General features: G+C 42.0%; 2 protein-coding genes across 4 annotated transcripts; one reads left to right on the forward strand and one right to left on the reverse strand.

Moving 5' to 3' along the window:
• Nucleotides 1–8,636: 8,636 nt before the first annotated feature.
• nek6 (NIMA-related kinase 6) lies at nucleotides 8,637–95,083 on the forward strand. Of its 3 annotated transcripts, none has more exons than XM_029710258.1 (10): nucleotides 8,637–8,955; nucleotides 47,395–47,511; nucleotides 53,515–53,643; nucleotides 54,146–54,208; nucleotides 61,414–61,524; nucleotides 63,523–63,631; nucleotides 70,747–70,854; nucleotides 84,261–84,355; nucleotides 91,539–91,652; nucleotides 93,345–95,083. In XM_029710258.1, the coding sequence occupies exons 2-10, from the start codon at nucleotides 47,431–47,433 to the stop codon at nucleotides 93,453–93,455; spliced, it is 921 nt and encodes a 306-aa protein (XP_029566118.1). In that variant the 5' UTR covers nucleotides 8,637–8,955; nucleotides 47,395–47,430; the 3' UTR covers nucleotides 93,456–95,083. The 3 variants fall into 3 exon arrangements, with proteins under 3 accessions (XP_029566118.1, XP_029566119.1, XP_029566120.1); XM_029710259.1 differs by lacking the exon at nucleotides 8,637–8,955 and adding an exon at nucleotides 46,006–46,026; XM_029710260.1 differs by lacking the exon at nucleotides 8,637–8,955 and having other exon boundaries at nucleotides 47,418–47,511; nucleotides 53,505–53,643.
• A 515-nt stretch (nucleotides 95,084–95,598) lies between these two features.
• On the reverse strand, nucleotides 95,599–116,879 carry psmb7 (proteasome 20S subunit beta 7). Its single transcript, XM_029710261.1, has 8 exons — nucleotides 116,764–116,879; nucleotides 115,873–115,966; nucleotides 115,452–115,549; nucleotides 111,913–112,053; nucleotides 111,525–111,640; nucleotides 105,728–105,786; nucleotides 96,716–96,867; nucleotides 95,599–95,828 (listed from the first exon to the last, which is right to left on the reverse strand). Exons 1-8 carry the CDS (start codon nucleotides 116,823–116,825, stop codon nucleotides 95,717–95,719), a joined length of 834 nt encoding a protein of 277 aa, XP_029566121.1. The 5' UTR covers nucleotides 116,826–116,879; the 3' UTR covers nucleotides 95,599–95,716.
• Between the last annotated feature and the right edge of the window lie 27,300 nt (nucleotides 116,880–144,179).

Raw genomic sequence — 144,179 nt, forward strand, 5'->3', positions numbered from 1 at the left:
TAATATACCTGGCCATTACAACAGATCAAAGGTTTCTGACCAAATTCGTAGTTGCTGCGTTTTGCCTTTGTAGGGTAGTATGGTTCTTTCAGCATTTTGTATTTTCACAATTTTGAGGCATTAATTACAAATCTGTCCAATATGTTGCTGTTTTGAACAGGCTTCAAGGCAAATGAGCTGAAATCTGCTAGTAATGAACCTGTCATGTACACCATAATTCATGCTGGCTGTTGTTAAAACACATCTGATTTTTTTTATTGTTACATTACCCACAGTACAACCTGAATAGTGTGTCTCAGCTAAAGGAGTCCCCGAAGTGAGTATTAAGGAAACAATGGTTCCCGCTGGATTCAGGCCCTATGTTTATTCTCCATTTACAAGCACTAAATGCACAGAGACACCTTAAATGCCATGTTGTTTTATTACACTCAGCCCTTGGGCTGCGCGCACCCCGAAAATAGCTCCCCCTGGACCTAAACATGCAGGAACCTTTTAGATCTGACAGCAAGGCTCTTTACAAAACCATTGGGCCTTTCCTAGAGGGACAGAGGCTAGGGGACATTACATTCATCAAATAGCTTGTTGTTTTTCTCCCTCTCTCTGAACTGGAAAGAGATGCCAACATCTCTGGATTAATGGAGAGATGGAAAGAGAGGGAGAAAAGAGAGAAAAGAAGGGGCTATCGCTGCTGGAGCCGCTGAAGATGGCCTAACATAACTGAAGGAAATTCTCTGAACATATGCTTGTGTTTTCATACATGTTGTTTTTGTTCCAGACAGTGTATACATGTAATTAAATGATACAATGTGATCCGCTATTCTGAATACAGTATTCATGCCATATGGTGTAAGGTTTTATTTCCCAGCGATTGATCTAGTTGACACTGTGAATGCACTGATGTAAATAGTTCCAGTGTAACCCTGCAATTAAAGATATGCTCCCACATTTTGGTGATTAGCAAGTCTTTTTTAAACCTCCCGATGTGGACTGGATGTGTCAAGGTGTAGTTCATACATGCATAATCTATAAGCAGAATTACTGTCTTACCTCAATTAGCCACAAAATCCCTAGATTGAATGCGGCTGTTTTCTGGAAGCTGTGCAGCACCATTTCCCCTACATTTTCTCACAATGGGCCTGCCTCCTAGCAATTTGAGTTCCAGCCAATGAGCTTCAGCCCCTCACCAACTAAGTGACAGCTAGCAAGATGCACACACAGAAGAGTGAGAGAGCAAAGAAATGGTGAACATATATGCACATATGTGACGTAGTACGCAATGTTCGGGGACCACTTTTGGCTCGTTTCAAGCTACTTCAGAACAACTGGCTAAAAAGTTGACAAAAGTACCTTCTTCAAGATGTTCAAATGTTCATAGATGTCCAGCAGGGTCAAATAATAATCACAGTGGTTATAGAGGGTCCAACAGGTCAGCACCTCAGGAGTAAATGTCAGTTAGCTTTTCAAAGCCGAGCATTCAGAGGTCGAGACAGCAGGTGCGGTGGGGGGAGGGGGGTGGAGCATAACTAAGCTCACACAGGACACCAGATAAGTGGAAACTGCCGCCAACGGACAGGGCTACAGTGCTTCTAGCTCTTAGGAAACTTTGCAGTATTTTGTTTTTTATGTGTTATTTCTTGCATTATTAGCGCATTCATTTTTTTGTGTAATTACATACTGCCGGGAAGAACTTTTGGATATCAGAGCGACGGTAACTCACTAGCATTATCAGCATTACCAGCATTACGGAAAGGAATGCAACTTTACCGAATCGGATCCTATGTTTGAACCCTCCAGGGCAATTGTACTGATTCCAAAGGCTGTTCCAAAGCACCGCAGGCGGAAAAGAGGTACTCGGAGTGGACTTCTAGTCTGACTTAGGAGGCGCGCACACCACCCACCGCTTCCGAGTATATTACTCGCTAATGTTCAGTCTCTGGATAATAAAATTGACAAGCTTAGGGAGAGGATTTCCTTCCAGAGAGACATCAGGGATTGTAACATACTCTATTTCACGGAAACATGGCTCTCTCGGGATATACTGTCTGAGTCCGTTCAGCCAGTTGGGTTCTCAGTTCATCGCGCAGACAGGAATAAATATCTCTCCGGGAAGAAGAAGGGCGGGGGTGTATGTTTCCTGATTAACTACTCATGGTGTGATTGTGATAACATACAGGAACTCAAGTCCTTTTGTTCACCCGACCTAGAATACCTCACAATCAAATGCCGACCGTATTACCTCCAAAGAGAATTCTCTTATAGTTATTGTCACAGCCGTGTATATTCTCCCTCAAGCCAATACCACGGCGGCCCTCAAAGAACTTCACTGGACTTTATGCAAACTGGAAACCACATATCCCGAGGCCGCATTTATTGTATCTTGGGATTTTAACAAAACAAATTTGAGGAATATGTTACCGAAGTTCTATCAACACATTGACTGTAGCACTCGCGCTGCTAAAACACTCGACCACTGCTACTCCAACTTCCGGGATGCCTACAAGACCCTCCCCCGCCCTCCCTTCGGCAAATCAGATCACAACTCCACTTTGCTCCTCCCGTCCTATAGGCAGAAACTCAAACAGGAATTACCCGTGCTAAGGACTATTCAACGCTGGTCTGACCAATTGGAAACTGCGCTTCAAGATTGTTTTGATCACGTGGACTGGCATATGTTCCGGGTAGCCTCTGAGAACAACATAGACAAATACACTGGTGACTGAGTTTATCAGGAGGTATATAGGAGATGTTGTACCCACTGTTACTGTTAAAACCAACCCTAACCAGAAACCGTGGATAGATGGCATCATTCGCGCAAAACTGTGCAAACCATCGCATTTAACCATGACAAGGTGACTGGGAAAATGGACGAATACAAACAGTGTAGTTATTCCCTCCGTAAGGCAATCAAACAGGCAAAACATCAGTATAAAGAAAAAGTGGATCCACAAATTCAACGGCTCAGACACGAGACGTATGTGGCAGGGTCTACAGACAATCACAGACTACAAAGGGAAAACCAGCCACATCGCGGACACCGACATCTTTCTTCCGGACAAGCTAAACACCTTCTTCGCCCGCTTTGAGGATAACACAGTGCAACCGACTGGATCGCTACCAAGGACTGTGGGCTCTCCTTCTTCATGGCCCTGGGAGTGTGATGCCAGGAAAATAACCTCTTACCCAACGTCAACAAAACTAAGGATCTGATCATGGACTTCAGGAAACAGCAGAGGGAGCACCCCCCTATCCACAAGTTGGAAAGCTTCAAGTTCCTCGGCGTACACATCACTGACAAACTGAAATGGTCCACCCACACAGACAGTGTGGTGAAGAAGGCGCAACAGCGCCTCTTCAACCTCAGGAGGCTGAATAAATGTGGCTTGGCACCTAAAACCCTCACAAACCTTTACAGATGCACAATTAAGAGCATCATGTGGGCTGTATCACCGCCTGGTATGGCAACTACACCGCCTGCAACCGCAGGACTCTCCAGAGGGTGGTGTGGTCTGCCCAACGCATCACCGGGGCAAGCTACCTGCCCTCCAGGACACCTACAGCACCTGATGTCACATGAAGGCCAAAAAGATCATCAAGAACAACAACCACCCGAGCCACTGCCTATTCACCTTGCTATCATCCAGAAGGTGAGGTCAGTGCAGATGCATCAAAGCTGGGACCGAGAGACTGAAAAACAGCTTCTATCTGTAGGCCATCAGACTGTTAAATTGCCATCACTAGCACATTAGAGGCTGCTGCCCTATATACATAGACTTGAAATCCCTGGCCACTTTAATAATGGAACACTAGTCACTTTAATAACGTTGACATATTTTGCATTACTCATCTCATATGTATATACACTGCATTCTATACTATTCTACTGTAACTTAGTCTATGCCGCTCTGACATTGCTCGTCCAAATATTTATATATTCTAATTCCATTCCTTTACTTTAGAGTGTGTGCATTGTTCAATATTACTTGTTAGATATTACTGCACTGTTGGAGCTAGAAACACAAGCATTTCACTACACCCGCAATACCATCTGCTAAACACGTGTATGTGACAAATACAATTAGATTTGATTTGAAGACACAGGAATTACACAGACTGATACGACAGACTGACCCTAGCCCCCTGGCAAATACACTATACATACAAAACTATGTGGACCCTCTTCACATTAGTGGATTCAATTTTCAGCCACACCCGTTGCTGACAGGTGTGTAAAATCGAGCACACCGCCATGCAATCTCCATAGACAATCATGGCAGTAGAATGGTCTTACTGAAGATCTTAGTGACTTTCAAACTGGCATCGTCTTAGGATGCCACCTTTCCAACAAGTCAATTCATCAAATTTCTGCCCTGCTAGAGGTGCCCCGGTCAACGCCATTACCAGAGAATATTTTTAAACAATACACATTTATTTATAAAGACCTTTTTACATCAGCAGATGTCACAATGTGCTGTACAGAATCCCAGCCTAAAACCCCAAACAGCAAGCAATGCAGATGTAGAAGCATGCAGTTACTGTAAGTGAGCATCTCAGTTGTGCTGTATGATCCTGAGAATAGTTTGTTTTCAACATTCCTAACAACCATTCTGATTAATCATGTCCACAAAAGGGGAAAACTAAGTTAGAATATGAAATGTTTTAAGAACACTGTTGCATTATAATACCGCTATGCTGAGAGAAAAAGGAGAACCAGGTATCTAGCAATATATTACAATATTTCTTGGTGAGGCAAAGATGGCGATAGTGAGCCACCTGAGACAAGCCTTGATGAAGACAATGTGAGCAAAACACTTGTAAGACTACAGGAAATATGGGTTAGGCTGATCTGTCAGAATACATGTATGTATCATTCACCTCTAAAATAAACCCTTTACTGGAGTCAGTTTGTTCCCAAGGACACTACCAAACATCTATGAAACTTACCATACTTTATGTGATCCAAGACCTGTATGGTGGGGAAAACTATGAAGGGGAAAAGAGATCACTGTTACAGCGTAATAAACACACAAATCACATTATATAAACACTGGACATAAAGGTGACATATGTCAACAGTCAAGTTTTGTTGAAAAAATATATATATACATTTTGCGATTTTATCCACAGATAGGATAGTATTTGAGTTGGATTAGATAGAAGAAGGATATACTGTAGCATGGACTGTAAAGTTGCATAGGCGAGGATTGAACCTCTGCCTTCAGGGCTAAGTGTAGACCAGGGGTGGCATGATCTTAATCAGTTTCTAAAACTGCTGGGATTGGGTGTGTATACTTACTGCAGTCACGTCTTACCTCGTTTTGATGAATCACCCTGCTGTCTTCCCATTTATGCCATTTTGTCCTGTTTGGAACCCAAGGCAGCGTCAAGGCATGGCGGTCCTGTGGCAATGATATGAAGAGGGAGAGGGGGGTGTATGTGGGCCTTTTAATGGTGAAGATATCACTCACATTATTCTAAGACCTTTCTTGTGGAGATGTTAGGAGTTGTTATTAGGCCTTTCGTGGATGCTGTTTTGGTACATCATTATGTTCAAAATCGCCACTTGCCTGGACATCATGCGCATAAGAAAAGATACGCAATTTAAGGAGGCTTCATCGTACCACTGACCCACAAAAACCAAGGCATTTCTAGGTCCGGTGCGGCAGTACTTCAGTCCTCAGGGATGTAGTAGCGACGCTAACTAAGCCATCCACTTCATTTGGCAACAGTCTATCAGAGAGTGATGTGTGTGTGTGTGTGTGTGTGTGTGTGTGTGTGTGTGTGTGTGTGTGTGTGAGCACATGCGCTTAGTCATGTGTTGCCTTAAGCAGCAGCAGCAGATTAGAAGCAGAGTGTGCTTCATTAGTTATTTTGAGAAAGGACAGAGCGAGAGGGGCAAAAGACAGAGAGAGGAGGAGGAATAGAGAGGAGGAAGAGAGAAGAGGAGGGAGAAGTGAGAGGAGGAGGAGGAGGAAGAGAGAGAAGAGGAGGGAGAAGAGAGAAGAGGAGAAAGAGAGAAGAGGAGAAAGAGAGAGGAGGAGGAAGAGAGGAGAGGAGGAGGGGAAAGAGAGAGTGAATTCAGCCAGAAGAGCTCTAGTTGTTGACAAGACACTCAACATGAAGAAAGCAACTGTAGGCCTTACTAGGTTGATAGCATGCCAACCAACTACGTTACGGTAACATATTGGACTTTGATCCATCCAGGGCATCTGTCATGATTGATGTGAAAGCTTTGAATCTGTGACACCTGTGTAATCGGCTAATTTTGCCAAGTGACATAAACCATAGTGCCATTTTTACATTTTAAGAACCAACGTCACCCTTATTGCTACCATTAGCGCAATAGTGTTATGTCATTTGTCATAAACTAACATCAAATCAAATTTTACTGGTCACGTATACAGATTTGCACATGTTATTGCAGGTGAAGTGAAATGCTTGTGCTTCTTGCTCCAACAGTGCAGTGATACCTAGCAATTAAATGTAATAAACTATGCACACATAATAATAAAGAAATATAATAATGAATAATTAAGAAATATACACTGTATATATAATATATATATAATATATAATATAATATATATATTAATTATTCATTATTATATTTTTTAATTATGTGTTATATATATGTTATATATATATATATATATATATATATATATATACAGTACCAGTCAAAAGTTTGGACACACCTACTAATTCAAGGGTTTTTCTATGTTGCGGAATAATAGTGAAGACATCAAAACTATGAAATAACACATATGGAATCATGTAGTTACCAAAAAAGTGTTAAAGAAATATATTTGAGATTCTTCGAAGTGGCCACCCTTTGCCTTGATGGCAGCTCTGCACCCTCTGTTTAACCCTTTTTGTTACTACATGATTCCATATGTGTTTTTTCATAGTTTTTATGTCTTCACTATTATTCGACAACGTATAATAGTGCTGCTTTGGCATTATGGCATATTGTGTGTATATTGGTGAGGATTTTTTGTTTTTTATATACATTTTAGAATAAGGCTGTAATGTAACAACATGTGGAAAAAGTCAAGGGGAGTGTAAAGACAGTATACGAATATAAAAGGTGTACAGCAGTAGTTATATGGGATAAGACATGAATAGAATACAGTATATACCGTACATTTAAAGTGGGTGAAATTGCATGTAAACATTATTAGTGACCAGCTGTTTCAAATAATCATCTCATCATCAAGCTTTGTGCACCCCTGGGAGGCCCCAGGACCGAGTTTGGGAAACCCTGTCCTACAGGATATGCAGGCCATGTTACTCATTCTTGTGTCAGAGACATTATGAGCAAGTGTCTGCTTATCCTACCACTCGCCTCGAAAGCCGTGGGCCTCCGAATAAGTGCAATGCAACTAATTTTCCTGGGGAAAAATATGTTTCACAACATGCACAGCCCCAGGGCATACAAGACATTACACAAATCACCAGAGCACAACTATTGGGAATATCTCTGAACAAGAGTTCCTTTATGAGAATGTATCTTTCCTTTAACTGTTGCTTGGCTAAAAGTCAGAGAGAAGTTAACATGTCAGTCTATCAATGCATAGCCTACTACAGAATGTACTGTACTGCACAGCTTTTTACAGTATGGACTCTATATCTGTTGGTAGTTTCGAAGGACACTGGGGTTATTGTACGGTAATTTTTACCTAATCATTTTTTTTATGTTAATCTAATAGGCCAATAAGACAGGTCAACACACAAGATTACAGTTCAAAGAGATTTCTTGTAGATATTCTTGATGTAGAATGTCAAATTGAGTTGTATAACTACATTTTTTATTGCCTTGATTTCACTTTTAAAATAAACAAATTAATTCAGTCTGGTGAGCTCTGACAAAACATATTTGCCAACTTATCCTCAGTCTGAAGTGTTGACACAAGATACTTTATGATAACCATCCTTCCTTGCATAGTTCTCAACCAATGACCTGCTCCTGAGTGGCGCAGCGGTCTAAGGCACTGCATCTCAGTGCAAGAGGTGACACTACAGTCTCTGGTTTGAATTCAGGCTGAATCACATCCGGCTGTGTTTGGGAGTCCCATAGGGCGGTGCACAATTGGCCCAGCGTCGTCCGGGTTTGGCTGGGGTAGGCCGTCATTGTAAATAACAATTTGTTCTTAACTGACTTGCCTAGTTAAATAAAGGTTAAATATATATTTTTTAAAGATGTCTGAACATAGTCTATACAGTAATCGTTATATGCATAATTCAAAACAGTCACATAGACTAATCTAAACAACCTATACGATCATACAATAATACAACAATACAAGTTGATAAATGAAATATATTTGGTCTATATCATCAAGATAAAAAAGTGTGATTGGAAGTTACATAAATTAACTTTGTAGGTGCTAAATAATATCTGTATCGAAAGTGCATGACCATGCTTCACGTGCCCTGACTATAAATATTAGGCCTACTCTGAAGGAAAAAAAGCAAGGTTTTGTGATAGTGGTTCAAAAATATATACTGTCTGCCATAACTTTATGAAACTGAGTAGGCTATAGATATGCTACATTGGCAAATATTCTCGCAGCCTATTCCTCTATTCATCAGTAATATGCAGTGGGTTGAGTTTCTGTGCTATTTGACGTTTGACCCAATTTTCGAAAAACATGCAGTCCATGTGACGTTGATTCGCGCCCTCGACTATTGAATTGACTGCACGAGCGACCTTCCTCCTACAGTTTCTCCTCCCGGTAAAAGAAGACGTGTGGTCAGATTCGTTTGGCTGGCCTTCGTGGCATGCGACAGTAAAAGAGGCGCGGGACAGAGAGAGCGACGGAGAGAGAGAGAGAGAGAGAGAAAGAGAGAACTTTAGAGCTGTCGAAGGGGGAGTTGCACAACACGGATTAATGTAACTGTTTACACCTTCCTTATTCCAAAACGTCAACGTGAAGAGAAAATACTCTGCAAAATCAGGTAAAATACTCAAACGTGTTGAATTCATTACATTTTTAGAACCATTGTCATTGTTACAAACTTGAAAACAGTCCAGCACTTGACTTGGTGACAAAAGTTACAAAGTAGCGCGGGACTCGGCTGTCATTTCTGTTGCATATTTTGTTTCGTTCAGGGAGTGTTTACCAGTGTCTCCCTGTGTCTCATGCGTTCTGGGGAACTGTCAAAAAAAGTTCTAAATCTAGATTTTGCGCTGAATCATTCGTCAAAGAATACTGTAGTTACAGGGTATGGAAGTTTGGCTGCCGTACTGACTGGCAGCATTGGACAAAAACAGGGTTGGTCAAATTCGACAACCATACTGTAGTTGCATATGTTGCGACAGTTTACCACACCAACACTACTAGAGTAGGTATGGGAAACGTTGTGTTTTACGTTATTGTCCTGCTAAAAGGTGAATTGGTGGCAAGTAGACTGAACCAGGTTTTCCCCTGGGATTTTGCCTGTGCATTGCACCCTTATGTTTATTTTTTATCCTGAAAAACATTCCAGTCCTTAATTAACAATTACATGCATACCCATAACATGAGGCAGCCACCACTATGCTTGAAAATATGGAGAGTGGTACTCAGTAATGTGTTGCATTGGATTTGCCCCAAACATAACATGTTGTATTCAGGAAAAAAAGTTAATTGATTTGCCACATTTTAAGCAGTATTGCTTTAGTGCCTTGTTTTCGTTCTGTCACTTAGGTTTGTATTGTGGAGTAACTAAAATGTTGTTGATCCATCCTCAGTTTTCTCCTATCACAGCCTCTGTAACTGTTTTAAAGTAATCATTGGCCTCATGGTGAACTCCCTGAGTGGTTTCCTTCCTCTCCAGCAACTGAGTTAGAAAAGACGCCTGTATCTTTGTAGTGATTGGGTGTATTGATACACCATCCAAAGTGTAATTAATAACTTCATCATGCTCAAAGGGATATTCAATGTCTGCCATTTTTTTATTTCCCCCCCATCTACCAGTAGTTACCCTTCTTTGTGAGGCATTGGTAAATCTCCCTGGTCTTTGTGGTTTGAATTTTTAAAAAATACAAGTGAAACAACAGCGTTACTAATGTGTAAAGTAACAGGTTGTATTACACGTTCTCCTTTTCGACAACCAGAAAATGATAACCAGATGTTAGCCCAGGTTTCGATTTGAGAGATCCATTTGTTTACAGTGAAATCGGAGTATGATGCACGTCATGGCGCTCCTGTTTATTTGTCATTGATGCGGTGGTATAAACTAATATGACGCGTGTTACCAGAGCAGGGGTGATCACTGAAGGGTTGGTATGAGGGGAACTGAGTGGTGGTTGGAGGTTGTTAGGATGCCTGGGCATACCAGGCCCAATACCTCGCTAGAATTAGTCACGTGCCAGCTGCGTTGCGGGTAGGTGCTAGTGGTGAGTGCTACAACAAGGGTCTAACACCACCAGCATGTGGAAAGCGAACAGCTCCTCTCGCCCTTTGGTTTGGAATAGTATTGGCATGACGTGCCAAGATGCAATGCACATTTCAGAGACCTTCATGCAATTCCCATGGGCTGCTACAATACATAGGCATCATGCTTCTGAAAAGGCTAGGAGGTAATCAAAGTTCACTGGGAAGTGACCTCTCCTTGTTTTGCACTGGTCTGGTGTTGATCCAGAGAACCAAAATGTCTGCTCCAAAAAGTTTTGACAGTTGTTGCTATTTGCAGATGCTCATAGGTGGAACTAAAGTCCAAATATGTGTCTTTCTTTCAACTGCCTGAAACCACTCTGAGCCTGTGTGAGTACAGAATCCTCTTGACTCTTTCATAGAAAGCAGGCCGTGGACTGATGGCTTTTACAATCTGACGCAACGCAGCTGTCACACAGAACACTACATAAATGCAAAAGGAGTGACCAAGAGGCCCGATATAGACGCTTGTATTTTTAGACCATCTCACCCATACTTTAACTCATTGCTCTTTGGTAATTGGATATCGCCCACTTCCACCCGCCCCACTCACCCGTACGCGTGGTCGGCCCACTTGGGCCCTGGATGCAGTAAGGGCATGTGTAGGACAGCGTTCTTAAAATGGAACAGGCCATTTCTGGAAGCCACTGTCATTCAAAACGGCACGAAAATACCCCATCGTCACTCGCAGTTATTTGAATAAACTGTAGACTGGGCACTGACAGTGTGTGTGATTGACGAAACTATGGCCAGGAGTTAGAGGTGAAATACCAACGCAACAATTTTGGCAACTGCAAGAGGATCGGCAAAACAAATGTGGCCTCCGTCAAGCAGATCAACAGGGACCCGCGTGTCTGAAGAATCAGGCCAGTTCAGTCGTGACGACGTACCCAAGCCTATTAAAGTCAATATCTGCTTCATCAGTGTTATGAAAGCAACATGTATTAGATAACATCTGTGGTTTGTGGAATATAACTCACACACACAACCACCAAAAGGGAACCTAAGACTGATCCTGGACTGAACTACACTTAGTGATCAAAAGATGAATGTCCTTATTACCAAGTTTTGAGCAGGTTGAAATTTATTGTCACAAGTCTTGTCCTGGAGGCAGAAGTGAGCAATTTCCCATAAGATAGGCCAGCTGCAAAGTCAAAATTGTCTATACTGTAAAGATTCATGAAAACAAAAATGTGCTTTAGGGTTAGGCATTAGAGTTAGTAGTGTGGTTAAGGTTACGAGTAAGGTTAGGTTTAGGTTTAAAATCTGATTTGATGACTGTGTCTGTGTCAGCTAGTGACAACTCTGTCGAGCTGCCTCCAGAACAAGATTCATGACGAAAAACTCTAACATGCAAGTAATTATGTATTTTTGACTTTGGTGTCGTTTGTCTATAAACAACCGTTTAGTCTAGTATTAGCCAGGTTTAAGTATCGAGCTCCTTACCATAAGAATGACTGAAGACCCATTTTTCACTATGTATCACTATGTTGATTGGTGAACCAAGCTCACTTGATGAGTAAACTTGCCTTAAACCTGAAGATTTGCATAAGCCCGCCTGAACTAATGCATAAGCTTTTGCTCATAGGGCCAACACAGTCACGCATATGAGCTAGGTTCAAACCCCTGTCGGTCAAAACAACACATCATGCTACGCCATGGTAGGAAATATTTCCTATGATTTTCAGTACTTTTATTCAGAGATATCCGATGGCTAGTAGAGAAAGGGCAGTTTTATTTCCCTCTCTTCCAGTGCAGTTGCCAATAATATCATTAACGTTACCAAATGCACAAGGTGATAATAGTAAGAGAAGGTGAATATATGTGGTTCACAGAGTTACAAGGTCGGGAGGTGAGCTTTAAACTGGATGATGTTAACGGCACATCATCCAGTATAATGGACGAGTGTGGGGATGATGGACCAGTGAAGGATTGCTGGAGGGAGAAAGACTAATGTATGGGTATCTTTATGGAGGTATGGACCATAGCTACCTACCTCAGATGGTATTGCTGATTTGGTACACATTATCATTATGTGATAAAAGACCTCGTGCTAAATCAACCCAATCTTGCCGGTTCCTTCCAATCTGAAACCTACTTCCTACCATGCAAATGATCACTTCTTCACTGTCACTTCCCCTCTGATATCTGAGTCTGACTGCTCGGAAAATGAGTCTAAATCAACCAAGCATGCTAATTAAAATGTAAGACAAGACAGAAGTGTTGCAAGAAAAACATGCAAAATAAGCTGTTTTTCTCCTCCTCTGTGGTAGAGGGCTATGCCTCAGCCATTGATATCCGGAGAGTCCCCCGTCTGTTTTCCCCCCTCAGAACTTTCCCAGGCATTCTTGGGAGGCTTGGAGTGTGTGGAGCTATGAGCTGACGGGAGAAGGGGAAACAGCTGCATGGGGCTGGAGCTGACACAATGTCACATATTAGTGTCGTCGCTAGCGCTCTGCGTCTTGCTTAGCTGCTCGCTCCCTTTTCAGCTTTCTTTTCACTGGTGGAGAGATGAAAGGAGAGTAGAAGACGAGCACCGTTTCTGGAAGGCACCTCCTGGAGTCTCCCCTGCTGTCATTGCCATGATTATTTATTTGTTGATGTGTTTCTTTATTTGATCGGTTTAGAAGATTTAAAAGAGAAATTCCAGGGAAAATCTACTGCTGCAGTTGCCTTCTTGGAATATTATTTCTAAGATGTACAGGAAGATGTACTTTGACACATGATTACTGTGTAATAATTGTAATTTCAAAACATGTCCCAGCCAGAGGGTATCAAAGTAGAACCCAAGACAAACCCTGTGTAAAGGTTGCACAATGCCCAACCGCTACATGAGAGCCATAGCCTGCCGAGCTAAAGCCCAAGTCTGAAGCCCAAGTAGCTAATTCCTCAATTGAACACCAAGTAGGGGACCTACAGCCACCACAATGGCCAAGTTAAATGCTTTGTAGCACCCCACTACACATGCATCTCTCTCAACATGTGCCCAACATCATGGCACCAGGCCTGGTTGTCATTTGTAACTAATCAACGGTTATTAATGCAGCTGTATTGGTAGTGCAGAGGAGGTTAAGATCGCTTGCCAGTTGGCACCGGTCTCAGACTCCAGTAAGCGATTATGACTGACTCATCATCAGAGATCGGGAAAGAGAAAGATATAGAGGAAGAGAGAGAATGTAAGTCAAATGCAAAATAATGCTTTTAATGTTCGGAAGGACAGGAAAGACAAGTCTCGGCACGCCCATGCTGTTATTGTTTAAGGAGCCATGTGTGATCCCTTTTTTTCTTAAGAACTGGATTTGTGACTCACGTTTTCTTCCAACAAACAAGGTTGTTTGTCATTTTAATGTCATAAATAGTAATCTAGTCACATTTTCAGTCCTTATTTCCCCGACTGAGTGGGAAAAAAGCAACAGAACAAATACTCCCTCTGCGGAGGATTGCGAGGAACTAGAAAAGTGAGAAATATCTGCCAAACTGTCAAAAGGTCATGGACTGCTTCCCCCAGCTGAGTCTGGCAGGTCGCCCCGTCACCCTGGTGACCACCTCCCATTCGGTGTCAATGACCCAGTCCCAGGGCAAAGCCAAGCCAACTGGAAATCATTAATGTCGCTCAGGTACCACTAGGGATCCATTGTCCTCTCCGTGCAGGATGGAAGATGGAAGCAGGGAATCCAGGGATCTAGGTCAGGCCCAGAACCATTGGCAGCCAGTAGTGGCCCAGTGCTTTTAATTGCTGCAATCCTTACATCTAAGCTAACATATGGAATTGTTTTAAGATGGTCATACCAAGGATCATTTAGCTATTTTATTTTGAATCACAGGCAGGGTTCCCCAACTGGCCGCCCCCTAACTGGTTTTATTTGGCCCCCCAAGTTTTCTGAGTAAAAATAAAAACATTTATATACTTTTGTATTTTTTTCATTGTTGGACATAAAAGACTGTAAAAACACCAGGAAATCAGATCCAATGAATCTAGCTATCAAACTATAGGCTCCTCACCTCGAGACTAAGCCAATTTGCAAATGCTAAAATCAATATCTATATATTTTTTAATTAATTCATTTAAGAAATCTATTCCCATGTATTCCCATGCATAATAGAGACACGTGATCGTATACAAATGTAAACAAGGTTTGAAATTATTGTTTTAGTCAAACATTATATCTGTTTGGGCTTCTTATTCTTAGTTATGTTCCGGCCCAAAGACCATCCTGTCAAGAAAAAATTGGTCCACGGCTGAATCTAGTGGATGATCCCTGCCTTAAGGTATCAAAAAATATATATAAACAAATAATTTTATGAAACATTGAATTTGGCCTTACTGCTATTAGCCCAAAGAAACGCAATGATTAACAGCATCATAGGTGGATAAATAGATAGTAAAACAAATATATCCATAGGAAATTTGTGCTGAAGTGTCTGTCTTATATCTGAGAGATACAAGAAAGATTGGGAACCAAATTGTTTTTAATTTTTATTTTTTTTACTTGTATTTATTTTAGGCACTAAACTATCTACATATATACAGTGCATTTGAAAAGTATCTAGACCCCTTGACTTTTTCCACATTTTGTTACGTTACAGCCTTATTCTAAAATTGATTAAATAGCTTTTTCCCCTCATAAATCTACACATAATACCTCATAATGACAAAGCAAAAACTGTTTTTTAGAAATCTTTCAACAACAAAAAATACATATGGTCGGAAGTTTACATACATAAAGGTTGGAGTCATTGAAACTTGTTTTTCAACCACTCCACAAATTTCTTGTTAACAAACTATAAGTTTGGCAAGTCGGTTAGGACATATAATTTGTGCATGACACAAGTAATTTTTCCAACAATTGTTTACAGACAGATTATTTCATTTATAATTCACTTAATCACAATTCCAGTGGGTCAGAAGTTTACATACACTAAGTTGACTGTGCCTTTTAACGGCTTGGGAAATTCTACAAAATGATGTCATGGCTTTAGAAGGTTCTGATAGGCTAATTTACATAATTTGAGTCAATTGGAGCTGTACCTGTTGATGTATTTCAAGGCCTACCTTCAAACTCAGTGCCTCTTTCCTTGACATCATGGGAAAATCAAAAGGAAAAAAAAATGTGTAGCACTCCACAAGTCTGGTTCACCCTTTGGAAATTGCTCCCAACGCCTGAAGGTACCACGTTCATCTGTACAAACAGTAGTACGCAAGTATAAACACCATGCAGCCGTCATACCGCTCAGGAAGGAGAGGCATTCTGTCTCCTAGAGATGAACGTACTTTGGTGCGAAAAGTGCAAATCAATCCCAGAACAACAGCAAAGGACCTTGTGAAGATGCTGGAGGAAACAGGTACAAAGTATCAATATCCGCTAAAACAAGTCCTATATCAACATAACCTGAAAGGCTGCTCAGCAAGGAAGAAGCCACTGCTCCAAAACCGCCATAAAAAGGCCAGACTACGGTTTGCAACTGCACATGGGGACAAAGGTCGTACTTTTTGTAGAAATGTCCTCTGGTCTGATGAAACAAAAATAGAACTGTTTGGCCATAATAACCATCGTTATGTTTGGAGGAGAAAGGGGGAGGCTTGCAAGACAAGAACACCATCCCAACCGTGAAGCACGGGGTGGCAGCATCATGTTGTGGGGGTGCAGGAGGGACTGGTGCACTTCACAAAATAGATGGCATCATGAGGTAGGACAATTATGTGGATATAATGAAACAACATCTCAAGACATCAGTCAGGAAGTTAAAGCTTGGTCGCAAATGGGTCTTCCAAATGGACAATGACCCCAAGCATACTTCCAAAGTTGTGGCAAAATGGCTTAAGGACAACAAGGTCGAGGTATTTGAGTGGCCATCACAAAGCCCTGACCTCAATCCCATAGAACATTTGTGGGTAGAAATGAAAAAGCGTGTGTGAGCAAGGAGGCCTACAAACCTGATGAAGTTACACCGCTCTGTCAGGAGGAATGGGCCAAAATTCACCCAACTTATTGTGGAAGGCTACACGAAACGTTTGACCCAAGTTAAACAATTTAAAGGCAATGCTACCAAATACTAATTGAGTGTATGTAAACTTCTGACCCACTGGGAATGTGATGAAAGAAATAAAAGCTGAAATTAATAATTCTCTCTACTATTATTCTGACATTTCACATTCTTAAAATAAAGTGGGGATCCTAACTGACCTAAAACAGGGAATTTTTACTAGGATTAAATGTCAGGAATTGTGAAAATCTGAGTTTAAATGTATTTGGCTAAGGTGTATGTAAACTTCTGACTTCAACTGTATATATAAACTCAGCAAAAAAAGAAACGTCCGTTTTTCAGGGCCCTGTCTTTCAAAGATATTTCGTAAAAATCCAAATATCTTCACAGATCTTCATTGTAAAGGGTTTAAACACTGTTTCCCATTCTTGTTCAATGAACCGTAAACAATTAATTAACATGCACCTGTGGAACAGTCGTTAAGACACTAACAGCTTACAGACGGTAGGCAATTAAGGTCACAGTTATGAAAACTTAGGACACTAAAGAGGCCGTTCTACTGACTCTGAAAATACCAAAGAGAGATGACCAGTGTCCCTACTGATCTGCGTGAATGTACCTTAGTCATGCTGCAAGGAGGCATGAGGACTGCAGATGTGGCCAGGGCAATAAATTGTAATGTCCGTACTGTGAGACGCCTAAGATAGCGCTAGAGGGAGAAAGGACGGACAGCTGATCGTGCACTCAGTGGCAGACCACGTGTAACAACATCCGCAGAGGATCGGACTGGACTGAGGGCTTGTAGGCCTGCTGTACGGCAGGTCCTCACCAGACATCACCGGCAACAACGTCGCCTATGGGCACAAACCCATCAGGGGTGATGATTGGATTTGTGTTTATCGTAGAAGGTATGAGCGTTACACCGAGGCCTGTACTCTGGAGCGGGATCGATTTGGAGGTAGAGGGTCCGTCATGGTCTGGGGCGGTGTGTCATAGCATCATCGGACTGAGCTTGTTGTCATTGCAGGCAATCTCAATGCTGTGCCTTACAGGGAGGACATCCTCCTCCTTCATGTGGTACCCTTCCTGCAGGCTCATCCTGACATGACCCTCCAGCATGACAATGCCACCAGCCATACTGCTCGTTCTGTGTGTGATTTCCTGCAAGACAGGAATGTCAGTGTTCTGCCATGGCCAGCGAAGAGCCCGGATCTCAATCCCATTGAGCATGTCTGGGACCTGTTGGATCGGAGGGTGAGGGCTTGGGCCATTCCCCCCAGAAATGTCTGCAGGTGCCTTGGTGGAAGAGTGGGATACCATCTCACAGCAAGAACTGGCAAATCTGGTGCAGTCCCTGAGGAGGAGATGCACTGCAGTACTTAATGCAGCTGATGGCCACACCAGATACTGACTGTTACTTATGATTTTGACCCCCCCTTTGTTCATGGGCACATTATTCAATTTCTGACCAAGGCCCTTCTCTCCCGATTGCTCAGTTTGGCCTGGCGGACAGCTCTAGGAAGAGTCTTGGTAGTTCCAAACTTCTTCCATTTAAGAATGATGGAGGCCACTGTGTTCTTGGGGACTTTAAATGCTGCAGATCTGTGCCTTGACACAATCCTGTCTTGGAGCTCTACGGACAATTCGTTCAACCTCATGGCTTGGTTTTTGCTCTGACATGCACTGTCAACTGTGGGACCTTATATAGACAGGTGTGCCTTTACAAATCATGTCCAATCAATTTAATTTACCACAGGTGGACTCCAATCAAGTTGTAGAAACATCTCAAGGGTGATCAATGGAAACAGGATGCACCTGAGCTGAATTTTGAGTCTCACAGCAAAGGGTCTGAATACTTATGTAAAAAATGTATTTCTTTTAAAAATATATATATACATTTGCAAAAATGTATAAAAAGCTTTTTTCGCTTTGTCATTATGGGGCATTATGTGTAGATTGATGAAGGAAAAAATTATTTGAATACATTTTAGAATATGACTGTAACATATCAAAATGTGGAAAAAGGGAAGGGGTCTGAATACTTCCCGAATGCATTATACTTCCATTCATTTTTTAAACTGGCACCTGGCTACCTTCAGACTGGTATTGTGAGGCTTTTGTGTGTCCTAGAGCAAAACAAACAACGTGTACGTGTTCGTGAGAGGCCCACCTTTCCTGTTCGGACTCTACAGACAAAAGTTGGCAGATCGGCTGTACCGACTTTAGACAAGTCCCGTGGTGCTTGTGGGGGTCGTAGAGCAAAACTGAAAACACCATTGTGTTCGTGAGAGTCTCATCTTTCCATGGAGTTTGTTTTTCTAGGCCAAACCATTCGGACGCTACAGACGTTTTCGTGAGTATACCGATTTTTAGGATGTCTCATGGTCTGACAAACACCTCTCTAGCTCTGCCACCTTTCACCTCAGATGCGGAAGGCTGACATCGGTAGATGCGATTGATTGAGATGCAGCCCATTCAAAAAAACTGATATCTCTAGTTTAAACTGACTGATTCTTTATTATTATGCTAATTAGATTTCAATGGGGGCGCGGACATCGACTCTAGGGGGTTAATCAGAGGTGGGTGGGGGACAGGGGCGAGGGTGGAACATGGTTTACAGGGACCGTCCCCATTAATGCGTAACCCCTATCTATTAGATGTAGGAGTTGCCATTCATTTTGCTCCTCCATCACCCAGCAGTCACTGTGTGGTGAAATGGAGAGGTGGAGGGGGGTGTACTGTATCTACTATGATGGAGTGTCTAATTAGGCTTGGTGGTTTAAATGTGTTTGTCCGTGTGTTTGGGTCATGTATCAATCACTGCATGTGGGTATTGCGGTTTTGTATGACTTGAGTGTATGTCAGAAGTAGCCTTGAATGCAGTACTGTTGTACAGGGTAGTGACTTGTCTGTCTGCCTGTCTTGTCTGCCTGTCTGCCACTGGTCTTGGAAGCTTTTACACGTGTAGCCTTTACTGTGGTGCTGTCGTGGATGTTAGGGTGTGTGTCTGTGGGGGGCTCCATTTGTGGTTGAGGCCCTGTCACGAAAAGGAGAGGAGTGGAGTGAAAGCAGGCCGCATCCTCATTGACATTCAGAGGGAGAAGCAGCTGTGGTCCTTTGATCTGCCTAAAGAGGTTCTGGTCTTTACCATGACACTGTAAACAAGTCTTAAAAAGCAGAAACAGAGCAGCTTTTAGCCAGCCCACTGTTTGAGAATGAAGCAGCTTTTAGCCAACCCACTGTTTGGGAACGGAGCAGTTTTTAGCCAGCCCACTGTTTGGGAACGGAGCAGCTTTTAGCCAGCCCACTGTTTGGGAATGTGGCAGCTTTTAGCCAGCCCACTGTTTGGGAACGGAGCAGCTTTTAGCCAGCCCACTGTTTGGGAATGTGGCAGCTTTTAGCCAGCCCACTGTTTGGGAACGGAGCAGTTTTTAGCCAACCCACTGTTTGGGAACGGAGCAGCTTTTAGCCAGCCCACTGTTTGTGAACAGAGCAGCTTTTAGCCAGCCCACTGTTTGGGAACGGAGCAGCTTTTAGCCAGCCCACTGTTTGGGAACAGAGCAGCTTTTAGCCAGCCCACTGTTTAGGAACAGAGCAGCTTTTAGCCAGCCCACTGTTTGGGAACGGAGCAGCTTTTAGCCAGCCCACTGTTTGGGAACGGAGCAGCTTTTAGCCAGCCCAATGTTTGGGAACGGAGCAGCTTTTAGCCAGCCCACTGTTTAGGAACGTAGCAGCTTTTAGCCAGCCCACTGTTTAGGAACGTAGCAGCTTTTAGCCAGCCCACTGTTTGTGAACAGAGCAGCTTTTAGCCAGCCCACTGTTTAGGAACAGAGCAGCTTTTAGCCAGCCCACTGTTTAGGAACAGAGCAGCTTTTAGCCAGCCCAATGTTTAGGAATGTAGCAGCTTTTAGCCAGCCCACTGTTTGTGAACAGAGCAGCTTTTAGCCAGCCCACTGTTTAGGAACAGAGCAGCTTTTAGCCAGCCCACTGTTTAGGAACAGAGCAGCTTTTAGCCAGCCCAATGTTTGGGAACGGAGGAGCTTTTAGCCAGCCCACTGTTTGTGAACAGAGCAGCTTTTAGCCAGCCCACTGTTTAGGAACAGAGCAGCTTTTAGCCAGCCAGCCCACTGTTTAGGAACAGAGCAGCTTTTAGCCAGCCCACTGTTTGGGAACGGAGGAGCTTTTTGCCAGCCCACTGTTTAGGAACAGAGCAGCTTTTAGCCAGCCCACTGTTTAGGAACAGAGCAGCTTTTAGCCAGCCCACTGTTTGGGAACGGAGGAGCTTTTAGCCAGCCCACTGTTTGTGAACAGAGCAGCTTTTAGCCAGCCCAATGTTTGGGAGCGGAGGAGCTTTTAGCCAGCCCACTGTTTGTGAACAGAGCAGCTTTTAGCCAGCCCACTGTTTAGGAACAGAGCAGCTTTTAGCCAGCCCACTGTTTAGGAACAGAGCAGCTTTTAGCCAGCCCACTGTTTGGGAACAGAGCAGCTTTTAGCCAGCCCACTGTTTAGGAACAGAGCATGCTTCATTATACAGCGGAGATGGGGGAGAGAGAGAGAGAGAGAGAGGAGAGATGAGAGAGAGAGAATTGTGTGGTTGTGGTGTGCATATTTTTTTAGTGAGTGGTGTGTGTCTAATAGGTTTGCAAAGGGTTGGAAACTTTCCAGTAAATTTCATAAAAAAGATAGCTTATAATAACAGTGAACCTTTTTTTGTGGGATACACATAAGGCAATTCTAGGTCTATCCCCAATTCAGTGGAATTGCAGCCCTTTGCATGCACAGTGTACTCTATCATCACATGTACAGCTGATTCTCAAGATCTTGCACACTAATGAGATGCTATTGAGCCCACACTACTGCACTGTCTGAGCCAAGGACTACATGCTTTCTGGTAAGTTTTGATTACAATACTGGGTGGGGTGAATATATTTCATATGACATACATTATTATTTAGTTAACTAGTAAATAGTAGCCTACAGCAAAGTGTGTTTAAATCATTTCTAACTTGTTAACAATTTCTGCTAGTTAATTTTTGCTACCATGTGGGTTTTAGCTTGTTTGAGCCTGCTAACAGAGGAGTGTTAATACACCTGTTTCCATACATGCTTCATTTTAAAACATTTATCTTACAAAGGAGTTGTTAGTAACTGCATAACTATTTATCTGTACATGGAATTGTATTTGGTTTAAAAAAAAAAATCTAATCTTTACAGGAAAATGCCACTGGCACTATCTGATGTGTGGAGACATTTCAATACAGCTAATGTAAAAGGTAAAGCTGTGTCCATTTGCAAATACAGTGCGAAATCATATGTGAAGAATGCAACAAAGATGCAGAATCATCTGACCAAGTGCATAAAGTTCCCTCAGTGCTCACAACAAGCAACCGCTGACAAAAGTCCCTCTACTTCTATTCGACACCTTATCGATTGCAACAGCTCATGGTCCTCCTGGAATCAGAAGTGTTTTTGACTCAATGGAGGAACGTAGTCAGAGAAATTCTGATGAATGTCTTGCTCGAGCTGTGTATGCAACTGGTTCACTTTTGATGCTCACAGGCAATGTGTATTGGAAGAGATTTCTGAATGTTCTTCGCCCAGCATACACCCCTCCAACCAGACGTGCTTTATCTCCTAATTTTCTGGATGTAGAGTTCAACAGATCTCAAGTGAAGGTCAATCAAATCATAGAGAAACCAGACTGCATTGCAATCATCTCTGATGGGTGGTCAAATGTTCGTGGCAAGGAATAATTAACTGCATCATCTCCACCCCTCAACCAGTATTCTACAAGGGACAACAGACACACCGGTCTCTACATTGCAGATGAGCTGAAGGCAGTCATCAATGACCTTGGACCACAGAAGGTATTTGCACTGGTGACAGAAAATGCTGCGAACATGAAGGCTCCTTGGACTAAAGTGGAGGAGTCTTACCCTCACATCACACCCATTGGCTGTGCTGCTCATGCATTGAATCTGCTCCTCAAGGACATCATGGCACTGAAAACAATGGATACACTCTACAAGAGAGCCAAGGAAATGGTTAGGTATGTGAAGGGTCATCAAGTTATAGCAGCCATCTACCTCACCAAGCAAAGTGAGAAGAATAAGAGCATCACATTGAAGCTGCCCAGCAACACCTGTTGGGGTGGTGTTGTCATCATGTTTGACAGTCTCCTGGAGGGGAAGGATTCTCCAAGAAATGGCCATATCACAGTCTGCCGATATGGACAGCCCCATCAAGAGGATCCTCCTGGATGATGTAATTTGAGAGAGAGTGGTAAGCAACCTGAAAACCTATAGCAGTAGCCATTGCATGGATTGAGGGAGACAATGCCATCCTGCCCTCTTCACTGTTGCTCCAAGCAGAGGAAACTGCAGTTCTGAAATACATCAAAAAGAGTGAAGACTTCTGCCTGAAGCCCATACACGCCGCAGCGTACATCTTAGACCCCAAGTATGCTGGCAAGAGCATCCTGTCCGGTGCAGAGATCAACAAGGCCTATGGTGTCATCACTACCGTGTCTCGCCACCTTTGCCTGGATGAGGGCAAGGTTCTTGGCAGTCTGGTGAAGTACACTTCCAAGCAAGAGCTTTGGGATGGAGATGCAATATGGCAGTTGTGGCAAAATATCTCATCAGCCACATGGTGGAAGGGACTTTATGAATCTGAGGCTCTTTCCCCTGTTGCCTCCATCACCCTCCAAATCCCACCAACGCCAGCCGCCTCAGAGCGCAACAGGTACTTGTTTGGGACCACACACAGCAAAGACTTACCAATACAAAGTTTGAAAAGTTGGTGGCCATCCGGGCAAATTTGAGTCTTTTTGAGCCTGACAATGAGCCATCCTCAGCAAGGTTGGAAAGTGACAGTGAAGATGAGGCATCAGAGTGGACATTGAGGAGGTCCAGGAAGAAGACGTGGAAGCCTGAGAAGAAGACAACCAAAGCTTTAGTTTCTAGACTTTCATTTTACAGATGTACAGTTGAAGTCGAAAGTTTACATACACTGAGATTGGAGTCATTAAAACACGTTTTTCAACAATTCCACAAATTTCTTGTTAACCTCTCCACGGGATTCAACAGCCAGTTGTTTGGGACCACACACAGCAAAGACTTACCAATACAAAGTACCCAGCCATAAATAATCAGACACCCATTTTTCAAGCTAGCATATAATGTCACATAAACCCAAACCACAGCTAAATGCAGCACTAACCTTTGATGATCTTCATCAGATGACAATCTTAGGACATTATGTTATACAATACATGCATGTCTGTACAATACATGCACGGGATTCAACAGCAAGTTGAATCCCGTGGCGCGTTATTCAAATACCTTAGAAATGCTTTTACTTCAATTTCTCAAACATATGACTATTTTACACCATTTTAAAGACAAGACTCTCGTTAATCTAACCACACTGTCCGATTTCAAAAAGGCTTTACAACGAAAGCAAAACATTAGATTATGTCAGCAGAGTACCCAGCCATAAATAATCAGACACCCATTTTTCAAGCTAGCATATAATGTCACATAAACCCAAACCACAGCTAAATGCAGCACTAACCTTTGATGATCTTCATCAGATGACAATCTTAGGACATTATGTTATACAATACATGCATGTCTGTTCAATCAAGTTCATATTTATATCAAAAACCAGCTTTTTACATTAGCAGGTGACTAGCATGTGACTAGCATTCCCACCGGTGAATTTACTTCCGGTGAATTTACTAAATTACTCACGATAAACGTTCACAAAAAACCTAACAATTATTTTAAGAATTATAGATACAGAACTCCTCTATGCACTCGATATGTCCGATTTTAAAATAGCTTTTCGGTGAAAGCACATTTTGCAATATTCTAAGTAGATAGCCCGGCATCACAGGGCTAGCTATTTAGACACCCAGCAAGTTTAGCACTCACCAAAGTCAGATTTACTATAAGAAAAATTTTATTACCTTTGCTGTCTTCGTCAGAATGCACTCCCAGGACTTCTACTTCAATAACAAATGTTGGTTTGGTCCCAAATAATCCATTGTTATATCCAAATAGCGGCGTTTTGTTCGTGCGTTCAAGACACTATCTGAAAGGGTAAATAAGGGTTACGAGCACGACGCATTTCGTGACAAAAACATTCTAAATATTCCATTACCGTACTTCGAAGCATGTCAACCGCTGTTTAAAATCAATTTTTATACCATTTTTCTCGTAAAAAAGCGATAATATTCCAACCGGGAAATCGTTTTTTATTACAAAGAGAGTGAAAGTAAAAGCATGCTATCCCCTCATGCACGAGCCTCAGTCTGATGGCCCTCTGATAGAGCACTTGCCAAACGCGCTAGTGTGTTTCAGCCTGGGCCTGGAATTACGTCATTCAGCTTTTTCCCGGGTTCTGAGAGCCTATGGGAGCCGTAGGAAGTGTCACGTCATGCCAGAGATCCCCTGTTTTTGTTAGAGATGATCAAGGAGGGCAAGAAATGGTCAGAAACGCCACTTCCTGTAAGGAATCTTCTCAGGTTTTGGCCTGCCAAATGAGTTCTGTTATACTCACAGACACCATTCAAACAGTTTTAGAAAATGTAGGGTGTTTTCTATCCAAAGCCAATAATTGTATGCATATTCTAGTTACTGGGCAGGAGTAGTAACCAGATTAAATCGTGTACGTTTTTTATCCGGCCGTGCAAATACTGCCCCCTAGCCCCAACAGGTTAACAAACTATAGTTTTGGCAAGTCAGTTAGGACATCTACTTTGTGCATGACACAAGTAATTTTTCCAGCAATTGTTTACAGAGAGATTATTTCACTTATCATTCACTGTATCACAATTCCAGTGGGTCAGAAGTTTACATACACTAAGTTGACTGTGCCTTTTAACAGCTTGGAAAATTCCAGAAAATTATGTCATGGCTTTAGAAGCTTCTGATAGGCTAATTGACATAATTTGAGTCAATTGGAGGTGTACCTGTTGATGTATTTCAAGGCCTCACTTAAAACTCAGTTCCTCTTTGCTTGACATTATGGGAAAATCAAAAGAGATCAGCCAAGACCTCAGAAAGAAAATTGTAGACCTCCACAAGTCTGGTTCATCCTTGGGAGCAATTTCCAAATGCCTGAAGGTGCCATGTTCATCTGTACAAACAATAGTATGCAAGTATAAACACCATGGGACCACGCAGCTGTCATACCACTCAGGAAGGAGACGCGTTCTGTCTCCTAGAGATGAACGTACTTTGGTGCCAAAAGTGCAAATCAATCCCAGAACAACATCAAAGGACCTTGTGAAAATGCTGGAGGAAACAGGTACAAATGTATCTATATCCACAGTAAAACGAGTCCAATATCGACATAACCTGACATATCGACAAAACCATAACTCAGCAAGGAAGAAGCCACTGCTCCAAAACCGCCATAAAAAGGCCAGACTACGGTTTGCAACTGCACATGGGGACAAAGATCTTACTTTTTGTAGAAATGTCCTCTGGTCTGATAAAACAAAAATAGAACTGTTTGGCCATAATGACCATCGTTATGTTTGGAGGAGAAAGGGGGAGGCTTGCAAGCTGAAGAACACCATCCCAAACATGAAGCCCGGGGGTGGTGGCATCTTGTTGTGGGAGTGCTTTGCTGCAGGAGGGACTGGTGCACTTCACAAAATAGATGGCATCATGAGGTAGGACAATTATGTGGATATATTGAAGCAACATCTCAACACATCAGTTAGGAAGTTAAAGTTCGGTCGCAAATGGGTCTTCCAAGTTGCCAATGACCCCAAGCATACTTCCAAAGTTGTGGCAAAATGGCTTAAGGACAACAATGTCAAGGTATTTGAGTGGCCATCACAAAGCTCTGACCTCAATCCCATAGAATATTTGTGGGCAGAACTGAAAAAGAGTACGCGAGCATGGAGGCCTACAAACCTGACTCAGTTACACCAGCTCTGTCAGGAGGAATGGGCCAAAATTTACCCAACTTATTGTGGGAAGCTTGTGAAAGGCTACCCGAAACGTTTGACCCAAGTTAAACAATTTAAAAGGCAATGCTACCAAATACTAATTGAGTGCATGTAAACTTCTGACCCACTGGGAATGTGATGAAAGAAATAAAATCAGAAATAAATAATTCTCTACTATTATTCTGACATTTCACATTCATAAAATAAAGTGGTGATCCTAACTGACCTAAGACGGAATTTTTACTAGGATTAAATGTCAGGAATTGTGAAAATCTGATTTTAAATGTATTTGGCTAAGGTGTATGTAAACTTCCAACTTCAACTGTATGTTGAAAGCGTTTTTGGGAGATGCGATGGATCATTCAATATTCCCTTTCTTTTGTTGTTCAGTGAAATCATCCCATGTGAAGTGTCAACTCATTTAATTAAAGTTCAATTCGTAACTAAATCGTTTTTTTTTATTTCTATTGTAAGGATTTCATAGTTTTCAATTATGTCTACTTATTATAAGGTAAAAGTTGTATGTTTCTGTCTCCATGTGATATTGTGAATATATCCAATGCAAAAAACATTTATATTTAAATGCAATTAATATTTATTTGCATATATTTCCCTTAATTCCCATATATTCCCGTTAATTCCCATATATTCCCGTTAATTCCCACGGAAAGTTTCCACCTCTGACTATTCCCCAAAATATTCAACTTAGTGTCTATTACTCAAGTTTGTATGTGTTTGTGTGTTGGTGTATGTATAGCTCACATGTGGTGTGTGTGTGTTCGCTCACTGTAACTTGTGGTTGCTTCGCGTGATGTATTGTTGTCTCTAACTTTTTGCCCTTCGTGCTGTTGTCTGTGCCTAACATTGTTTGTAACATGTTTGGGCTGCTACCGTGTTGTTGTCATGTTGTGTTGCTACCATGCTGTGTTGTCATATGTTGCTACCATGCTGTGTTTTCATGTGTTGCTACCATGCTATGTTGTCATGTGTTGCTGCCATGATGTGTTGTTGTCTTAGCCCTCTCTTTATTTAGTGTTGTGTTGTCTCTCTTCTCGTGATGTGTGTTTTGTCCTACATTTAAAAAAAAATAATTGCGCATAGCCTACAGTCGGAAGGGCCTGCAATTTGGGCAGAGTGCGTGGCAAATACCAAATACATGATTGTTGAGTTGCGACTGTCAGTGAAAAGCAGAGACCCAGCCAGGCATATCGTAATATTTAAAAATGCAATTGCGGAAAAACAGTTTGTAAAACAAATGTCTATTGCTGGAAAGAGAAGACAATGAAAATACTCTAATCTGCCTTTTAGTTATCAAAATTCTCAACTTCATTGAGCGGAGAACATCAGCCATATGCCTGGTTAGTGTGCACATTCACTGTCTTTATCATTGAGTCAATACCACTTTTGTTTGTTTTAGGACAACAATTTCCTCCTCCAGGTTAGATGGACGTCATATTGTATTTGTGTGTCCCCTTTTCATAGGCCTTATAAATGGATGAGACGTAGTTTTTATTGATCAGTTTGTCAGTGTCAGCAGAGTAGGCTACCCTGACATTTCTGTAGTATTAAAACAGATTCTGCTGATGTCTCCAGTCATATAAAGTGCAGTAGAATTGCATGAAATGTGTTTTTTAAAAGGCTAACATTTTCCTGTGAAAAGAAAGGTCTACTCTAAGTGGTGTGTGACACGCTGAAGCCTGCCTACTTGCCCATGGCAAATGGGAAGCACACTTCAATTACCAGTTGAGAAATAAAAATAGTAGCTCTTTTTAATCGTGGCCATTGTTTATTTTTTATTTTTACGCGATTGCCTTTAGAATTGTTGCACAAGGATTGTGCTTATTAAAGCAATAATGGTCTGGGGCTGTTTTTCATGGTTTGGGCTAGGCCTAATGCTGCAGCATACAATGACATTCTAGACGGTTCTGTGCTTCCAAAATTGTGGCAACAGTTTGGGGAAGGCTCTTTCCTGTTTTAGCATGACAATGATCCTATGCACTAAGCAAGGTCCATACAGAAATGGTTTGTCGAGATCGAGTTCTTACTTGACTGGCCTGCACAGAGCCCTGACCTCAATCCCATCCAACACCTTTGGGATGAATTGGAACACTGACTGCGAGCCAGGCCTAATCGCCCAACATCAGTGCCCAACCTCGCTAATGCTCTTGTGGCTGAATGGAATCAAGTCCCCAAAGCAATGTTCCAATCTAGTGGAAAGCCTTCCCAGAAGAGTGGAGGCTGTTATAGCAGGAAAGGGGGGACCAACTCCATGCCCATGATTTTAGAATGAGATGTTTGACGAGCAGGTGTCCACATACTTTTGATCATGTAATGTACGTTCCTCTGATTCCTTCAGGAATCAGAGGGAGGGAGAGGGAGGGAGAGAGAGAGAGAGAGAGAGAGAGAGAGAGAGAGAGAGAGAGAGAGAGAGAGAGAGAGAGAGAGAGAGATGATCAGAGGGGGAGAGAGAGATGATCAGAGGGGGAGAGAGAGAGAGAGCGAGAGAGTTCCAGAAACGTGGGGAAAATCCTGAGCTTTAGGGTCCACAGTTAACACTGCAAGCTTCTCTTTACGCTCTGCATTAGTATGGCAAGCTCTTAGAGCCTGGCAGAGTATTTTGATCAACAGCTGTTGATCAGATCTTAAGTGGTCGACAGCATTTTGCTTTGAAAAACTGTAGCTACTGTTGTTTTGTTGCAGGGCAATTCCATGGTAACAGAATTATACTGAGGGAAAAATCAGTCTCGGCATAATTCCGTTACCGTGGAATTGCCCTGCAGTATACGGTTTGAGTTTAATTAATTCTGTAGGTATTTTAATTATAGACTGATTTCAAATATTTTCTATCTGCATGAGGAATTTCCATCTGGACCCACTCAGAAGACATCAATGCAACTACACGCTTAGACTTGGATTATACTGAGATGTAAATGCAAACATAGATTCAAATTCCATACTGCAGGATAGCGTTCTTTAATCCTGGCCTCAGAATACCCAAGACCGAATTGCAAGAAAACACAAAAGAAAATACAATGTTGATGTTGCTAAGCAACTCCATGCCCACTGCTGCTGTAGTTTATAACAGTATGCTGCTGACTAAGTTCCAAGCGGCTACAGTGCAGTGAAGGGAAGGATCCAAACCTGGCTCTCTGTCTCATTGTCAAATGTCCGGGGTGCACACCACCACTCCCTCATCTGAGGATCATGTGCTAGTCAGCCCAAAACTTGACTTGAGTTCATTTGGAGGTAGAGAGGGAGAGAGACAGACAGACAGGGAGAGGGAGACCAGGAAGAGCGAGAGAAAGAAAAAAAGAGATCCTGTCTTCCTTCTCCTCTCTTAGCCTTGGCTTGTCTGTCTCTGAGTTTAGATTTGCTATCTGCCAGAGGGATTTTAGGCACTAGTCCGACCAAGGCAGACTTGAACAATATCCATTTTGAAATGTTTCCTTGTAAATGGTGGCTGTGTGAGTCATTGGAGAGCACAAGATTATGTATGTGTGTGTGCGTGTGCGTGGGTGGGTGGGTGAGTGTAGGTGTGTGGGTTGTGTATGTTGGTGCAGGTGTGCATGTGTGTAGTATTTACACTGTGTGTGCGCACGTGTTCATACAGTACCGCTTCGGTTTGTGTGCTTTTGGGTGTATCAATGGTGTTGAGGGACGACGAATTAGGCTTGCTCCACTTGGCAAAGAAACCTTTAAAGGAATTGCAGCAACAAAAAATAGAAGAAAACCATGGTAGAGCTAAAAGTAGTAACCGCATGAGATAGAACCCAAAAATAGAATAAGGCCTCCGATTCACTGCATCACCTTTCCTTTATTGTCTCGAGATCAAACCGAACACTAGCATGTTCGTACAAGTCGAACAGTACTTAGAGTCCCACAAAAAGAGACGGTCTGTAAATCTCAAGAAAAAGGTAGCAGAGTTGCCTTTACCTAGGATGGATAGGTTTTACATCCGTGCATGACAAACTACAGTGTTTCTGGCAGACAGGCAGGTTGTGAGCACATACTCATTTCAACATCTAGCTACTATCTGTCTCTCTACCTACAAATCCCACAGCGCTTTTCATGTCGACGAGCAAGTAGACTTGTGGCAAATGGGGTTGTACTGCCAAAAGGTCAAAACCCCAAAAATGTCTATCTACCCACAAATCTCTTTAATCCAATGAGTACCACATTGCAGCCTTTTCCATGTAGGAGGAACAGGAAGACTTGACCCAGATGCTATGTGGGAAGGGTTAGCCCACATTCTGGGAGTAGCGAAGGTAGTACGGGCCTAGCGGTAAACTGATACAAACAGCTGCATTCCTTAATAAACTACCCCACACCCCCTTTTTCACCCAATCCGAGGGCCCCCTGCATTCAAACTCAGCTTGGATCTATTATCAGACCACCGGGTTTGCTCTTTTCTCTCTTATTAGCAGCCATTTTATTTGAGGGACCTATCTACATCTGCTGGGAGATGACGCAGCACTAATGGACAGCCGTAAGGGTGTGTGGTGATGGAGATGTTGGTGGGGTGCGGTTGTAAAAAAAACACAGAAAACTATCCCTTAGCAGGGTTGAGCCATAACCCTTGATCCCCTAGCAGCACTGTACTATAGGTGTTAGCGAGTTATTGTACAGACCCAGTCAATTCCCATGAATTAATAACCCAGCATAGCTTCTGTCCATTAACTCACCAACCTGATAAGATTATAGTCATAGCCTGCTAATCCAGGTTAGCAAGCACTAATGAACTAGCCTAGCATTGTTGTCAAAAAGTGAATGACTTTCACATAGGGAAATGGGTAAGAATGTTTTTTTCACATTGAGGTGTGGGTGTACTTGTTTTTCTAACTTATCAGGACCCCAATGTCCTGACAGGGTTGGAAAACAATAACTTTTTTTGTTTCCAGAATTTGTTCAAATGCTATTTTAAGCTTAAGGTTTAGGATTAAGGTTAGGTTAATGGGTAGGGTTAGGGAAAATAGGATTTTTAATTGTAAAAAAAGATGTACTCCCCCAAAAGTCCTGAAATGTCATAAAAATAAAGCTGTGTGTGTGAATGTTCTCCCAGCAGTCCTGTACTCAGTACTCTGATGTCGTAAACTGTGCTAAGTTAGTAAGTGCAGGTTGTGTGGTGTTAGAGTATTGGGTTGACACTTGACAGTGAGGAACTTTTGAACTGATATTGACGTCAGTCACTGGTGTGCGTGAGTGAAGAGGGAGAGTTTGGTTAGAGCCACAAGTAAGAGCTTAATCATTTCTCTAATCTGAGGTCGCCTCGTGAGGTTTGGATTTCCGCGTACATCACGTTGACGAATTCCACTAATTTTGAAAGGAAACGCTGAAGAAAAGGTGTGAGCTGAGGCTAAAGAAAAAAGGTCAGGTGAACACGCTATTGGACTCTTTGTGAAGACTTTTTCACGTATACTTTACAAGTCTACTAAAAAAAAGCAGTAGTGAAGAGAAGCATTGATGAAATGCTGATGAGAATTCAATGCGATTGATATGCCCTGGTCTAAACGATACCTTACTTTTGAAGAGTTTTTTACTTGTGAAACTAATTTGTATGCCGTTCTATTCCCCTTGTATATCGCAATAGAAGACACACTGGATAAGAATGTGGGTTGTAAAATGACTCAATATGAATGTTTGTTTTTTAGGCCTAGCTGAGACTTAAGTGAAAAACAAATCTCCTCGCCACACCCACAACATTGTTATAAGGATGGCATAGAGCTTGTCGGGAAATGCCACAACACATGACAATGGATAGATGGATTTGATCATTAAAGGGGAAAAAAACAAATTTAGGCATAGCGGTCAAAATTAATGAAGGTTAGGGTTAAGGTTAAGTTTAAGAACAAGGGTTAGGTTAAAGCTGCAATGTGTAACTTTTTGGGTGACCTGACCAAATTCATATAGAAATGTGTATTATAGATCTGTTTTTCGCATTGAAAGCAAGTCTAAGAAGTGGTAGATCAGTTCTATGTGCACTATTTCTATGCTTCCTGTTCGTACGTTTTTAAGCAGTACAATCCTCCATAGCAATTTCAATGACCAAGATTAAGGCTGGAAGACCTGAAAGTTTCAGACGTTGAGCTACTTTTACTTGGTTCCCCTTTTATCGCTCTGTCTCTCTCCCTCTCATTTCCTCGATCGTTACCATAGAAGTTCTGATATTAACCACCGGCGTGTGTGTGTGTGTGTGTGTGTGTGTGTGTGTGTGTGTGTGTGTGTGTGTGTGTGTGTGTGTGTGTGTGTGTGTGTGTGAAACTTCCGTGCATCATCGCAATGACTGTGTGGTTAGAAATGACGTGTGTGTATAAAAGGCCATGCACCCTTTTAGTCCAGCGGTGAAACCCCACAATGAAACTTCTGTGAGCGGTGGCTTGCAGCGTTGCACCATGCAACTCTCGATTGGCGTCATCCACCTCCCTCCAATCACACCACCGCACGCACACAGTACCATTGTCCTTATGTAGGCACAGTTGGTGCCTGGGCCAAGGGAATTCACCAGATGGTCCGCTCACCAATCCCTTGGGCCAAGAGAATTCACCAGATGGTCACAGATCTGTCTTGCTATTCCTTATTCCTATTATCATTACCATGCAAAACAGTCTGGCCTCATAGCAATCTCAATGATGGTTATGATTATGATGATGATGGTTGATGGCGATGATGTTAATGGTGATGAGGAAGATCATGGTTGATGGCTATGATTATGGTGATGATGATGACAGTTGATGGTTGATGGCTATGATGATTATTATGATGATGGTTGATGGCTATGATGATTATTATGATGATGGTTGATGGTTGATGGCTATGATGGTTGATTTCCATGATGATGGTTAATGGTTGATGGTTGATGGCTATGATGATTATTATGATGATGGTTGATGGCTATGATGATTATTATGATGATGGTTGATGGTTGATGGCTATGATGGTTGATTTCCATGATGATGGTTAATGGTTAATGGTTGATGGCTATGATGATTATTATGATGATGGTTGATGGCTATGATGATGATGGTTGATGGCTATGATGGTTGATTTCCATGATGATGGTTAATGGTTGATGGTTGATGGCTATGATGATTATTATGATGATGGTTGATGGCTATGATGATTATTATGATGATGGTTGATGGTTGATGGCTATGATGGTTGATTTCCATGATGATGGTTAATGGTTAATGGTTGATGGCTATGATGATTATTATGATGATGGTTGATGGCTATGATGGTGATGGTGATGAGGAAGATGATGGTTGATAGCTATGATGATGATGGTTTATGGTTGATGGTTGATGGCTATCATGATTCTTATGATGATGGTTGATGGCTATGATGATGATGGTTGATGGCTATGATGGCTGATTTCCATGATGATGGTTAATGGTTGATGGTTGATGGCTATGATGATTCTTATGATGATGGTTGATGGCTATGATGATGATGGTTGATGGCTATGATGATTCTTATGCTGATGGTTGATGGCTATGATGATTCTTATGATGATGGTTGATGGCTATGATGATGATGGTTGATGGCTATGATGGCTGATTTCCATGATGATGGTTAATGGTTGACGGTTGATGGCTATGATGATGATGGTTAATGGTTGATGGTTATGATGGCTGATTTCCATGATGATGGTTAATGGTTGATGGTTGATGGCTATGATGATTATTATGATGATGGTTGATGGCTATGGTGATGATGATGATGGTTAATGGTTGATGGCTATGATGATTATTATGATGATGGTTGATGGCTATGATGATGATGGTTAATGGTTGATGGCTATGATGATTATTATGATGATGGTTGATGGCTATGGTGATGATGGTTAATGGTTGATGGTTGATGGCTATGATGGTTGATTTCCATGGTGATGGTTGATGGCAATGATGGTGATGAGGAAGATGATGGTTGATGGCCATGATGTTGATGGTGATAATGATGACGGTTGATGATTATTATGATGATGATGGTTGATGGCGTTGATGATGATGAGGAAGATGATGGTTGATGGCAAGGGGATGAAGATGATGAAGGCTGTAAACTCTATACTCCACTGGATTTAACAGCTTCCTAAGCATTATTCTACTGTATTATGAAAACGGTCCTATCACTGACTTCCCAGACTGGATTATGTTATGGCTTTCCAGACCCACTGAGAAGTACAAGTCTGCCAAAGTCAGCACAACATGGTCGTAGGGATAAGAGTTCAGTGCATTCCTGTCTCGATAATATTCCTAGGCCCACAGAGAGAGCAAAGAATACAATGGTAGGCAGGGTAAATTCAGGAGACTGTGTGTGTGTGTACTTGTAATTATAAAATCCTTGTATATCCAATTTTGTATTATTGAGGAGTTGAGAAGTCATGTAATGCATTCAGTATGTATGTCATGTGTCCTACGTGTGTGTGTGTGTGTGTGTGTGTGTGTGTGTGTGTGCGTCAGGTTGTGTGTGTGTGTGTGTGTGTCAGGGTTTACGTTAGCTGGCTTTTGGCCGATTTAAAAAATACATTTATAGAAAGCTGATAAATAAAATTGCCGCTAGCTAATTGTCCGGGAGAAGAAGAAAAAATTCCATTTGAAAATGCTGCTTTTTAGCCTCTTCAATGATGGAAATACCATTTGATGGAAATACATTTAACTTGTCATGCTTATCGGTCTATAGTTTAATTTACATCATTTTGTGGAAGTAAATTGGTGCGTGTACAGTAAATTTGTTATGTATCTTATTTAGCACATGCATACAGATACAGAGCCTTTGAGCAGAAAATCTGTCAGACAGCACAAGAACTACTGCTACAGCATCTCAAACAGAAAATGTAGGCAATGGAAGGCAGGCTTCATCAGTGTGTCACATACCACTTTGCAATGAGCTGGAGGCAGGATGCATTTTGAAAACATATACTTAATTGTTTGAAATCGGAATATTTTACCACGTCTTACCTTGCTTCAAAGTAGCCTTTGAATCGGACCATATACTTTCTTTCATTGTCCAGTAGCCAAAGCCACAATCATAGTCATATTAGGAAAGGAAAGGGGGATACCTAGTCAGTTGTACAACTGAATGCCTTCAACTGAAATGTGCCTTCCGCATTTAACCGAACCCCTATTAGAAACCCATGCTAGTTGTTGCATATTAGATCTCCCCCTTTTCCCCCAAAATGTGTTAGTTTTACCCATTTTTCATGATATCCAATTGGTAGTTACAGTCTTGTCCCATCGGTGCCACTCCCGTACAGACTCAGGAGAGGCGAAAGTCGAGAGCCACGCGTCCTCCAAAACACAACGCTGCCAACCTGCACTGCTCCTTGACACACTGCTCGCTTAACCCGGAAGCCAGCCGCACAAATGTGTTCGAGGACACACTGTACAACTGCCTACCGTGTCAGCGTGCATGCTCCCGGCCCACCACAAGGAGTCACTAGAGCACAATGGGACAAGGACATATCGGCCAGCCAAACCCTCCCCTAACAATGCTCATTTTATTTATTTATTTCACCAGGTAGGCAAGTTGAGAACAAGTTCTCATTTACAATTGCGACCTCATGGGTCTCCTAGTCACAGCCGGCTGCAACACAGCCCGGGATTGAACCCGGGTCTGTAGTGACGCCTCAAACACTGTGGTGCAGTGCCTTAGACCATTGCGCCACTCAGTAGGCTCTTTTTCTACATTTCTAATAGGGTATTTTCATCTCTGTCACATGAAACTGCTTGCATGTGCCGATCTGTTCCATCGGACTAATTGCTTTTTTAAAAAAAACAATTTATGTAGCCTAGGCCTACTGGTTTGAATGGTATGAATTTGGGATCGTCCAAGAACTGTCCCAGAGTCTGTTTGGAATAGGCTATTTATTTATTTATTGACAAGCTGACCAATAGAATAGGTGAACGTTTCTACTATGGGGGATAGTAGATTGACAGGCTAGCCACACGGGTCCCGTGTGGCTCAGTTGGTAGAGCATGGTGTTTGCAACGCCAGGGTTGTGGGTTTGATTCCCACGGGTGACCAGTACGGGGGGGGAAAATGTATGAAATGTATGCATTCACTACTGTAAGTCACTCTGGATAAGAGCGTCTGCTAAATGACTAAAAATGTAAATGTAAAAATGATTTTGCTGTTCGTTACTCATCTTGTTGGCTGAGGAAAAGTAAATGTGGACAGTTAATCTAACATCTTCAAAGTGCACATCAGAATTCGGTAAGAAGGGACCACACATAGTTGCTCCCTCGACTTGCATGTTCTGTTAATATGAATTACCATAATCTAAATGTGATTTCTGTCATTCTGAGCACTATGGGTGGACTCCCTAATCAGGTTACCCATCCAGTGCATATGGGTCCGGTAAACTTCTCAAATGTCCAGTAAATTAAAATACTGCCGGTCAAATGTCCGGCGCCAGATTTTCCGAACGGAAACCCTGGTTTGTGTGTGTGTGCGTGTGTGTGTGTGTGTTTCATGGCCTGCTTAAGAGGATGTGAGGGTGTTCTAGCAGTGCAGCTTTAAAGGAAGCAGGAAGGGGAAATGATGGCTATGGTGATTAGAGTGGAGCAGAGAGGCATAGAAGGATGTCATACTGTATATAATTTAGTAGTCTTAGAGGGCTGAATCCTAACTTAATACTAGACTTAGAAGGCTGAATCCTAACTTAATACTAGGTTTAGAAGGCTGAATCCTAACTTAATACTAGGTTTAGAAGGCTGAATCCTAACTTAATACTAGGTTTAGAAGGCTGAATCCTAACTTAATACTAGTCTAACATGGAACCCAAACCGGCTGTGCGTGTGCGCCATCGTGCATAAATGTATTTTGTCCCCCCACACCAAACGTGATCACGACACGCAGGTTAAAATATCAAAACAAACTCTGAACCAATTACATTAATTTGGGGACAGGTCGAAAAGCATTAAACATGTATGGCAATTTAGCTAGCTAGCTTGCACTTGCTAGCTAACTTGTCCTATTTAGCTAGCTTGCTGTTGCTAGCTAATTTGTCCTGGGATATAAACATTGAGTTGTTATCTTACCTGAAATGCCCAAGGTCCTCTACTCCAACAATTAATCCACACATAAAACGTTCAACCGAATCGTTTCTAGTCATCTCTCCTCCTTCCAGGCTTTTTCTTCTCTTGACTTTATATTGCGATTGGCAACTTTTCATAAATAAGGTGCATTACCGCCACTGACCTCGTTCGTCTTCAGTCACCCACGTGGGTATAACCAATGAGGAGATGGCACGTGGGTACCTGCTTCTACAAACCAATGAGGAGATGGGAGAGGCAGGACTTGCAGCGCGATCTGCGTCAGAAATAGAACTGATTTCTATTTTAGCCCTTGGCAACGCAGACGCTTGTTGGCGCACGCGAGCACTGTCGGTGCAATAATTGAATAACATGGATTTCAAAATGTATTTTGCAACGCGTGTGGTCAGCCTATTAGAAGGCTGAATCCTTACTGAATACTAGTCTTAGAGGGCTGAATCCTAACTTAATACTAGTCTTAGAGGGCTGAATCCTAACTTAATACTAGTCTTAGAGGACTGAATCCTTACTGAATACTAGTCTTAGAGGGCTGAATCCTTACTGAATACTAGTCTTAGAGGGCTGAATCCTAACTTAATACTAGTCTTAGAGGGTTGAATCGTAATTTGCGATCGTCATTTTGGTGTTAAAAATAAAGTATTCAAATTCCCTTTAGGAACCCCTTGGCAAGGTCATTACAAGGTCATTGTCTCACACCAGCAGCGCAGGCACACCTCAATGTATATCATATGGATGGATTTGCTACATGTACTTCAGGCCTTTTCAAATACTACTGTCAGTTGAAGCGGTCACACTTTTTAAACAAAGTATATTCTATGTAGGCTTTATAAAGGGTTTATGAAGGCTTTACTCAGCTTTCATAAGATAAACTTTGTTCAAAGTTTCACCGTTGAACCTTACGACCCTAAGAAGACAGGGAACTCTTTTTGTGGAAATTGTGTACCAAAGCGATTTAGCTACATTCGTTGGTGATTCGTCTTGAAAACGATACTATGTTCTTTCAAAAGTCTCGGGACACAATAATATCTTTGAAAATGCCACAAATTCCAATAACTCCCAAAAGATGTTGATACAACACAAAGTCCAAGGACACATTCTTTTATCTGCCCTGGAAGAATGGATCATATTTTCTTGCTGCTGCAACCGTAACGGCTACAATGTTAGTACAGAAGCAAATCCTGTAACACACACACACAAGACCTGCGTTCAGATACTGTTTATTGTATTTCAATTACTTTCACATATATTTTAAAGTGAGTACATGTATTTGGAAAAAATGTCTTTGAAAATGCAAATAGCTGAATATTGGAATGTATTTGAAAACACATTTGGAAAGGATTGGCATGTATTTGAAAATACTCAAATGCATACAAATATTGAAATACTCCATGCATTTGAACTCATGCCTGTTTGGGTATTTTAAATGTATTTGGAAATAAGTATTTAAAAATAGTATTTTTATAGGAAATTATTTGAAAATACTTCAAATAGACAGAAAATAAGTGTTTAAAATACAATTAGTTAAATATGAAGGTATTTTAATCTAGGTCTGACACACACGCACGCACACACACAAATAAAAGACTGAAAATACAGGCAGGTATTTACAATATTCAAAACCTGTGAATAACTGCATAGACTGGAATAGACACACACACATACCCACACTATCAAACTGCTCAGTGGTGTAAAGTACTTAAGTAATAATACTTTAAAAAAACTACTTTACTATTGATATTTTTGACAACTTTTACTTTTACTCTGCTACATTCCTTCCATACATTTTCCCTGACACTGAAAAGTGCTCGTTCCATTTTGAATGCTCAGACAGGACAGCTATATGGTCCAATTCACACACCTATCAATATTAATGCTCTGTCATCCCTAATGCCTAAACACTAAACACATACTAAACACATAAACGCATACCGCGTTTGTAAATTATGTCTGAGTGTTGGAGTAAAAAAACGATGACAATTTAGTACTTTTTCCACCACTGTACTTTTTTAAAATCCGTTTTTTAGGGGGTGGATCAGGTTTAATATTGCAAATATATTGTGGCTTCTATCAATGTAATTGTCTGCATCATTTCCAATCCCCCATTAATACATATATATATATATATATATATATATATATATATATATATATATATATACCACCCCTCCCCTAATTGGAGTAAACTAATGGACAACAACACTTAGGCTTCTACTTCCAGCTTATACATACTATATACATTTTATGGACACAGTATATTTTACATTAGTTATCTTGTTTTTTGTTATTTGAAATGTTTTTTTTTGTTGCATTGGATAAAAGTAGAGACTCAGAGCTCTGGCACACTCAGACGAGAGTGCTCTAAAATCAGAGTAGATAGCCAGAGCAAATTTACCAGCTACGTCTATCGACAGTTGTCGCAGTGACATCATAAACATTCTATTGAAATAGTTACTTGCATAGTGGAGTCTTTTGTTTAGCCATGTAGCTAGCTAGCTAAACAATTAACCATAATCCCAACTCATAACGTTACTACCCTGCATGAATCTGCAGGTAGCTAACCAACCAGGTTCAATGTTAGCTAGCTAACATTAGGCTATATCTAGCAATGCAAATGGCTCTGAGATACAAATATTACTACACAGATCATACACATAATGTTGGCTAGCTAGCCAGCCAGTTAACGTTAGCTAGCTAGCTAACAGTACACTTTAACTTGAAATGAAAACAACTTTCATGACAAAATTAGAAATGTGTAATATCTGAAAATGTAGCTTGCTAGACTCTCTTACCTGTATACATGGATGGACGCTTCTCCCTCTCTGTCACGGATGCCATGGTTGCCCTTAGTTTGAAGATGTAATCCGGAGACAGGTGTTTTATACAACAGCCTTCTGTGTTCTCTTTTCGACTCCGTCTGCATATTTACAATCATACGCCAGAATTTTATCCATCTCAGCTATCATACTCTAATTCCACTGATTTCAAAACTCGGTCCTCCAGCCCACTCATTATTTCAGCCAATCATGGCTAGCGGGAAGGTTGCTGACTTTTTCCATGGCTAAACCAACTAGGCTCGTAATGTAACAATTTTATTGTATTTACAGATGGCATACAAGTTTGTTAGTAAGGCACATGAAAGGTCACATGTTTCAGAAGGCATTTCTGCCAAAAACCGCATTTTGATTAAAAAAATCATAATTTTACTTTCAAATGGAAGTGAAGTAGTGACGTGCGACGTACGCCTAGTTTCCTGAAACGAGTCACATATATATATAACATTCTATTGGATGCAAGCATTTTGTACAATTCGCATATTCGGATCAAAATGATTGTTAATTAATATCATCACCCCTTGAGTTTTTGGGGCCGTTGGAGAAGTATATTTCACCCACCCAGTCCATTTTCCACACAACTTCATCTAAAATTGTAGAATGAGTTTCCTGTAAACAATAGATATTATATTCCTTCTCTTTTAGCTAGGTAAATACTGATTGTATTTTCTTATTATCTGCTAAGCCATTACAATTATAACTGGCTATACTTATTTCACCATTTACAATAATGAGATACAAGTTGAAATTCTATTTATCATAATACAGTATATGTTTGTAAACTTACCATTCAAAAAGTACCATGGTGATTGAGTGTCCATAATATTTGCACTGCTATTGAGTAAACGTCCAATTTTTGTCCACTATTCCACTTGTTAAAACCTCCCCCCATCCCAAGTTGGGTTGTCGTCCCAGTAACTGGCAGACCACCCTTGTCCACCTGGATCCTAGGGCGTTTGAGAGATGGGGACCCATCCTTTAACCTGTTTGGGATAGGGGGCAGTATTGAGAATTTTGGAAAAAATATGTGCCCATTTTTAACTGCCTCCTACACCAACTCAGAAGCTAGAATATGCATATTATTGTTCAGGTTTGGATAGAAAACACTCTGAATTTTCTAAAACTGTTTGAATGGTGTCTGTGAGTATAACAGAACTCCTATGGCAGGCAAAAACCTGACAAGGTTTCATGCAGGAAGTACCCTGTCTGACAAGGAGTCGTGCGTCTTGCATCTGTTTATTGAAAAGTAAGGATCTTAGCTGTAACGTGACAATTCCCAGGGCTCCGATAGGCTCTCAGAACCCGGGAAATACCTGAAGGTTGACGAGGCAGCCTCAGGCTGAAACACATTATCGCCTTTGGTAAGTGGCGGATTAGAGGACCTTTGAATGAGGCGCGTGCACGATTCGCTCCTGAGGAGAAATTTAATTCGGCTGTTTAGGCTCAATGCATATTCCCGGTCGGAATATTATCGCTTTTCTACGAGATAAATGGCATAAAAATTGGTTTTAAACAGCGGTTGACATGCTTCGAAGTACGGTAATGGAATATTTAGACATTTTTTGTCACGCCAATGCGCCATGCGCGAGACCGTGATGTAGCATTCTAATAGTGTCTAGAACTCACGAACAAAACGTCGCTGTTTGGATATAACGATGGATTATTTGGGACCAAACCAACATTTGTTATTGAAGTAGAAGTCCTGGCAGTGTATTCTGACGAAGAACAAGCAAGATAAGAACATTTTTCTTATAGGAAATGTGATTTTGGTGGAGGCTGACCTGGGTGGGTGTCTAAATAGCTAGCCCTGTGATGCCGGGCTATGTACTTAGATTATTGCAAAATGTGCTTCATCCGAAAAGCTATTTTAAAATGGGACATATCGAGTGCATAGAGGAGTAATGTATCTAGAATTCTTAAAATAATTGTTATGCTTTTTGTGAACGTTTATCGTGAGTAATTTAGCAAACTGTTAGTAAATTCCCCGGAAGTTTGCGGGGGTTATGCTTTTTCTGAACGTCACATGCTAATGTAAAAAGCTGTTTTTTGATATAAATATGAACTTGATTGAACAGACATGCATGTATTGTATAACACAATGTCCTAGGTGTGTCATCTGATGAAGATCATAAAAGGTTAGTGCTGCATTTAGCTGTGGTTTGGGTTTATGTGACATGATATGCTAGCTTGAAAAATGGGTGTCTGATTATTTCTGGCTGGGCACTCTGCTGACATAATCTAATGTTTTGCTTTCGTTGTAAAGCCTTTTTGAAATCGGACAGTGTGGTTAGATTAACGAGATTCTTGTCTTTAAATAGCTGTAAAATAGTCATATGTTTGAGAAATTGAAGTAATAGTATTTCTAACTATTCAAAAATCGCGCCACTGGATTTCAGTGGCTGTTACGTAGGTGGGACGAGTTCGTCCCACATGCGCCAGAGAGGTTAAAACGAGCACACAGTGCCACCTACCGAACAGAAGCAGATTAACTTCCAAATACATTTCCAATGCCTTCACCTCGATGTTATTGTATACTGTTTTTTAAAATTAAAATAAATAAATAAATAAATGTTTTTTATATATATATATATATATATATATATATATATATAAATCTTGCATATCTTAATTTATTTCCATATCTTAATTTATTAACAAATAATATGTGTAATAACTTACGCACTTCATATGAAGGATTGTTACCTATAACCAGACATAACTGGCATAACAAAAATTACAGTTTTTGGCAAGCAATTATTATTTTGGGAGATAAAAAAATCTGCTTCATCCTATAATGTCTCAACCATCATTACCCCTTAGCAACATATGTGGGATACAAACACACACCCTCCCCACAAACAACCACAAGCTCAGATGTTCAACAGTTGTTCCATCCCCGAGCCCAAAAAATAAGACTTGATGTGCGAATGCATATACAGTTGTAGCTGTTTAGAAGACATGCAACATTGAGCAAGAATGGGGAGATTTGCTTAACCAATGTCAAGTCCTATCTGATGGAGGTCAGATACGCCCCTTTTCCCCTGAAACACACACATGCTGGTCCCCCGTTGTGACCATTTTCCCAAGCATCTCTGAGCAGTCAGACCTTTTGATTATCGCCAGGGCCACAATAATTTGCTCCCTCTCTGATTGTCCGAGTGTGACCCCCTCCCCATGGGTTACTGCAGCTAGTGTCACCAGCACTGCCACTACCTGGGTGGAATATCCTAATCAAAATTTGATTTGATTAGGTGCATTTGACTTTTACTTGAGTCATTTTCTATTATCTTTACTTTTTCTGAAGTATGACAATTTAGAACATTTTCCACCCCTGAAAGCGCTAGCCCGGAACTTTTTCCTCAGAAATCCTTTTCTAAGAACTGAATGTGATGCAGTGTTCAGTTTCTCTAAACTAAGATGAAATTGTTTCCATTCTGTGAAGTCAGAGGTGCAGAATAAAATGTGAGTGTTGTTGTGGTATCCCACAGGCCAGATTTCAATTATAAGATGAGCGACGAACCCTGTGTGAGCCACACGTTACAGTTCTCTGTGAAAGCACACACACACATACACACATCTGCACATACACTCACACACATCCGCTCAAACACACACACACCCACTCAAATATACACACACCCACTCAAACACACACATACCCGCTCAAACCCGTGCAGTGATTTTGAGTTGCAACCACTGCCCATCCTCTGCTATAGTGTATAGTCACACTCTTTTTCTCTATTTTTCTCTCTTTTATCAATCTCTCATTTGTACCTCACACGGAACAAATCTGTTTCTCTGTACTGTATATCTCCAATCTCTTCCGATAAGTCAGACAAAGATGAGCTTAGAAAAACTGATAAAACATCGACCCCTCACCCCTCTACCTCCATTGATTACGAATTGAAAACGTATCCTTCTAGAGAGCTCAATGAGAGTCTCAAAAAAAGACCTTGGGCTTAAGCCCTTAACCCTCAGACACACACAGAGTATAATCATATATTAAACAAAAAAGCTGAATCACCCCTACAAGTATCCGTTCCAGGCTGGTCGTATGGCTTCTCACAGCCGTGCATGTTCAGGTCTATAACAGTTTATCTAGAGCCCTCACAGATATGGCAGATATGGATATTGTGTGTGTGTGTTTTCATTCATAAGTGTCCATATACACTACCATTCAAAAGTTTGAGGTCACTTAGAAATGTCCTTGTTTTTGCCCATTAAAATAACATCAAATTGATCAGAAATACAGTGTAGACATTGTTAATGTTGTAAATGGCCCCGGTACACAACTGAGCAAGAGGACAAGTACATTAGAGTGTCTAGTTTGAGAAACAGACGCCTCACAAGTCCTCAACTGGCAGCTTCATTAAATAGTACCCGCAAAACACCAGTCTCAACGTCAACAGTGAAGAGGCGACTCCGGGATGCTGCCCTTCTAGGCAGAATTGCAAAGAAAAAGCCATATCTCATACTGGCCAATAAAAATAAAAGATTAAGATGGGCTAAAGAACACAGACACTGGACAGAGGAACTCTGCCTAGAAGGCCAGCATCCCAGAGTCGCCTCTTCACTGTTGACGTTGAGACTGGTGTTTTGCGGGTACTATTTAATGAAGCTTCACTCAACTAGTCTAAAGAAGGCCAGATTTATTGCTTCTTTAATCAGACAACAGTTTTCAGCTGTGCGAACATAATTACAAAAGGGTTTTCTAATGATCAATTAGCCTTTTAAAATGATAAACTTGGATTAGCTAACACAACATGCCATTGGATCGCAGGAGTGATTGTTGCTGATAATGGGCCTCTGTACGCCTATGAAGATTTTCCATAAAAAATCCGCCATTTCCAGCTACAATAGTCATTTACAACATTAACAATGTCTACATTGTATTTCTGATCAATTTGATGTTATTTTAATGGACAAAAAATGTGCTTCTCTTTCAAAAACAAGGACATTTCTAAGTGACCCCAAACTTTTGAATGGTAGTGTATATCCATGACCTGTGAAATGTTTGAATCCTTCTTGACTGTGACTTGATTTGTGGATTCAAATAAATAATGTGTGTTAAAAGCCAGCGGTGGAACAGTCATTCTTTACAAGGTTGTCCAGTAATCTGTTATGACTCTAGCTAGTACAATAGTGTCTACTATTTTAGATGTGGCTCTTTCTGCCAGTTGAGTTCAGATTTGTATTGCTCCACATTACATCACAGGGTCAGGGTTAGACTGTTAGGTTGCAGTTTACTCAGTTCAGCGCTTTGGAATAAGGTCTATATAACTGTGGCATGATGATGATAATGTAAGTCGTAAGATTATGTAATGTCGTTCAGTGTCTTGCCAGCTGATGGCAGAAGTAGGGCTGGGCTCTATACCATATTTTACGATATACCCTTATTGATGCACAGATCAGTTCATTTTTTTAACTTTACCTCCTATAACGGTATTTGCATGTTTGGTTTGTTAAATGTGATACGCCATGTTTAACGTACATTTTTAGTAGTTTAGTCGTTTTTTATAGTTTACTTCGTTACTTGAGTCATCTCTCTCCGCTCACTCTCTCTCCATCAATGTGTGGGTGTGGGTGTGGGGGGGTGAGTGTGTGCATGGCCTTGGTTTTGTATAATCTGCATTTTCTGCTTACGCCTTCACAATGTGGCTTCCTCAGCTCTGTAAATAGGGTGTAAAAGTGTGTACTCGGCAGAAAAATAGATGTGTGTGTGTGTACACAGATACATAGGGATCTCATCATTCATTGGACTATTATCGTATATGGATGTATGTTTTACATTCACTTTGGGTTACTTAGGTAGATAATACATATCTGTGTGTTTTGGTATGTGTGTAGCTGTTTGGCTTATTGACCTGTCTATCCTCATGTGGGTATAGGATGCTGTGTGTCTCTGGCAGTCTAATCTGTCAGAGGCAGTGGGTATAGGATGCTGTGTGTCTCTGGCAGTCTAATCTGTCAGAGGCAGTGGGTATAGGATGCTGTGTGTCTCTGGCAGTCTAATCTGTCAGAGGCAGTGGGTATAGGATGCTGTGTGTCTCTGGCAGTCTAATCTGTCAGAGGCAGTGGGTATAGGATGCTGTGTGTCTCTGGCAGTCTAATCTGTCAGAGGCAGTGGGTATAGGATGCTGTGTGTCTCTGGCAGTCTAATCTGTCAGAGGCAGTGGGTATAGGATGCTGTTTGTCTCTGGCAGTCTAATCTGTCAGAGGCAGTGGGTACAGGATGCTGTGTGTCTCTGGCAGTCTAATCTGTCAGAGGCAGTGGGTACAGGATGCTGTGTGTCTCTGGCAGTCTAATCTGTCAGAGGCAGTGGGTATAGGATGCTGTGTGTCTCTGGCAGTCTAATCTGTCAGAGGCAGTGGGTATAGGATGCTGTGTGTCTCTGGCAGTCTAATCTGTCAGAGGCAGTGGGTATAGGATGCTGTGTGTCTCTGGCAGTCTAATCTGTCAGAGGCAGTGGGTATAGGATGCTGTGTGTCTCTGGCAGTCTAATCTGTCAGAGGCAGTGGGTATAGGATGCTGTTTGTCTCTGGCAGTCTAATCTGTCAGAGGCAGTGGGTACAGGATGCTGTGTGTCTCTGGCAGTCTAATCTGTCAGAGGCAGTGGGTATAGGATGCTGTGTGTCTCTGGCAGTCTAATCTGTCAGAGGCAGTGGGTATAGGATGCTGTGTGTCTCTGGCAGTCTAATCTGTCAGAGGCAGTGGGTATAGGATGCTGTGTGTCTCTGGCAGTCTAATCTGTCAGAGGCAGTGGGTATAGGATGCTGTGTGTCTCTGGCAGTCTAATCTGTCAGAGGCAGTGGGTATAGGATGCTGTGTGTCTCTGGCAGTCTAATCTGTCTGAGGCAGTGGTATAGGGGTAAAGCCCTGTACTGGCTTTTCTTTGTTTTACAGCCACTTTTCCGGTCTGTAAATTGATTTTGATTTTGAAGAAATCACTCAGAAAAAAACTGTGTGCCGCCGTTGAATTTCAAAAATCTCGATGTGGCCCTCGAGACAAAATTATTGCCCACCCCTGGACTGACTCTATGCAAGGAGTCCCCATGGCTCAGAATAAGACTAGCTACACTTCTCACACACACACATACACACTCTCAACCACGGCTAAGTTAGTTCTGTCTCTTGTCTCTACCAGGGGTGAAGGGGCCTGGTACTGTATGCCAAGTCCACCATGGAGGCACAGAACAGCCATCACCAGCACAACCTAGACAACCAGAACAAGAACCTCTACAAGATGCCTGGACAAGATCAGGTGAGACGTCATATTCTAGTCTACACTGGTGTGCGTGCGTGCGTGCGCATTCATGTCTGCTTTTGAATAAACTAATTCCAGTTAATTTTTACATTTTACAACATCAAATAATTTGTCTGTTGTTTGTCGCGTTGTTTTCGGACCTACGTGTAATGCTAATAGATAAACGCAAAATGCAGTTTCACAATGCTTCAAAGAGCATAGAAGGACTTAAGATGATTGACTGGGATGGAAAAAACAGCTCAGGTTTTTAACAGTAGTCAAAGCCTGCTCTTGACTCTGCACATAATGAGTGGTAATTGTTGAAGAAATTAGCCTTAATCGCCTCTTCATTGGCTTTCAACTGCGTGAGGGCGATTATGTGACAAATTGTTGTGCCGGGTAGATAGTGAGGTAATGGATGTTGTTGTGTTACTTAGTGGCGCGGTGCGGAGTCTGTCATTACATAGTGTTTAAGTGCAATTAGCCAATGATATTGAACATCTGCTATGGTGATAGGAAGAAATGAAAACCTGTTCTGTTTAGCGTAATGCCATCATGATTTTCCATGATGGTACCTCTCTGACCACCTCTACCCCTTCTTCCTTCCTCCCTATAGTTGGGGCTTTTCAATGTGATGTGAAAACCTCAGCGTTTTGCCACAGATTATAGCCACTGAAGCACAGAAGCCACTGAAGTTAAGAATTTGGTGACTGAAAATGTTCAACCTCAATTACTTCAGTATTGATGGTATCGATGGTCTTTTCATTTGTTTGTTGAGGGTTTTACACATTTTATCAAATAAGTTCCCTAACGGCATTAATCTGTGTCAAGTCATATACCAGTCACCCTCCACCTAAATACAGGAATCGACCACTTACAACAATTGCGCATTTCTGCGGCCAACCCTTGAAACATCATCAGGGAGTCTCCCACAATCACTGCAGCACGGCGGCTGCCAGATCTGACACAGCACGTCACCGCCACTGCAGCAGCTAGCGAAGAATACTTGAGTTAACACCACAGCCCAACGAGCCAAAGACCAATCAGCCAACGTCACTCTGGATTAGCTAATAGCGTCTCAAGACTCGGGGAGATCCGTTATGGCAAAGCCATTTGTTTCTCTTGATGCTGATTTTATGACGCTCCAAAGGCCAGAGAACGTAAAAAGAAAAGAAAGAGGGAAAGAAAAATGATGTTGATAGCGTTAGGAGCTATTGAGATTCTGGAAGAGCTTTTCCAGTTCACCCCGGGCTCTCGCCGTCAGTCGCAGTACAAAGTGATGAAGCACATGTGGATTGGAGCGGAGAGCTGAAAGCTGGGAGCTGGAGGGAAGTCAAGGGCTTTGACTCTATAATTCTCTGCCTCTGTTTCTCTGTGTCTCTCTCTCTCTCTCTCTCTCTGTCTCTCTCTCTCTGTCTCTCTCTGTCTCTGTGTCTCTCAGTTTTGAGCAGTGTAGTAAGTCCCCCCCAGTAATCCACAGGGCATGCTCTACTGTTTCAATAGCCCAATGAATGGCGAAACCCTCTTGAATGTCAGGAGTAATATGCAGCCCCTGAGATTTTTCTTGGCCAGTGAGAGGAATTGAGAAAAAGAAAGAAAAATACAATTTTGCTTTATGGTATGTAAAGATTTAATGTTAACTTCAGGCCTTTTTTGTGATGCACATTCAAGGAACAAAGACCCCATTGAGTCAAGGATACGTTTTGTTGACGTATCGATGCTGACAAGTGAATGCCAGATCAAGTATGGTAGATAAAACCAACATTTTTATTCGCTGTTGTTGTTTCGTAGTAGATGATAAGGCTGTTTTCTGCAGAGGTGATACGTTCAAATGAAAGCCATTGTTTAAGTCAACACTGGACCACAATGTAAATGAACAGGACATGCAGGCCAATTGTGCACCGCCCTATAAGTCTCCCAGTCATGACACAGCCTGGGATCAAACCCCAGGCTGTAGAGATGCCACAACACTGTGATGCAGTGCCTTAGACCACTGCGCCACTCAGCAAAGGCAAACCAGATAGTATACAGTGAGTCGACGAGTAATGAAGGTTCCCACAGAGCACAGGTGTGTCAACATTCATCCAGTCCAGTCTGGCTAGTCCAGTCCAGTCTGTCCAGTCCAGTCTGGCTAGTCCAGTCCAGTCTGGCCAGTCCAGTCCAGTCTGGCTAGTCCAGTCCAGTCTGGCCAGTCCAGTCCAGTCTGGCCAGTCCAGTCTGGCTAGTCCAGTCCAGTCTGGCCAGTCCAGTCCAGTCTGGCCAGTCCAGTCCAGTCTGGCTAGTCCAGTCTGGCTAGTCCAGTCCAGTCTGGCCAGTCCAGTCCAGTCTGGCCAGTCCAGTTCAGTCTGGCTAGTCCAGTCCAGTCTGGCTAGTCCAGTCCAGTCTGGCTAGTCCAGTCTGGCCAGCCCAGTCCAGTCTGGCCAGTCCAGTCCAGTCTGGCCAGTCCAGTCCAGTCTGGCCAGTCCAGTCTGGCTAGTCCAGTCTGGCCAGTCCAGTCTGGCCAGTCCAGTCCAGTCTGGCTAGTCCAATCCAGTCTGGCCAGTCCAGTCTGGCCAGTCCAGTCCAGTCTGGCTAGTCCAGTCCAGTCTGGCTAGTCCAGTCCAGTATTAAGCTGTTGCTGTCTTTGGTCAGCCCACCGAGCACTGAGAGGAAAACTTCAACACTCTCAGCTGTCCATACTAGGCCCTAGAAACAAACAGGGGGACAAAGTACCATGTGCATTCCAGTTCAAGTTATTGTTAACCCGTAGTGTTGCCCTAGTTGTATTACAAACATGTAAAGATAAATTCTAAAGGACATGACTCTCCAACTCAAGCATAGTAGAAGTGTATGTATTTAGTGAGCAGAGCAAACCTCCTTGCTGTCCTGCCATGTTTGTCTGAACCCATCCTGGATGAATGGAGCAGCACAGAATTCCCTCTTGCTCCGGGTCATGCTCTGTAAGGGCAGGCTCTGAACTCTGCCCCGTCAGCTCAGGTGTGTTGAATGGACCCCAGGTTTGAGGAGATGTAATCAATGTTTGGGGGATGTAAGTCTGCATATCCTAGTACTTTTTAAAGCATCCCACTAATAGTGAGGTTTACTTCACAAACAACTTGTCACTCTTCAATGACACAGATTTCTCCTCTATTGCTTTGTAATTAATTGATGGAAAAAAAGAAAAATAACAGTTGTAGGTAGTGTTATACCAAACATGACAGAGCCACAGTTTTGGAGTATGGGGTTATATAATGACTAATCTAGGTAAAGATAGCAGCCCGGCTAGCATATTAGCATATCAGGCTAGCTCTAATTAGCAGTGGCACTCTGTAATAGAGCATGCTAATCTGGGTCAGGGCATATGTAAATGAGCAGCTGGGAATATTCCATGGTGCCAAGCATCAGAGTGTGTGTCACCCAGGGTTTGTGTCCTTCAGTATTAGCATCGACACACACAGACACACCCCAGCCCTCCCCTCGAAACAATTACAGCAATTACAAATGGCGTCAATAACGGCTGTCTGTCTGTCAAAGAGGGGAGCCGTTGGGAAGCTTGTGCCACCGAGACAGACCGGTGGTACAGAAAGGACCACAGATGCTTTGCTTTACCAACTGAACCACCCAGCTATGCTGGTCCTATGTCGCTCAGTTGGTAAGAGAGTGACACCAGCAATATCAAGGTTGTGGGTTCAATTCCCGCTTGGATCACACACTCAAAATGTATGCACTCACTTTCCTGGATAAAAGTGTCTTCTAAGTGGCATAAAGGGAGATACTTTCCTCTCAGCATTTTATCTTGCCCTAGAAACCCTTCTTGCCCTAGAATCCATCTTGCCCTAGAATCCATCTTGCCCTAGAAACCTTCTTGCCCTAGAATCCATCTTGCCCTAGAAACCATCTTGCCCGAGAAACCTGGGTGTGACAGTGGCCACTATGGAACTGTATACAGAATGCACATTGTTGTGTGAACTGATTTGAATTGGAATCTGAAATGTGACATGGTCAGGAACACTTGGTTGGCTGGGTACATGTACTGTGTGAACGACTGATGCTCTGTGTAAATGGAAGACAAACTGAACTATATTTTCAGCCTTGTCTATTGTCAGCATGTTACCCAGTGTCAACACTGTGATACAGTATGAGTGAGAATATTTTACGGAGTGACTGAGTGGCTTGCGGACCCTTAGCTGTGCCATATAAACTCATCAAAAAAATAAACGTCCCTTTTTCAGGACCCTGTCTTTCAAAGATAATTCTTAAAAATCCAAATATCTTCACAGATCTTCATTGTAAAGGGTTTAACACTGTTTCCCATGCTTGTTCAATGAACCATAAACAATTAATGAACATGCACACGTGGAACGGTCGTTAAGACACTTGCAGACGGTAGGCAATTAAGGTCACAGTTATGAAAACTTAGGACACTGAAAAGGTCTTTCTACTGACTCTGAAAAACACCAAAAGAGAGATGCCCAGAGTCCCTGTTCATCTGCGTGAACATGCCTTAGGCATGCTGCAAGGAGGCATGAGGACTGCAGATGTGGCCAGAGTAATAAATTGCAATGTCTGTACCGTGAGACGCCTAAGACAGCACTACAGGGAGACAGGACGGACAGCTGATCGTCCTCTCAGTGGCAGACCACGTGTAACAACACCTGCACAGGATCGGTACATCCGAACATCACACCTGTGGGACAGGTACAGGATGGCAACAACAACTGCCCGAGTTACACCCGAACGCACAATCCCTCCATCAGTGCTCAGACTGTCCGTAATAGGCTGAGAGAGGCTGGACTGAGGGCTTGTAGGCCTGTTGTAAGGCAGGTCCTGCCCATAGGCAACCATGCCTATAGGCACAAACCCACCATCGCTGGACCAGACAGGACTGGCAAAAAGTGCTCTTCACTGACGAGTTTTGTCTCACCAGGGGTGATGGTCGGATTCGTGTTTATCGTTGAAGGAATGAACGTTATACCGAGGCCTGTACTCTGGAGCGGTATCGATTTGGAGGTGGAGGGTCCGTTATGGTCTGGGGCGGTGTGTCACAGCATCATCGGACTGAGCTTGTTGTCATTGCAGGCAATCTCAACGCTGTGCTTTACAGGGAAGACATCCTCCTCCCTCATGTGGTACCCTTCCTGCAGGGTCATCCTGACATGACACTCCAGCATGACAATGCCACTAGCCATACTGCTCGTTCTGTGTGTGATTTCCTGCAAGACAGGAATGTCAGTGTTCTGCCATGGCCAGCGAAGAGCCCGGATCTCAATCCCATTGAGCACGTCTGGGACCTGTTGGATCGGAGTGTGAGGGCTAGGGCCATTCCCCCCAGAAATGTCTGGGAACTTGCAGGTGTCTTGGTGGAAGAGTGGGGTAACATCTCACAGCAAGAACTGGCAAATCTGGTGCAGTCCATGAGGAGGAGACGCACTGCAGTACTTAATGGAGCTGTTGGCCACACCAGATACTGACTGTTACTTTTGATTTTGACCCCCCTTTTGTTCAGGGACACATTTCAATTTGTGTTAGTCACATGTCTGTGGAACTTGTTCAGTTTATGTCTCAGTTGTTGAATCTTGTTATGTTCATACAAATATTTACACATGTTAAGTTTGCTGAAAATAAACGCAGTTGACAGTGAGAGGACGTTTCTTTTTTTGCTGAGTTTAATTCCTAGAACTAACAGACATGTTTAGTACACAAAAACGTTTGCTACTCTTCTACATTTTTCAGATGGGTTTTAGTTACTGTTGTGTCGCTCAAGGATGCTACAGACATACCAGTGCATGTATGTCCAACCTTGGAGAAAACTGTAGCCATTGTCGAATGTTAATGCCACTGTTTATATGAATAACTCACCTGAGTAATATTAAGGCACATTTATTCAAATCCCTGACAACTGTCACTCACGCACATCAATAGATGTGCCAGTCCTATTCAAGCCAACATGGGCATATGAACCTTCTCTCTCAACAGGTTACTGCAGTATTTCTCCCTAACTAAAACTGTCCATTCTTCTTTCCCTCACTGAGAAACATGCAGAGCCACCAGTACTGCTGCACGCTGGCCAACTTCCGCATTGAGAAGAAGATTGGCAGGGGCCAGTTCAGCGAGGTCTACAAAGCCACCTACCTTCTGGAGGGCCAGCATGTGGCTCTGAAGAAAGTCCAGGTACTATATTGAGTCCTATCCTTTTTGGCATTTACTTTATATGTACATCTCAGTAGTCTAAAGTGTCTTTCTCTCCTTGTCTACCCTCCTTCATGTGCACTGCTCTGTGAAACATAGAAAAGGGGAAGACGATATGGTGAATACCTGGCTATACCAAACCAGCTATTTGTTTCACTGACATCGTCCTTTCACATTAGTGCTAATCAAGGACTATTGAGATACAGCCAAGGGTTGGCAAAGGCGGTGTAGTTCACGTCTGGACCAGGAAGGCCACAGTGTGTGCAGTTTTCTCCCCAGCCTAATGCTAGAAACCACTGAACCATGTTGGTTAGTGTTTGGATGAGAGGCCTAGACACACTTCTGCTCTACAGGACTAGACGTGAAAATCACTGGCGTTACGCTGGGAACTGGGGTTTTGTGTTAGAGCTGGCTGAGGATTCTATGGAATACCTCTGACAATGTAGTCGGATAACGTTACAAACTTTGTTGTTCTTTTCTTTAGATATTTGAAATGATGGACGCCAAGGCTCGCCAGGACTGCATCAAGGAGATTGACCTGCTGAAGGTAAGGCTGGTGGAATTATTTCTCAGGGGGTGAATCTCAATTGCATTTCCTTGATTCCTTGAGGCCTCTTTCCTCGCCTCCTTCTCAAAACCCATTGGATGAGAAGGTCAGAGGTTCCTCATCCAATCGGTTTTGAGAAGGAGGCAAGGAGAGAGAACGTGAGGAATCAAAGAAATTAAATTGAGATTCTCTCTGGCTAGGACTCTTCAGGGGTTTCTTATAATCTGGTTTAACTGTAGGATGCACTTGAATCCAGCAGGTGTAGGTAAGGAAGCATTTTAGAGATGAGGGTGATGGTGTCATGGTGCTTGAGTCTTATGCCAGTGAAATGGTAAGGTTTTAGATTGCTATGGCCCTTTGTCACAGGATCTGGGCCGAACGTGTGTGTTGGGGCAGCCTTTGTGTGGTTGTGACTGTGAGTGGGGCTGTGTCAATGTATGTGTTTGTAGTTAATAATACACACAGTCATATAAACACATTCATTGACACACACATACAGGCTTGTGCAGTGGCAGATATATATACAGTACCAGTCAAAAGTTTGGACACACCTACTCATTCAGGGGGTTTTCTTCATTTTTACTATTTTCGACATTGTAGAATAATAGTGAAGACGTCAAAACTATGAAATAACACATATGGTATCAGGTAGTTACCAAAAAAAGTGTTAAACAAATCAAAATATATTTTATATTTGAGATTCTTCAAACGCGCCACCCTTTGCCTTGATTACAGCTTTGCACCACTCTTGGCATTCTCTCAACCAGCTTCATGAGTTAGTCACCTGGAATGCATTCCAATTAACAGTTGTGCCTTGTTAAAAGTTCATTTCCTTCTTAATGCGTTTGAGCCAATCAGTTGTGTTGTGACAATGTAGGGTTGGTATACAGAAGATAGCCCTATTTGGTAAAAGATAATGTCCATATTATAGCAAGAACAGCTCAAATAAGCAAAGAGAAACAACAGTCCATCATGACTTTAAGACATGAAGGTCAGTCAATCCGGAAGACCCATACTTACCTCTGCTGCAGAGCATAAATTCATTAGAGTTGCCAGCCTCAGAAATTGCAGCCCAAATAAATGCTTCACAGAGTTCAAGTAACAGACACATCTCAACATCAACTGTTCAGAGGAGACTGAGTGAATCAGGCCTTCATGGTCAAATTGCTGCAAAGAAACCACTATTAAAGGACACCAATAAGAAGGAGAGGCTTGCTTGGACCAAGAAACACGAGCAATGGACATTAGACCGGTGGAAATCTGTCCTTTGGTCTGATGAGTCCAAATGCGAGATTTTTGGTTCCAACCGATGTGTCTTTGTGAGACGCAAAGTAGGTGAAAGGATGATCTCTGCATGTGTGGTTCCCACCGTAAAGCATGGAGGAGGAGCTGTGATGGTGTGGGGGTGCTTTGCTGGTGACACTGTCAGTTATTTATTTAGAATTCAAGGCACACTTAACCATAATGGTCACCGCAGCATTCTGTAGCGAAACTCCATCCCATCTGGTTTGTGCTTAGTGGGACTATAATTTGTTTTTCGACAGGACAATGACCCAAAACACACCTCCAGGCTGTGTAAGGGCTATTTGACCAAGAAGGAGAGTGATGGAGTGCTGCATCAGATGACCTGGCCTCCACAATCACCCGACCTCAACCCAATTGAGATGGTTTGGGATGATTTGGACCGCAGCGTGAAGGAAAAGCAGCCAACAAGTGCTCAGCATATGAGGGAACTCCTTCAAGACTGTTGGAAAAGCATTCCAGGTGAAGCTGGTTGAGAGAATGCCAAGCTGTCATCAAGGCAAAGGGTGGCTACTTTGAAGAATCTCAAATACAGTTATTTGGTAACTACATGATTCCATATGTGTTGTTTCAAAGTTTTGATGTCTTCATTATTATGCTACAATGTCTAAAATAGTAAAAATAAAGAAAAACCCTTGAATGAGTAAGTGTGTCCAAACTTTTGACTGGTACTGTATATATCTATCTATATATAACACACACACACACACACACACACACACACACACACACACACACACACACACACACACACACACACACACACACACACACACACACACACACACACACACACACACACACACACTTATGCACACCTGTGTTTGGAGTATTGTTAAGTGTGTATAGTCCTCCGTCTGTTCACGTGTGTGTGTTACTCTTTGTCATTGTACGGGATCAAAGAGAGCCTCTGTTCTGACACTCCAAGTGTGTTTGCTGTCATCTCACGCTGACTGTGAAGCTCTGTTTAGAGTCGGCAGTGTGTGTGTGCGTTTATGTCATCGCAAGGTGTGGGGGGAGGGACAGCCACAGAAAAAGCCATGAGAGGACGAGAAAGAAAGAGAGGGAGAAGAAAAAGGAGGGAGGTAGCCCTGTCAGGTCCTTGATCCCGCCCGCCTGTCAATGCCGCCTGTCACTTTAACAACCAGTCAAATCATACGCCCCATCTGCTGCTTGTTACGCCTCCCGGAGTGATTGGCGGCTGCGCTGGCAGTTGGGGTTTTACGGTGGCATAAATTAAAGTGGTTTGTTGTCATCATCATCAGGGGTGACATTTGTTTTGGGGCGGTGTGCGAGGCGGCCGGGCGCTAAAGTGGAGTTTATGACAGGGACTTGAAGTGTGCATCTGTGGGCAGAGACCCCTGTCAGGAAGAGTGGGTCAGATTAGCATACAAAAAGACTGACAGTGTGTGTGTGTGTGTGTGTGTGTGTGTGTGTGTGTGTGTGTGGCTGCCGTGATAAAGGAGCACATCACCACCATTGCTTAATTTTAGCCGGATCCTACTGGATCCGGCACCTCTCAGTTTTGGACTGTTTCGTTCCGGAACCCATTTGACTCCTCTGTAATTCTCCTGCCCCCTAAAGAACATAATGTGAAAATGTACCTGATATTCTAACAATTGCGCAACATTGTAGCTTATATAGACCAACTCGTGGCCATTGTTGGGGTGATTGTTGTGATTTCTTGAACTGCATTGATGGTTAAGGGCTTGTAAGTAAGCATTTCACGGTAAGGTCTACACCTGTTGTATTCGGCGCATGTGACAAATAACATTTTATTTGAGATAAGCTTGTGCCAAAAGCCTATCTGCCATCGACTGTGAGTGAGCTGCGCATCATTCGGTGAGTCAGTAAAACTGGAAAGCTTTTTTTAGGACTAGAACTTCCTCCTCATACAGTATAATATGTGTCTCCACACTCCTATGTCTAGCCTATTGATGGTTTCAAGACCAGGTCGTTTTTATTGATCCCAGATTCACTCAGTTTGTTAGTGTCAAAGTAGCCTGTCATTGCCATCATTTGTGCTGTATTAAAAAAGATTCTGCTAAAGTCTCCAGTCATCTAAATGCGTTTATAAAAGGCCACATTTTTCCCGGATCCTAGGCTACCATTTTTCCCCCCCATGTTTGCAATTTCTGCAAGCTCCTCTACTCTACTGCTCTATTTCAGCAAGAAAACGTGATAATGAATGCGATGCTTTATCATAACGTTTTTTTTATGCATTCCGGTACCCCTGAGCCCCCCAGGTCACCCCCCTCTCGGGCTCACTTTTTATTCCGGCACCTTCCAATTTACAAATTAAACACTGATCACAACACACACTCTCTCTCACACACACACACACACACACACACACACACACACACACACACACACACACAGTATGATACAGTATGATATATGACTATCTGTCTTCCTAGACACCTATTGATCCATATGGGGGGGGTGTTTTAAGAGGCTAGCCAGCAGGGTCTAATGTGTTTAAGAGGCCGTACTGTACTGTACATGTGTAAAACAGGACGAGAGATCCTTCCTATCTAGCCAGCAGGCTGTAATCAGTGGTTAGGTTGCATTGCTGAGGAATGAGAATAGTGTTGCTTTACCGCGAAAAGCTTGCTTACGACCTCTTCCCAACTAAGCAGAGTTTAAAAATAATAATAAACAGTTTTAATGAAATAAATACACAAGAGTTCAATAAAATACAGGAGAATGGAGCTACATACAGGGATTACCAGTACCAGATCAATGTGAGCTACATACAGGGAATACCAGTTCCAGATCAATGTGGAGCTCCACACAGGGAATACCAGTACCAGATCAATGTGGAGCTATATACAGGGAATACCAGTACCAGATCAATGTGGAGCTATATACAGGGAGTACCAGTACCAGATCAATGTGGAGCTATATACAGGGAATACCAGTACCAGATCAATGTGGAGCTACATACAGGGAGTACCAGTACCAGATCAATGTGGAGCTATATACAGGGAATACCAGTACCAGATCAATGTGGAGCTACATACAGGGAATACATACAGGGAATACCAGTACCAGAGCAATGTGGAGCTACATACAGGGAATACATACAGGGAATACCAGTACCAGATCAATGTGGAGCTACATACAGGGAATACCAGTACCAGATCAATGTGAAGCTCCATACAGGGAATACCAGTACCAGATCAATGTGGAGCTACATACAGGGAATACCAGTACCAGATCAATGTGAAGCTCCATACAGGGAATACCAGTACCAGATCAATGTGGAGCTATATACAGGGAATACCAGTACCAGATCAATGTGGAGCTATATACAGGGAGTACCAGTACCACCAAAAGTGACAAGTCATTAGGATAGAATAATAATAATAATAATAATAATAATAATGAGAGTAAAATAACCAACAGAGTAGCAGCAGCAAATGTAAAAGTGTGTGAGTGTATGTAGTGTATGTGTGTATGTAGTGTATGTAGTGTATGTATGTGTGTATGTAGTGTATGTATGTAGTGTATGTAGTGTATGTAGTGTATGTGATTGTGTGTGTGTGTGTGTGTGTGTGTGTGTGTGTGTGTGTGTGTGTGTGTGTGTGTGTGTGTGTGTGAGAGAGAGAGTTTGGCTAACCATGTAATTAACTTATTTAGCAGTCTGGCTATTCTTATGGCTCGGGGGTAGAAGCTGTCCTGTCTCAGAGTCTGTTGGTCATTTGACTCTATACGAACGAAGAGAGGGCACACACACACACACACACACACACACACACACACGTAAATCATGTGCACAGGCTCACGGACCAACACTATATCTTCACACGATCCCACTTACCCGGACGCTCACACACACACACACACACCCGTAGGTGAGATTGCTATAGTGTGATCCTGTTTTCCTATCCCACCCATACGCTTCAGGGATTTCTGAGTGATGTACGGGCTGATTCTGACAGCCCAAACAGGGTGATAATATGGTCTACACCTCCTACAGCACCTTTGATGCCACACAGGCTACTGAATGCAGTAATCGCTTCACTGCATTAGGGAGTAAGTAAGCCTTGTCTGAGTCAGAACGGCCCATAGGGCCGGATCCATCTCCTGTTTCTGTAGCGTGAGGCAGTTTGATGTACAAGTACTACCCCTGGATAGCACACTAGTCTGTCGTAAGGCCTTACCCCCAATTCTTCTACTTAGTGCCAAGCAGAAAGGCATCAGGTCCAGTATTCATAAAGCATCTCAGAGTAGGAGTTCTGATCTAGGATCGGGTTCTTCCCGCCCATACAATCATATTCATTATAATCTAAAAGGCTAAACTGATCCTAGATCATCACTCCTACTTTCAAATCAAATCAAGCTTTATTTATACAGCACATTTCAGACATGGAATGCGACGCAATGTCCGTCACAGGAAAAAACGAATAAAAACAATTAAAATAAAAACTTGAATATTTACTACACAACAAACATAAGAGGATAAAAACAAAATAATAACAATAAAAAATGAATGACTACCAAGCACAGTAAGGAAAAGCAAAGCTAAAAATGTGTGTTTTAAGATCTCTTTTAAATATGTCCACAGTTTCAGCCCCCCTCAGGTTCTCTGGCAGGCTGTTCCAGAGGCTGGGGGCATCGTAACTAAAGGCTGCCTCCATGTCTCTTGGTCCCCCTCAGGTTCTCTGACAGGCTATTCCAGAGGCTGGGGGCATAATAACTAAAGGCTGTCTCTCCATGTCTCTTGGTCCCCCTCAGGTTCTCTGGCAGGCTATTCCAGAGGCTGGGGGCATAATAACTAAAGGCTGTCTCTCCATGTCTCTTGGTCCCCCTCAGGTTCTCTGACAGGCTATTCCAGAGGCTGGGGGCATAGTAACTAAAGGCTGTCTCTCCATGTCTCTTGGTCCCCCTCAGGTTCTCTGGCAGGCTGTTCCAGAGGCAGGGGGCATAATAACTAAAGGCTGTCTCTCCATGCCTCTTGGTCCCCCTCAGGTTCTCTGGCAGGTTATTCCAGAGGCTGGGGGCATAGTAACTAAAGGCTGTCTCTCCATGTCTCTTGGTCCCCCTCAGGTTCTCTGGCAGGCTGTTCCAGAGGCTGAGGGCATCGTAACTAAAGACTGTCTCTGCATGCCTCTTGGTCCCCCTCAGGTTCTCTGACAGGCTGTTCCAGAGGCTGGGGGCATAGTAACTAAAGGCTGTCTCTCCATGTCTCTTGGTCCTAGGCTTTGGGATTGTTAAAAGGCCAGTGGCAGAGGACCTGAGGGACCTACTGGGTACATAACTTAAAAGCATGTCTGACATGTATTGGGGTGCACAATCATGGATTGATTTAAAAACCAATAGAAGAATCTTGAAATTAATTCTAAAACTTTGAGATGCTTGATACATATGGGCCCTGGTCTTATTTTAAGAGTCTTTGGTATGACTCAACCAGTGATCCAACCCTCAACCTGAGCTTCACTGGATTGGCTTACTGTTTATTTTGTTAGCTGTGTATTACCCCACCTAGCCTATAGTGTCATATTCCTATCAGTCACTGTTTGGCATCACTAGGCTCTCTCATTGAGGAGGACCTCATTGAAACCTCCATGATTTTTTTATGGGAAGTCAACCATCACTCAGACTTTCAACAAAGCTCAGGACAGTCATGTTATTATGAGCCATAATACTCTCTTCAATGGAGATTAGTCATTGAACGTGTACAACGACTGGCTATCATGCTGCACTTGTTGTGGTGTACTGTGGCTATATTTGTCCAGGGGGGACATGTTAATACATTTGAGTGAGGACAACAAGACATGTTAACCTTGTCTAACTGGAACAGTTTGGTTCGTCTGATTTGAGATAGAAAACCCCACCTTCACAAACAGACATGACTGTAGAACCTAAACTGGCATGCTGTTTTCTTCTCCTCACAGCATTTGAACCACCCCAACGTGATCAAGTACCTGGACTCCTTCATCGAGGATAACGAGCTCAACATCTTGCTGGAGCTGGCGGATGCCGGCGACCTCTCTCAGATGATCAAGGTGAGAGGTCAGACACCGGCTGGTCACTGGTGGCTGGTCTCAGGTGGTGCATGGCAGAGTGAGGCTAAACCTTCAGGGCTTTGAATAGCATCCCCCTGGCTCGTCTGCTGGGATGGACAGGGCCAGGAGAGAGGGAGTGGGAGTGGGGAGAGGGGGATGTGTGTGTGAGAGAGACAGAGATCAGGGGAGAGGAGAAAGAGAGAGAGAGATGAAGAGAGAGCGATAGACCAGGGGAGAGAGATGAGAAGAGTCCCCCAGGCTCTGACAGCCTGCTCTGACAGACACAACCTCTACTTAGCCTCTCTGTACCTCCACCGGCCTGACGCTGTCACGCCCCATCACACACACACACACACACACACACACACACACACACACACACACACACACACACACACACACACACACACACACACACACACACAAAGATGCACATAAAAAAAACATATATCCTCCACACGCTTTCCCTCTCCGCATCTGTTAGTCTCTACCTCGTATCTCTTTTTCCTCTCCTCATCTCTCTTTCCTCTACTCGTCTCTCTTTTTCCTCTCCTCGTCATTCTTTCCTCTTTCCTTTCCTCGTCTCTCTTTTTCCTTTCCTCGTCTCTCTTTTTCCTCTCCTCGTCTCTCTTTTTTCCTCTCCTCGTCTCTTTTCCTCTTGTCTCTCTTTCCTCTCGTCTCTCTTTCCTCTCCTCGTCATTCTTTCCTCTTTCCTTTCCTCGTCTCTCTTTCCTTTCCTCGTCTCTCTTTTTCCTCTCCTCGCCTCTCTTTTTTCCTCTCCTCGTCTCTCTTTCCTCTTCTCGTCATTCTTTCCTCTTTCCTTTCCTCATCTCTCTTTCCTCTCCTCGTCTCTCTTTTTCCTCTTGTCTCTCTTTCCTCTCGTCTCTCTTTCCTCTCCTCGTCATTCTTTCCTCTTTCCTTTCCTCGTCTCTCTTTTTCCTCTCCTCGCCTCTCTTTTTCCTCTCCTCGTCTCTCTCTTTCCTCTCGTCTCTCTTTTCTCTCATCATCATTCTTTCCTCTTTCCTTTCCTCGTCTCTCTTTCCTCTCCTCGTCTCTCTTTCCTCTTCTCGTCATTCTTTCCTCTTTCCTTTCCTCGTCTCTCTTTCCTCTCCTCGTCTCTCTTTTTTCCTCTCCTCGTCTCTCTTTCCTCTTCTCGTCATTCTTTCCTCTTTCCTTTCCTCGTCTCTTTTTCCTCTCCTTGTCTCTCTTTCCTCTCCTTGTCTCTCTTTCCTCTCTTTCTTCTCCTCGTCTCTTGCTTGTTCCTCATCTTGTCCTCTCCTTGTCCGTCTGTCTTCTTCTATCCTCTCATTCCCAAAAAGTTTAAATCCCAAACTAATCCCTTTCCCATCTTCAGTTTGACTTTATTGTTGTCTTATCTTTTTAAGGCATCATTATAATGATGTAGAAAGAGATTCCTTATTCCAAGCTCAATTCAACCGATATGCAGATCACAGTCAAAAACATCTTGCTGGCGGCAAATGTCCTTGTAATTAAAAAAGGTGTTTTATTCCAAAAAACCTGAAGAAGTTTGGGGAATGGGGAAAAAAAGTTGAAAGAAAATACTAACATTTGTTGTTTTGGGGCATTAAACAAAGTTTTGGCAGTTTAATTAGCCAGATTATTGTTAATTAGGTGCTTGGCTCTGTGCGCTGGCAGTGTCAACTCTCGTTAGGCTACCTCTCCCAAATGGCTTCTCATTACACACTCAAATACAGGGTAAATGGTAATGCACAGATTCATTCTTTAGATGTTCCGCACTGTTTTGGGGGCTGTCTGACATTGAATCAGGGGGTTTTGAGGCGAGTGTGTGTGTGCACTTGTTGGGGAGAGAGGGAAGGCAGTGTGTGTGTTTGTGGGTGCGCGTGTGGGATGTGTGTGTTTGCGCGTGTGGGATGTGTGTGTGTGTGCGTGTGTGTTGGAGAGAGAGAGAGAGAATCCAGGCTTTACTCACAGCTCTGTTTCTGTCTATTTTCCTAACTTCTCCTCACTCTCTCGCAGCACTTTAAGAAGAAGAGGCGGCTCATCCCGGAGAGAACAATATGGAAATATTTTGTCCAGCTGTGCAGTGCCCTGGAGCACATGCACTCCCGTAGAGTCATGCACCGCGGTAAACAACCACTTTCATTAACTCCTATTCCTTTCTCACTTATTACCTTCATTCTTATCTATTAACCTTTTTTCTCTAATCCCCCTTTTCGTTTCCCCCTCTTTTTAATCAGTCCCACCTTTCCTCTCCCCCCTTTCCCCTTCTCTCATTCTACACCTACACTGGCAGCTTCATTAAATAGTACCTGCAAAACACCAGTCTCAACGTCAACAGTGAAGAGGCGACTCCGGGATGCTGGCCTTCTAGGCAGAAAAATCCATATCTCAGACTGGCCAATGAAAATAACATATTAAGATGGGCAAAAGAACACAGACACTGGACAGAGGAACTCTGCCTCGAAGGCCAGCATCCCGTAGTCGCCTCTTCACTGTTGACGTTGAGACTGGTGTTTTGCAGGTACTATTTAATGAAGCTGCCAGTTGAGGACTTGTGAGGCATCTGTTTCTCAAACTAGACACTCTAATGTACTTGTCCTCTTGCTCAGTTGTGCACCAGGGCCTCCCACTCCTCTTTCTATTCTGGTTAGCGCCAGTTTGTGCTGTTCTGTGAAGGGAGTAGGACACAGCGTTGTACGAGATCTTCAGTTTCTTGGCCATTTCTCACATGGAATAGCCTTCATTTCTCAGAACAAGAATAGACTGACGAGTTTCAAAAGAAAGTTCTTTGTTTCTGGCCATTTTGAGCCTGTAATCGAACCCACAAATGCTGTTGTTGATCATTAGAAAAAGGGTTTTCTAATGATCAATTAGCCTTTTAAAATGATAAACTTGGATTAGCTAACGCAACGTGCCATTGGAACACAGGAGTGATGGTTGCTGATAATGGGCCTCTTAACGCCTATGTAGATATTCCATTAAAAATCAGCCATTTCCAGCTACAATAGTCATTTACAACATTAACAATGTCTACACTGTATTTCTGATCAATTTGTATTTCTGATCAAAAATGTGATTTTCTTTAAAAAACAAGGACATTTCTAAGTACCCCAAACTTTTGAATGGTAGTGTATAAATCTGATCATTTCAATACGTATGCAAACATTCCTTTACATATCTAGACGTGGCAACAACTCAACATTCTACAACAATGTATCTTAAAATGCGCATCTATAAACATGAAAAACAAAGTAAAATGTAAACAATATTTTGGGTTACTCATGTTGGATATTGTGACCAATGATGCGAATAAATCCTGGATGACCGACAGGGGGCGCTGTATTGAAGCCGCCGCGCAGCCATCTAGGTACTCCTCAATCGTGAAAAAATATATTTTGGAAGCTATAGAAATGCATGTATTAATGTCTACATTCATTTTTGACATATTTATTCTATTACAAATACCTCAATGCATACTTTTAAATGATATTATGTGAGATAAACAACAATAATTTCCTGAAAGTATAGAGTAATAATGTTACTTTCCCCACTACTACAAAAAAATACTTAAATAAATGTAATTGAATTGAAGTACTGTGGAATTCCATTCATTCCTATGGAGGACTGCAACTACAGTCGTGGCCAAAAGTTTTGAGAATGACACAAATATTAATTTTCACAAAGTCTGCTGTCTCAGTTTGTATGATGGCAGTTTGCATATACTCCAGAATGTAATGAAGAGTGATCAGATGAATTGCAATTAATTGCAAAGTCCCTCTTTGCCATTCAAATGAACTGAATCCCAAAAAACATTTCCACTGCATTCCAGCCCTGCCACAAAAGGACCAGCTGACATCATGTCAGTGATTCTCTCGTTAACACAGGTGTGAGTGTTGATGAGGACAAGGCTGGAGATCCCAGTCATGCTGATTGACTTCGAATAACAGACTGGAAGCTTCAAAAGGAGGGTGGTGCTTGGAATCATTGTTCTTCCTCTGTCAGCCATGGTTACCTGTAAGGAAACACATGCCATCATCATTGCTTTGCACAAAAAGGGCTTCACAGGCAAAGATATTGTTGCCAGTAAGACTGCACCTAAATCAACCATTTATCGGATCATCAAGAACTTCAAGGAGAGCGGTTCAATTGTTGTGCAGAAGGCTTCAGGGCGCCCAAAAAAGTCCAGCAAGCTCCAGGACAGTCTCCTAAAGTTGATACAGCTGCGGGATCGGGGCACCACCAGTACAAAGCTTGCTCAGGAATGGCAGCAGGCAGGTGTGAGTGCATCTGCACGCACAGTGAGGCGAAGACTTTTGGAGGATGACCTGATGTCAAGAAGGGCAGCAAAGAAGCCACTTCTCTCCAGGAAAAACATCAGGGACAGACTGATATTCTGCAAAAGGTATAGGGATTGGACTGCTGAGGACTGGGGTAAAGTCATTTTCTCTGATGAATTCCCTTTCCGATTGTTTGGGGCATCCGGAAAAAAGCTTGTCCGGAGAAGACAAGGTGAGCGCTACCATCAGTCCTGTGTCATGCCAACAGTAAAGCATCCTGAGACCATTCATGTGTGGGATTGCTTCTCAGCCAAGGGAGTGCGCTCACTCACAATTTTGCCTAAGAACACAGCCATGAATAAAGGATGGTACCAACACATCCTCTGAGAGCAACTTCTCCCAACCATCCAGGAACAGTTTGGTGACAAACAATGCCTTTTCCAGCATGATGGAGCATCTTGCCATAAGGCAAAAGTGATAACTAAGTGGCTCGGGGAACAAAACATCGATATTTTGGGTCCATGGCCAGGAAACTCCCCAGACCTTAATCCCATTGAGAACTTGTGGTCAATCCTCAGGAGGCAGGTGGACAGACAAAAACCCACAAATTCTGACAAACTCCAGGCATTGATTATGCAAGAATGGGCTGCCATCAGTCAGGATGTGGCCCAGAAGTTAATTGACAGCATGCCAGGGCGGACTGCAGAGGTCTTGAAAAAGAAGGGTCAACACTGCAAATATTGACTCTTTGCATCAACTTTATGTAATTGTCAATAAAAGACTTTGACACTTATGAAATGCTTGTAATTATACTTCAGTATTCCGTAGTAACATCTGACAAAAATATCTAAAGACACTGAAGCAGCAAACTTTGTGCAAATTAATATTTGTGTCATTCTCAAAACTTTTGGCCACGGCTATACTGGGGAGTGCCAATATGGCCGACCGGTGGCTTCAAAGCCTTTCATTGGCCAATACATAGCATCAGCAATCCAGGGTTTATATACATCATTGGTTGTGAGTTTTAATATTTATTTCACCTTTATTTAACCAGGTAGGCCAGTTGAGAACAAGTTCTCATTTACAACTGTGACCTGGCCAAGATAAAGAAAAGCAGTGTGACAAAAACAACAACACAGAGTTACACATAAACAAACGTACAGTCAACAACACAATATAAAAAAATCGATGTACAGTGTGTGCAAATGTAAAAGAGTAGGGAGGTAAGGCAATAAATAGGCCATAGAGGCGAAATAATTACAATTTAGCATTAACACTGGAGTGATAGATGTGCAGATGATGATATGCAAGTACAGATACTGGGGTGCAAAATAGCAAGAAGATAAATAACAATATGGGGATGAGGTAGTTGGGTGTGCTATTTACAGATTGGCTGTGTACAGGAACAGTGATCGGTAAGCTGCTCAGACAGCTGATGCTTAAAGTTAGAGAAGGAGATATAAGTCTCCAGCTTCAGTTATTTTTGCAATTCATTCCAGTCATTGGCAGCAGAGAACTGGAAGGAAAGGCGGCCAAAGGAAGTGTTGGCTTTGGGGAGTCACAGATAAAAGGATAAATGCGGGCGAGTTCTTTTTTTATTTTTTATTTATTTCACTTTTATTTAACCAGGTAGGCTAGTTGAGAACAAGTTCTCATTTACAACTGCGACCTGGCCAAGATAAAGCAAAGCAGTGCGACACAAACAACAACACAGAGTTACACATGGAATAAACAAACATACAGTCAATAATACAATAGAAAAAGTCTATATACAATGTGTGCAAATGAGGTAGGATAAGGGAGGTAGAGGCAATAAATAGGCCATAGTGGCAAAATAATTACAATATAGTAATTAAACACTGGAGTGATAGATGTGCAGAAGATGAGTGTGCAAGTAGAGATACTGGGGTGCAAAGGAGCAAAATAAATAAAATAAATAACAGTATGGGGATGAGGTAGTTGGATGGGCTATTTACAGATGAGCTATGTACAGGTGCAGTGATCTGTGAGCTGCTCTGACAGCTGGTGCTTAAAGCTAGTGAGGGAGATATGAGTCTCCAGCTTCAGTGATTTTTGCTGTTGGTTCCAGTCATTGGCAGCAGAAAACTGGAAGGAAAGGCGGCCAAATGAGGAATTGGCTTTGGGGGTGACCAGTGAAATATACCTGCTGGAGCGCGTGCTACGGGTGGGTGCTGCTATGGTGACCAGTGAGCTGAGATAAGGCGGGCTTTACCTAGCAAAGACTTATAGATGACCTGGAGCCAGTGGGTTTGGCGACGAATATGAAGCGAGGGCCAGCCAACGAGATCATACAGGTCGCAGTGGTGAGTAGTATATGGGGCTTTGGTGACAAAACGGATGGCACTGTGATAGACTGCATCCAATTTGCTGAGTAGAGTGTTGGAGGCTATTTTGTAAATAACATCAAAGTCAAGGATCGGTAGGATAGTCAGTTTTATGAGGGTATGTTTGGCAGCATGAGTAAAGGATGCTTTGTTGCGAAATAGGAAGCCGATTCTAGCTTTAATTTTGGATTGGAGATGCTTAATGTGAGTCTGGAAGGAGAGTTTCCAGTCTAACCAGACACCTAGGTATTTGTAGTTGTCCACATATACTAAGTCAGGACCGTCCAAGTAGTGATGCTGGGCGGGCAGGCAGGTGTGGGCAGCGATCGGTTGAAGAGCATGCATTTAGTTTTACTTGCATTTAAGAGCAGTTGGAGGCCACGGAAGGAGAGTTGTATGGCATTGAAGCTCGTCTGGAGGTTAGTTAACACAGTGTCCAAAGAAGGGCCAGAAGTATATAGAATGGTGTCGTCTGCGTAGAGGTGGGTCAGGGAATCACCAGCAGAAAGAGCGACATCATTGATGTATACAGAGAAAAGAGTCTGCCCGAGGATTGAACCCTGTGGCACCCCCATAGAGACTGCCAGAGGTCCGGACAACAGGCCCTCCGATTTGACACACTGAACTCTGTCGGAGAAGTAGTTGGTGAACCAGGCGAGGCAGTCATTTGAGAAACCAAGGCTGTTGAGTCGGCCGATAAGAATGTGGTGATTGACAGAGTCGAAAGCCTTGGCCAGGTCGATGAATACAGCTGCACAGTATTGTCTCTTATCGATGGCGGTTATGATATCGTTTAGGACCTTGAGCGTGGCTGAGGTGCACCCATGACCAGCTCGGAAACCAGATTGCATCGTGGAGAAGGTACGGTGGGATTCGAAATTGTCGGTGATCTGTTTGTTAACTTGGCTTTCGAAGACCTTAGAAAGGCAGGGTAGGATAGATATAGGTCTGTAGCAGTTTGGGTCTAGAGTGTCTCCCCACTTTGAAGAGGGGGATGACCACTGCAGCTTTCCAATCTTTGGGGATCCCAGACGATACGAAAGAGAGATTGAACAGGCTAGTAATAGGGGACGCAACAATTTCGGCAGGATAATTTTAGAAAGAGAGGTTTCAGATTGTCTAGCCCGGCTGATTTGTAGGGGTCCAGATTTTATTTCTCACAACTGCATGGGTTGTTTGACACTGAACTAAAAGACATAGCTCAGGTATTTAACAGGGGAAATTGGTTGCAGGTGTGCTCATAGCGTAGAGATGCAAAGAGGACTCTAGTGCCCAAAAGCCTGTATTAGTATGGGCAGCGCCATTGAGGACTGATAAGTTGCGATATCTATACATCTCTATGGCTCAGAGGTGCCTGCAGTTAAAGGGACAGTTAACCAAAATAAATGAAATTAAAGGAAAAGTTAACTAAAAACCATTTTCTACATACACCAGTGTCCTACACACCACAGTGCCCTACACACACCACAGTGCCCTACACACACCACGGTGCCCTACACACACCACGGTGCCCTACACACACCACGGTGCCCTACACACACCACAGTGCCCTACACACACCACAGTGCCCTACACACACCGCAGTGCCCCACACACCACAGTGCCCCACAGTGCCACACACACCACAGTACCCCACACACCACAATGCCCTACACACACCACAGTGCCCTACACACACCGCAGTGCCCCACACACCACAATGTCCTACACACCACAGTGCCCCACACACCACAGTGCCCCACAGTGCCACACACACCACAGTACCCCACACACCACAGTGCCCCACACACCACAGTGCCCCACAATGCCACACACACCACAGTGACCCACACACCACAGTCCCCCACACACCACAGTGCCCTACACACACCACAGTGCCCCACACACACCACAGTGCTCCACAAAGCACAGTACCCCACACACACCACAGTGCCCCACACACCACAGTGCCCTACACACACCACCGTGCCCCACACACCACAGTGCCCTACACACACCACAGTGCCCCACACACCACAGTACCCCACACACACCATAGTGCCCCACACACCACAGTACCCCACACACACCACAGTGCCCCACACACCACAGTGCCCCACACACCACAGCGCCCCACAATGCCACACACACCACAGTGACCCACACACCACAGTGCCACACACACCACAGTGCCCTACACACCACAGTGCCCCACACCACAGTGCTCCACACACCACAGTGCCCCACACACCACAGCGCCCCACAATGCCACACACACCACAGTGACCCACACACCACAGTGCCCCACACACCACAGTGCCCCACAGTGCCACACACACCACAGTGCTCCACACACCACAGTGCCACACACACCACAGTGCTCCACACACCACAGTGCCCTACACACCATCAAGGGAAAAGTGTTGCCATAGCCAACTATACCAAAGTCAACTGCCAGTGCACAGACCTGAGGTTGAGAAACACTGACCTAGGACATTGATTGAATTTATTTGATAATTTGAAATGCTCCTAAAACTACCATGCCAATGCAGAGAACATAGATGACCTACATATATAAACCCAGTATTGTTAACAGCCTTGATAAATAACATGAACTGTTTTCTCTTTCTTTGAGACAGACATCAAGCCAGCCAACGTGTTCATCACTGCTACAGGAGAGGTGAAGCTGGGAGACCTGGGACTGGGACGCTTCTTCAGCTCCAAGACTACCGCCGCACACTCCCTAGGTAACACACACACACACAGAAACAGAAACAGTCATACACAGGAACACACACAGGAAAGTACACACAAACGCAAACAACAACAAAAAAACGTGAAATCTCATTGAAAAACACATCTACACACTGTACGGAAAGCACACACACACGACTCCTCTAACAGTCGTAGGCCTATGGCAAGTGACTGCGCTATAGGCAACTGATTTGGCACACAAAAACACACACACACACACACACACATATTTACTCTACGTTGTTCATGTGTTTCACATAACCTCATGACCAAAAAAGTCTTCAGTGGTGTTATGTGGACTGTGTCAATCAGTGGAGGCTGCTGAGGGGAGAACGGCTCATAATAATGGTCAGAACAGAGCAAATGGAATGGCATCAAACACCTGGAAACCATGTATTTGATACCATTTCACTGATTCCTATCCAGTCATTACCACAAGTCAGTTCTCCCCAATTAAGATGTCCTGTGGTCTATGTGTGCATTCCATAGGAAGTGCCCCCCTATTGATAAAACTAACACAAATGTATGTTTGTATTGGACATGTGAGGCTTGCACTTCTATGTTTCTGTTCCATTCTCTGGATGATTCCGACTGTGTATCTCTCTTAGTTGGTCAGGATATCAACCCTGAAAACATATCAACCCTGATAACATACCCTGATAACATATCAACCCTGATAGCATACCCTGATTACATATCAACCCTGATAACATACCCTGATAACATATCAACCCTGATAACATACCCTGATAACATATCAACCCTGATAGCATACCCTGATTACATATCAACCCTGATAACATACCCTGATAACATATCAACCCTGATAACATACCCTGATTACATATCAACCCTGATAACATACCCTGATAACATATCAACCCTGATAACATACCCTGATAACATATCAACCCTGATAACATACCCTGATAACATATCAACCCTGATAACATACCCTGATAACATATCAACCCTGATAACATAACAACCCTGATAACATACCCTGATAACATATCAACCCTGATAACATATCAACCCTGATAACATACCCTGATAACATATCAACCCTGATAACATATCAACCCTGATAACATATCAACCCTGATAACATAACAACCCTGATAACATACCCTGATAACATATCAACCCTGATAACATACCCTGATGACATATCAACCCTGATAACATACCCTGATAACATATCAACCCTGATAACATACCCTGATAACATACCAACCCTGATAACATATCAACCCTGATAACATATCAACCCTGATAACATACCATGATAACATATCAACCCTGATAACATACCCTGATAACATATCAACCCTGATACCATACCCTGATAACATATCAACCCTGATTACATACCCTGATAACATATCAACCCTGATAACATACCCTGATAACATATCAACCCTGATAACATACCCTGATTACATATCAACCCTGATAACATACCCTGATAACATATCAACCCTGATTACATACCCTGATAACATATCAACCCTGATAACATACCCTGATAACATATCAACCCTGATAACATACCCTGATTACATATCAACCCTGATAACATACCCTGATTACATATCAACCCTGATAACATACCCTGATAACATATCAACCCTGATAACATACCCTGATAACATATCAACCCTGATAACATAACAACCCTGATAACATACCCTGATAACATATCAACCCTGATAACATACCCTGATAACATATCAACCCTGATAACATACCCTGATAACATATCAACCCTGATAACATACCCTGATAACATATCAACCCTGATAACATACCCTGATAACATATCAACCCTGATACATACCCTGATAACATATCAACCCTGATACCATACCCTGATCACATATCAACCCTGATAACATACCCTGATCACATATCAACCCTGATAACATACCCTGATAACATATCAACCCTGATTACATATCAACCCTGATAACATATCAACCCTGATTACATATCAACCCTGATAACATATCAACCCTGAAAACATACCCTGATAACATATCAATCCTGATAACATACCCTGATTACATATCAACCCTGATAACATATCAACCCTGATAACATACCCTGATGACATATCAACCCTGATAACATACCCTGATAACATATCAACCCTGATAACATAACAACCCTGATAACATACCCTGATAACATATCAACCCTGATGACATATCAACCCTGATAACATACCCTGATAACATATTAACCCTGATGACATATCAACCCTGATAACATACCCTGATAACATATCAACCCTGATAACATACCCTGATAACATATCAACCCTGATAACATACCCTGATAACATACCAACCCTGATAACATACCCTGATAACATACCAACCCTGATAACATACCCTGATAACATACCAACCCTGATAACATACCCTGATAACATATCAACCCTGATAACATAACAACCCTGATAACATACCCTGATAACATACCAACCCTGATAACATACCCTGATAACATATCAACCCTGATAACATACCCTGATAAAATATCAACCCTGATAACATACCCTGAAAACATATCAACCCTGATAACATACCCTGATAACATATCAACCCTGATAACATACCCTGAAAACATATCAACCCTGATAACATACCCTGATAACATATCAACCCTGATAACATACCCTGATAACATATCAACCCTGATAACATACCCTGATAACATATCAACCCTGATACCATACCCTGATAACATATCAACCCTGATAACATACCCTGATAACATATCAACCCTGATAACATATCAACCCTGATAACATACCCTGATAACATATCAACCCTGATAACATACCCTGATTACATATCAACCCTGATAACATACCCTGATTACATATCAACCCTGATAACATACCCTGATAACATATCAACCCTGATAACATACCCTGATAACATATCAACCCTGATAACATAACAACCCTGATAACATACCCTGATAACATATCAACCCTGATAACATACCCTGATAACATATCAACCCTGATAACATACCCTGATAACATATCAACCCTGATAACATACCCTGATAACATATCAACCCTGATAACATACCCTGATAACATATCAACCCTGATACCATACCCTGATCACATATCAACCCTGATAACATACCCTGATCACATATCAACCCTGATAACATACCCTGATAACATATCAACCCTGATTACATATCAACCCTGATAACATATCAACCCTGATTACATATCAACCCTGATAACATATCAACCCTGAAAACATACCCTGATAACATATCAATCCTGATAACATACCCTGATTACATATCAACCCTGATAACATATCAACCCTGATAACATACCCTGATGACATATCAACCCTGATAACATACCCTGATAACATATCAACCCTGATAACATAACAACCCTGATAACATACCCTGATAACATATCAACCCTGATGACATATGAACCCTGATAACATACCCTGATAACATATTAACCCTGATGACATATCAACCCTGATAACATACCCTGATAACATATCAACCCTGATAACATACCCTGATAACATATCAACCCTGATAACATACCCTGATAACATACCAACCCTGATAACATACCCTGATAACATACCAACCCTGATAACATACCCTGATAACATACCAACCCTGATAACATACCCTGATAACATATCAACCCTGATAACATAACAACCCTGATAACATACCCTGATAACATACCAACCCTGATAACATACCCTGATAACATATCAACCCTGATAACATACCCTGATAAAATATCAACCCTGATAACATACCCTGAAAACATATCAACCCTGATAACATACCCTGAAAACATATCAACCCTGATAACATACCCTGAAAACATATCAACCCTGATAACATACCCTGATAACATATCAACCCTGATAACATACCCTGATAACATATCAACCCTGATAACATACCCTGATAACATATCAACCCTGATACCATACCCTGATAACATATCAACCCTGATAACATACCCTGATAACATATCAACCCTGATTACATATCAACCCTGATAACATATCAACCCTGATTACATATCAACCCTGATAACATATCAACCCTGATAACATACCCTGATGACATATCAAACCTGATAACATACCCTGATGACATATCAACCCTGATAACATACCCTGATAACATACCGACCCTGATAACATATCGACCCTGATAACATACCCTGATAACATACCGACCCTGATAACATACCGACCCTGATAACATATCAACCCTGATAACATACCCTGATAACATATCAACCCTGATAACATACCCTGATTACATATCAACCCTGATAACATACCCTGATTACATATCAACCCTGATAACATACCCTGATAACATATCAACCCTGATAACATACCCTGATAACATATCAACCCTGATAACATACCCTGATAACATATCAACCCTGATAACATACCCTGATTACATATCAACCCTGATAACATATCAACCCTGATAACATACCGACCCTGATAACATACCCTGATAACATATCGACCCTGATAACATATCAACCCTGATAACATACTGACCCTGATAACATACTGACCCTGATAACATATCAACCCTGATAACATATCGACCCTGATAACATATCGACCCTGATAACATATCGACCCTGATAACATATCAACCCTGATAACATACCCTGATAACATATCAACCCTGATAACATACCCTGATAACATACCGACCCTGATAACATACCGACCCTGATAACATATCAACCCTGATAACATACCCTGATAACATATCAACCCTGATAACATAACAACCCTGATAACATACCCTGATTACATATCAACCCTGATAACATACCCTGATAACATATCAACCCTGATAACATACCCTGATAACATATCAACCCTGATAACATACCCTGATACAATACCGACCCTGATAACATACCCTGATAACATATCAACCCTGATAACATATCAACCCTGATAACATACTGACCCTGATAACATACTGACCCTGATAACATATCAACCCTGATAACATATCGACCCTGATAACATATCAACCCTGATAACATACCCTGATAACATACCCTGATAACATATCAACCCTGATAACATACCCTGATAACATATCAACCCTGATAACATACCCTGATAACATATCAACCCTGATAACATACCCTGATAACATATCAACCCTGATAACATACCCTGATAACATATCAACCCTGATAACATTACATACCTTGATACATTACATACCCTGATAACATAACATACCCTGATAACATATCAACCCTGATAACATTACATACCCTGATAACATTACATACCCTGATAACATATCAACCCTGATAACATGGTCTTTAACCCATTAGATATTAATAAAGAGTAAATATAAACAATAAATATAATCATTGTGTTGATCCAGATTCAAATTTCCTGAGATTTACCAGAGATGAGTCTATCACTTGTGATTACTATAATGTTAAGCAATTTAACAACCTGTATAGCAGTTGATCTAATTCCAAGACAAGCTTATTTTCTACCTTTCATTTGAACATTCGCAGTCTTCCTAAAAATCATGACCACCTTGTTCATTATCCGTCTTCTCTCAATCATTCCATTGTTGCCCTTTCAAAAATATGGTTGACTGAAGAGACAACCATGCTTTATGACTTGTCTCCTAATAATGCTTTTCATCACTGTACAACCTCAAGAGTGGGAGGAGGGGCCATTTTTGTTCATAAACTTTTTAAATTCTTTGTAGGAGAGGACCTCGCACTCACATCTGATAACATTGATGTTGAATCTCTTTTCATAGAAATTCCCTCCTGTTCATTTTTTGGGAGTAAAAAAGTGGTAATTAGATGCATCTATCGGCCACCCGATTCTAAGATTAGTAGAGTCATGTATATCCTTGCATCAACCTTGGATTTCATTAATAATTCAAATAAAATGTGTTTTCTATTGGGTGATTACAACAAACTTATTTAAAAGTGAGAACCACTCACTGACATCTGACTTTTTGAATATTTTATCTGTATCTCCTCATCTACAGTTGAAGTTGGAAGTTTACATACACTTAGGTTTCAACCCAAAACATCTCTTGCCTTAGGTTCCAATATACAATACATGATAATCTATTACATTACATGAAGATCATATTGTAATTTTTCCTATAGAGTGCTGTAATGCATTTTAATTGTCAGCCATAGGGTACAGTTGAAGTCGGAAGTTTACATACACTTAGGTTGGCGTCATTAAAACTCGTTTTTCAACCACTCCACATATTTCTTGTTAACAAACTATAGTTTTGGCAAGTCGGTTAGGACATCTACTTTGTGCATGACACAAGTAATTTTTCCAACAATTGTTTACAGACAGATTATTTCACTTATAATTCACTGTATCACAATTCCAGTGGGTCAGAAGTTTACATACACTAAGTTGACTGTGCCTTTAAACAGCTTGGAAAATTCCAGAAAATGATGTCATGGCTTTAGAAGCTTCTGATAGGCTTATTGACATCATGTGAGTCAATTGGGGGTGTACCTGTGGATGTATTTCAAGGCCTACCTTCAAACTCAGTGCCTCTTTGCTTAACATCATGGGAAAATCAAAAGAAATCAGCCAAGACCTCAGAAAAGAAATTGCAGACCTCCACAAGTCTGGTTCAACCTTCAATTTCCAAACGCCTGAAGGTACCACGTTCATCTGTACAAACAATAGTACGCAAGTATAAACACCATGGGACCACGCAGCCATCATACCACTCAGGAAGGAGACGCGTTCTGTCTCCTAGAGATGAACGTACTTTGGTGCGAAAAGTGAAAATCAATCCCAGAACAACAGCAAAGGACCTTGTGAAGATGCTGGAGGAAACAGGCACAAAATGATCTATATCCACAGTAAAACAAGTCCTATATCGACATATCCTGAAAGGCCACTCAGCAAGGAAGAAGTCACTGCTCCAAAACAACCATAAAAAAGCCAGACTACGGTTTGCAACTGCACACGGGGGACAAAGATCGTACATTTTAGAGAAATGTCCTCTGGTCTGATGAAACAAAAATAGAACTGTTTGGCCATAATGACGATCGTTATGTTTAGAGGAAAAAGGGGGAGACTTGCAAGCCGAAGGACACCATCCCAACCATGAAGCATGGGGGTGGCAGCATCATGTTGTGGGGGTGCTTTGCTGCAGGAGGGACTGGTGCACTTCACAAAATAGATGGCATCATGAGGTAGGACAATTATGTGGATATATTGAAACAACATCTCAAGACATCAGTCAGGAAGTTAAAGCTTGGCCGCAAATTGGTCTTCCAAATGGACAATGACCCCAAGCATACTTCCAAAGTTGTGGCAAAATGGCTTAAGGACAACAATGTCAAGGTATTTGAGTGGCCATCACAAAGCGCTGACCTCAATCCTATAGAACATTTGTGGGCAGAACTGAAAAAGCGTGTGTGAGCAAGGAGGCCTACAAACCTGACTCAGTTACACCAGCTCTGTCAGGAGGAATGGGCCAAAATTTACCCAACTTATTGTGGGAAGCTTGTGAAAGGCTACCCGAAACGTTTGACCCAAGTTAAACAATTTAAAAGGCAATGCTACCAAATACTAATTGAGTGCATGTAAACTTCTGACCCACTGGGAATGTGATGAAAGAAATAAAAGTTTAAATAAATCATTATCGCTACTATTATTCTGACATTTCACGTTCTTAAAATAAAGTGGTGATCTTAACTGACCTAAGACAGGGAATTTTTTGTAGGATTAAATATCAGGAATTGTGAAAAACTGAGGTTAAATGTATTTGGCTAAGGTGTATGTAAACATCCGACTTCAACTGTTGATAGTTTACAGACACCTTAGCCAAATACATCTAACCTCAATTTTTTATATATATATGTATAAAACCCTTTTTGAGGACTCAAACCTCTTCTAGAACACAAATTGTCTCTGTAGGGCCTGGCTACCCATAAAAACGTATGTTCACTTCAAAAAGTTTGTTGAAGGTTTACATTAACCATACGTGTAAAAATTGCTACTCAACTAACAACTCACTTCTATGCAACAAGAAGGTTTCACCCCCCAAAAATTGCCTCTCAACTAGCAACCTACTTCTATACAACAAGAAGATTTCACAAAATCAGAGGCCTCAAACCTTTTAATAGAGTACCAAAGGACTAAACTCTGTAATAAAACAAAGTACTTGAACACTTATACATCACAGATACATATCACTCATTGCATGCACTATTTTAACCTGATTTGGTTCTTTTAAAATGATATTGGTCTCGACTCACCCAGCAATTCTGCCATCAATCAGGAGATTAAGAGTTGACTCCCCAAAGTGAGTTGTGCACAGCCTTCTCTCTTTCCTCTGGATCAACACACAGTTGATAAGTTTTCTTATTGTTGTTGTTGTTCAGAACAATTCATCTGGGTCACGGCACCAAGTGTTAGCAATTTAAGTTATTCTTCAATAACACCAACTCCAAAGCAAATCACTGGGAGAAAAATAGGTTTATTTGAGAAGGACAAATCAAGATGTGGGAGGTAGATGTTTAGTCTCCCCTCTCCTCAGCTTTTCTCCACTGAACAAACGAACAGGATGCCATTTATAACCCCCCCACCCTAGCCTGGGGTTGACCAATCAGAAGTCCTTGCAGTACAACTTGTCCAATGGCCAAATAACAAGTATCCTGCTCTCGACTCAATGTACAGACAAATGAAAACGTGGCACACGTAGCTGAGTTCAGGAGTGACATTCCACAGATTCTAAACAGATGTTGAACCGAAACCCAACTCCTATTTACATTGACAATTCCCTATTGACCATTAATTCTAGTACTCTCATCCTCTCATCCTCTGCATTGTGTATTTATCTTCAAAATATTCTAATACTTGGACATGATTTGGAAAGGCACACACCTGTCTATATAAGGTCCCACAGTTGACAGTGCATGTCAGAGCAAAAACTAAATCATGAGGTCGAAGGAATTGTCCGTAGAGCTCAGTGGCAGGATTGTGTCGAGGCACAGATATGGGGAAGGGTACCAAAACATGTCTGCAGCATTGAAGGTCCCCAAGAACACAGTGGCCTCCATCAGTCTTAAATGGAAGAAGTTTGGAACCACCAAGTCTTCCTAGAGCTGGCCGCCCGGCCAAACTGAGCAATCGGGGGAGAAGAGCCTTGGTTAGGAAGTTGACCAAAAACCCAATGGTCAGCTCCAGAGTTCCTTTGTGGAGATGGGAGAACCTTCCAGAAGGACAACCATCTCTGCAGCACTCCACCAATCAGACCTTTATGGTAGAGTGGCCAGACGGAAGCCACTCCTCAGTAAAAGGCACATGACAGCCCGCTTAGATTTTGATAAAAGGCACCTAAAGGACTCTCAGTCCATAATAAACCAGATTCTCTGGTCTGATGAAACCAAGATTGAACTCTTTGGCCTGAATGCCAAGCGTCACGTCTGGAGGAAACCTAGCACCATCCCCACATCGCCGTAGCATCATGCTGTGGGGAGGTTTTTCAGCGGAAGGGACTGGGAGACTTGTCAGGATTGAGGGAAAGATGAAAGGAGCAAAGTACAGAGAGATCCTTGATGAAAACCTGCTCCAGAGCGCTCAGGACCTCAGACTGGGGTGAAGGTTCAACTTCCAATGGGACAACGACCTTAAGCACACAGCAAGAACACGTAGGAGTGGCTTCGGGACAAGTCTCTGAATGTCCTTGAGTGGCCCAGCCAGAGCCCGGACTTGAACCAGATCGAACATCTCTGGAGAGACCTGAACATAGCTGTGCAGCGACGCTCCCCATCCAACCTGACAGAGCTTGAGAGGATCTGTAGAGAAGAATGTGAGAAACTCCCCAAATACAGGTGTACCAAGCTTGTAGCGTCATACTCACGAAGACTCAAGTCTGTAATCGCTGCCAAATATGCTTCAACAAAGTACTGAGTAAAGAGTCTGAATACTTATGGCAATGTGATATTTCAGTTTTTTTTATATAGATTTGCAGAAAATTTGCTTTGTCATTATGGAGTATTGTGTGTAGATTGATGGGGGGAAAATTACAATTTAATCAATTTTAGAATAAGGCTGTAAGGTAACAAAATGTGGAACAAGTCAAGGGGTCTGAATACTCTCCGAATGCACTGTAATTGACTATATGTTAGAGAATTATGTGTTGATGCAAATGGCTGTGCATCTACCAGGGCCACGATATCTTGTGGTGTGCCTTTGTCATTCCTAATCTATATCAATGACCTTGCTGCTGGGTCTTCTACCGTACTTCCTATTCGCTTTGCTGATGATACCAATTTTATTTTATCACACAAGAATTTTGATTCAGTAATTAATGAAGCCAACGGATCACCACCTCAAGCTGAACCTCGGCAAGACGGAGCTGCTCTTCCTCCCGGGGAAGGACTGCCCGTTCCATGATCTCGCCATCTCTGTTGACAACTCAATTGTGTCCTCCTCCCAGAGTGCTAAGAGCCTTGGCGTGACCCTGGACAACACCCTGTCGTTCTCCGCTAACATCAAGGCGGTGACCCGATCCTGTAGGTTCATGCTCTACAACATTCGCAGAGTACGACCCTGCCTTACACAGGAAGCGGCGCAGGTCCTAATCTAGGCACTTGTCATCTCCCGTCTGGATTACTGCAACTCGCTGCTGGCGGGGCTCCCTGCCTGTGCCATTAAACCCCTACAACTCATCCAGAACGCCGCGGCCCGTCTGGTGTTCAACCTTCCCAAGTTCTCTCACGTCACCCCGCTCCTCCGCACACTCCACTGGCTTCCATTTGAAGCTCGCATCTGCTACAAGACCATGGTGCTTGCCTACGGAACTGTGAGGGGAACGGCACCTCCGTACCTTCAGGCTCTGATCAGTCCCTACACCCAAAGAAGGGCACTGCGTTCATCCACCTCTGGCCTGCTGGCCCCCCTACCTCTGCGGAAGCACAGTTCCCGCTCAGCCAGGTCAAAACTGTTCGCTGCTCTGGCACCCCAATGGTGGAACAAGCTCCCTCACGACGCCAGGACAGCGGAGTCAATCACCACCTTCCGGAGACACCTGAAACCCCACCTCTTTAAGGAATACCTGGGATAGGATAAATTAATCCTTCTAACCCCCCCCCCCCCAAAAAGATATAGATGTACTATTGTAAAGTGGTTGTTCCACTGGATATCATAAGGTGAATGCACCAATTTGTAAGTCGCTCTGGATAAGAGCGTCTGCTAAATGACGTAAAAGTAAACTCAGGGATGGCCAAACTTTCTGAATGGTTCCAGATAAACAAATTATCTTTAAATGTAAAAAAATCAAAAAAAATTGTATTCACTAGTAAGAATAAGAAAGTGATAAAATCTGTTAGTATTTTACCTTCATTTAACTAGGCAAGTCAGTTTAGAACAAATTCTTATTTACAATGACAGCCAAAGAACAGTGGGTTAACTGTCTTGTTCAGGGGCAGAACAACACATTTTTACCTTGTCAGCTCAGGGATTTGACTAAGCAACCTTTCAGTTACTGGCCCAAAGCTCTAACCACTAGGATACCTGCCTAGTATCATCAGAAAGATTAGTGTTTTAGTTCATAAGTCTTGCTTCTTAACTCTATTCTATAGCTTAATTTACCCATATCTCATTTACTGTAATATTTTCTGGGCCAGTACATATGCCTTCTACCTACACAATTTACTCATCCTGCAAAATACATTTGCAAGACAAGCCACCTCCTCTAATTACCTGTCTCCATCTGCACTGGGAGTCAGTCAGCCTGATGAACCAAACTACTCAGTAATCTTCTCAATATAGCCTAACTCTCACACACTCACACATTTAAACAAAACAAATATATATATATATTTTGGGGAGATTACTGATCAATTCATTCATACATTTATAATTAGTATGTTTTGTTATCTGTTTTAGCAAACCTTTTTTATTCTTGTACTTAGGTATTGTATATATTTTTTTGTGGGGTGGTTTTCATATCAGCCCTTGGGCTTCCAACCACACCTGCACATTGTTTTTTATTTATCTGTATTGTTGTCTATCACTTGCTTTCTTTGGTGCAAATAAATAAAACTAAAAACTAAAACTAGCCTCAGAGAGCAGCACCTTTTTAACAAACCCTCTTCGGTCTCCTTGGCAACTGCTCACAGTGTCATGCTCCATTAAGGTTGCTGACCTACGCATGCGTTTGCATATGCAAATATATTCAGTGTCTGCTTTCCCCCCTTTAGGTAGAGATGGAAAGATGGGCTGGGTTTTAGGGGGTTTGGGCTAGAGATGGAATGATTGTCAAACCAATAGATGGGCTGGGTTTTAGGGGGTTTTGGGATGGAAATGGAATGATTGTCAAACCAATAGATGGGCTGGGTTTTAGGGGGTTTTGGGATGGAAATGGAATGATTGTCAAACCAATAGATGGGCTGGGTTTTAGGGGGTTTGGGCTAGAGATGGAATGATTGTCAAACCAATAGATGGGCTGGGATTTGTGGGGCTGAAGATGGAATGATTGTCGAACCAATTAGCGTATGATGCCTGTTGGTTTTGTGGATTGACTTGTCACCCAAACAAAAGTATCAGTGTATTGTCGCTAGTGAGGTGTTTTATATATTGGTATTTGATTCTCTTTCCATTATTAGCTGCTGGTCTTGGGGCCCTATTCAATCAAAAGTTGGCTAAATGATTTTGGGTATAAAAATATGCAGTAAGTCATGTCAGAAGCTAGCAGATTCATAACTTACCAACAACAGCTGCAAAATTCCACGTTTTGAAGTTAATTTTCCTTGTTTTGGCTAACAACACTCATGAATCTAGCAAATACGTTTTGTGGGTCAGAGTGCAGAATTTATTTAGTTTCATAGCACAAAGGTTTGTTAGCACATTTCTCACACTGGCTTTAGCCACGGAGGGAACAGGCCTGCCCCGGAAAGTTCAGGGGGTGCCTAGCAACACGTTCCTCGAAGTCAACATATGCATTGAGCGACAAAGTCCCACGACAGCTAAAATGGCTTTGAAAAAACAAGATTTCAGCTAATAAAGAAACATATCTAACTAAATAACTACATTATGGCATTCACTAATCATAAACGATTGACAAATAAATGTCGGTACATTTGTGGACAGAATTCATGTTTACTCAACCTTTTAAGTGTATTTTGTATTGTCACTATCCACTCCCCATTGGCAAATCAATTGGAATTGCAAAGTGTTGCTGTAGTCATCAGTAAAGCTATGTATTAATGATTGTTCAAGCCCCATGTACTTGTCTCAATTTCAAATGTACGATTTATTGTTAAAAAGCAGTTGTCTAAAACCAGACCTTTTTGTCTCAGTGGGGACACCATACTATATGTCTCCAGAGAGGATCCACGAGGGTGGCTACAACTTCAAGTCAGACATCTGGTCCCTGGGATGCCTTCTCTATGAGGTAGGTTTACTGCTTTTTCATTTTAGTGATTTAGCAAACCCTCTTATCCAGAGCGACTTACAGGAGCAATTAGCGTTAAGTGACTTGCTCAAGGGCACATCAACAGATGTTTCACCTATTCGGCTCGGGGGTCTGAACCAGCGATGTTTCAATTAATGGTCCAACGCTCTTAACCGCTAGGCTACCTGCTGCTTAACAGGTGAGAGTTAGTGCTCGGCTAGATCACACTCCTGCATACCCACTAGCTCTCCAGGAAACATTTACGCATCTGAAACACAGTAGGACTGCGGACACTCAAACTATCAATTAAACCAAATCCTGCTTGGCTGGGAGAAACATATCTAGATGGAGAGGCCTATGTAATTGTAGTTGAAACACTGATTACTATTCCCAATACAATTCATTGGAAATTATACACCCAGTTTGGCTGGGGTAGGCCGTCATTGTAAATAAGAATTTGTTTTTAACTGACTTGCCTAGTTAAATAAATAAAGGTTACATTTAAAAATTAAAAACATCCTTAATATTAGCGATTGCGCACCAGCTGTTAACAGAGACACACCTGACGTCGCCGTTCTGTCCTGCTGATGTACAGAAAACCCAGCTAGATTTGTATTTTCCATGTCCTTGTTCATCCGCGACTCTTAAAACATAGGATATTATAGTTCTTCAGATCACTTTGATAGGATAGTCTCGAATGGAGCTCGTCCAGGTCATTCTCTAGGGATTGCACGTTCGCCAATACAACGGATGGTGGAGGCAGTTTATCCACTCGCTGACGTAGTCCCGTCAGGTATCCCGCACGCCGGCCTCTATAACGCTGTCTTTTCCTCCTCCGAGTGTCAGGGATTTGGAACTGGTCCGAGATCAGCAGTATGTCTTTCACTTCCGATTCATTGTAGTAGAAATTCTCATCCAAATTGAGGTTAGTGATCACTGCTTTGATGTCCAGAAGCTCTTTTAGGTCATAGGAAACGATGGCGGAAACATTACAGTGCCTTCAGAAAGTATTGTTTTTGTTGTGTTACAAATTGGGATTAAAATGGATTTGTCATTTTTTGTGAATGACCTACACAAAATTCTCTAAGTATTTGTATTTTGTATTTATTATGTATCCCCATTAGCTTCTACCAAAGTAATGTCAAAGCGGAAGAAAATTCGAACATTTGAAAAAATGTATGAAAAATAAAAACGTAATATACACTATATATACAAAAGTATGTAGACACCCCTTCAAATGTGTGGATGCGGCTATTTCAGCCACACCCGTTGCTGACAGCTGTATAAAATTGAGCACACAGCCATGCAATCTCCATAGACAAACATTGGCAGTATAATGGCCTTACTGAAGTGCTCAGTGACTTTCAACATGGCACCATCATAGGATGCCACCTTTCCAACAAGTCAGTTTGTCAAATGTCTGCCCTGCTAGAGCTGCCCCAGTCAACTGTAAGTGCTGTTATTGTGAAGTGTAAACGTCTAGGAGCAACAATGGCTCAGCCACGAGGTGGTAGGCCACACAAGCTCACAGAACAGGACCGCCAAGTGCTGAATTGCTCAGCATGTAAAAATTCTCTGTCCTCGGTTGCAACACTCACTTCCGAGTTCCAAACTGTGTCTGGAAGCAACGTCAGCACAAGAACTGTTAGTCGGGAGCTTCATAAAATGGGTTTCCATGGCCGAGCAGCCGCACACAAGTATAAGATCACCATGCGCAATGCCAAGCGTCTACTGGAGTGGTGTAAAGCTCACCACCATTGGACTCTGAAGCAGTGGAAACGCTTTCTCTGGAGTGATAAATCACGCTTCATCATCTGGCAGTCCAACGGACGAATCTGGGATTGGCGAATGCAAGGAGAACGCTACCTGCCCAAATGCATAGTGCCAACTGTAAAGTTTGGTGGAGGAGGAATATTGGTCTGGGGCTGTTCGTCGGCATTTATGGGGCACCTGACAAGACACTTTATATCTCACCTCAGTGTTGTATAGTGACTGAGTTTTCAAACCAAATATAGTATGGAGAAAAGTGAGATTTTTTTTTACTTATCCCCACTTCAATTGTTGAAGTTTTTATAGTTTCCCTCCACACTAATTATTTGCTGTACGGATGTGTGCGTAACTGTGTACGCATCCATGTTTCCTGCATGTGTGTCTACACGTGTGTGTGTGTGTGTGTGTGTGTGTGTGTGTGTGTGTGTGTGTGTGTGTGTGTGTGTGTGTGTGTGTGTGTGTGTGTGTGTGACAACACACAAAAATAACAGAAACAGCTCATTCATACAGCTCACAATTCCATTATTCTGGATGCTGACGCTGCGTCAGCGTTATTAAACTGTCAATAACAATGCTTCTTCAGTCAGTCATGGACTTGGCATTCTCTGTTGATAAATACTAGGGCTGCATCACAAATGGCACCCTATTCCTTATTTAGTGCACTACTTTTGACCAGAACCCTATGGGAGCCCTATGGGCCCCGGTCATAAATAATGCACTACATAGGGAATAGGGTGCCATTTGGGATGAAGGCTAGAGCTCGCTGGGCCTAAGGGGCTGTGTGCTGTGTTGTGAGGGAGGCTGAATGGCCAGCAGTATGTGTTGTGAGGGAGGCTGAATGGCCAGCAGTATGTGTTGTGAGGGAGACTGAATGGCCAGCAGTATGTGTTGTGAGGCAGGCAGTATGTGTTGTGAGGGAGGCTGAATGGCCAGCAGTGTGTGTTGTGAGGGAGGCTGAATGGCCAGCAGTATGTGTTGTGAGGGAGACTGAATGGCCAGCAGTATGTGTTGTGAGGGAGGCTGAATGGCCAGCAGTGTGTGTTGTGAGGGAGGCTGAATGGCCAGCAGTATGTGTTGTGAGGAGGGCTGAATGGCCAGCAGTATGTGTTGTGAGGAGGGCTGAATGGCCAGCAGTATGTGTTGTGAGGAGGGCTGAATGGCCAGCAGTATGTGTTGTGAGGGAGGCTGAATGGCCAGCAGTATGTGTTGTGAGGGAGGCTGAATGGCCAGCAGTATGTGTTGTGAGGGAGGCTGAATGGCCAGCAGTATGTGTTGTGAGGGAGGCTGAATGGCCAGCAGTATGTGTTGTGAGGGAGGCTGAATGGCCAGCAGTATGTGTTGTGAGGGAGGCTGAATGGCCAGCAGTATGTGTTGTGAGGGAGGCTGAATGGCCAGCAGTATGTGTTGTGAGGGAGACTGAATGGCCAGCAGTATGTGTTGTGAGGAGGGCTGAATGGCCAGCAGTATGTGTTGTGAGGGAGGCTGAATGGCCAGCAGTATGTGTTGTGAGGGAGGCAGAATGGCCAGCAGTATGTGTTGTGAGGAGGGCTGAATGGCCAGCAGTATGTGTTGTGAGGGAGGCTGAATGGCCAGCAGTATGTGTTGTGAGGGAGGCAGAATGGCCAGCAGTGTGTGTTGTGAGGGAGGCAGAATGGCCAGCAGTATGCCTCTCACATCTTCCATGCAGCATCACCAGGTAACTGCATGGAATGTAATTCTCAACTACTCTCTCTCTGTTGGTCTCTGCTTATATTTACATATAAAATGTCCCTCTGTCTCCCCCTTCCTTGTCTCTCTCTTTCACTTGCTCTCCTCTGCCATGGGACAAACAATATCGAAATCAATAATATTGATAGGGAGCTTCACAGAGTTTTAAATGGGAATCAGAGAAAGAACGTCAATGTTATAGTGATTTGATTTTCATTCCAAGAGTCTCACTTGACAGACTGTTAACATAAATGTTCAAATTGAGTAGCTGGCTAGCGCACGTAAGATTTTGGTTCTGGATTCTGAAATTACAATTCCACTGGACTAGAGCTATTTAGACTCAGATGTTTTTCCAAAGAAAGTACTGGAGAGAGAGAGATGTGTGTATATATATATAATCATACTCATGCAGACACCATGATAATCTTCAAAGAACTTGGCTGATTGATATACAGATACACGGAAGGTGGGAGCCAATATAACCACAATTACAAATCTCTTTCACCATTTTCTTCCACTCGCTCGTACACACGCACGCAAATACACGCACCCATTGCTAAGAGACTATTAGTTAAACAGAAGTGTTCCTTCCTTTGTGATTTAATATTTTGGGGTCTGTTTTGTTGTAAAGGAGTGTGTGGGTTTAGTTTCAGTCCATTAACATGTAGTACAGAAAACTATTTACTGTATATGTTCATATATTTATTCATATTTAGAAACTTTGTATATATATATATGAATAAATATGTGAATGCTTTCTGAAAGACAAGGAGGGTAGCGATATCCTTTCTGAAAGCATTGTATCTTAACAGTGCTGTATAGTTCCCCCTCCTTCCCTGTGTGTGTGTGTGTGTGTGTGTGTGTGTGTGTGTGTGTGTGTGTGTGTGTGTGTGTGTGTGTGTGTGTGTGTGTGTGTGTGTGTGTGTGTGTGTGTGTGTGTGTGTGTGTGTGTGTGTGTGTCCCCTATCCTCTCCCTTCGCCTACCCTCTGTCTGGCCCAATCTCAAATCAATCCTTAAGGCCTATGCCCCATGCATTTGTGGAGATCTGAGAGCATTTCCCCTTGCCCTCTGATAGGCTAGCTAGGTGTAAGTTTCACCATGTTGCTTATACCGATCATATCGTCTCAGATCTTCACAAGTGCATAGGGTTTAGAGGTCTATTTGGGATTGGGCCACTGATCATGCTAATGAGCATGGGTCACAGCTCGGCGTCAAAGGTTACAATAATTATCGGATTCCTCCCTATTAAAAATATAACCATCTCTATCAGGCAAGTCCACTCAGCCCATCTCACCATGACCAGGCATGAGAATGAAAGAAACGAGAGATTGAGAGATAATAAGTAATGATGAAATACATTTGTTATTATACACTGGGTGGTTCGAGCCCTGAATGCTAATTGGCTGACAGTGACAATATATCTTCCAAACACCGGCTTTATTATTATCACGGGTTACCAACATATTCAAATAATGATTGACATATTTTCATTAACTTTATTTTAATTCATTTATTCATACTATTTCATCCTTCCACAAGACATAGTCCCAACACAAATCTAGGGTTGCTAGAGAGTAGCTGGCTAGCGCACGTAAGCAGTCATTCAGTCTTTTTTGTTTTGTATCTATAGCCTCGAACCAGTCGTTCAGTCTTTTTGTTCTGTATCTATGGACGCGACCCAGTTGTTAGTTCTAAAATGTTCTATTGTCATACTGGCTGGCAACGTTCTTATCCCTTGCTTGCTAGCTAGCCAACTACGGCTAATTTAGTCACGTCAAAAAGTGCAGCCAGAATAACAGAAAAGTAGTTACATTTGCACTTGTTTAAGCTGTTTTCTAGTGACACTTATTTAAATACATCATAACAATGAGCTAATGAGGCACGATTTCGCCTGGCATAGAAAATGTGCTCACTCGTCAGGACACTGTTGTTCAGAGGAGCTAGCCAACAACACAGCTACAGGAACACACTCACTTTAAAATGAAGCTGGAAAGACTGCAAATTAGCTGCGTTTCGTTTGACCTTTTTTCAATAGAATTTTTGTTGTATATATCCATAAAAATGATGCCAGCTGATTCATGATTTCGACTGGCTAAGAAACGCTGCCTGTCTGTCTGTTTCGTCCCGACTCCCGACACAGCTGGAGATCGAATTTGAATAATCAAACTATGTTGCAAATGTCAGAGACAGACAGCAAGGTTTATACAAATCTCTGCTGTTGAAAACCTAATGTTAGTCTAAAAGAAATGTGAGATAATGTCTAGATGCTTTTTATAGTGGAGATCAAGTTTATAAATTGCCTGGCTGGGCTGATGATCCAGTGGATTGCGCAGTCAGATGGAACAGAGTAAATAGGAATTTTAACGTTGTATATTTAGCCAGTGGTAACTTGTGGAATAGACACTGGCTGGAATGCGGTACTAACCAATCAGCAATCAGGATTAGACCCACCCGTTGTATAACAGACCGTATACCACGGGTATGACAAAACATTTATTTTTACTGCTCTAATTACTTTGGTAACCAGTTTATAATAGCAATAAGGCTCCTCGGGGGTTTGTGGTATATGGCCAAAATACCACGGCTAAGGGCTGTGTTAGCATTGCGTCGTGCCTAAGATCATCCCTTAGCCGTGGTATATTGGCAGTATACCACACCCCTTTGGGACTTATTGCTTAATCATAAAGAGGGTGTAAAATGCTTTTTATTTCTACTTTCATGATTTATGAACTGAGAAGCTCATATGGTCAGATGTCTGAGTTGGCTTCTTTAAATCTGCCTAATTTGTGATAATGATGGCTTGAGTTTAGCTTGAGTAAACACCTAGCTACTGTAAAAGCTGTGCACCAGTCTAGTGTCCTGTCATTTTTCTATGGAATTATTATCCTAACTAATGAGTCATCACAAAAGTATGAACTCTAAAGCACACAGCATGAATGGCATATTATCACCCAGGTTACATAATCCATACAACCACTCCTTCCAAACATATAGTAGTATGTCCTGTATATATTAGCCCGTGTTTCTGAGTTGGAAACACTTATCTCCCTCACTAGCTTTAAGCACCAGCTGTCAGAGCAGCTCACAGATGACTTACCTGTACATAGCCCATCTATAATTTAGCCTAAACAACTACCTCTTCCCCTACTGTATTTATTTATTTTGCTCCTTTGCACTCCATTATTTCTATTTCTACGTTGCACTTTCTTCCACTACAAATCTACCATTTCAGTGTTTTACTTGCTATATTGTATTTACTTTGCCACCATGGCCTTTTTTCTCACCTCATTTGCTCACATTGTATATAGACTTATTTTTCCTTCTGTATTATTGACTGTATGTTTGTTTTACTTCATGTGTAACTCTGTGTTGTATGTGTCGAACTGCTTTGCTTTATCTTGGCCAGGTCGCAATTGTAAATGAGAACTTGTTCTCAACTTGCCTACCTGGTTAAATAAAGATTAAATAAATAAAATAAAAAGTGTTTCTGGGCAATGACAAACCCAACATTCATACAATATAAATACTTTCAGGAAGGTGCACTTCCTTGCAGGCAGGAAGTGCAATACAGGATGTTGCTTCATCCTATATTTATATCATTTTTTTGTACTTGTCCATTATGTCTCTCATCCACCCAATAACCACTGGTGTGATTTTGTTATTATAATGGCATTGTTATAATCTAGAATCTTTTTTCTGTAACAGATGGCTGCGTTGCAGAGTCCATTCTATGGGGATAAGATGAACCTCCTCTCTCTGTGCCAAAAGATTGAGCAGTGTGACTACCCTCCACTCCCACCTGACCACTACTCTGAGAAGGTAAGAACAGGTCAGAGTAGAACCTCCAAGAACTCATTTGGAAGTTGCATTAAGTTGATTTCCACACTGTCATTCTCATTGAAAGAAAGTCTAAGAAGTGGTAGATCTGTTCTATGTGTGCTAATTTTATGCTTCTCGGTATTAAGTTACGTTTTTGCATCTTTTACTTTGGGTTTTGTACACCAGCTTCAAACAGCTGAAAATACAATGAAAAAATACAGTGGAACTGGCTTTGAGGTCCAGAGTTGAGTTGAAAGGCTGTACACTATACTTGCTTGTTTTGTCACAAACTGAAATGAGGCAAACCAGTAGAATTTTAGCAACCAGGAAATGGCGGAGCGATTTCTGCAGTGCATCTTTAGGTGATTTTCACACAATTCAGACAATGCCACTACATTAGGTGATTTGCATTCCATTAGGGGTCATCGATGAAGATGTTAGCCTATGGCTTCATTATGCTGCTTCAATGTGCTACTCAGCATTATCCAACTGGGAAAGTGGGGGGGTAGAGAGAAAAAGGCCTCAGTCTGAGCCACTCTTTTCAGTCATTGGCAGTTTAAGAGAGCACAGTGTCAGAGACTGAATAGCTACAGCACTACACCACTGGCACAGTATGACAGAAGAGGAGCAAGACTGACAGCACTTTAAATGAGGCCAGACAAAGCCTTGTACACCATCACTCTACCAGATTAGCCTTCCACACATAGCACTTTCTGCCCTTCACCACCATGCCTCTCCATCTCGCCCTTTCTCATTCTCTCTCTCATTCTCTCTGGTGTAGCCCCAATCTGTCTGCCTGCATGTCTGTCTCTCTGCTGCTCCATCTCTTGCTCTTTTGTCCCATTCTCTCTCCTCATCTTGTTCTCTGAGTGCAGCCCTTGTCTATTTTCCTCCCTATCTTTTTGTTCCTTCTCTTTTTTCCCTCTCTTCTGGTGCTGCACCTGTCTCCCCTTTTCCGTGTCTCTCCATCTCTCTCTCGTCTTGCTCCCTCTCCCCGGTCTTGTTTTTTGCTGAGCGAAGTGACAGCTCGGTGTTAGCTGCTTTGGCCATTTAAAGGTCAGGACTCCAACAGCTCATGTCGCCACTCAAATCAGAGCTCTGGAAATGGGGTTTAATGATAGGCGCAGGACACGCTGTGTCACTGAGGTGTTTCTCCCCCCCAATCGCCTTTGATTGGCATTAGAGGCCCTCTGTCTGTCGAAACTGACAAAACAACAAGGCACAGACCAACTACAACTTTCTGTAGGCATTACTCATGCTTTAGGCTCTTCCTGCAGCTGACAAAAGAAGTCGTTGTTCGCCAATTCGCCGCAGCTTCTGCACATGGTTTTAAAATGCCAAAATGTCTTGTGATGAAATGTTAGAAGTCAAAGAGATCTGATCCATCCTTGTGTGGTTCAGTTACAGTTTAACTTTCTCTGTGCTCTGGAGTCCCTTGGTTAGGAAGTTCTGATCTTATAAATGACAGCTGCTTCACCCTTAGCTAGGGGCAGACTCTCCCAATGTATTGTATGTTCATGGACGTGGAAATGCATTGAACTTAGCTTTAACAATTACACTTCTTATGTAGTAGTTTTGAAAGTTCTCTTCGGTCTGTGATGTTTCTCATATGTTCGTGTTAGAATATTCTTAATGGGCAGTTATGTTTCGTACAATAAATAATAAACTGAATGCTTCTTGTGTCATCCACAGTTGCGAGACCTGGTCAGCATGTGCATCAAGCCCGACCCGGGCCAACGCCCGGACATCGTGTTTGTTCTGCAGATCGCCAAACAGATGCAGCTGTGGACATCCAGCACCTGATCCCCCCTCAGTCCTCCACCTCCTCAGTCCTCCGTGTGGACCCCCATCCTGACTGAACCACAGACCACCAGACCCACTGCCAACCTGCCTGGCTTGGTCTCACTTGGACCAGGTTGTTTAGCTCGCGTCTCAGAAATCGAGGAACTGATGAAACGATCGAGAGACTTTGGCATAACTGGACTGACTTTCTTTATCTTCAAATGAGGACTTAGACTTAATGCCGCGTTCACGTTGCGTCGGAAACTCGGGACCTCCGAGTTAATTGTGTAGAACTTCCTCTAGGGTTGATTCTGATACCTCCCAAGTGGGGAAATTCGGGATCCGACTCTTCCGCCTAGGTTAGCGAGTCGCAAATTTCCGACATTATGTGAACGCGGTTTAAGTCCAGTTGTTTTTGTCCTCAATGACCTGGGGAGTCGCTTCGACGGTGGTCGTGGGGATTTCTGTTTTTAGACGGTGTTGCGGTGATTCCAGCGGAAGGTGACAGCATCTTGTCTGGCCTCTTCGCTAACAGGAGAGAGCTCTGTTTCACAATGTCACAGAGGGTTCTCTCATCAGCTAGGCAGGCCTTTTTTTGACTAGGCAGGGGTTGCATTCCAAATAGATCCTGTCTTTTTCAGGTAAACCGTATGAATTGAAGGCCTAAATAGAAATCTTTCAGTGCTGTTTATTTTTCTGCCTTATACACATTTAACATTGTTTAGAAATATTTTTTTAATGTTAATGTTTTTTAATGTTGCTTTAAATACCTCTGATCTGTATTTTGCATTCATTGTGTAGTGTCGTTTGTGATCCTAAGGCATTCAGTTAAGTGGACTTTGTTTCATAATTAAACCATAAGATGCAAAACATTTGAGTTAGTGTTAGGTCTTCCCAGGTCACACCTCGTGAGTTCTCTGCAACATGAGACGTTTGCTACAACCACCAAGCAACACTGGTTTGAAATGGACTTCAGGACTTGATGTCTCCCTTTTCAAGGACCTCAAATGGCATAATATAGAACATTGTCAAGGCTTATGGCCTGAGCTTTGTAAAACTTTAGACTAGGTTTTTCAACAACAAAGTTATTTGCAGGAAACTGCCTGGGTGATGGGCGTTATGCTATTGCTTGACACCCGTGCCATATTGTAATTGTGTGTATAGATCATAAATGCAGTTGACTGTCCACTGATGACTTCGTTCAGAGAAGGGTTTTAATTTGAGATGTACTGTGAAATGATTTACATCATGTAGAAACAGCGAGAAGAACCTTTACAATTGTGCTATAGAAACATTTAGAAAATGTTTTTGCCTTGACAGCACTAAACGGCAGATAGACGCTAGATAAAGAGGGTAAGTGATTGAGTCAAAGTTTACTAGTTTAGAAGACTGCAAAAACCTCAGTACTAATATTTTAGCAATTCTACTATATGTTCTTGTAAAATATCTAGAGCTTTCAACTACTATTCTTTGTAATGATTTTTCACCCAAAAGTATTGTGTAGGCTATTATGGTTTTATTTAGTAATTGTACTTTCCTGTGGGGATTTGACATGAATTTGTGATTTTGTGGAATCACGTTCAAGTGTTTCCCTTTTTGCATTTTGTAGTAGATAAAAGGTTTATAAAATATTAATTCTTATACTCTTACATTTGATCCAATTTCAATTCCTTTCTTACCCGAAGTGTGTTTGCGTTATAAGACAGTAAGTTGTATTTAACAACCATCAATGAATAACACCCTACAATATAAGTTGTTAAAATAAGGAATTTGATAGGCGATTTAATTTACAAGGATTAAGGAATATTGTGCTATATATTGACTGGACAGCTGGCAAACAGAGACATCTGTCAATCCTGGAACAGCACTGACATTGGTTGACCTGTGATCTTTAGATACTGACCAAAGAGACATCCACATCGTTGTCTGTGACAAGGTGGTAGTTCACGCAGTGGGATCAATGAATTCACCAGCACACTAGTAAACATTCTGATCATTTATATTTCCTGGTTTAAAAAATATATATTATTCCCTAAAACAGACCGACTTGTTCTCCATTGTTCCCTCTTCAAACTTCAACAATTCACATGTTTGTCAAACTGCCAGCTAGCTAAGCAATTACATACCATTTGAGAGTGCATCTTCAGAAAACACTTAGGAGACATTTAAGACTCAACGCAAACTTTATTTTAAACCATGGAAAAACATGCCATCTCCACTGAAGGAAGTAAAGGCGAATTTGGGAAGTAACAGGGAAAACATCAGAATGTTCCGTTGAGGCTTCAAGAGGTATCCATAGTCTGAACCGTCTCCTCCACCACCTCCAGATCCAATTTGATCACGGACTTCGTCAGGACTCCGGTTGTTCCTTGCTTGTACTTGTAATTACCGGTTCTGATTGGAAAAATAAAGGAATTAGCTTCTAATTTAATTTATATACATATTATTCAATACAGCATAAACTGGTCTGATGAGCCTCTGGGAGCTAGTTCGTGGATGTAAAATACAAAAATGGCTTCCATGAGTCACGTGACTCTGGAGAATGCATTTTTTCTAGCACTTGCGCCACGGTGCTTTTTGGGGTTTACGACAAAAAACAAACGTGCAACTTAGTTCTATGAAATTAAACAAGCAGCCGAGGGCAAGAGAAGCACAAACTTGCTGGGTTAAGTGGGTTAGTAGTCAAACAAAGAGTATTCAGGTGGGTGAGGCAAAATGCTATGGTTAAAGTCTAGTGCACTCCACACAGAACCAGGTATGTATTACTCACAGGTGGGGCAAGGCTTCATACTCATACACACATCTTCAAACAGAACAGGCCAAAGGGATGGGTCATTTGCCGTGCCATTACAGATGATTCATTACCAACAATGCAACTCAACAATACATTCTTAACAAATGAAAAAGGACACAAATGACTAGAACTCATTCAGAAATTGGATGATTAACAACGATGCACTGCTGTGGGGGGAAAAACATTCTCTGTCATGGGTGAATAAGGGTTTGGGAAGGAATAATACTCAAACCATGCAAAAGGTTCTTGCACTCAAAACATGCACAAATTTATGCCATTTGTTATTGTGCTTGTATTGACGAGGCAATCCAGATTGAGTGAGACTGCTGGGACCAATAACACTGATGGGACATGGGAACCACATTAAGGTGACAAGTGAAGGGACATGAGGACAAATGAAGGGACATTATGAAGACAAGTAATTGATCAAAATATGGGGACTATTGAGGGGAGATTGTGGGGACTGTTGGTGGGTAGGTGGCCTTACCTGACACCTTTCTTGTTGGCCATGTCGTGAGGCCTCAAGTAGTCCACCCTGCCCTTGGTGATGACACACAGGTCAATATTGCTGCCGGAGCCAAGGTCGTTGAAGATGCCAGCCGCGATGGCATCCCGAACAAGCCGCTTGGCATCTTCCTCCTGAGGACAGGAAAAACGACAATCATTATTGTAAACATGATCAATATCATCTCTTCATCTACTGAGTGAATTAATCCAATGCTTATTCCACTACTGCTCAAGATGGCGGGATAGAGCAGCCCTACATACAAACCTTCTGCATAAGTCTGTCACATGGTTGTGTCTGGATCAGGCTATAGCTGTGGCTTCTTATGAAAGAAGACAACTCAACCTGAGCAAGAAGTAGTGAGTGGGGATTCCCACCTATCTACAAACACCATGGGAAAAGCAAGGGCTCCCTCTATTGACCATCATCGCTAAGAGCAGTAGCGCCTTCCTGAAGTACTGTAGAGCTAAATGCTCATTTTCAAGCGTCCCCCCCATCCTCTCCAGGCCATGTGATAAATGCATCTGTCACATCACGCAAGATAAATGGTCCTCCTCAGCCAGAGCGTTTTAACACAATGGCTAACGGAGGAGACATGCTCCCAGGTGAGCTCTACCAGACTCCACAGTGGAGGCCATCGCCACCTCAGAGCTCTTCACCTGATATCTGGGACGAAGAGCGCTTCATAATTCACCTTGGCGTTTAATGGGGGTGTGAGGAGTTTAGAGATGCATTCTGACAAAAAAATGAAAAATAAATCAAAATGAAAGAGTAAATGCAGCGTGTCAGACTCATGGCCTTTCCTCTGTAGTCTGAGTGGTAAAGTTCAGCCCTGCTACAGGAGCATTTAAGACCAGCACAGTCCCTCTGTTTTGACAAGTTAAAGGTTTGACTATGTTAAGGTACCTGATGTTGGAAGACGGAGTACCCGTCACGGGACACATACTGTGCACGTACTAAGTTTAAAGACATCTGCTAAATAAGCATATTTAGCTTACTTGGTGACGGCGTATCAAACTCCACTAGTGTATTGTGCTATCCACAAGAACACCATGGTTACGATCCCACTCACAGAATTACAATTTCCACAGTTGTTCAATATCTCTTACTTTCATCGTTGTTTTTACCCCCACTGGATTTAATAAGGTTAACTTGGTTTTAAGTATAACCCTGCAGAGAGAAATGACTACAGTAATTAAACAAGATGCCAAAATGTCTTCCTACCATTCCGACATCCTAAACAGGCAAAACGTTCCCGGTAGGGATGCATCTAATATCCACTAGCTTCAACTGCCACCGGCAACACTTTGCCCACAGCTTGTGTCTCATCTAACATGGAAGAGATTGGTTTAGGTTTGCAGACAGCCGAGGGGCCTAAAGTAGTTTGTTCTATCATGGAACAGACCTTTTTATTCAGGTAATATCAACAGAGACAAAGCAGAACACATCTGACTGGATGAGAAGAGATGAGCGGCACACACACACCCCTAGCTGTGTGGAAACCTGAGCAGTCTAATTCTCTTTCGCAAACACACACACACAAGATGTTAAGAAATATCCTCCAAGTTTGTCCTAATCCCCAGTGTGTGACACCACCAGCACAGTGCTGAGGTTAGCAGGGGCTGGGTCATGGTTCTCTGACCAGCAGTGGGCTGGGTGGCCTACTGGGACGTCATTACACGGACACCAGCAGACACCTGGTGTTTTTAAACAGCACCACTCAGAGTAACACAAAACCCTCACAGTCCATGGTCGCTGGAGGAACCACACTAAAGCGGGGGTGTGAGGTAGTGGTGTGGGTGAAAAAGAAACTGCTATGTTTCTACAAAGTGTCCGTGTGTCCACGGTTTCATCAATTATTCAGCCGAGTCTGGCAGCTGCTGTGGGGCTGAGACACCCTAGTTCCTAAAATATGATTTATGATACAGGAGAGACAAAGACCAGGGGACGCAGTAGCTTTCACAAATCTGCATTTTCAAAATGCAGTCCATCAAAAAAGCTGTGTCTTAAATCATTTCACCTTCATTTTATATTGAAAGGTCGTTTATTGTTGTTGCTTCAAGTGGAGTGATCAGGGCCGTGCAACTCTAGTTTTCCATCACAAAATACATTTATGCAAAAACATTTAGCAGGGGAAAAAAATAGCATTGTTTTCATTAGATGACAACAGAAGTGCAACGCTATTTGGCTAGCAGCCACACAGTAAATCAGCTTACTATGAAAGTGCAAGTTATTTTTTGCAAAGATGATGCACGGCCATCAGATATTACGTTTACCATAGAAAGAAAGTAGCCAGCTACATTTCCTAATGTTTTGCATGAAGTTAATATTGCTTTACCTTGCTAAAACTACCTGAGAACAGTAACCATCACGTCCTTCCCCTCTGCCATTGGTCAAAGCACTGTCTGCTTTTGATTGGTCTGAAGACGAGCAAAGATTTCTCAGTGTGAAAAACACAGTAGCGTTGCAGTTCTTGACACAAACCGGTGCGCCTGGCACCTACTACCATACCCCGTTCAAAGGCACTTAAATATTTTGTCTTGCATGTTTCACTTATCTCAAGAGTTAAAAATCCTTATTTAACTGGTCTCCTCCCCTTCATCTACAATGATTGAAATGGATTTAACAGGTGACCAATAAGGGATAGCTTTCACCTGAGTCTCATGGAAAGAGCAGGTGTTCCTAATGTCTTGTACACTCCCTGTATATTATCATTTCAGAGATGAATGTGTGATATGGGGTTAGATACATACTTATTTTGACATTCTAAAGAAAACATTTTATAAACAATGGCAACAGTGCCATGTTGATCTGAGCCTTAGTGTCTGACTTTTGGCTGTCACAGATGCACCTCCAACTTCACGACTTTGTCCAGTCATTTGCTTTAGCTTCACCACTCAAACCCGCAGAATATCTGTAGTCTTGCTCGTGGCAACATCATCACGCTGAGTTCACCTTTAAATGATAAACTAAATCTCAATAGGACCAGAAAACTACAACATAACCATGTTTTTTTTGTTCGATTTGGAGTCAAAGAGTTTCAGTTTTTCAAACTGGTTTATTTTATTTCAGTTCACTAAATAGTTTTTTCATGATTAGTTTTAGTTCACTATAATAACATTGATATCGACATTGTCATATACCCATGACATCATTCAACATGGCTGCCAGCTCTGGGTTGGACTTAAAATATCATGGACCCTGACAAGAATATGAAATGGTCCATCTAGCTAAGTCAAATCAAGCATGTTTATTATGTACCATATAGGAGACAATCCAAAAGATCCTACATGTAAACTGAAAAGCTCAGTTTGAGAGACCCATCTCAAGTAAGACTCGAGTGAAATAAAAATGCACACTAAAGTGTGTAAACGCACACTTGAGACACATGTATTCCCCTGCAATCAGTGTGTGAACAACACAACTGCTGCCTCCTGCCCCACATTATAATACAGCCTCCCCACGGCACCAACACACACCATTTCAATATTTCATAACCATATTAAATATGCCACAGAAGACAGTGTTCAACATCTGTCGTCTTCAGGGTATTGGCGACTCCCGGGAGCGGGGGGCAGGCTTGATCTCTAATTGGGCCACGTGCCAAATAAAAGCAGCAGTTTACTACACCGCTTTCCCATGGAGACCCCTTTACCAGAGACCCCTTTACATATTGGTACGCAGCCGGTACCCCCCCCCCCCTGTCATATTCCATTTGTAATAACTAGAAGTCGTGTTGGGTGTGGAGATGCAGGAAGTGGAGGTTGAGTGACAAGGGGAGGAAAATGACAAGGCGTGTTCCAGCTGTCTGTTCTGGTTTAGAGCCATTTCAACTTGCTGCTAATGAGGATATAAAAGGAGGTCTTGGGGTGGGGGGGGGTCAAGAAAACAGCAGAATTAAAAAATATCTGCAATTCAGTCAGATGCTCTATACTGTTCATCATCAAAAATCTGGTTTAGCGACAAGTCAATAATACACTGCCATTGTCACCTAGCGTTTCTCCAAACACACAACGGAGCCCCTTCTGGCACAGTTAGGAGAGTTAACGGAGAAGCATGATGTTGGAGCAGGTCCCCAGCTTAGCCCGTAACATCACACACCATCACTTTTAAGATCAGTAAGAGATTTACAACAAAACACAGTTCATGACATCTCATGTCGAGGATAAATAAGCAGGGTTAGTGTTTATTCTCCAGCAGAGAAAGAGTAGAGAAATATATATAAAAACACTGGAGAAGTATATAGGCCTAGAAGAGACTGACACTTTCACGCTGTCTCATAAACCCTCCTCAGTCCCACAGAGCAGCAGAGGGGCACTTCATAAATCAGACAGACTGGTGGAGTGTCACTCTGGCTATGGGTCATCCATCTTACTGGGCCCAGGGCCTGTACTCTACTGCTCTCTGGGGGGACAGAGGAGGTGGCTTGAACAGAACCAGGCCGTGACAGGAAGGAACAGCACCTCAACCCCAGCCTGCTACGCAGGAAATGTTAAGACAAGGTTTGAAGATGAAGAGCGCGATTGCTACAAGGGTTGAAGATGCGAAGGAGTACACTAGGGCATCACATGCACAGAGCTTTGAAAAAGTATTCACCCCCTTGGCGTTTTTCCTATTTTGTTGCATTACAACCTGTAATTTAAAATGATTTTTATTTGGATTTCATGTAAATGGACATACACAAAATAGTCCAAATTGGTGAAGCAATTTTTTTAAATTAAAAATAAAAACTTGTTTCAAAAATTAGAAAATGGAAAAGTGGTGCGTGCATATGTATTCACCCCCTTGCTATGAAACCCCTAAATAAGATCTGGTGCAACCAACTACCTTCAGGAGTCACATTATTAATGATATAAAGTCCACCTGTGTGCAATCTAAGTCTCACATGATCTCAGTATACACACACACACACACACACACACACACACAGTGGGGGAATAAAGTATTTGATCCCCTGCTGATTTTGTACATTTGCCCACTTACAAAGAAATGATCAGTCTATAATTTTAATAGTAGGTTTATTTGAACAGTGAGAGACAGAATAACAAAAAAATCCAGAAAAACGCATGTCAAAAATGTTATAAAATGATTTGCATTTTAATGAGGGAAATAAGTATTTGACCCCTCAGCAAAACATGACTTAGTACTTGGTGGCAAAACCCTTGCTGGCAATCACAGAGGTCAGACGTTTCTTGTAGTTGGCCACCAGGTTTGCACACATCTCAGGAGGGATTTTGTCCCACTCCTCTTTGCAGATCTTCTCCAAGTCATTCAGCTCCCTCCACAGATTTTCTATGGGATTAAGGTCTGGAGACTGGCTAGGCCACTCCAGGACCTTAATGTGCTTCTTCTTGAGCCACTCCTTTGTTGCCTTGGCAGTGTGTTTTGGGTCATTGTCATGCTGGAATATCCATCCACGACCCATTTTCAATGCCCTGGCTGAGGGATGGAGGTTCTCACCCAAGATTTGACGGTACATGGCCCCGTCCATCGTCCCTTTGATGCGGTGAAGTTGTCCTGTCCCCTTAGCAGAAAAACACCCCCAAAGCATAATGTCTCCACCTCCATGTTTGACGGTGGGGATGGTGTTCTTGGGGTCATAGGCAGCATTCCTCCTCCTCCAAACACGGCGAGTTGAGTTGATGCCAAAGAGCTCCATTTTGGTCTCATCTGACCACAACACTTTCACCCAGTTGTCCTCTGAATCATTCAATGTTCATTGGCAAACTTCAGACGGGCATGGATATGTATTCTTGAGCAGGGGGACCTTGCGGGCGCTGCAGGATTTCAGTCCTTCATGGCGTAGTGTGTTACCAATTGTTTTCTTGGTGACTATGGTCCCAGCTGCCTTGAGATCATTGACAAGATAGACAGTTCTTTTGTTTCTTCCATTTGAGAATAGTCGCACCAAATGTTGTCACCTTCTCACCAAGCTCCTTGGCGATGGTCTTGTAGCCCATTCCAGCCTTGTGTAGGTCTACAATCTTGTCCCTGACATCCTTGGAGAGCTCTTTGGTCTTGGCCATGGTGGAGAGTTTGGAATCTGATTGATTGATTGCTTCTGTGGACAGGTGTCTTTTTTACAGGTAACAAGCTGCGGTTAGGAGCACTCCGTTTAAGAGTGTGCTCTAATCGCAGCTCGTTACATGTATAAAAGACACCTGGGAGCCAGAAATCTTTCTGATTGAGAGGGGGTCAAATACTTATTTCCCTCATTAAAATGCAAATCAATTTATAACATTTCTGACATGCATTTTTCTGGATATTTTTGTTGTTATTCTGTCTCTCACTGTTCAAATAAACCTACCATTAAAATTATAGACTGATCCTTTCTTTGTCAGTTGGCGAACTTACAAAATCAGCAGGGGATCAAAAACTTTCCCCCCCCACTGTATACACACACACACGTTTTGAAAGGCCCCAGAGTCCACAACACCACTAAGCAAGGGGCACCACCAAGCAAGTGGCACCATGAAGACCAAGGAGCTCTCCAAACAGGTCAGGGACAAAGTTGTGGAGAAGTACAGATCAGGGTTCGGTTACAAAAAAATATCCGAAACTTTGAACATCCCACGGAGCACCATTTAAATCCATTATTAAAAAATGAAAAGAATATGACACCACAACAAACCTGCCAAGAGAGGGCCGCCCACCAAAACCCACAGACCAGGCAAAGAGGGCATTAATCAGAGGCAACAAAGAGACCAAAGATAACCCTGAAGGAGCTGCAAAGCTCCCCAGCGGAGATTGGAGTATCTGTCCATAGGACCACTTTAAGTCGTACACTCCACAGAGGTGGGCTTTATGGAAGAGTGGCCAAAAAAAGCCATTGCTTAAAGAAAAAAAATAAGCAAACACATTTGGTGTTCACCAAAAGGCATGTGAGAGACTCCCCAAACATATGGAAGGTGGTACTCCGGTCAGATGAGACTAAAATTGAGCTTTTTGGCCAACAAGGAAAACGCTAAGTCTGGCACAAACCCAACACCTCTCATCAACCCGAGGACACCATCCCCACAGTGAAGCATGGTGGTGGCAGCATCATGCTGTTTTTCCCCATAGGCAGGGACTGGGAAACTGGTCAGATTTGAAGGAATGATGGATGGCGCTAAATACCGGAAAATTCTTGAGGGAAACCTGTTTCAGTCTTCCAGAGAGAATCTGTGGTATGACTTAGATTGCTGTACACCAGCAGGAACCCATTCAACTGAAGGCGCTGGAGCAGTTTTGCCTTGAAGAATGTGCAAAAATCCCAGTGGCTAGATGTGCCAAGTTTATAGAGACATACCCCAAAAGACTTGCAGCTGTAATTGCTGTATTGACTTGGGGGGGTGAAAAGTTATGCACACTCAAGTTCTGTTTTTTTGTCACATTTCATGTTTGTTACACCCCAAATAATATTTAGCATCTTCAAAGTTGTGTAAATCAAATGATACAAACCCCCGAAAAATCTATTTTAATTCCAGGTTGTAAGCCAACAAAATAGGAAAAATGCCAAGGGAGGTGAATACTTTCACAAGGCACTGCAGATGGCCACTGCCCCAATGATAGGCAGTCCATGACCCCAATCTCCACCCTCAATGAGAAACACCTGAACCCTTCAATAAGAACACTACCACAAAAGCCTCCATATAAACACTAGCACAAAACCCCGTTAATGCCTTTAATTCAGTAGAAGTCGCTCTGTGACAGGCGTCTCCGGGGAATTTGCTACAGTATGTGCCAAGAGCAACAACCACAGCAGCCTTCCGCCGTCTTCAAATGGATGTTGATTACCAGCATGTTCACTCCATTGAAACGTTGTAGGTTGATGCGCCTGAAAGCCCTGCTTCAATGAAACGACAGAGACAAAAGGTTACAAAAAACAAAAAGGGGGGGACAACTCCACTTCTCCCTATCCTTGTCCTCTCACCCCCAATTACTGTTTTTCTATTATTTTTCTGGTTCCCTCCATTATCCTGGCGCCAATTGTGCTGCTCATTTGCAAGTGGATTGGTGCTGTGGGGTGGCCCTGGGATAGGTAGCTAGCTAACAGCCGTTGAGGGAGTAGAGACCCCCGAGATGTCTGCTGCTCTGCTCTCTCCGGCCACACACACACACACGAAGCCAGGTTCTGAGTGTATGAGAGTCTCCATTTCTCAGGTTGCCATAAAATACAGCAGCATTCCGATAAGTTGTACAACTGTGCAGACACGAACGCCACCCTCCCCCTACTACCCAACTGAAGATGTGCAAATAGCAAAAACGACTGTGGCATATTTCTGCTTCCTTGTTCAGCAAAGCCTTTGATGGCACTTAAAAAGAGGATAAAATGCATCAGTTCCTCTTTGGGTGAATCGGTGATGGAGAGGCAAAAATAGAGCCAGGATTTATATAGACACCAGTGTGGGAGGGAGGATAAAATATATTGTGTGTAGGGATGTGTTGGCATGACACCATGTAGGGCTGGCACGGTAATTGTATAGTCATGAAAATAACCCTCATAACTAGGGTGAACACATGTATCACAAACAACTGTCATACAAAAGTCTATGGCCATCACAGCACTGTGTATGTAGCATGATTATTTGTGTGTGCGTCTTGATCAGTTTAATGAAGTCCACTGAGAGGAGAACTGTGGCCCCATCTCCAACCATTAACACCCAGGGCCTGGTAATGACCGAGCCATACAGCCAAACTGTACCATCTTGGGAGGGAAAGTTAAATGCTGGAGTCCAACAGGACAAAGTGGCTTAGATGTATATGCTCATAACATGACTATCCATACCGTTGACCCAGGGCTTCGCCAAATCCAGAGAAGCTTCACAATGAGGTAAAGCAGGTGTATATTTTCTGCTGTCATAAGCATAGTCGACTTGTTTCAAATTGCGGGTTTGTTTAGACTATTGTGGTTTAAAATAGGTGGTGTATGGCCATGTATTCCTCCATTTCGATACATGAAGATGATGCGTGTGGTGGATGTACAAAATGGCAGATGGGCCAGGTCCAACTCACCTCCATGTCTTGCTTATAGCGGTCCTCAAATACAGCCATAGCAGCCAGAGAGCCAGAACCTGGGAAAGAACAGAGAAACAAAAACTGCATGGTTAATGACTGTTGGAGTGACCAGAATTAAACAATCCAAACAAAAAAATGACCAGTGACCTTGACAAGACTAAGGGTCAACTTACTAAGACATGGGCCGAATGGTTTACGACAGTCGCAGTGGAAAGTAAAATGTTGAGGACAATACAAAGTTTGAAAAACACCACTTTCAAAAATGCTTACAAAGGTCCCTCCTGGTAACCATGACTGAATGTCTGGTTCAGGTTTCAGCCGACTGTTCATTTCCAACGCCCACTTCTTAAAGAAACACTATGTAACGACGCGCCTGGAGTCCATTTTCTAAAGCGCCTCAGGCGGGGCGGGCAATTAGCCCGATGAAGAAAGTGCTTATCTGTGACAAAAGCAAAAAGCAGGAAGTTGAAGAATCCCTTTGTTTTGGTGGAGACTGGCCATTAGGACTTCTCTACAGCTGTGTCTCTCTTACAACAGAAGAGTCATTTTTCCCATACCTTCTCCCCTCTCTCTCCTTAACCCCACAGCATCCATCATGCCATCTTCCTCTCCGTGTGCGGCCGCTGTCTGGTGTTTTATAGCCAGGTTGCCAGGGGAGTCATTAAGGAGTTGCACTGGCTGAGTTTCATTGTGATTTGCCAGTACAGTAGAAGGTGAAGAGGAGAGTAAAAGGCCTGGAGACCATCTAAATGGTTCGATAGAGGTAAATAGGTTGACTTAAAAGCGGAACAAAAATGCGTGAAAGCATGACTGTTGGGCCAGAGCCTCACCCAAGGTTTATCTAAAGTCTACACTCAAACATTAAAGTTTTTTTTATGTGAGCCATAGGCATTCTGGTCTCTAGCTATCCTGTCGAGTTTGCTATGGCACACCAGTTTGTAACAGAAAACACTAATTACAGTTTCTTATTGGACAAGTACCGAAGGCACCTCCCTGTAACACTCCGGTTCAGAGTTTCCTTCCACGTCGTGCCTACTGAACATAGCTCTGGTTACCCGGGCTCATCAGTCACCTGGCTCTCTGCTGGTTACCCTGGCTCATCAGTCACCTGGCTCTCTACTGGTTACCCGGGCTCATCAGTCACTGGGCTCTACTGGTTACCCGGGCTCATCAGTCACCTGGCTTTCTACTGGTTACCCGGGCTCATCAGTCACCTGGCTCTCTACTGGTTACCCGGGCTCATCAGTCACCTGGCTCTCTACTGGTTACCCGGGCTCATCAGTCACCTGGCTCTCTACTGGTTACCCGGGCTCATCAGTCACCTGGCTCTCTACTGGTTACCCGGGCTCATCAGTCACTGGGCTCTCTACTGGTTACCCGGGCTCATCAGTCACTGGGCTCTACTGGTTACCCGGGCTCATCAGTCACTGGGCTCTACTGGTTACCCTGGCTCATCAGTCACTGGGCTCTACTGGTTACCCTGGCTCATCAGTCACTGGGCTCTACTGGTTACCCTGGCTCATCAGTCACTGGGCTCTACTGGTTACCCTGGCTCATCAGTCACTGGGCTCTACTGGTTACCCTGGCTCATCAGTCACTGGGCTCTACTGGTTACCCTGGCTCATCAGTCACTGGGCTCTGTTCTGGTATGGTGAGACTTCCACAACATGCACAATATTCAATTGACATTGGTGTCGGGGAGGGAATGTGAGGAGGCCATTGATCATTTCTCATGCATGTTTCACTCTCTAGAAGGGGCAGACATGAGCTCCTGGTGGGACTCCCTAATATGAGGCCTCGGCTCGCTGACATGCCACATACTGATACATGAATATGAATGAGCCGGGCCGGAGAGAGGGAACGACACAAAAATATAGTAGAGGGAGAGAAGGTGGAGAAGGGGAGGGGTTGGTATAAATGAGGGAGAAAAACAGAGGGGTTAAGAGGTTGATATTTATTGTATATAGAGTAGGAAGGGACAAAAGAACAAAAACAATTTTTAAAAAGCTATTGATTAAATGAAAAAACAAAAAGTAAAATAATAAGGAGTGGGAGAAAAAAATACTTTCGTATGTAGCTAGTCCCCCCGTTTTCTTACATTTTCATGGAAAGTCTGAGAAAGCAGACAATCTTGCAGCGTTGGCTAGAAAGGTGTAGTGGAAGAACCCCCATAGGTTCTTTGTCAGCACAACAGCCTTTCAAGTGACGGCCTCGCTCCTCCTGAGTAAATGCCGGGGAAAGCGTTTCTCGGAGAGAGGCAGGAAGTGTGTGTGTAACCTCTTCCTTTCCCCCAATCCTCACATGCCTCCTTTTATTAGTGACTGGATTTAAAACAGGCTTCTATTATTCATGTGGCTGAATATTCAGCCAAATTGCCCTCCGCTTTCACGTAGCTCAGTAGAGAAGTACCAGAGTCGAATATGAAGGAGATAAACTTGTTTAAAAATGACCACAAACGAAGAAACCAGTTTGTACATGAAGCAACATTCTCCCAAACGAGTAAAGAAAAAGCTATTTGTAGTAGGCTTGGGCGGTATATACGGTATATAAATAGACATGAGATGATTTTTCAATACTGTCAAACCTATTTCTTTGACGTTTTTCTATACATTTTAACATTTGTAGCTACTTTTAAGTAGATATCTGCAGTCAACTTGTGCAATATGTTAGAAGATAAAGCAGATTGCAATCTTCATTTCACCGGTCACATTATTTTACATTATGAAGCTTACCGTAGTTCCCCAGAACAGTCATGTGTTTGTAAATAGCATAATGGGAGAAAGCGGGAGCAGGTGAGTCCAGCTGTGTATTGACAGGGGTCGCATTTTATATTGAAAGTCTGTTGTTTTTTTTGTTTCAGTAGAGTGATCAGGGACGTGCAACTAGTTTTCCTTCACGGAAAATACATTAGTACAACACATTAGGCAGAAAACAGCTTCATTTATCAGATGACAACAGAAGTGCAATGCTATTTGGCTGGCAGCCACATAAGTAAGCTAAATGAGCTTAATGAAAAAGCAAAGTATTTTCCGCGAAAACTATGCATGGCCATCATATTTCAGTTTATAATAGAAAGTAGCCAGTATTTCTTAAAGTTAATCTTGCATTTTAGAGGAAAAAAAATACAAATAGGCTGGCTACACCGAAAAATTTGCCAGAGAAAAGTTGGTACACATCAGTCAGAGCACTGTCTGCTGATAGAATGCCCGTTCGTGAATTCTCATCCGAGTGAAGAAGTGCAAAAGAAACAAAATTAGTCTGACAACGAGCACAAATTACAATAAGAAGCATTTTAGATCTGCCTTTACAAAACGCAGGAAGATAACCAACATGACCTAAAGTATGTGGACACCTGGTCATCGAACATCTCATTCCAAAATCATGGGCATTAATATGGAATTGGTCCTCCCTTTTCTGCTGCAACTGCTTCCAGTGTTCTGGGAAGGCTTTCCACTAGATGTTGGAACATCGCTGCGGGGACTTGCTTCCACAAGAGCATTAGTAAGGTTGGGCACTGACATTGGGCGATTAGGCCTGGCTCGCAGTCGCCGTTCCAATTCATCCCAAAGGTGTCTGATGGGGTTGAGGTCAGGGCTCTGCGAAGGCCAGGCAAGTTCTTCCACACCGATCGACAAACCATGTCTGTATGGACCTTGCTTTGTGCACGGGGGCATTATCATGCTGAAACAGGAAAGGGCCTTCCCCAAACTGTTGCCACAAAGTTGGAAGCACAGAATCGTCTAGAATGTCATTGTATGCTGTAGCGTTAAGATTTCCTTCACAGGAACTAAGGGGCCTAGCCAGAAATATGATAAACAACCTCAGACCGTTATACCTCCCACACAAAACTTTGGTACTACGCATTCAGGCAGATAGTGTTCTCCTGGCATACGCCAAACACAGATTTGTCTGTCGGACTCTAAGATGGTGACGTGTGATTCATCACTCCAGAGAACGTGTTTCCACTCCTCCACAGTCCAATGGCGACGAGCTTTACACCACTCCAGCCGATGCTTGGTATTGAGCATGGTGATCTTAGGCTTGTGTGCGGCTGCTCGGCCATGGAAACCCATTTCATGAAGCTCCAGAACTAACAGTTCTTGTGCCGACGTTGCTTCCAGAGGCAGTTTGGAACTCAGTAGTGAGTGTTGCAACAGAGTACAGACGATTTTTACGTACTACACACTTCAGTACTCGGCGGTCCCCATCTATGAGCTTGGGTGGCTTACCACTTCAAGGCTGAGCAGTTGTTGCTCCTAGACTTTTCCACTTCACAATAACAGCACTTAAAAAGTTGACCGGGGCAGCTTTAGCAGGGCAGAAATTTTACAAACTGACTTGTGTTTCTCTTATGCGTTTTATCTTTTTTCCCCTGCATGTACATTTAAGAATTCTGCATTAACTAGCAAGTTAAACTTAGGGGTCGCGTTAACTAAGTAAGTGGCTGAATTAATAAGGTGACGGGGCATCATATTGTGTTGGCTTTCTGCCGTGTTTGAGAAGTCAAAGCCTTTTGGATGAGTTCTGTACAGCTGCCACCTTTTGATTTCCTTGCGTTTTTTCTCCTCTCCAATCTCAGCCAGTCTGCTCCTCCCACATCTTCTCCGAACAGAGCAGACAGGCCCATTGCCCTGGCGACTCCAGACAAACAGTGTGAGCACATGCTGCTCCAGAGCCAGTACTCTTTATTTGCACAAAGTGTCTCGTTCACCTTCACTTGTAAAATGTCCAAACTCACCAAAAATTACATTTGGTAGCACCTACCTATACATCTATAACGTTATGAGCTGGACTGCCTGTCTTTGCAATAATTCTCTCTCATTTGCGCTCGTTAGCTAGAAGCCGCCATGGAAATTCACTATACATTTTTTTTTTTTAAATGCATTCTGGTAATAGATGCCCAATGGGCTTTTTCACAGTTTTTTTGGCGCCACTTTGTGTACTAAGCTGCTAATACAGTAAATCCCAGGATGAGATATGAAAATATGGATACTTCCCATCCCTAATTTGTAGACTAAGATAGACTTCTTTTGCTTATAGGCCACATTCCATAACATATTCAGGGAGGGAACCTTTGAAAGCAACAATTAACACTTGAAGTAGCCTAAACAATTAAAATTCTTGGGGCGGTTGTCTTACCCAGCATACATAATGAATACGAGGTTTAGCTGAGCTTTGGAGAAAAGATGCCGCCCACAGCAGAATTGAATAAGCATCAACCGGACGTGGGGATAGGGTTGGTGCGCCAGGTGTTTGGTGAAAGGGGGAGGGCTGTCCTCATATACCTGCAATGGAATGAGTACAGAGGAGGGTCCCGTGGGAACTGACCAGGGCCCTTCATTTCAACCCACACAGCTGTTCTTAAAATTGAGCTCTGTCTGTATTTTGCAGAATGCCTCCTCGTCGACTTTTCCCATTTTCATTCAACTGAAAGAGGTAAAGCTGAATGGAGCCAGAAAAGCTGGACCAGGGTAGACTGACGTGAGTAGGAAGTTTGTAGATGTGCGTGGATGGGATCCCTGCTTAGTCTTGCAATAGAAATTAGATCTGTGCTAGTGGCGGTTTCGACAAATCTTCCTGGCCTACCAAACTCACATTTTCTCTCTAAAGTGACTTGACAATACACCCATCTGACAGGATTGAGCACATCTGTAGACTTGTAATGTGGTTTAACTGAGAATAACAGCATCAGGAAAAGGAGTTGAGTGCAAACAGCAGCAGCCTCTAGTGGCGCATGGCAGTATTAAAGACAGACAAAGAACAAAAAAGGGAAGTAGTGAGCTGGCAAACTCACCCATGGTGACGTAAGGAAGCTTGTCAGTGGAGCCGTGGGGGTAGATGCTGTAGAGATGGGGCCCGTTGCAGTCCACTCCACCCAGCACCAGGGCAGCGCCAATGTGACCCTGGTATCTGAGAACGCAACAAACTATTCCTTCTATTCTATTGACTACTTTTCACAACATAGACACCCAGCATTACTCTACATCAGGGCTGTCAAACTAATTCCATGGAGGGCCAAATGTCTGCTGGTTTTTGTTTTTTCCTTTCAATTAAGATCTAGACAACCAGGTGAGGGGAGTCCCTTACTAATCAGTGACCTTAATTCATCAATCAAGTACTAGGGAGGAGCAAAAATCCACAGACACTTGGGGGGGGGGTCAGGGGCTGGATAGGTGGCATACCTAAAGAGCATCTGCTTGAGCATGCGGTTGGCAGTGGCCACGCGGGGCAGCCGGCTCGTAGAGAGGGAGTGCAGCTCCAGGTTAGAGGAGATGATCTGGGTGGTCATCTCAGTGTCTGCTGCCGTGCCCGCTCCACAGCAACTGGATGGACAGGGAACAGAGTGGAGGTCAGGATTATGGAGTTGGCATACATTTATGAAACCACACTTGAAACAAACATTGATTTTAAATCACGTGATGCCTCTGATGTATACTAAAGTCTGAAATGGCAGGACATGTTCCAACCAGTGTTCACTGAAGCGCTGCGATACACAATAGACATGTCATTCCCGTTAACTCCTGTAACACAGTAGTACACCACAACACTGTTAGGTCATTCACCCTAGGGCTGGCGGTATACCTTATTTAAGCAACAAGGCACGAGGGGGTATAGTATATGGCCAATATACCACAGCTAAGTGCTGCTCTTTTGCACGACTCATCACGGAGTGCTCGAACCACCCAGCTTATAATTGACTATATACACCGGTATTGATGCACGGACTGGTTTGGGTTTTTACTTTACCTTCTATAACAGTATTTTATTGTTTGGCTTGTTAAATGTGATACACATCTCCAACGCGTGTAATGTCCATTTTTACAGTTTACTACCATTTGTTAATGGAGTCATCTTTCTCCCTCTCCTCCTGCTGCATGTCGCTAACCACACCAAGCCCTGCCCGTCACTCAAGGAGAGAGCAGTTGCTCGACCAGAGTCAAGAGCACTTTCTTGTCGTTCACTCTGCATGATCAGAAGGTCGCAACAAGATGTTGGTGACATGCTGCTTTCCACTGTCTGCTAGTTTGTCTTTTCATAGTAAATTGTGTTAGCCGCTAATGCTTATCGCTAGTTAGCTGGCTAGCTAGCTAGCTTGCTAAATGTACTAAGAGTCAGAGCAAACCTTGCAGGCTAATACAGCCTGGTACCAGTGCTGGGGTAGGCCTAGATAAGCATATTTGTGCAACAGTATCTTATCAGAGGAATAGGCGAAGTATGAGTATGTTAGCTAGCTAGCTACATGAGGTAAGAAAACATGTAATGTAACATCTAATTAGGGCCACCTGGAAACACTGACCAACTCTGTCAATAATTCCTCCCTGGCTTACTGTATTCAAGGTGCTGCCCACAATATTACAACTATAGAATTTGAATTATTTTATTTCCATGATTCCAACAGTTAACTAGGCCTAGATGTTTGTACATATAATGCAGCCCTGCGTAGCAGTGTGTAAATTATAATAAAAGTGCAGAAAGTGATGAAAATGCAGACAATTCATTTTGTTTGGAGATGGATTGAAACAGTATAAAACTATCAGAATGGAGAAAACCCCATTGAAATAACTTGTAATTTATCTGTTGCCACCCTGGGGTCTAAATGTGCTTTATGAACTACTCAAACCACATTTAGAACTATTATTATTATTATTCAAAAACATAAGAGGTCGACCGATTATGATTTTTCAACGCCGCTGCCGATTATTGGTGGCCCCAAAAAAAAGCCGCTGCCGATCAAATCGGCCGATTTATTTATAATAATGACAATTACAACAATACTGAATGAACACTTATTTTAACTTAATATAATACATCAATAAAATCAATTTAGCCTCAAATAAATAATGAAACATGTTCAATTTGGTTTAAATAATGCAAAAACAAAGTGTTGGAGAAGAAAGTAAAAGTGCAATATGTGCCATGTAAAAAAGCTAACGTTTAAGTTCCTTGCTCAGAACATGAGAACATATGAAAGCTGGTGGTTCCTTTTAACATGAGTCTTCAATATTCCCAGGTAAGATGTTTTAGGTTGTAGTTATTATAGGAATTATAGGACTATTTCTCTCTATACTATTTGTATTTCATATACCTTTGACTATTGGATGTTCTTATAGGCACTTTAGTATTGCCAGTGTAACAGTATAGCTTCCGTCCCTCTCCTCGGCTCGAACCAGGAACACATCGACAACAGCCACCCTCGAAGCAGCATTAACCATGTAGAGGAAGGGAAAAAACTACTCCAAGTCTCAGAGCGAGTGACATTTGAAACGCTATTAGCGCACACCCGGCTAACTAGCTAGCCATTTCACATCGGTTACACCAGCCTCATCTTGGGAGTTGATAGGCTTGAAGTCATAAACAGCGCAATGCATTGCGAAGGGCTTCTGGTAAAACGCACGAAAGTGCTATTTTGAATGAATGCTTACGAGCCTGCTGCTGCCTACCATCGCTCAGTCAGACTGCTCTATCACATCATAGACTTAACATAATAACACACAGAAATACGAGCCTTAGGTCATTAATATGGTCGAATCGGGAAACTATCATCTCGAAAACAAATGTTATTCCTGTTACATTGCACAACCTTCAGTGTTATGTCATAATTACGTAAAATTCTGGCAAATTAGTTCGCAACGAGCCAGGCGGCCCAAACTGTTGCATATACCCTGACTGCATGAAATGAATGCAAAATGACAATTTCACCTGGTTAATATTGCCTGCTAACCTGGATTTATTTTAGCTAAATATGCAGGTTTAAAAATATATACTTCTGTGTATTGATTTTAAGAAAGGCATTGATGTTTATGGTTAGGTACAGTCGTGCAACGATTGTGCTTTCTTCACAAATGCGCTTTTGTTAAATCATCCCCCGTTTGGCAAAGTCGGCTGTCTTTGTTAGGAAGAAATAGTCTTCACAGTTCGCAACGAGCCAGGCGGCCCAAACTGCTGCATATACCCTGACTCTGTTTGTAAGAGAAGTGACACATTTTCCCTAGTTAAAAGAAATTCATGTTAGCAGGCAATATTAACAAAATATGCAGGTTTAAAAATATATACTTGTGTATTGATTTTAAGAAAGGCATTGATGTTTATGGTTGGAGCAATGTGTACCTAAGCGATTATATGCAACGCAGGACAGGCTAGATAAACTAGTAATATCATCAACCATGTGTAGTTAACTAGTGATTATGATTGATTGTTTTTTTACAAGATAAGTTTAATGCTATCTAGCAACTTACCTTGACTTCTTACTGCATTCGCGTAACCTCGTGGAGTGCAATGTAAAGCAGGTGGTTAGAGCGTTGGACTAGTTAACCGTAAGGTTGCAAGATTGAATCCCTGAGCTGACAAGGTAAAAATCTGTCGTTCTGCCCCTGAACAAGGCAGTTAACCCACCGTTCCTAGGCCGTCATTGAAAATAAGAATGTGTTCTTAACTGACTTGCCTAGTTAAATAAAGGTCTAAAAAAAAGAAATACTTTTTTTTTTTTTAATTGGCCAAATCCGCGTCCAAAAATACCGATTTCCGATTGTTATGAAAACTTGAAATCGGCCCCAATTAATCGGCCATTCCGATTAATCGGTCGACCTCTACATAAAATATTATAAAATACCATCAATGATGTGAAAAATACCATATATTATATTTTAGCCATATCACCCAGCCCTAAATCACACAACTAATATTAAAACAGAAAAATAACATTGGACAAGGGGTCACTTACTAGATGTTTGGGGAGATGTAATGGATCTTGGAGCAATTCTTATCTGCCACAATCATGCCCTCTGTGGCCCTGGTGTCAGCACCAAGAACTAGCCCATCCTACAGGGGAAAATAAATAAAAAAATAGTTACATCAAGTAGTATAAATATCTATTTTTTAAAGAGTGATTGTAGCCATATTGCATGCATTTCTTGCTCAATGTTTGATAGCTCTCGAGTCAAAATGTGGAGTTTTATACATTAAATCAAACTTAACCACATACAGGATAAAGGAAGAAATGGTGGAATTATAGAGTGCTCAGTCTGAATTTAGGTTACTTCAGGAAAACACAGCAGCATGTATTATCATCAGTACATTTGTAGAGTGTCATCTTCATCACTATGGTTGAGGTGAAATAAATATGTAAACAAAGTTATCCTTACCTTAAAAACAACCCCACAGATTGTGGTGCCTGTTTTCCGGGCAGCGGGTATGTTGCATCCTAATTTGGTAACTTCAGCTTCCAAGACTGCATTCCTAAAACAACAGAAACATGGTCAGAAATTGTGCATGCTAGACAGTCATCGACACATGGGCCCTTGATGACTATGCATCTTGTCAAATTTAATACGAATGTGTTCAAATGGTAGGCCAATTCAATATCAAATGTAGCTAATCCATAATATTCAACACCCATTGCACACAACAATCTTTGATAACGATCTGGCCAGGTAAATTGATAGGTATCAAACTAAAATCTGCTGTATCATCGGCGGGCAGCGATGCGGGTTGAGTGCAAGCCAAGCCAATGGGAAATGAGATGGATGTCAAACTTGACACCAAAAATGTGACAAGTCAATATGTATTTGAATTTAGAAATTCAACACGGTTGTGATTAAACAACTTGTAGTTAGCCAGCAAGTCGGTTAACATAGCCAACTAACTACGGTATGCATCGTTTTCCGCTAGCCGGCTAATACTGGCTGGCTACTATTGGCTCTATAGCTAGGCTAGCTAATACTCAAACTGTAGCTAACTTTTACTCAGTTTTACTTCTGGGAGTTTGAAAACGGAGTATTCATCACCACGTGTAAATTGTCGCAACCTACGAAATAATTTTGTAAAATCCCCCCCATTCTTTCATTCATCACATAACTCAAGAAAAACAGCGTTGAGAAATGTCTGAGTCATTCGAGGAGGCCGTGAAAAGAACGGAGCGGCCCGACATCAAATAACTCAACACAGAGAATACATTTCTAAATAATTTCTAAATCTAAAAGTCACTAAACACGTGGACATGCGCCGCTCTTTTTGAAATCTCACTGAATCCTTACCTCTTGCAATTTTCGAAACTGAAACCTCCGAGCTGCGGCTGGCACACTGACAGAGTCGCCATTTTTCCTGTACTGAATTCCAGCTTCCGGGAAGCGTGGCTCACTAAAAGCGGTAACTTCTCCTTGGGTTACACCGATTGTCCTCCGGAATAACAGAAGGAAATTAATTTACGAAAAATTATATGTCCTTGTGACAAGTGGTTAAAATGTCTTCCTTACATATCTCCTCTTATTTTTAATATGGGTGCTGTAAAATATAAATTTCTTTAAAAACATGTGAAGAGTTAGGCTGAGGGACAACGAAAAGCTATCAGAAACAGGTAGACCTATCAAATAGGCTGAATAATGTCAAGTTGTCTGCCCATTCAGCAGTACATAGCCCTAAATGAGCTTCTTTACCCATAAATAAGGAGCAGTGTGCATCTACATGTTACCACTGGAGGTCAGTAGGTCCAAAGAATTGAACATAGCCCCATTCCAACAGAAAACAACAACCTAGTAGTGGATTGCTTGAGTGACTCCCACCCACACAGCCCACTGTCTCCCACCAGAGGGTCTATGCTGCCCCTTTTTCTCATCAAATCTAGGGTCAATGTTGTGTGTCACGAAAGCACACAATTGGGTCTGCTCTTTGAACCAATCACTGCTGTCTTTATTGGTTATAAACAGGACCAGTTACAAGAGTTCCAAGCTATGGCATAAAATGCACCAATCATGGGTCGAGAGAACACAGAGCCTTGGTTATAAACCAAGACCATTTTAAAGACTAGATCCACAAAAGTTAAACACACTCACATTGAGACACACACATTGAGATGTGCATGCACGCACGCATACAAACACACACACACAGCTATTCAAACACTAGGACTCAGAATGCTTTAAGACATAAGGGCAAGATCTATGACTGCACTATATATTCAGCAAAAAAAACAATTTGAACTCAGCCACTTCACAATGACCCTCCACAGAGCTCCTTTGCTGTCCTTTGCTCCAAAAGCTGTGGCCTTTATACGTGACCCCAAATATGGATAGAGCACATTAAAGAGTGAAGAGAGAATGTTGATGAGGAGGTGAGAAACAGAAATATATAGCAGCTTTGAGGATGAAAAAAGCACTTTTATGAAAACATTTATTATAAGAAGCTGTGACATAAACACCTCTCATCCCTGGTACAGAGGCCTCTATCACAATGTGCCTAGAATAGATCTGTATTAAATCTGCCATTACCACAGATAATGTATGGAGCCCTGAATGGATGCGCTCAAGGCCACTGGGGTTTCAAAGCATGTAACGTTTGAAGCAAACAATGGTTCACACTGCCCAAACCTTTCATCTATTGATCCTAGTCTGAAACACTTTCTTGAAGTGAGGAAGTGCTCTTTCCTCATCATTAGGACAGCTCATTTTGCCCACTCAGTACTGTAATAGCGAGATTGGAATTATGATCAAACTTTAGCCTGCAGGTATAATGCATTAGCTCATGATTATTCCGACTAAATAACATACAGTTTCTGTTGAAATATCCTACATAGAGACACATAACATGTTATAAACCTTATAATAGTGCTAATTATCTTGTAAATCCAGGAGGGGGCAATATGCGATAGCAGTCCAAAGTAGGTAGCATAATATTTTAATGTGTGAAGATACATGGCTTACCCTACACTGATTTTTTTATGTATCATAATCAAGGACACTTTGATTTCAAATAATGTGGGTATGGGAACTCTGTGTGAGAGAAAGATACCTATTTTGAATATCAATCAATCAGATATATTTTATAAAGACCCTTTTACATCAGCAGTTGTCACAAAGGGCTTTACAGATACCCAGCCTAAAGCCCCAAAGAGCAAGCAATGCAGAGGCAGAAGCACAAATCATCTAAGCCCATATTCAGAAACACTGTGCAGAAGTGATTGGCAACTCAAACTACATTTTATATACTTGACTTACTTAAACACTTTTGCTGTTTGGGGAGCATAGGTCATCCACAATTAAACATACCCTAAATAAATTAAATGGGACAGGGACAGTTACTAGGCAAACAATGGGCTGTCTGTCATGGTCTTGAGAATGTCTTCTCTATGAATGTGAGCACAGATTCCAGCCCATAGAAATATAATCTATAGAAAGGGCTTGGAACCTCTAAGATTCTATTTCTATGTTCCAGCCTACCAGAGGTTATGGTTACAGTAGATGTAGTGTTGTACTATAAGATACTATACAGTGCAATGTTGTGCTGTTAGATACTATACAGCACAATGTTGTACTGTTAGATAATATACAGTACAATGTTGTACTATAAGATACTAAACAGTACAATGTTGTACTATAAGATACTATACAGTACAATACAGTACAATGTTGTACTATATGATACTATACAGTACAATACAACACAATGTTGTACTACTTTAAGATACAAACTTGACCAAGAAACTGAAGTTGAAATTAGGATTATATTTTAGGAACAAATCTTGCTTTTCAATGTTAGTCAGAAAGGATCTTGTTCAAAGCACTTTTTTTTATCAGTGCTGGATTATGGTGATATTGTCTATATGCATACCTCAGCAAGGACCTTAAAAACTCTGGACACAGTGTATCATGGTGCTTTATTACAAATGCTAGACCACTCACCCATCACTGTGATCTGTATACTATTGTGCAATGGGCCTGTCTCTCCACCAGGAGGCTAAAGCACTGGTACATTTTTGTGTACGAAGCATTTATAGGACAACTCCCTTTGTATCTCTATTCTTTGCTGACCAGATTAGTCATTCAATATAGTCTTCGTTCACAGTCGCTACTGTCCTTGTCTGTTCCTAAGGCTAGAACTGAGATGGGGAAACAATATTTTTCCCATAATGCCCTTTCATCCTGGAACATGCTTCAAAAGATATTAAAGTTAGTGGAGTTAGTGTCCTTGCCTGTTATTAAGACTCTGATCACAACACTGTTTGTGATAGCTGCAGTTGTTTCTAATCTTCAATTGTGTCTGTAACTTGTGACACTTTGTCTTTTGTGTGTATTTAGTATTTTTCTGCAATATTTTATGTACATGCTGCTATTTCCCTGTTTTGCCTTCTTGCCAGGTCGCCCTCGCAAAAGAGGTTTTTTACAAAAAACGCTAACTGTAATCCGTTACGTTACCAGCAAAAATAGTGTAATCAGATTACAGATACTTTTGAAAAACTAGATGATTACTTCGAGGATGACTTTTAAATTCAGAAAGAAGGTTATGAAAAAAATCATCTTTGACTATTTGACACTTTCCTCAACGACATTCAAAACAGCATTGAAAAAAGGTGCAAATATACGTTTGTTCCACCTGAGCGGGTCTGACCACAAGTCAGAGACCACTACGATGACACACCAAATGGGTTTGATGGATTGCGGGAAAAGAGCAGGAATAGGCTTTTGTAGACTACAGTCCAAGCTATGTCTTCCAATAGGGCGACTGCTGTCGGTATCCAAAGAACATCCAACTTGAATAAACGCTTGGAGGTAAGGATGACAACAGTGGTGTAGTCTACGGTGATACGGATATCACTTATTATTGTTATCTACATAGCGCATTGATGTGAAACACACTGTTGCTCTCTCATTTAGCTATTTGCGCCTTACGGATTGTGGTTGTTGTGGATGGCTGTTCACAAATCTATAGTGCCTTGCAAAAGTATTCACCCTATTTGCCGTTTTTCCTATTTTGTTGCATTACAACCTGTAATTTAAATAGATTTTTATTTGGATTTCATGTAATGGACATACACAAAATAGTCCAAATTGGTGAAGTGAAATGAAAAAAATTAGAAGAAATTCAAAACAGAAAAGTGGTGCGTGCATATGTATTCACCCCCTTTGATATTAAGCCCCTTTATAAGGTCTGGTGCAACCAATTACCTTCAGAAGTCACATAATTAGTCAAATAAAGTCCACCTGTGTGTCACATGATCTGTCACATGATCTTAGTATATATATATACACCGGTTCTAAAAGGCCCCAGAGTCTGCAACACCACTAAGCAAGGGGCACCACCAAGCAAGCAGCACTATGAAGACCAAGGAGCTCTCCAAACAGTTCAGGGACAAAGTTATGGAGAAGTACAGATCAGGGATGGGTTATAAAAAAATATCTTGGGTTTGAGCCCAGGCTCTGTCGCAGCAGGCCAAGACCGCGACATGGGGTGGCGCACAATTGGCCCAGCGTCGTCCGGGTTAGGGAGGGTTTGGCCGGCAGGGATATCCTTGTCTCATCGCGCACTAGCGACTCCTGTGGCGGGCCGGGCACAGTGCACGCTGACCAGGTCGCTAGGTGTACGGTGTTTCCTCCGACACATTGGTGCGGCTGGCTTCCGGGTTGGATGTGCATTGTGTCAAGAAGCAGTGCGGCTTGGTTGGGTTGTGTTTCGGAGGACGCATGGCTCTTGACCTTCGCCTCTCCCGAGTCCGTATGGGAGTTGCAGCGATGAGACAAGACAGTAACTACTACCAATTGGATACAACGAAATTGGGGAGAAAAAAGGGGGTAAAAAATAAAAATAAAATATCCAAAACTTTGAACATTCCACAGAGCACCATTAAATCCATAATTAAAAAATTGAAAGAATATGGCACCATAACAAACCTGCCAACAAACCACCGAAACTCACGGACCAGGCAAGGAGGGCATTAATCAGTGAGGCAACAAAGAGATGAAAGGTAACACTGAAGGAGCTGCAAAGCACCACAGCGGAGATTTGAGTATCTGTACATAGGACCACTTTAAGCCGTACACTCCACAGAGCTGGGCTTTACGGAAGAGTGTCCAGAAAAAAATTTGCAAACATGTTTGGTGTTCGCCAAAAGGCATGCTGGAGACTCCCCAAAAATATGGAAGAAGGTACTCTGGTCAGATGAGACTAAAATTGAGCTTTTTGGCCATCAAGGAAAACGCTATGTCTGGCGCAAACCGAACACCTCTCATCACCCCGAGAACCCCATCCCCACAGTGAATCATCGTAGTGGCAGCATCATGCTGTGGGAATGTTTTTCATCGGCAAGGACTGGGAAACTGGTTGGAATTTAAGGAATGATGGATGATGCTAAATACAGGGAAATTCTTGAGGGAAACTTGTTTCAGTCTTCCAGAGATTTGAGACTGGGACGGAGGTTCACCTTCCAGCAGGACAATGACCCTAAGCATACTGCTAAAGTAACACTTGAGTGGTTTAAGGGGAAATATTTAAATGTCTTGGAATGGCCTAGTCAAAGCCCAGACCTCAATCCAATTGAGAATATATGGTATGACTTAAAGATTGCTGTACACCAGCGGAACCCATCCAACTTGAAGGAGCTGGAGCAGTTTTGCCTTGAAGAATGGGCAAAAGTCCTAGTGGCTAGATGTGCCAAGCTTATAGAGACATACCCCAAGAGACTTGGAGCTGTAATTGCTGCAAAAGGTGGCTCTACAAAGTATTGACTTTTGGGACGGTGAATAGTTAAGCACGCTCAAGTTCAGTTTTTTGTCTTATTTCTTGTTTGTTTCACAATAAAACATATTTTGCATCTTCAAAGTGGTAGGCATGTTGTGTAAATCAAATGATACAAACACCCCAAAAAGCCATTTTAATTCCAGGTTGTAAGGCAACAAAATAGGAAAAATGGCAAGGGGGTGAATAGTTTCGCAAGCCACTGTAAATGTGTATTTGAACCCAATAATGATTGAATTCAAGAAGTTTAAGCTACAATCATTGTTTTTGAAATCAGTGAACAGCCAGTGAAAAATGTTCTCTTGCAACAGCTGCACAGTGCAGATCCCAGCCAATGGAATAAATGTGGAGCTTTTATTGCTCAATCTAATTCATGCTGATATTTTTTTATCCATAGGCCTAATGGACACGTTTGATAGACTTAAAGGGGCAATCTGTAGTTGCTCCATCCATTTTTGGACTTATAAATTCTCTCTCTCTCTATATATATATATATATATATATATAGAATGCCAAGAATGTGCAAAGCTGTCATCAAGGCAAAGGGTGGCTACTTTGAAGAATCTCAAATATAAAACATATTTTGAAATGTTTAACACTTTTTTGGTTACTACATGAATCCATATGTGTTATTTCATAGTTTTGATGTGTTCACTATTATTCTACAATGTAGAAAATAGTAAAAATAAAGTAAAACCCTTGAATGAGTAGGTGTGTCCAAACTTTTGACTGGTACTGTATATCTATTGATTCTTGAAGAATATAACTTATAAATGCCTTAGTTCAGCTGCCTTGATGACAGCTTTGCACATTCTTGGCATTATATATATATAGAGAATTTATAAGCCCAAAAATGGATGGAGCAACTACAGATTGCCCCTTTTAGTCTATCAAACGTGTCTATTAGGCCTATGGATAAAAAAATATGAGAACCCAAAATATAAGCTTGTTTTTCTCCAATATTTTTAAACATTGTAAGCGCAAACACTGTATAGCCTCATAACATGGTTAAAAGAATACGTTTGATATCATGGATGGTCAGTCCGGTTTGTTATTGTTTCATCTGTGGATTGTCAAGATATCAAAGTGTCATCAACAAAAAGGTAAACAATAGACCTATAGCAAATGCAGCATATGGCATTCATTTTTAACATGTAAATAGCACTTTTCAGTAGTGCTCAATGCATACTATTCCATGAGCGCAGCATTTATTTTTCAACTGGAATCAATGAGCCCAATCAGTCCTCCATGACAACAAAATCATAAACAACAGAGTAGGGCTGGCTAATAAGTCCTTTGTTTTGGGGTTATGCTCAGGTAAAACAATTTGACTAATCTATACATCCATATTTCCAAGTCCGATTCTTGAAGATCAAGGGTTATAACATTTATTAGAATGACGGGAATTCTGATTGACTTTGGTTTTTAATGTAAACATATAATTTAATCGTATTATTATATGTAGTAGAACGCGATGGGTTAGAAGAAGCCTACATAACCAACCCATAAACATTGTGTCATAATTGTTGCCGTGTTGAATTTACCAAAACGCAGCAGGAATGTGGATACTCATCTTTTTAATATTTTTAGAGCAAAGTATACACAGAAAACAATAAACACAAACAACTCCAGACAGGCTAACAGGCTACTTACAAAATCATAGCAGTGTTAACACAACCACCCACAAACCCAAGTGACAAACATACTCCTAAATATATGACTCCCAATCAGGGACAACGATAACCATCTGTCCCTGATCGGGAGCCACACAGACCAACATAGAAACACAACACCCAGAACAAACATACACAGACATCTTCTGCCACGTCCTGACCAAAATACTACACAACTACACCCTCTGCTGGTCAGGACGTGACACATTGATTTATCCTGCAATAGATGTGGTTCAATTGGTAACATACATTATTGTCTTCTTCTAATGCCTCTTAAGGGGAAAGTAATCTAAAAGTAACTGAATGTAATCAGATTACGTTACTGAGTTTGGGTAATTCAAAAGTTACGTTACTGATTACAATTTTGGACAGGTACCTGTAACGGATTACATTTAGAATGTAAGCTACCCAACCCTGACTATAAGATACTATACAGTACAATTCTGTACTATAAGAAACTATACAGTACAATGTTGTACTATAAGATACTATACAGTACAATGTTTTACTGTTAGATACTATACAGTAAAATGTTGTACTGTTAGATAATAAGAGCACCTCCTCCCAGCTGCCCACTGCACTGAGGCTAGGAAACCCTGTCACCACCAATAAATCCACGATAGTTGAGAATTTCAATAAGCATTTTTCTACGGCTGGCCATGCTTTCCACCTGGCTACCCCTACCCCGGTCAACAGCCATGCACCCCCCACAGCAACTTGCCCAAACCTCCCCCATTTCTCCTTTACCAAAATCCAGATAGCTGATGTTCTGAAAGAGTTGCAACATCTGAACCCCTACAAATCAGCTGGGCTAAACAATCTGGACCCTCTCTTTCTAAAATTATCCGCCAAAATTGTTGCAACCCCTATTACTAGCCTGTTCAACCTCTCTATCGTATCGTCAGAGATCCCCAAAGATTGGAAAGCTGCCGCGGTCATCCCCCTCTTCAAAGGGGGAGACACTCTAGACCCAAACTGTTACAGACCTATATCTATCCTACCCTGCCTTTCTAAGGTCTTCGAAAGCCAAGTTAACAAACAGATCACCAACCATTTCGAATCCCACCGTACCTTCTCCGCTATGCAATCTGGTTTCCAAGCTGGTCATGGGTGCACCTCAGCCACGCTCAAGGTCCTAAACGGTATCATAACCGCCATCGATAAAAGACAATACTGTGCAGCCGTATTCATCGACCTGGCCAAGGCTTTCGACTCTGTCAATCACCACATTCTAATCGGCAGACTCAACAGCCTTGGTTTCTCAAATGATTGCCTCAACTGGTTCACCAACTACTTGTGTCAAATCGGAGGGCCTGTTGTCCGGACCTCTGGCAGTCTCTATGGGGGTGCCACAGGGTTCTGTGGCCGACTCTTCTCTGGCCGACACTTTTCTCTGTATACATCAATGATGTCGCTCTTGCTGCTGGTGATTCTCTGATCCACCTCTACACAGACGACACCATTCTGTATACTTCTGGCCCTTCTTTGGACACTGTGATAACTAACCTCCAGACAAGCTTCAATGCCATACAACTCTCCTTCCGTGGCCTCCAACTGCTCTTAAATGCAAGTAAAACTAAATGCATGCTCTTCAACTGATCGCTGCCCTCACCTGCCCACCCGTCCAGCATCACTACTCTGGACGGTTCTTACTTAGAATATGTGGACAATTACAAATACCTAGGTGTCTGGCTAGACTGTAAACTCTCCTTACTCACATTAAGCATCTCAAATCCAAAATTAAATCTAGAATCGGCTTCCTATTTCGCAACAAAGCATCCTTCACTCATGCTGCCAAACATACCCTCGTAATACTGACTATCCTACCAATCCTCGACTTCGGCGATGTCATTTACAAAATAGCCTCCAACACTCTACTCAGCAAATTGGATGCAGTCTATCACAGTGCCATCCGTTTTGTCACCAAAGCCCCATATACTACCCACCACTGCGACCTGTATGCTCTCGTTGGCTGGCCCTCGTTTCATATTCGTCTCCAAATTCACTGGCTCCAGGTCATCTATAAGTCTTTGCTAGGTAAAGCCCTGCCTTATCTCAGCTCACTGGTCACCATAGCAGAACCCACCTGTAGCACGCACTCCAGCAGGTATATTTCACTGGTCACCCCCAAAGCCAATTCCTCATTTGGCCCCCTTTCCTTCCAGTTCTCTGCTGCCAATGACTGGAACAATTTGCAAAAATCGCTGAAGCTGGAGACGCATATCTCCCTCACTAACTTTAAACATCAGCTGCCAGAGCAGCTCACAGATCACTGCACTTGTACATAGCCCATCTGTAAATAGCCCATCCAACTACCCCATCCCCATATTGTTATTTATTTATTTATTTTGCACCCCAGTATCTCTAGTTGCACATTCATCTTCTGCACATCTATCACTCCAGTGTTTAATTGCTAAATTGTAATTACTTCGCCACCACGGCCTATTTATTGCCTTACCTCCCTAATCTTACCTCATTTGCACACACTGTATATATATTTTTTCCCTATTGTATTATTGACTGTACGTTTGTTTATTCCATGTGTAATTGTGTTGTTGTTTTTGGTTGCACTGCTTTGCTTTATCTTGGCCAGGTTGCAGTTGTAAATGAGAACTTGTTCTCAACTGGCCTACCTGATAAAATTAAGGTGAAATAAAAAAAATTAAACGATAATATACTGTACAATGTTGTACTGTTAGATACTATACAATGTTGTACTGTTAGATACTATACAGTACAATGTTGTACTGTTAGATACTATACTGTTGGATACTATACAATTTTCTACTGTTAGATACTATACAGTACAATGTTGTACTGTTAGATACTATACAGTACAATGTTGTACTGTTAGATACTATACTGTTGGATACTATACAATTTTCTACTGTTAGATACTATACAGTACAATGTTGTACTGTTAGATACTATACAGTACAATGTTGTACTGTTAGATACTATACAGTACAATGTTGTACTATAAGATAATACGTTAAACCTCTCAGCCCCCAATATCAGTATGAATCACAATCAGGGGGCAAGAGAAGACACAGATGAAGGTCGACATTCACGTGAGTGGGTGCGTGTGTATTTGTGTGCTTGTGCGTGTGCGCAATGTATTTGTGCATGTTTTGATGTATGTATATAAGTGTGTGTTTGGTTTTGAATGAATAAGTGAGTATGTCGACACTGTTTATTGACTATGCTCCATATACAGTATAGAGGAAATGTTTGTGTCTCTTTTCATGTTGATTGGCAACTCTTCCCCAGATCACAGAGGACATGGAGGGTTGTCATGGTGATAGAATACAAAGATTTTCATTCATCTACTGCATACAGTGAAGTACCACAAGCCTTTGTCGGTAGACCCATCACTCTATCTCCCTCTCAAACACCTGCATATACACATGTACACACACACACACACACACACACACACACACACACACACACACACACACACACACACACACACGCACACACACACGCACACACACACGCACACACACACACACACACACGCACACACACGCACACACGCACGCACACACACACACACACACACACACACACACACACACACACACACACACACACACTTCCAGGTAAGATGACCATTAACAAAGTATCCGTATTGCTGATTGTTATAATGTACTCTTGTTGGTGTTTTGGCCCAGTTTGGGAAGTACCAGGCAGTCTGGCCAGTGTTGTTAGGTACAGCGCAGACTGCCTCTCTCCCCTGCCCTTTCCTGTCTTCACAGCCCAGGTGCTGGACAGATAAGGCCTTTCCAGAAGCCCTAAAACACACACACATATCCCCTCACTCCCTCCCACACACACACACACACACACACACACACACACACACACACACACACACACACACACACACACACACACACACACATGCACGGACACACATGCACGCACATACATACACGCACACACACATACATACACACACACACACCAGCAAAGCCAACATAGCAGCACAAACATACAGTATACATCCTTCAGTTATTAGAGAAACGGTAATAACAGAAACTAACTGTGCTGATAGAAGCTGTAGAACAATCTCTCCTATCAAAAACATAGAAATTGATTACACACATGTGAGGGAGGACATGTGCGAGAATGTGTGTCTGTGTGCGTGTGCATGCATGCGTGTGAGCGTCTGTCTATGCGAGCGTCTGCCTGCGCAAGCGTCTGTCTGTGCGAGCGTCTTTAGCTGCGAGAAGTAGGTGTGCTGAGGGTGTTGCAGCACCCTCTGATAAATCTGAATCTTTTTTTAATTAATAAACGATATAGCCCCTCCCGCCGACAAAAAAACATGTCAGAGACTGGAAAGATCAACTGTCAATTCGATCATGAGAACACTTCACAAAGAAAACCTGTAAGTCTGCAGGATATGCACTATGCTTTACCATTACATTTACAGTAAATTACATAATTTATTGTAATGCACGTAAATTCACAAAACATGTTCCAGTATTATTACAGTATGATGTGTTGACAGTATACTCTGTTCTACCCTCAGAATTGACAGAAGACCCCATGGTGGTGACTGTGTGCTGACTGACCAGCAGTAGTGGGCCGTGGTGGAAATGGTGAGGGCCAGGAATGACATACAGCTGTCCAAAATAAAGCATGCCATTGAGGAGAACGATGACACCTTTGCCAATGTGGCATCCATCAGCCTACCAACATTCGCACGCCTTTTGAAGAGGCACCAGGTATCTATGAAACACATTGACCTGGTGCCTTTTGAGTTAAACAACGACTGGGTGAAATAACTGCGGGCTGAGTATGTTCAGGTACAGCACTATATACTGTATTATGGTTACAATTTGAGGCACATGCTACTTCACAATATCATATTGGAACTATACTGTAAAAATAACTAACCCAAATATATGTTTGGAGGGTGATGATGTGAACCATCACAAGTATTTCTTTGTTAATGAAACAGGCTTCAACCTGGCCAAAACTTGACGCCGTGGGCGGAACCTCATCGGCCATCCAAGTGCCTGGACAAACGTGCTCAGCTATCTCTGAAGATGGTGTGGTAGGACGTAGGTCCTTATTTGTATCCTACAACGCTGCACACCTCAATGTGTTTCTCAATGAAATTGAGCAGGCCTGTCAAGGTGAAGGGGTCACCCATGTCATCATTGTGTGGGACAATGTCAGGTTCCACCATGCAGAGGTGGTTCAGGCATGGTTTCGGGCCCATCCCAGGTTCATGACCCTATACCTGCCCCCATACTCTCCATTCCTCAACCTTATTGAGGAATCTTTTCAGCACGGAGGTAGAAGGTGTACGATCGCCATCCCCATGAGCGTGCCACCCTCCTTCTGACCCTCGATGAGGCATGCGACGACATCAATACAGACCAATGTCAAGCTTGGATTCACTGTGCCGAAAGCTGTTTCCTGTGGCACATGAACAATGAGGACATTCACTGTAATGTGGATGAGAATTTATGGCCAAATGCACAAGACAGGCTTGATGCTAATTAATGCGTGCTAAATGTAATGTTTAATTTTAATTCATTTAATTTGCTTCATTTAATTTCTTACATTTGATTGCAGACAGGACACCTATATTGCAATTATATCTGAAAAATAAAATCATTGATCACACCTTTGATTACACAATGGATAGATATCATGGACATTTTGTTGGGTAATGTAAGCGTATTGCCTCATGTGAAAACTGTAATCTACTGTAATTTACTGTAATCTGCTGTAATATACTGTTTCAGCACTGTAGCATATTACTTCCAACACTTCTCAGGGCCATTTGAAACACGTACTGTATCTAGCATTATTTGCTTTTGGATTACCTGCTTGTTAAGACTACTAAATTGAAAATGTGTCTTGTTTTAGTGATTCAACCTATGTCCTATATGTTATATTTTGAACCAATGGTTGTGTTATGAGAGATGTTTACAATCCAAATGAATACACAATGATAGGTTTTGAATGAAAGACTGGCTGTGTTGCAAGTGTGACCAGTTTGGAGTTTCGCACTTAAAGTTGAGAAAATGTACCACATACTTGTGAAAATAGTACCAAACGTAATAATAATTTGCCAGATGTAACAGGACAGAAAATAGTTAGTAAAAAAACACAGTTAAGAACTTATTTCACCCACAACCATTTTAATGGAAAATTTGATTTGCTCTTTGTGGCCTTGTACGTGGAAAAACTCCAGGTGCATATAGTGTTCAACAATTTACAAACTAACAAAGACAACCATTCCCCTTGCACTTCACCTTAAGGCTGCACGGCACAGCATAGCATTTATATAGATACTTGATGGATAATTACAGACAAAATGCACAAGGTTAGGAAAGAAAGACAGCAAGGCCAAGAGTTCTTTCAACTGGGTGGTAGGGGTCTGTGTGTACAAGAGAAAAGGTGTGTGTGTGTGTGTGTGTGTGTGTGTGTGTGTGTGTGTGTGTGTGTGTGTGTGTGTGTGTGTGTGTGTGTGTGTGTGTGTGTGTGTGTGTGTGTGCTAGGGGAGTCTATATATTAAAATGTTTTACTTCTAAATTTCTCTTTTACATCAATGTGTGTGCGTGAGTGCGTGCCCACGGTAATGAATGTGGGTGATAAATGCATTGTGAAGTCACTGCCATTGTTTGCCCCATTGTTACCAATAGAATGTCAATTGAATATAAAAATGACACCACGTCTAAACAGGGACCACACAGCAGAGTCAGTGTTTTGACGTTTACTGTGATCCCAGTGACACATCCTGTTGCTCAGCCTGGTCTCATAGACTAGACGTAACATAGTAAACGTAAACCTTACACTGAAATTAGTATTACATTTGGTATGATTACATAAGACAGATGGTTACTTAAGGCAAAAATGAAAGTAGGGTTGTTGGTCGGGGAGGATAGGTGGTCATATAAAGCGAACATCTAGCAACCCAAAGCTTGCGAGTTCGAATGTCATCACGGACAACTTTAGCATTTCAGCTAATTAACAACTTACTACTTTTGAGCTACTTTGCAACTACTTCGCATGTTAGCTAATCCTTCCCCTAACCCTAACTTTAACCATTTAGCTAACCCTTCCCCTAAACCTAACCTAACCTTAACCCTTTAACCTAACTCCTAAACTTAACCCTAACCTTAACCCCTAGCCTAGCTAACGTTAGCCAGCTAGAGCTAGAATTCGTAACATATCATACGTTTGCAAATTCATAACATGTATTGTAATTTGTAACATATCATACGAAATGGGTGATGGACATCAACAAACGTAACATATCATACTGAATAATGTTTCTCGAATTTACATTCAGAATAATGCTCTGAGACCAGGATGTGTTGCTCTGAGACCAGGATGTGTTGCTCTGTTCTCTCCATACTGAGGGAGGAAAGGTAACATCTCCCTTTTCCAAGGGGAAAGGGAGTTTTCCCCTCTCTCTGCTGTGAGAGTCTGGACAGATGGACAGGGTGTGTTTGTGTTTGTGTGTGTGTGTGTGTGTGTGCGTGTGTGTGTGTGTGTGTGTGTGTGTGTGTGTGTGTGTGTGTGTGTGTGTGTGTGTGTGTGTGTGTGTTTAGTGTATACAGTCACCTCCAATATTATTGGTACCTTATATAAAGATGAGCAAAAAATACTATAAAATAAATAATACAAATACCTCGACATATTGTATCCTCCAAAAATGTGAAAATAATATTATTTTATACTAATACAATTGCTCAGAGAAAGTGATTTTGTTTAACAAGTAAAACAAAAAATTCTCAAAAAGATAGTTGTCAAAATTATTGGCACCCATTTTCAATACTTTGTGCACCATCCCTTACAATGATAATGGCACTGAGATGTGTTCTATAATGTTTTATCAGACTGGAGAACACATTGGGATGGATCTATAATGTTTTATGAGACTGGAGAACACATTGGATGGATCTATAATGTTTTATCAGACTGGAGAACACATTGGGATGGATCTATAATGTTTTATGAGACTGGAGAACACATTGGATGGATCTATAATGTTTTATGAGACTGGAGAACACGTTGGGATGGATCTATAATGTTTTATGAGACTGGAGAACACATTGGGATGGATCTATAATGTTTTATGAGACTGGAGAACACGTTGGATGGATCTATAATGTTTTATTAGACTGAAGAACACGTTGGATGGATCTATAATGTTTTATGAGACTGGAGAACACGTTGGGATGGATCTATAATGTTTTATGAGACTGGAGAACACATTGGGATGGATCTATAATGTTTTATGAGACTGGAGAACACGTTGGATGGATCTATAATGTTTATGAGACTGGAGAACACATTGGGATGGATCTATAATGTTTTATTAGACTGGAGAACACGTTGGATGGATCTATAATGTTTATGAGACTGGAGAACACATTGGGATGGATCTATAATGTTTTATTAGACTGGAGAACACGTTGGGATGGATCTATAATGTTTTATCAGACTGGAGAACACGTTGGGATGGATCTATAATGTTTATGAGACTGGAGAACACATTGGGATGGATCTATAATGTTTATGAGACTGGAAAACACACTGGGATGGATCTATAATGTTTTATGAGACTGGAGAACACACTGGGATGGATCTATAATGTTTTATTAGACTGGAGAACACGTTGGATGGATCTATAATGTTTATGAGACTGGAGAACACGTTGGATGGATCTATAATGTTTATGAGACTGGAGAACACATTGGGATGGATCTATAATGTTTATGAGACTGGAGAACACATTGGGATGGATCTATAATGTTTTATGAAACTGGAGAACACGTTGGGATGGATCTATAATGTTTTATTAGACTGGAGAACACGTTGGATGGATCTATAATGTTTTATTAGACTGGAGAACACGTTGGGATGGATCTATAATGTTTTATGAGACTGGAGAACACGTTGGGATGGATCTATAATGTTTATGAGACTGGAGAACACGTTGGGATGGATCTATAATGTTATATGAGACTGGAGAACACGTTGGGATGGATCTATAATGTTTTATTAGACTGGAGAACACATTGGGATGGATCTATAATGTTTTATTAGACTGGAGAACACATTGGGATGGATCTATAATGTTTTATGAGACTGGAGAACACATTGGGATGGATCTATAATGTTTTATTAGACTGGAGAACACACTGGGATGGATCTATAATGTTTTATGAGACTGGAGAACACGTTGGGATGGATCTATAATGTTTTATGAGACTGGAGAACACGTTGGATGGATCTATAATGTTTTATGAGACTGGAGAACACATTGGATGGATCTATAATGTTTATGAGACTGGAGAACACATTGGGATGGATCTATAATGTTTTATTAGACTGGAGAACACGTTGGGATGGATCTATAATGTTTTATCAGACTGGAGAACACGTTGGATGGATCTATAATGTTTTATGAGACTGGAGAACACATTGGGATGGATCTATAATGTTTTATGAGACTGGAGAACACGTTGGGATGGATCTATAATGTTTTATGAGACTGGAGAACACATTGGGATGGATCTATAATGTTTTATGAGACTGGAGAACACGTTGGGATGGATCTATAATGTTTTATGAGACTGGAGAACACATTGGGATGGATCTATAATGTTTAATGAAACTGGAGAACACATTGGGATGGATCTATAATGTTTTATGAGATTGGAGAACACGTTGGATGGATCTATAATGTTTATGAGACTGGAGAACACATTGGGATGGATCTATAATGTTTTATGAGACTGGAGAACACATTGGGATGGATCTATAATGTTTTATGAGACTGGAGAACACGTTGGGATGGATCTATAATGTTTTATTAGACTGGAGAACACATTGGGATGGATCTATAATGTTTTATGAGACTGGAGAACACGTTGGGATGGATCTATAATGTTTTATGAGACTGGAGAACACACTGGGATGGATCTATAATGTTTTATGAGATTGGAGAACACGTTGGGATGGATCTATAATGTTTTATGAGACTGGAGAACACGTTGCATGGATCTATAATGTTTTATGAGACTGGAGAACACATTGGGATGGATCTATAATGTTTTATGAGACTGGAGAACACGTTGGGATGGATCTATAATGTTTTATGAGACTGGAGAACACGTTGGGATGGATCTATAATGTTTTATGAGACTGGAGAACACGTTGGGATGAATCTATAATGTTTTATGAGACTGGAGAACACTTTGGGATGGATCTATAATGTTTTATGAGACTGGAGAACACGTTGGGATGGATCTATAATGTTTTATGAGACTGGAGAACACGTTGGGATGGATCTATAATGTTTTATGAGACTGGAGAACACATTGGGATGGATCTATAATGTTTTATGAGACTGGAGAACACATTGGATGGATCTATAATGTTTATGAGACTGGAGAACACGTTGGGATGGATCTATAATGTTTTATGAGACTGGAGAACACGTTGGGATGGATCTATAATGTTTTATGAGACTGGAGAACACGTTGGGATGGATCTATAATGTTTTATGAGACTGGAGAACACGTTGGGATGAATCTATAATGTTTTATGAGACTGGAGAACACTTTGGGATGGATCTATAATGTTTTATGAGACTGGAGAACACGTTGGGATGGATCTATAATGTTTTATGAGACTGGAGAACACGTTGGGATGGATCTATAATGTTTTATGAGACTGGAGAACACATTGGGATGGATCTATAATGTTTTATGAGACTGGAGAACACATTGGGATGGATCTATAATGTTTTATGAGACTGGAGAACACGTTGGGATGGATCTATAATGTTTTATTAGACTGGAGAACACATTGGGATGGATCTATAATGTTTTATGAGACTGGAGAACACATTGGGATGGATCTATAATGTTTTATGAGACTGGAGAACACGTTGGGATGGATCTATAATGTTTTATGAGACTGGAGAACACATTGGATGGATCTATAATGTTTATGAGACTGGAGAACACGTTGGGATGGATCTATAATGTTTTATGAGACTGGAGAACACGTTGGGATGGATCTATAATGTTTTATGAGACTGGAGAACACGTTGGGATGGATCTATAATGTTTTATTAGACTGGAGAACACATTGGGATGGATCTATAATGTTTTATTAGACTGGAGAACACATTGGGATGGATCTATAATGTTTTATGAGACTGGAGAACACATTGGGATGGATCTATAATGTTTTATGAGACTGGAGAACACATTGGGATGGATCTATAATGTTTTATGAGACTGGAGAACACGTTGGGATGGATCTATAATGTTTTATGAGACTGGAGAACACGTTGGGATGGATCTATAATGTTTTATTAGACTGAAGAACACGTTGGATGGATCTATAATGTTTTATGAGACTGGAGAACACGTTGGATGGATCTATAATGTTTTATTAGACTGAAGAACATGTTGGATGGATCTATAATGTTTTATGAGACTGGAGAACACGTTGGGATGGATCTATAATGTTTTATTAGACTGGAGAACACGTTGGATGGATCTCTAATGTTTTATGAGACTGGAGAACACATTGGGATGGATCTATAATGTTTTATTAGACTGGAGAACACACTGGGATGGATCTATAATGTTTTATGAGACTGGAGAACACGTTGGGATGGATCTATAATGTTTTATGAGACTGGAGAACACGTTGGATGGATCTATAATGTTTTATGAGACTGGAGAACACATTGGATGGATCTATAATGTTTTATGAGACTGGAGAACACGTTGGGATGGATCTATAATGTTTTATGAGACTGGAGAACACATTGGGATGGATCTATAATGTTTTATGAAACTGGAGAACACATTGGGATGGATCTATAATGTTTTATTAGACTGGAGAACACATTGGGATGGATCTATAATGTTTTATTAGACTGGAGAACACGTTGGGATGGATCTATAATGTTTTATGAGACTGGAGAACACGTTGGGATGGATCTATAATGTTTTATGAGATTGGAGAACACGTTGGATGGATCTATAATGTTTTATGAGATTGGAGAACACGTTGGGATGGATCTATAATGTTTTATGAGACTGGAGAACACGTTGGGATGGATCTATAATGTTTTATGAGACTGGAGAACACGTTGGGATGGATCTATAATGTTTTATGAGATTGGAGAACACGTTGGATGGATCTATAATGTTTTATGAGATTGGAGAACACGTTGGATGGATCTATAATGTTTTATGAGATTGGAGAACACGTTGGGATGGATCTATAATGTTTTATGAGACTGGAGAACACGTTGGGATGGATCTATAATGTTTTATGAGACTGGAGAACACGTTGGATGGATCTATAATGTTTTATTAGACTGAAGAACACGTTGGATGGATCTATAATGTTTTATGAGACTGGAGAACACGTTGGATGGATCTATAATGTTTTATTAGACTGAAGAACATGTTGGATGGATCTATAATGTTTTATGAGACTGGAGAACACGTTGGGATGGATCTATAATGTTTTATTAGACTGGAGAACACGTTGGATGGATCTCTAATGTTTTATGAGACTGGAGAACACATTGGGATGGATCTATAATGTTTTATTAGACTGGAGAACACACTGGGATGGATCTATAATGTTTTATGAGACTGGAGAACACGTTGGGATGGATCTATAATGTTTTATGAAACTGGAGAACACGTTGGATGGATCTATAATGTTTTATGAGACTGGAGAACACATTGGATGGATCTATAATGTTTTATGAGACTGGAGAACACGTTGGGATGGATCTATAATGTTTTATGAGACTGGAGAACACGTTGGGATGGATCTATAATGTTTTATGAGACTGGAGAACACGTTGGATGGATCTATAATGTTTTATGAGACTGGAGAACACATTGGGATGGATCTATAATGTTTTATGAGACTGGAGAACACGTTGGGATGGATCTATAATGTTTTATGAGACTGGAGAACACATTGGGATGGATCTATAATGTTTTATGAAACTGGAGAACACATTGGGATGGATCTATAATGTTTTATGAGATTGGAGAACACGTTGGATGGATCTATAATGTTTATGAGACTGGAGAACACATTGGGATGGATCTATAATGTTTTATGAGACTGGAGAACACATTGGGATGGATCTATAATGTTTTATGAGACTGGAGAACACGTTGGATGGATCTATAATGTTTTATGAGACTGGAGAACACGTTGGGATGGATCTATAATGTTTTATTAGACTGGAGAACACGTTGGATGGATCTCTAATGTTTTATGAGACTGGAGAACACATTGGGATGGATCTATAATGTTTTATTAGACTGGAGAACACACTGGGATGGATCTATAATGTTTTATGAGACTGGAGAACACGTTGGGATGGATCTATAATGTTTTATGAAACTGGAGAACACGTTGGATGGATCTATAATGTTTTATGAGACTGGAGAACACATTGGATGGATCTATAATGTTTTATGAGACTGGAGAACACGTTGGGATGGATCTATAATGTTTTATGAGACTGGAGAACACGTTGGGATGGATCTATAATGTTTTATGAGACTGGAGAACACGTTGGATGGATCTATAATGTTTTATGAGACTGGAGAACACATTGGGATGGATCTATAATGTTTTATGAGACTGGAGAACACGTTGGGATGGATCTATAATGTTTTATGAGACTGGAGAACACATTGGGATGGATCTATAATGTTTTATGAAACTGGAGAACACATTGGGATGGATCTATAATGTTTTATGAGATTGGAGAACACGTTGGATGGATCTATAATGTTTATGAGACTGGAGAACACATTGGGATGGATCTATAATGTTTTATGAGACTGGAGAACACATTGGGATGGATCTATAATGTTTTATGAGACTGGAGAACACGTTGGATGGATCTATAATGTTTTATGAGACTGGAGAACACATTGGATGGATCTATAATGTTTTATGAGAATGGAGAACACGTTGGGATGGATCTATAATGTTTTATGAAACTAGAGAACACGTTGGGATGGATCTATAATGTTTTATGAGACTGGAGAACACGTTGGATGGATCTATAATGTTTTATGAGACTGGAGAACACATTGGGATGGATCTATAATGTTTTATGAGACTGGAGAACACGTTGGGATGGATCTATAATGTTTTATGAGACTGGAGAACACATTGGGATGGATCTATAATGTTTTATGAAACTGGAGAACACATTGGGATGGATCTATAATGTTTTATGAGATTGGAGAACACGTTGGATGGATCTATAATGTTTATGAGACTGGAGAACACATTGGGATGGATCTATAATGTTTTATGAGACTGGAGAACACATTGGGATGGATCTATAATGTTTTATGAGACTGGAGAACACGTTGGGATGGATCTATAATGTTTTATTAGACTGGAGAACACATTGGGATGGATCTATAATGTTTTATGAGACTGGAGAACACGTTGGGATGGATCTATAATGTTTTATGAGACTGGAGAACACACTGGGATGGATCTATAATGTTTTATGAGATTGGAGAACACGTTGGGATGGATCTATAATGTTTTATGAGACTGGAGAACACGTTGCATGGATCTATAATGTTTTATGAGACTGGAGAACACATTGGGATGGATCTATAATGTTTTATGAGACTGGAGAACACGTTGGGATGGATCTATAATGTTTTATGAGACTGGAGAACACGTTGGGATGGATCTATAATGTTTTATGAGACTGGAGAACACGTTGGGATGGATCTATAATGTTTTATGAGACTGGAGAACACGTTGGGATGAATCTATAATGTTTTATGAGACTGGAGAACACGTTGGGATGGATCTATAATATTTTATGAGACTGGAGAACACGTTGGGATGGATCTATAATGTTTTATGAGACTGGAGAACACGTTGGGATGGATCTATAATGTTTTATGAGACTGGAGAACACATTGGGATGGATCTATAATGTTTTATGAGACTGGAGAACACATTGGGATGGATCTATAATGTTTTATGAGACTGGAGAACACGTTGGGATGGATCTATAATGTTTTATTAGACTGGAGAACACATTGGGATGGATCTATAATGTTTTATGAGACTGGAGAACACATTGGGATGGATCTATAATGTTTTATGAGACTGGAGAACACGTTGGGATGGATCTATAATGTTTTATGAGACTGGAGAACACATTGGATGGATCTATAATGTTTATGAGACTGGAGAACACGTTGGGATGGATCTATAATGTTTTATGAGACTGGAGAACACGTTGGGATGGATCTATAATGTTTTATGAGACTGGAGAACACGTTGGGATGGATCTATAATGTTTTATTAGACTGGAGAACACGTTGGGATGGATCTATAATGTTTTATTAGACTGGAGAACACATTGGGATGGATCTATAATGTTTTATGAGACTGGAGAACACATTGGGATGGATCTATAATGTTTTATGAGACTGGAGAACACATTGGGATGGATCTATAATGTTTTATGAGACTGGAGAACACGTTGGGATGGATCTATAATGTTTTATGAGACTGGAGAACACGTTGGGATGGATCTATAATGTTTTATGAGACTGGAGAACACATTGGGATGGATCTATAATGTTTTATGAAACTGGAGAACACATTGGGATGGATCTATAATGTTTTATTAGACTGGAGAACACATTGGGATGGATCTATAATGTTTTATTAGACTGGAGAACACGTTGGGATGGATCTATAATGTTTTATGAGACTGGAGAACACGTTGGGATGGATCTATAATGTTTTATGAGATTGGAGAACACGTTGGATGGATCTATAAGGTTTTATGAGATTGGAGAACACGTTGGGATGGATCTATAATGTTTTATGAGACTGGAGAACACGCTGGGATGGATCTATAATGTTTTATGAGACTGGAGAACACGTTGGGATGGATCTATAATGTTTTATGAGATTGGAGAACACGTTGGATGGATCTATAATGTTTTATGAGATTGGAGAACACGTTGGATGGATCTATAATGTTTTATGAGATTGGAGAACACGTTGGGATGGATCTATAATGTTTTATGAGACTGGAGAACACGTTGGGATGGATCTATAATGTTTTATGAGACTGGAGAACACGTTGGATGGATCTATAATGTTTTATTAGACTGAAGAACACGTTGGATGGATCTATAATGTTTTATGAGACTGGAGAACACGTTGGATGGATCTATAATGTTTTATTAGACTGAAGAACATGTTGGATGGATCTATAATGTTTTATGAGACTGGAGAACACGTTGGGATGGATCTATAATGTTTTATTAGACTGGAGAACACGTTGGATGGATCTCTAATGTTTTATGAGACTGGAGAACACGTTGGATGGATCTATAATGTTTTATGAGACTGAAGAACACATTGGGATGGATCTATAATGTTTTATGAGACTGGAGAACACATTGGATGGATCTATAATGTTTTATGAAACTGGAGAACACGTTGGGATGGATCTATAATGTTTTATGAGACTGGAGAACACGTTGGGATGGATCTATAATGTTTTATGAGACTGGAGAACACGTTGGGATGGATCTATAATGTTTTATGAGACTGGAGAACACGTTGGGATGGTTCTATAGTGTTTTATGAGACTGGAGAACACATTGGGATGGATCTATAATGTTTTATTAGACTGGAGAACACGTTGGGATGGATCTTAGGTCATTTCTCCTTACAGAATATTTCCAGATCCTTGATTTCCTTTGGTCTGCGCTTATGGACGGGTCCCATTTCTTTGTGGATTTTTATGTGTGCTTGGGGTGGTCTTGCTGGAAGATCCACTTGTGGCAAAGTTTCAGCCTCCTGGCAAAGGCAACCAGGTTTTTGGCTAAAATGTCCTGGTACTGGGTAAAATTCATGATGCCGTTGACTTTAACGGGGCCCAGGACCAGGGGAAGTGAAACAGCCGAATAACATCAAATGTCCACCATCATATTTTACAGTATGTATGAGGTTATTTTCTGCAATGCCTCCATCTTTTTATGTCAAAACAATCGCTGCTGTGCATGGCCAAAGACCTCTATTTTAGTCTCATATCCCCATAGCACCTGGTTCCAATCCAAGTGCCGATGCCATTTAGCAAGCTCCATGCGTTTACATGTGTTGGTTGCTTTCAATAAAGTATATTTTCTGGCAACCCCGCCAATGGTCCTATTAGCATAGAGGTGGCATCTAATTATAGATTATGAGACTTGGTGAACCCAAGATGCAACCAAGTTTTTGAATTTTCCAACCGTGTCCCTTTGACTTTTCCATTGCCTCCCATCTGCGTGGGGACAACATACACATGCGTCCTCTACCAGGCAAGTTTACCACTGTTCCACTGGTTTTAAACTTCTTCCTTATTGTCTCAATATCGGTAAGTGGTATATTTAGGTTTTTAGCTATTGTTTGTACCTATTGCTTGATTTATGAAGGTCAATAACCATATGGCTCTTTTTGTTTGTGAGTACTTTGCCTTTCCCCATGGGAATGGATGACAATGGATTTTACATGTGTGTCACCTAATTGTTATACCCCAGTGGCACAGGAAACCATGGAAGGCCACAATACAGTTTCATAAAATTAGATGAACTTATATAAGTCAAATGTTAATACAGATAACATTTTGTTTGATTTTATTTCTAAGAATCTTTAGGTAATTATTGGCACCCCTAAAAAGATTACTTGTTAAACAAAATATCTTTCTCTGAGCAACTGTACTGGTATAAAATGATATGACAATAAATAAATAAAAATATCATATAATAAAGCTCAGTATTTGTATTATTTATCTTTATCAAGGGTGCAAATAATTTTGTAGGTGACTGTATGTGTCTGTCCGTCTTTTTTGTCTGTATGGCCTGTACTTGTCTGGGCCCAAAATAACAAAATAAGCAATCGTTTTTCCTGAATAGCATTCGTGAAATGTGTCTCCAGTGATGACATAATGTCAACACACAGTATATATATTTTTTTTGTAGCATTGTACCAAGAAAACTTGTTGATTGAAGAACATTCTCTATCCATTCTACGAATAGAAAAGAGAGGGTTGTTGTGTACAGAATGGGAATACGGGGGAGTCTTGTCTACCTCCCTCCCTCCCTCCCACCTCCTCTACCAACCCTCCCCAATTGGATCTGGGAGGACAGGTCACAGCTGGGCTGCTCTCAGTCTACCGGTGGCCCCCTGGCCTCCTATCCCCGCGATTATGCATAAATCAGGTGCTATACACAGACTTCCTGTGCACTCCCCCCCTGTCTATGCACCCACCCATCCTCTCTCCTTTCTCCTTTCTCGTCGTTTAATTAGCCAACATGACCTGCCCCAGAGATGACCCCAGACAGGTTGCTTGTTAATTCAGATTTACTGCAGATTCAGAGGAGGAATAAAAAAAAGGGGGGGGTGAAAAGTGTCTTGGATGAAGGTATCTCGGGGAGGACTTGAGGATGGTACTGTAGAATCACCTCAGGGATGGGGTCAGTGGTTCTGGGGTCTTTGTGGTAAATGGAGACAGAGCTTGGAAGTGGTCCAGACAAGCCAGTCTGTCCACACACAAAAGCAGAGAGGCAGGTAGCATAGCAGTTAGAACTTTCATCCCTCCAACCGAAAGGTCACTGCTTCGAATAGCCAAAGTGAGAAATCTGTCGATGTGTCCTTGACAAGGCACCTAATTTGCTCCAGGAGTGCCATACTACTATGGCCGGCCCTGTAAAACAACACATTTCACTGCACCTGATGCTTTTATTTACGTGACAATAAAACATTGTCATCATCAACGGCTGTTGGTGTCTTTCAAAAAGGCTTGATTGGGATACCCTTTGTATTGAGTGTTGGAGAGAGACACTCATAGAGGAGTTCCACAGATAAAACAGATTGGATCATAAGGCCACATTAACTAAAAGAGAAAATATGGAGGGAAACTGTTAAGACACCTATTCAATGCGTCAAACAACATCAATTATCAACTTGCCCAGGCTTAAACTCCACCAAGCGTGGCTCAAATCTATCAGTAATAAACATACTGTCCCTCTTCACTTCCTGTTAGAGAACCTCAAGCAGAGAGACTGAGTGTTTTCTATCGTCATGGTAATGGTTCTGGGCTTCGTAGCCTCTCAGGGTTATCCTGCATCATCTCTTTCAGGTCTCAAAATATCATGAGTGTGGGGACTGCAAGGGCAGACATTAGAACCGGACCATGGGAGGGTACAGTTCCCCAACGACAACGGTGAGTCAGCCTGTCTCTGCACGGTCACAGTGTCCTTGTCGACGCCCACATCAAAGGACCATGGGTAATCCACAACATTTTTCTTCGTGATATCCAATTGGTAGTTACAGTCTTGTCCCATCGCTGCAACTCCTGTACGGACTCAGGAGAGGCAAAAGTCGAGACCCATGCGTCCTCCGAAACACGACCCTGCCAAGCCGCACTGCTTCTTGACACACTGCTCACTTAACCCGGAAGCCAGCCGCACCAACGTGTCAGAGGAAACACCGTACAACTGGTGACCAAAGTCAGCGTGCATGCACCCGGCCCGCCACAAGTAGTCGCTAGAGCGCAATGGGACAAGAACATCCCGAAACGCCAAAGGCTCCCCTAACCCAGATGACGCTGGGCCAATTGTACGCTGCCTCATGGGTCTCCCGATCGCAACACAGTCTGGGATCGAACCAGGGTCTGTAGTGACGCCTCAAGCACTGTGATGCAGTGCCTTAGACCACTGCACCACTCGGGAGGCCCCTCCATTGTGAGTTTTGAATGTATTGGTAGGACAGAACATTGATCCTACAGCTACAGTCATCTTGAGCAAACATTTCAAGTAGCTTCAAGTAGAATACCTGGATCACACACTTGTTCAAATTAGCCGTTTTCAGTCAAAACCCTTGTCCGAATTCTTGGGATTGGTATACCTTCATGTTTTGTTCCCCCCCACTTCCTACAAAAAAACTATTGACAGTAAACATTACTGTATTTGAACAAACTCTGAATGTGAGAGCATTTTTTATTCTAGACAACCAATCTTTGAAAAGTTGACATTTAGATAGTGTCAGAGTGTTTCAAAAGAGCCCCAGACACATTTCTACTTTTTCATTTTATTCAAACCCTGTTTCAGTTTAGCAGTAAGTTACAATGATTAAAGCATTGCCACAGCAATGCATTGTAAGGTGGTAGGGTTTGTGATGTGGACTAA

Source organism: Salmo trutta, chromosome 23 (assembly GCF_901001165.1).
Source record: "Salmo trutta chromosome 23, fSalTru1.1, whole genome shotgun sequence".
NCBI lineage: Eukaryota > Metazoa > Chordata > Actinopteri > Salmoniformes > Salmonidae > Salmo > Salmo trutta.

What these genes read in the sequence shown, in the direction of transcription:
- psmb7 (XM_029710261.1), bottom strand. Translation starts at nt 116,825, where the DNA reads ATGGCGACTCTGTCAGTGTGCCAGCCGCAGCTCGGAGGTTTCAGTTTC. An exon ending in GCTATAAGCAAGACATGGAG is followed by an intron (nt 96,868 to 105,727) that starts GTGAGTTGGACC and finishes TCCTGTCCTCAG; the next exon opens with GAGGAAGATGCCAAGCGGCT. An exon ending in GCCAACAAGAAAGGTGTCAG is followed by an intron (nt 95,829 to 96,715) that starts GTAAGGCCACCT and finishes TTTTCCAATCAG; the next exon opens with AACCGGTAATTACAAGTACA.
- nek6 (XM_029710258.1), top strand. Translation starts at nt 47,431, where the DNA reads ATGGAGGCACAGAACAGCCATCACCAGCACAACCTAGACAACCAGAAC. An exon ending in AGATGCCTGGACAAGATCAG is followed by an intron (nt 47,512 to 53,514) that starts GTGAGACGTCAT and finishes AGAAACATGCAG; the next exon opens with AGCCACCAGTACTGCTGCAC. An exon ending in TGGGATGCCTTCTCTATGAG is followed by an intron (nt 84,356 to 91,538) that starts GTAGGTTTACTG and finishes TTTCTGTAACAG; the next exon opens with ATGGCTGCGTTGCAGAGTCC.